We start from the raw sequence: 144,179 nt of genomic DNA, 5'->3' as shown, positions 1-144,179 counted from the left end.
TAACCCTAGACTTCAATTAACATTAATATAAAGATAATTGGAAGAGAGAGTGTGAGAGTAAAAATGTGACTCCCCAAAAATGTGACATCTCCAGCAAAGTATGCAATCCAGTAGCGAAGAAAGAAGACGGACCTTCTGTATTTTTTTTTCCAGTTAAGGACCAGAAGAAGGCTTGACTCATACAGAGGGGATTATGGAGAAAGGTAGGATAAATGTACTGGAAGTCATAAGAGCCAAGCCAGAGTGCACCACAAGAAAGCCTCAGGGGTGCATGGGATGGAATGCTATCAACATCTGTTGGTTCCATCACTGGCAAACAAGACATACAACACACAAATCCACGAACGCAAATAAGTTCAGCTTCTCATGCACTGGTAAATCAGGGTCCAAGCTGAATATGGAGTGGGTCTTGCTAAAGGTGTGACACGGTTCTCAACAGACAACCTGATCAGGCACATACAGTACTGTGTGCATCATTGGACAGTTTTGATCAATATTACAGAAGTCTATTGAAGACTGAGGCATTGTCGGTTTCAGTAGGTGCTGCGTATTGGTTTCATGTCTCATCTTTCATATGATCATTACTGTATACTACTGTATGGGTGATGAAATAGTGAAATTACAGATTATGTTAATTTGACCTCTGACAGAGATCAGAGATAGATCAACACAAACTGATAAGCAAAACGTTATGAGGAAAGCTAAACATTCAATTTAACAAATGTAATAGTGAGTGTTGAAAGTACTATACAATCCGGAGCTCCAAAAGCATCATGTTTTGGGGGACGGTGATGGGCTTTTCTGTTTCCTGGACATTCCAAAGTGAAGGGTTTTTTCAGAGGACCTCCTAGGCAGGCAGCAGTGATGTCAGTCACTCAGAGAGATGTATAAAAGCCAGGGAGGAGAGGGAGAGAGATCACACACTCTCACGGCTTCTCTAAACCTGCTCCAGCAGCCTCCCATGTCTAGCTAGAAGACGAAGGGCACAAGAGGGCACAAAGGAACTCACCTAGCCTCACCAGACCGAAGAGACGTTGGAGGAAGGTTGAGAAGATGCTGCAGATTCTGGTGTGGATCAGTGCTCTCTGTGTGGGCAGTAACATCGTGGCTAGCCAGAGAGGTAAGTGACCGGACCTTTGTGTCATCAGTGTGGAAAAGATTAATACGGTAGAACATAATATGTGCTTGTCGATTACTGTATATCAAGTTCTTTCAAGTCAGTCTTATTTTTTGTGATTAGGAAATTGTTGAACATGGCAAATATCAGGTTGTTGATGGACATACTTATACATGAAATTTTGGATGAAGAAAACTTCTTAAAATTCAAAGAAAAACATTATTCTGTGAGCCTGCTCTTGGATTTAGGTATGATAAAAGAAACATATATATGCTAATTTCAAATGGTTAATTGAAATGTGGTAATAATCAAATAAATACAATTAAATAAAATCAGCTTGTTACAGTTTTGAGAAGTCTGTTATGTGAAAATGATATATATATAAATTGACAGCTTCTGCTGTTGAAAAAACATGGCAGCAGGAAAGGTGACTGTCAATCTGGTAGTGTCAGTGTTTTCCCTTTCACTGGTCTCTGGAGCTTTTTGCTTGGAATTCATTTGGAAAACATTGATGCCCCTAATGGGAAGACCACACTTCCTTTCCTCCATGCTCTAGAGACTTGGACACTATACAGCCCTCTGGAGAGAAGCCAGGGTCAATTAGTACATCAAGTAGGTTCCGTTTGGATCCACACAAGGTATCTGCCACACCAGGCTATCCCGGGAGTCGGCTCAGACCTCAGGGCCCGTAAATCTAACTTCCAGAGGAGTTCATAAATCAAGACTCTCTAGGCTCAAGACTGTCTAGGCTGAAGTATACAGGATCTGTTCTGTTCTATATTTAAGCTCCTGTTATGTAGAATACACATTGGAATTAGTTAGAGTTCAATCAATCTTTTTTGTTCTATAATAAATAAACCTTCATCCTGCTTGAATATTCATGTAATTCAGCTTCATAGTAGTCTTGGAATGTCAGCTCCTGTAACAGGGGGATTTTAGCACTGAGGCAGAGGCCCGCTCAGGTAGTAAAGATGATGAATGGGCAGAGGATGATGTTGTTTTATAGGAGGGACATCTGCATAGTGCATCCCCCTCACATGCTTACTGATGATTTCAGTCAGCAACAGATGTGTATTCAAGACAATGTCAATGGTAAGAGTAATGAGGTATGAGAAGGGACCACGTGACCTGCTCGACTAGAGGAAGCCTTTGGAATGGGCTTGAGATCTTGTTTGAGTTTATCTTGGCATCCTAAGATGGTTCTAGCCACCCTATTTACCTAAAACATTACTGGAATACATACAGGAGTACAATCTGTCTGTTGTTCATGTATGATAGTACAGGTATCCATTATTAATAGATTAAATGTTTCCTTTACCAACTCAGATGGAGAAATCATCAATCAGATAAAGGGAACGAATCAAGCTCTGGCTGAGATCAAGGAACTTCTGAAGCAACAGGTAAACTCCTTATTTGGCATAGGGAAAATGGTCTAAAAGATGTATCATTCAGAAATAATGATGTATATTATGTCTTTTCCTCCAGATAAAAGAGATTGTATTCCTGAAGAACACAGTGATGGAGTGCGAAGCCTGTGGTGAGTTGACATATACTGTATGTAAACTAGATGTGAGCATAGCCACAATACTCATCTGTGCTCTGTACTTCTAAATACACATTACATACATATTCAGGGTTATTGATGTGTGTGAGTGTGTACACTGTATAACATCTTGCATGTGAGGAATACGGTACACAATAATTATACTACAATGCAATCTCAAGTTTGAATATGCATACATCAATGGATAGCCCAAAACAGATGAAATATGCAATTTTCAGCACCTGCAGTAGATGGAGACATTGTATGCAAGAAAGATCTGATTCAAACAATCACTGTGTTTATTAGTATAACGTGAGACTAGGGGGTTACTGGGCTGAATGTTGGTTCTCCCCCTCCTCAGGTATGCGAGGTGTGGAGCCAGCTCGCCCCTCCTGTGTTCCAAACCCCTGTGGCCCAGGGGTCAAGTGCACAGAGACCGTTGGGGGCATCAAGTGTGGCCCCTGCCCCGAGGGCATGGTGGGCAACGGAACCCACTGCACGGATGTAGACGAGGTTAGATACCTCGGCAAAAAAAATCTAGTATCCCGTGGTCAGCGACTATGGCAACATAATTAAGCTACACTCACCAAACACTTTATTAGGAACACTATACTAATACTGGGTAGGGCCTCCCTTTGCTGTCAAAACAGCCTCAGTTCTTCCTGGCATTGATTTCACAAGCTGTTGGAAACATTCCTTTGAGATTCTGGTCCATGTTGACATGATTGCATCATGCAATTCCAGCAGATTTTTCAGGTGCACTTTCTATTGAATTCAGATCCGGTGACTGGGAAGGCCACTGAAGAACACTGAACTCATTGTCATGTTCATGAAACCAGTTTGAGACGACTTTTGCTTTGTGACATGGTGCATTATCCATTAGTAGCCATTAGAAGATGGGTAAATTGTGGCCATGAAGGGATGCACATGGTCAGCAACAATATTCAAATAGACTGTGGCATTCAAGCGATGATTGATTGGTATTAACGGGCCCAAAGTGTGCCAAGAAAACATTCCCCACACCATGACACCATTGCATGAATGAGAAGGTGTACAGGTGTTCCTAATAAAGTGTTGAGTGAGTGTATATTGCTACTGTATATGGCGTTTGATTCTTATCACCTTTCTGCTACAAGAATGATCTGTCTGAATTACACATTTACCAGTCAAATGCCAGTTTAATTAAAAGGGTAAATGTCAGACATGAATATTGAATGTTTTTGCCCCCTCTAACCTCTGCCCCTGTATCTGCAGTGTATCATGACACCCTGTCACATGGGTGTGCGCTGCATCAACACATCCCCGGGCTTCCGCTGTGGCCCCTGCCCTGCTGGCTACACCGGCCCCCAGGTACAGGGAGTGGGCCTCTCCTATGCTAGTGCCAACAAACAGGTACACTGCCAACAAACATTTTGGCTCAAAGAAAGACACTTGGCAGCCTTCAGACTTCATATGGCTGAAGCTTTACTTTTATTTTTTTCATCCCATCTAGGTTTGCAAGGATATCAATGAGTGTGAAGTACCCAAGAATGGAGGTTGTGTGGAAAATTCGGTCTGCGTGAACAGTCCTGTAAGTGTAAAAAGAAAATCAACATCGATGTCAGTTGATCTATCATTCAAATACCCAGGGTACTTTCTCCAAAGTCATGAAGGTCAGGGAACTAAACTTGTGATGACTGTGTGTGCTGCTAGGGCTCTTTTAGATGTGGCCCTTGTAAGCCAGGCTATGTTGGGGATCAGCGACGCGGCTGCAAGCCTGAGAGAGCTTGTGGTAATGGTCAACACAACCCCTGCCATGCCAGTGCTGAGTGCATTGTCCACCGAGATGGGAAAATAGAGTGTCAGGTGAGACAAAATACTTGAATACGTTACTGGAGTCAATACAAATATTTCTAATGAAACATTTCCATTCTGTTCTAAGGACTAAAAATTAATATGGGAACATATTGTTCCTTTATGCACATTTGTGCATTCAACTGCTATAGCTGAAATGGAACTATGCGTTAACTAACATTCCATATAGAGTACATAAATGATTCGATATGAAGAATGTAACTTTATCCTTCTAAACAGTGTGGAGTAGGATTGGCTGGCAATGGCTACTTCTGCGGACTTGATATTGACATTGATGGTATCCCTGATGAGAAACTGGAATGCAATGAGAGAAACTGTGCCAAGGTGAGACACTTTTATGTTTCAGAGAAGACCGTCCATGAATACTATTATGAACTCAGAGGAAAATAGAGCAGAAGGAGGAAGTCACTCTTGTCTACAGCTTGCACATATACTTAAAGGTAGGCAGCAATATGGTGTAGCTAGTAAATAGTGGGGCGACTACCGGTCTTGCACCTATGGAATTGTTATTTAGTGAAATGTCTTGCTTGGGTGGGCCTAAAACATGTCTGAACTCTTCCCACTTCCCATGGTAACGTCATATCACTGAGTATAGTAGTAATGGCTATGGTTGCCTTTCAGGATAACTGTGTTACTGTACCCAACTCTGGCCAAGAGGATGCAGACGGTGATGGGATGGGAGACGCCTGCGATGAGGATGCTGATGGGGATGGAATCCTAAATATAGAGGTTAACGCTCACTCCCTCCCTGGCAACAGATGTTTTGCTGATGTGTCATGCTTATGACAGGCTAATGTAAATGTCAGATGTTGTAAATGTCATGACTTATAATATGTTGCTGTTTATGACCAAAAGATAAAGACGGATAACTCAAATAGTGCTACCAGTATCAACAATACTGTATAATTATACTGTAATATATGTATACATTTTAAGAGACTGATAACCTCAGTTGCTTCTGTGATAGGACAACTGTGTGCTGGTGCCCAATGTGGACCAAAAGAATGTGGATGAGGATGACTATGGTGACGCCTGTGACAACTGCCGCGGGGTCAAAAACAACGACCAGAAAGACACAGATGTTGACAGACTGGGTGATGAATGCGATGAGGACATGGATGGCGATGGTAAGTGTTCCATGCTTGTGAATGTGACTGACAACATACAGTGCCCTGTGTATGTAATGGGACAGTGAAGCATTTTTTCTTCTTTTGGCTCTACACTCCAAAAGTTTGGATTTGAAATCAAACAAACTATAAATAAACTACATATTCTCACAAGTATAGATTCTCAGCTGTTATTTGATGGTATTTGTGTACATATTGGTTTTACCATTCAGAAATTACTGACTTACTCACTTTTTATGCATAGTCCCCCTCTTTCAGGGTACCCAAAAGTGATGGGACAGAGTTATCAAATGTCCAAATTAACCACTCATATTTAGTATTTGGTTGACAATCCTTTGCATGGAATAACTGCCTAAAGTCTGTGACCCACTGACCCCACCAAACGCTGGGTGTCTTTTCTGGTGATGCTCTGCCAGGCCTGTACTGCACCGAGCTTCAGTTGTTATTTGTTTTGTGGTATTTCTGCCTAAAATCTTATCATCAGGAACATAAATGCATGTTAAATTGGATTTAAATCTGAATATTGACTACACCAGTCAAGAACTTTACGTTTCTCAGAACAATGGCTATAGAACCAGAGGTGTGGTAAGAAAGGAGAAAATGTAATCACAGTATTTACACAAGTTGTATCAGTCATATGAAAGTGTATGTTCTTCAAACAGTTCTATCAACATATTCCATAACACTTTTCAAATAATCTGCCTGCATCTACAAAATGCTGATTAAAGTTCAGAAAAGAGGTTCTGTCAGTTACAGCCAATACCAACAATTGTTTGTTGTGTGTATCATTTTTGCACTCCAAACATTTAATTACTTGCCAAAATTTGGAGGGATTATTTAGATTAACAGAAGTAGATCTGAGGTAGTGGTCTGCTTTCAGTTTTCGGGTCATAGCCACCCCCAGATTTCAAAGGCTTTAAAGGCCATCAAGTCATTAGACGAGTCAGATTTTCTTGCTGTAGCCCATAAAGCATTATATTTCCTTATGATTTCAGCTAGTTCATCTGAGAACCAAGGGTATAATGTTTGATGAAGTGCCATCCAATGAATTTTGGGGCATTTGCTTGTACTCAGCAGTTACATCATCAATTAAGACAAGTTACTAGTTCGGCTGGTGACATATTCTGCGGATAGTAGTCTCTGACACATTTACGCCTACCTCCTGGAGAGTGTTCCTGTCCCCAGTGGGACAGTTGTTTTGTGTTTTTTCTTAATTATGGTGAGCATTCTTCAGTCATCCACTGGAGAAGTCTTCCTTGGCCTACCAGCCCGTTTGCGATTGCTGAGGTCACCAGTGCTTTTTTAAATCTTTTTTTTATGATGTTCCAAACTAAGGTTGTGGCTATGTTACAGATTTTTCAGCCTAATAAAGGCTTCCTTGACATTCATTGACACCGCTTTGATGTTGACAGACACCAATAGCAGACTAAAGGCTAGCACAAAGCCTAGAATCAATACTCGACATTGACAACTCTCTTACGCCTACACAAATGATGTGATGGAAAACACCTGTCAAGCTAATTGTCCCATTACTTTTAGGCACCCTGAAATAGGGGGACTATGCATACAAAGTGTTGTAATTTTTGAATGTTGAAACCAATATGGACACAAATACCATCAAATAAAAGCTGATAATCTCTACTTTAACCCCACAGTAGTTATTTATATAATATTTATTATATTCATTTCAAATCCAAACTTTTGGAGTGTATAGCCATAAGAAGAGAACATGTTTCACTATTGCATTCCTTACACAGGGCACTGTAGTCTTTGTTAAATTGAACAAAAGAAAAAAGTATTTACAAAAATTATCTTTCAGGAATCCTCAATAATTTGGATAATTGCAAAAAGGTTCCCAATGCTGACCAAAAAGATCGTGATGGGGATAAAGTTGGAGATGCCTGTGACAGTTGTCCCTATGTTCGGAACCCAGACCAGGTACAGTATGACTTCCCATTGCCTGTTAAGCTCACCATTACGCTACAGCTATACACTGTGTAAGAATAACAAACAATGTTATTGTTTGTGCAAATCCTTTTTCCTTAGTTGGATATGGACAATGACTTGATTGGAGACCCTTGTGACACCAACAAAGATAGGTATCACGGTGTTTTCCGGCCACCTTCCTGCATGTAACAACTTAAAATTACCAATGGCATTGGCTTATGTTTCATCCATATTGATATACAGAACCAATTATATAATTTATAATCAATCAATCAATCCATCATATAAATAATAATCTTCTACCTTCAGAAATAGTGAAAAAAGGAAATCACAAGGTTATATGCATTATACAACCACTATTATACATACATACTTACTTACATACTTATATTATATGATACATACATACATACTTCTATATGTTTGTATGAAAGCAATTATGAACAACCCCATCTCTCCTTCGCTTACTCCTAGTGATGGTGATGGGCACCAGGACTCTAGGGACAACTGTCCTGCTGTCATTAACAGCTCCCAACTGGACACAGACAAGGATGGCCTCGGGGATGAGTGTGATGATGATGATGACGACGATGGTATCCCTGACCTCCTGCCGCCAGGCCCAGATAATTGCAGACTTATTCCAAACCCTCTCCAGGAGGACTCTGATGGTGAGCAGTCTAATTCTCATTTTGTGCCATAACTTGTCCCCTGTTGATCTATCTGCATGTTAGGCTATCCTATAATGAACCATTGAACATTTCACAAGACTGGAATTGTGGGAGCCAACTTTAATGTCATCCAGGTATGAAAACAGCATTTCGCAGATGTTTTTCCAGTAAAAATCACATTGTGCTTCTTCCCCTACTACAGGCGACGGTGTGGGGAACGTGTGTGAAAACGACTTTGACAATGACACCATCATCGATACCATTGATGTGTGCCCAGAGAATGCTGAAGTTACCCTGACTGACTTCAGAGCCTACCAGACGGTAGTGTTGGACCCTGAGGGAGACGCGCAGATAGACCCTAACTGGGTGGTGCTCAACCAAGTACGAATTGATGCATGGAATTCAAGTCAAATCAAATTTTATTTCTAGTGCATTTCACATGAGTCACAACACACTTTACACAAACAACACAGTTCTAGAAGAGTTTAAAAGATAGAAGATAAAAAATAAAAGGAATACTATTTACAGCAACAAAAAGGAAAGCAAGCAACAACACAAAACAACACAACATGTATATCACAAACATCACAAATTTAACAAACAGTAACAAAACAGTGAATAATGACAGGGGCTAGTCCAGCGTGTGTGTGTGTGTGTGGGGGGGGGGGTTCAGTGGTGACAAGGGGGTCCGGCAATGACGGTGTTCCAGTGGTGACGAGGTGGGGGGGGGGTCAACCAGTGATGGTGGTGGGTGGTTCTGTCTGGTGGGTAGGTCCGGGGGAAACTGACAGTAGGTCTTAGGGTCTGGGTTAGATTTGGTAAGGGGGCTCATGGCACAAAAAAACAGAGAGTTCGGGGTAGGCAGCAAAGGGGGAAAACAGGGAGTTTGGGGTATGCGTTGACAGATGGGTCATGAGTCTAGACTTAAAAATGTAGACTGAATCCAATGACAACTTCAAGGGGTAGTTTTGTTCACTTAGGTTTGCAGTAAGACATCTTTAGGGCAGGATTTACATAGCTTATGTTTTGCTGTCCCCCAGGGTAGAGAGATTGTCCAAACCATGAACAGTGACCCTGGACTGGCAGTTGGTAAGAGCAGCAAACACATAGCATTACTCAACACATCGTCGCAGTGTGTAAAACACTTAATCTCCCCCTGTCAGTCTAATTCTCACTTTGCTCTTCCCCCAAGGTTACACTGCTTTCAACGGAGTTGATTTTGAAGGGACATTTCATGTGAACACAGTAACAGATGACGACTATGCAGGGTTCATCTTCGGTTATCAGGACAGTTCGAGTTTCTACGTGGTGATGTGGAAACAGGTTGAGCAGATATACTGGCAGGCCAACCCCTTCCGGGCTGTGGCAGAACCAGGGATCCAATTGAAGGTACATCTCATTCCATCAATCCTAGATACATTGTCAAGTCATACTAGTGTTCATACAGAAATTCGAAAGAAATGCGAAATCAGCATACAGGTCGCTCTGGCAACCAGATATACAGTATTTCAAATACTTTGCTGTGCTTCATTGAGTTTGTCTGGCACAATGGAACCAATGGAATAGTCCCAAAAGTGTAACCCCCACCCATCTGGCACTCTGGGCAGGTTCAAGCAAATGCTCAAAGTAAAAGCATTCTTACGCTTTGAAAGCATTGCAAATACTTTTTTGACTCAGGTCTGCTGGCAACACACTGACCTGCACTCATATGACTTGCCCTTTCACAAACATATTTTCCCTTAAGTTGAAGCATAAATCCAAATTGATAGCTAACTTGGAAGAGGTCCCCAGTTTAGTACCATCTCTTTCTATGCTGTTTACAAGGCTGTGAAGTCAAACACGGGACCAGGGGAGAACCTGCGCAACTCCCTGTGGCACACTGGTGACACTAGCAACCAGGTGAAGCTCCTTTGGAAGGACGCCCGAAATGTTGGCTGGAAGGACAAAACCTCCTATCGCTGGTTCCTACAGCACAGGCCCCAAGATGGCTACATTAGGTAAGTTCTACAGTCTTGAGAAAAAATCCGAACCCCCTAGCTGCTAGATTATTGTATAGATCTGACAGGATTGGATAGGTGCTGTTGGGCACAGACAGATGGGGATCCAACCCAGGTCACACACATTCCAAACCTGAAGATATACCATAGACTGTAGACCAAGAGAATATCCTTGTGGTCCGAGGGCGACATTTAGTCTTGCAGGTCTCAGACAGGGCTACCAATCACAAGTGTCATTCGGAATTACCTCCACCACCATCATCCATGAGCAATTGGTGCTAGTTGTTTCCACCTTGTCGTCAGTTGGGCCAGGTGAAATGTTCACCATATTGCTTAAACCTGTCCAATCTTCTCAGACCTCCACAAGTGCACTGTAGGGGCTAGGGGTATCTGATGTGTCAATTTAAACTGCTGTCTTTCCATCTCTGATTGCGTGGTGTTATCAGAGTGCGTTTCTACGAGGGTCCTAAGATGGTGGCGGACACAGGCATCATCATAGATACCACCATGAGAGGAGGCAGACTGGGCGTCTTCTGCTTCTCCCAGGAGAACATCATCTGGGCCAACTTGCGTTACCGCTGCAATGGTGAGCATACTGATCCCGACCCCCAACCTTAGGATTCTCTTCCTACAACCCAGTAGTAGGGGAGGGGTATTCAGGCCTTGGGGAATCAATTAGGGAATTATAGCCTTGAGACATCATAGTAATATGATTCACATGTTGAGAAATGGATGATTCTGTTTCCTGGCTCGAGTGTAAATGGGTTGTGCTGTGTTTTGTGCCTGCTGTCTGGTCTGCATACTGATGCCGCATTCAAATAAACTGTGTCAATACATCAAAGTACATCATGAAGCCAGTTTGAAGCTTCAACTTGATATTTGTTGGTTTGTGTTGTATTGAAGAGCATCTACATTAAGATGACTATTACACAAACACAAACTACATGTACGTGCTCTATTGACATGATAAGCCAACAATGGTTAGTAACATTATAATATAGTCTAAATTAATCCACAATAGCCATAGCAGTGGGTGTAGGACAACTATACTCCTTCATATGAATAGTTGTGCTTGACTGTATATTTGAAGTGGCACAGAGCAATATTGTATTCCCCAGATTGAGTGCAAAGAATATATTTCAAGGTTATATTCAAATGATGGCAGTTAGGTTCTCATAGTGTGCTGTCAAGCAAGAATTGCATGTTGACTTCTCATTATAATCTCTCACCTTTTTCTCTCTAGACACTATCCCTGAGGACTTTGACACATTCAGAGTCCAACAGGTCCAGCTGCAGTTCTAATAGGGGAATAATGCATACAGATATGCCCAATAGAACTCTGGGAGGACATTTCATCTCCAACCCTAATATTCCCAGAACTCGTCATGGCTCCCAGCTGAACAGTGTGGATATGACCCAGCAAAATGAAGGCAGCCAGTATGGCGTGAGTTTCCCAAAAGCTTTGAAGCACCAAGATCATCTTCAGTCCACTGTTGGTGATTCATGAACGCCATGAATCATGATACAAAGCTTTTGGGAAACTCACCACAGGTCACCAGTGATGACAGGGCATTTTCCTGTCTGACTTTTGCCCCCCAGTAACTACAACTCTGTCACCATTATAGAATTGTAAAAAAAAAAACTGTGAAGTTTTGAATTATCAGCGTGTTGCCAGTTATTATTTGTAATATTGTGATGAAAAATATGATGAATTGTCATTGTTAAGAGTTTGTTATGAATAAATATTGAGAAGGACCTTTCTTTCAAAACTCTAGTGTAGTTACTGCCATGGCTATAATTGGGATTACATATGTACCAACCAAGTAGCTCTTATGTTAGAGCAGTTGTAGGCATACTTTAAGGTTTAAGTTGTGATGACAAAATTAAACTTTTCTTCCTACTTTACAGAGAGAATGTTGTTGTATCGGTGTAGTTGTGAGGAGGATGTGCTTTGAATACTGACATGTTTGGGACTGAAATCACGAGCATGCACAGATATTCAAAATAATCTTTTAAAAACACATACAGAAATACAGATTACAAAATATAAATAACATAACAAGGACAATATGATATATATAGTTCAAACATCATGCATGTCCACATTTAGTACACCTTGGTGTTGGTGTTGTAAAACGACATTGGACAGTTTTAATTGATATATTCTGAAAATCGAGACTATGTACAGAGAAAAGTTGCCTCCCACATTCAATTTCATTGACATTTTATCTTACAAACGAATGTATCACATGAGGATTTTTCACATATTAACAAATAATTACTACACATCTCATACTATGATTTACAGGACAATGGTTCCATATAATGCGATTCCCACTTCAAGCTGAACAGAAATTCCTGCAACAAATGATTTCTTTGCATTACTAATTGTACAGTTGGAAATACTTGCTGAAAGAAAAGTTTCAAGGAACCCAATTTCAGCTGTTACTGTTAAAGGTTAATTTTAGAGGAGCATCGAGAAAAGTTCATAATAATCCTTTTAACTTATGGGACTAAAAATAGACTTCTCGCTATCAGTCACTTGAGTGAAAATGTCTTTGTTTTCACCTAATGTTTTCCACATTAGTTGTGGCTCTAATTTATGGTGGTAAGTACTCTAGCAGTGGCCATATGTTTAGTGATAGTCAAGACAAATGCACAAATGCCACATCCCTCATGTTGACTTCACTTATTAGATACGCCTGTCAATACAGGAGTCAACATCAACTTATTTGGTTGCATGACATTTTCCATGCACATGCAGAGCACTATGGGAAAACTGTTGACAAATAAGCATACATTCTGAGTGCGACTCCTTTCCAACATAATGGGAAAACAAGCTGCATTGAAATAAGCCCTTTCTGGTTTTGCATTCCAAAAATAAGGAATATGTTTCAAAGTCAGATCAAGAATAACAGTAGACTTTACAAAAGAGAAGAGCAGAGAGTACTTTCTTCAAACATACAAATATCTCTGAAGATTAAAACTGGGGTAAAACAGTCAGCATTCACATAGGGCTAAACAGTCCCTGTTCCCAAGACACAAAGTCACAAATAAAGTGCAAAGCAACTAGCAGAATACAGAATACTATAAAGACAATATAGTAACACTTTAAACTGTCATAAACATGATATAACAGATGTCATACACAATCCTAATAAATGTTGTCACACAGGCCTAAATTTAGGCAAGCTAGCAAGTTAACTAGCTAATGAGCTAGCCATGGTTAGTTTGCATACCCCTGCAAGCAAGATGACAGTGTTATCAAAGACCTTCATTCTCCATATACAAACATCTGCAATTAGGACTGCTTATAACATCCATTATATCACACAAATGACTGTCTAAAGTAGGCTTTACGACAGATGGTTTAAGTCAAGGTTTGTCAACAATTAGTGCAATAGCAATTCTTTTTTTCAGCAAAGAGAACCGGTTTCCATTACCTTTGCCAGATCATATAGTACTGGAAAGCTGGCAGCTGTCGTGGGGGAGGGGGGGCGTTATGCAGCTTTTCATTGCAAGAGCAACTGCCATTTGGACACACACACAATGGGATGCTACAGTTGAAGATGAGAACTGAGTGCAGATGCAAGCAACAGCCAATTCATCTGATGGGGAGTGGGGAGTGGGACAACAGAGTCTCTTTGGTGCAAAATTGGACTCAAAGAGGTTTACGTCATTCGTTGTAATAGACAAAATCCAAGACATTGTCACACAAATACATTCTTATTTCAGCATTAACTAGCATTATGCAGAGATGGAGGTAACACAGTAATCTGAAAAGTAAACTGTTTCAGTAAATCATTAAGCGTAACCAACACATGCATCCCCTTTTGACTGGGTATTTACTATCTTTTGCATGAAGAGGATGATTTGAATGAAGGCTTTCTCTCATTTTCATTTTTGTCATGCAGTCATTTTTGTTACTATAGCTTATTTACAGGATATATCACAATGTGCATTTTTTAACATGTTCAAACTAACAAAAGTGAGCTGAAGCAACAAATATTTCATTTGTTGGCAGATAATGAATCTGAATGGTGTTGATTGCAATATAATAGCATACTTTTTATGCATTGGAGTTTGGCTCAAAAAAGTGTTAATCTTTTGTAATAAATATTTACGAATAAATTGTATAATAATCTTTATGTTAGATATCTATATTCTAGTGTTGCAATGGTTTGATTTAACTAATTTGCATAGGAATCACAAATCTATTTGAAGCAAACAAAACAAATCAGTGACGGACAAGTATGTCAAGAAGAAGAAATTAAAACATGGACATGTAAACGTAATGTCAAAAATGACATTAGAGATGGTTCTTGAACTTTAAGGTCTGAAGTAAACCAACTGTGATTCCTTTTTGCTAAACAATATATTTGGGACAATATGTCTCTTACCGCAAAGGGATTTAGGTAAGTAATTGAGCAACGTATTTATGTTTTCTGTATATACAATACATTGTACACTAGAAACATGATCCCAAACAGCTATAAAAATTCAACAAGTACTCTGCCCAAAAAACAAAAGTTTGATATTGTGTCCCTGACTGAATGGATAAGTGGTGGACACTTCATGAGTATGACAACATCCTATCAAGCAAAGGTCAATTTCATAATCTAGTAGTCACTTACGTCCATCAAATTTGTATTAGATACAACAAACTAAGATCATTTTGCTCAATTACATGAAGCAGAGGGGAAAAACTGCTAAAAAAAAAGTATTTAAGAATTTGGGGTCTACAAAAGGATTGCATGGCCAATTGCTTCATCCATTTTTGTAAGTGAACATTCTTCGTGACTACTTCTGCTTTGTGTTCAAAATGGAATGATTCAGCAAGTTCTCCTCAAGCCCTTAAGCTGCCTACACACTACACAATTTAAAAATTCCTGATCAAGGAATTCATGGCGGTTATTATGTAATGTGAATGCAGCTTTATCCTGAGGGATAAACCTAATAATACTCACACTGAGTAACATCATTATGGTGTCACAATTGTCTACCACAATTGTCTGCAGTAAGGATCACAAAATCGTTTAATTTGTGTTTTTGTTTAGAGTTTCCCTTCAAGGAGCAGAAAGCCTCCCCATATTTGCACTCTCCATCACAAATACTTTGAACCCAACATTTGCTTTTTTAAAAAACATTAAAGAATTTGGCTAGAAAGTGTACCAGTACAAAATACAGTACATTGATTTATCCAACCTTACACTACATAACCACAAATATTGTCACTGACTAGGAGTTAAAGTTCCTCTTAAATACAAGAAAATGTTACGAGAAGTTACGAAAATACATTGTCACATTAGTTAGACACTTAAAAACAGTATAATACTCATATAAGGCAAAATCAGGTGATCTCACAGTGACAAGTTCAATAGGTTTCTGAAACGTTTATACCTCTCTGTTTTTTGGGGGAAGTGTTTTTGTCCTTTTCCAAACCTAGGAGATTGGCAGTCAATCTGAAAATTCATTATCAATGAGCAGTGGAGAAATATAAATATCTAATTCAAGGAATTTATCTACTGTATTTTCAATGGAGCATTAGCTAAACCTGGAAAGCAACTAAATGTTTTAAACTAAACTAACTTTTGTGTTAAAAATGCAAACCTAACAAAATAGTTTTGGCACAAGACAAAATCTAATGATTTCTGGCCCATGTAAGTGACAGAAACGGACATTTACAGATGCTATTTGATGAAGTAGCCGCATCTTACTATATCTAGTGTGATGTCTTATCAATTGACATACTTAAGAGCTTATGAGCAAATATGGGGAGGATTTGCACTCCTTAATTTTAACCAAGTAGCTTAATAAATACATAAATATGTAAATATGCACGTTACAAATGAATAAATAGACACAAATCACATCAGTGCAGTTTGCACAATACGACTACAGCAGGGCGCAATTTTGGCATCAAACTTAAATTGTGAAATGCAACATAAAAAATGACTAACTGAATAAATAAATACTTCAATAAATAAACATACAAAAACAGTGAACATATCAATCCAACATACACATGACAAATATATAAACATTTGGTTGTCAATAAAAATAAAGCTTTGAGTGTGAAGTATAAAGCCGTTATGGTACCTTGGGAAAGACAGTTAATTAGAATTTAGGGTAGAAACAACTTGGCTGTGGCATTTTCACATAATACTTTACACATCATTAAAAATATGCATGGTGTACCCCACTTTCTTGTGGCTTTTTGCCACAACAAATTAAAACAATAAATAAAATCAAAAGAAAAACCAAAGCAGAAATTAAATAAAAAGTTGTCACATGTGACTTTATGGGCATACATATGGCAAGTAATGTTGTATAGTAAATGCAGCAGGCTAGCAAAAGCGCTGAGCAACCAACAATCTCACTGAAAATGACAGCAATGCCATTCCACAACCAAACAAGCCATTGCATGTCCTTTACCCCAATGGTTTCTGGTGGCACATTGTTTCAAAGGACTTGAGAGTGAGGGCAAGGTTGGATAGCTGAATGGCCATGCAACTGGGGAGATGATTCAGCCCCACCCCGCCACCTTTGATTCCCTTGTTTCCCAGGTTATTTTTTTCTTGGCCACAGTCAGCATTCAACATTACAGCCTGTCCATCCTGAACGTGTCCTCTGTAGCAGGGTCAGTGAGGACCATGTCGGGGTCATTGAGCATGTGCAGTCCATCAAGGGTGAGTGGATCAATCTTCAACTCATCCAAAGGGAACTGAGAGTCTGCATCAAAGCTGACGTCTCCGACACCAGCCAGCGAGTTGGTCAGCTCCTTGGAGAGGCTGGGCGGAGACTCTCCTGTGACTAAAACATTGTACATTAGTTAAATCAAAGCAACTCTTAGATAACCACCAAAAATGTTTAATTGAAGAATCTGTAACAAGAGAAAATCACCCAAAAAATACTGTTCCAAAATTATATATTTTTTTTAAAATCCACTTGCTTAAAAGATTTTGATAAATACTTTAAAATAAGACACCTATTCACTGAAAACTGGAATAGGTGTGCCAGGCCTAGTTGAATTACATGAGTGGCTAATTTGTACCTGTGAGGATGATGTTGGGGATGTTGCCATGGCTACTGTAGCCTATCTGCTGGGAGTCTTGCAGGCTGCTCCCAGTAAGGCCCATCATGGCTGCTTGGGTGTAGTTGAGGGTGGAACACTGGCTGTAAAGGCTATTGGAACTGATGGGGTTCTCAATCATGTTGAACTGCTCAAGCTGGGCAGCAGACAAGGGAGAAAGAAAACATTCACATGCACAGAGTAAAGAAGTGCCCTTAATGTATTCCTAATTTAATGTAACCCTTCTTTAAGTGGATAATGTGGTAATATAATGTGTTATATGGATATATTTTAAAACTTTGCGTGGTGTGGATTGTGTCACCTGGTGGGAGAGAGCGTTTGTCTGTCTGGATGTCAGCTGCTGGTCATAGAATGAATCCCCAAAGATACTGCCCACCACTGGAATGTGCTGCAAGGCAAAGCAAAGAGCAATTAACAATTATATTTGGCCAGCGATCAACTTTTACAAAAAGGGTTTCGAGTTAACTAAAACAGCAACTGAAATTGATTTTTTTACAGCTTGTCTGACAATTCATAGAATTTATGTTTTAACATATTTAACATTTTCAGAGTTATCTGATCTTACAAAGGACAATTACAGCAGCGATATGGGACAAGAAAAGCACAGGCAGGCATATCAGAAGCAAGACAGTTTAAGCATTGTAGCAAATGGCTTTTCATGACAGCACAAACATAACCATCTTACACAAAAGCACTACTAGGAATGGAAGTTGCATTAAAGAACAATGCAGGAAGCATAAATACTTTCTTATGCAATATCCTTGCACCTTTTCATGTTTAGAACATTTACTATAAATGACATAATTCATAAGAGCCACTTCAACATAAATGTTTTTGATGGAGCTGAAACTTCAAGCAAGCTTATTGGTACAGCAATAACTTCAAATCAAACAACACAATTAAAGAATTGCACTTGAATTCATAAACATTTAGATTAAAATCGAATAAAAATCAGGAAATGCATAAGCTATTTATCAGGGAAGATTGATGACAAATGGATGAACCAATATGGAAATTGTGGTCAAATACCAATAACCAAAATGTTTGCCAAAACCCTGATGAAAGTCTGTTGACTGAGACAGTAAATGATGGTGTTTTGATAAGAATACCAGTGTGTTTGAGTCTCTAACTTCTTTATTTACAAGTTCCTAGTACTTTTACACACCTTGGCCAAAATGACAGATGTGGAAACATTTTCTACCAATATTTCTTACCAATACAGATATTATATGGTATCAAAAACTATTTTAGTTGAGTGGAATTTACTATTATTATATTATTTGCTCAGAATGAATAAAGGCTTTTTTTAATCTGTCAAAAATACTGGTAATCCTAACTCCAGTTATGTGCACTTAACTGAATTTGCGCAAAATCAGCCATGCCCAGATTCCATCTCCCCACCGCGTATCCTAACTTGATAACATGACAAATACGAGTTTGAGGAGGAGGGGTTTGACCAAAATGTGGGTGTAGTCCAATAGATTTCCAAGATAAGCGAATCCCTACCCGATATTTATGCACCATTTTTCCAGCGGCCTCTAGTCAAACAAAAAGGTGGAATAAATGGTGCCCCCCTATGATATCGTACAGAATCACATCTTTTTAAACCATTTGTGAAGATAAATAACAGAAAGACATTTGTGAAGAAATTACATTTTCAGGTTTGGCCCATTGTAATTACACATCTTGACTATAACTACTGAAAGAAAATGCTAGTTATGCATAGGCCTACATAATACGTTATCATTAATAAGGAGGTGAACTACATCAGTCCTGTGATTACTATCATTTTGGGTTCTGATGGGGTAAGACAGTTGAACTCATGAGGCATTTCTAAGTTATATTCTTCAAGAATCAATGGCTATTTATCATTAATTTAAAAGTCAAAAACATTGATATACCAATTACAGATTACCCCTTATATTGTATTGTGAGATTATGTTAAGGTCTCCCCTCTCCACATTAAGAAAGTGAGTATGTTGATTATTACTGGTATAATACAATTGTTGATGAGAGATTAGTATAAATGCATGCATGGGTTAACTTTGTGTGTGTGTGTGTGTGTGTGTGTGTGTGTGTGCATTGCGGCCCCTTGATAGTGAGAACATCAGCCCCCACCAGCATCAAAGTTGCCCATCCCTGGCCTATACCATGCATCCTTACAATAAACACGATAAGCCCTATCCCCTTTGAACAAACCACAAGCACCAGGGGACTACGACCTATTCTGGACTGTCCAAAAGTAATATCAGAAACAATCCAATATTAAATCAACTGTTTCCTTTCCTTGTTGTCCTCATTTGTCCCCAAGTTGTGCTGCATACTGCCTGGTCAAAGCACAATAAAAACAAAAAGCTGCAATGCAAACTTTGCTTAAAGACCTAAGGTGATATATGCAGACAGTGAGCAGTGGTCAAGAGCAGAGGGGGTGGGGGGGCAATTGCTGACATCATGAATGGAACAGTAGGCTGGGATGAGCAGCAGTTGAACCGATTGACAGCCAGTTCCCTGCGCAAACCCCTCCCCCAAAAAAGCAGCTTGGTAGTTCCGCCCTTACTTGAGGCGAGCCGCCGGGGGAGAAGCCTTGATTGGAGACTGGGGAGGTTGGAGACTGATTGGCAGGAGAGCCAGTCTGATTGCGGTACTGTTGAATGGAAGAGGGTTAGCCAGTACAGAGCTCCATTACAGTCACAGAATAGTCAGAAAAAGCTGCCAAGGGCTGGGCTCTGTCTCAGCTGTAGTAAACCATTTCTGTCTACCAGGATTGGGGTCAATTTCAATTGAAATTCATGGAACAATTCCTGAATTTACTCATGAAGTTGATCATTTGTCAGGAACTGGAAATTCAAGAATTGTGCAAATATGGAATTGGAGTTTAATTGCAATAGATACAGGTCAGGAATTCCAAGGCCAGACCCCTGTGCGAGAAAACACAGCATTCTCATTGCTGTGAGAGAGGCAATATACCGCCTACATGTAAGACTGATGGGCGAAATCTACAAAATCTCCCCATTTGCACTAATGCAATATCACTTTGAAGGGGATGTATCCAACATAAAGGTTCAATTTGGGTTGTCTAAGATTGTTGGTGGTACAAAATGCAGTAACACTTTATTTTTGTAAACACATTAGGCACTATAAGTGTTTGCTTTCTAGCCAGCCCCTCAAGATACGCCCCACACACACCCACACAACAATCTGATTGGTGGCAAGATTGGCCTTGGAGTTAGGGAGGCTAGCCAGGAACTGCAAGGTCGCTGGTTCAATCGCTGGATGTGAGCCGGTGATTGGAGGGTTGCTGAAATCAAATCTAACTGGCCAGCTACTACATGAGAATAAGAAAACACTGAATAAAGGCCTAATACATGGCTAGTAATACCTATTAATGGCCCAATTAGCTACTTGTGAAAAAAATAAAAGCTATAATAATGCCTAATAATAATGCTTATACTTAAGCATTACCCAAGTGTTACCCAAAATGTCACACAGCAATGGGATTACAGTCATATAACTTTCCATTTAGTTTAATTTAGATCAGTTTCTGCAAAATGAATTAAGTCTTTGTGCAATCTGCCTATGGGACTGAGGGACACAAGAAAATTAAGGGGACTGCATTGGTCTCGAATGAGCATTGATGAGGAAGCATATTTACATTTGGAATGGAAAATAATTTATTGACTATGAAAGATTTGATCCTTAATTTGAATTTATGGAATTTATCGGGAGGTTATCAATTTTGGAATATGTATGTAATATATACTGTATAATAATGGAATTGACACCAACCCTGCTTTCTACTGACAAAGAACAGTTCAGTCCAAGGAAACAAAGGATGCAAAAGAAATGTGAACCAGCATCCAAACAAGACAAGTGTTCACAAAACAAGTGAAGCATTCTGAACAGCTTCTCACTGAACGGTAGGTATCAACAGTTAAGACACAGTATACTACCTAGTCTCTCAGTCAAACACTTTGTTCATACTTATTTAAAATAAGAGGCTTGTGTAGAGAAATCACACAAAATGACAAAATATACCCACACAATTGCTTTCAAGTTTAACTACCACTTATGTCCAAGGACTGCAGCTCAGGCCTGGAATTTCATTTTCATTTTCTAGGGCAGGTTTGTATTGAACAGTCCTATGACACTAGGCTATATACACCTGTATGTCTCATATGGGATGCCATCTTTGACCCGTAGTCATCCAAACAAAACTGTATCTATGGTAGGCAGCGATAGCTCCATCAATGAGATATCTTCCGATCTTGCTTATTGATCAACAGGATCAATGTCCGGAAGAATAATGGAATAATTTGTTTCAAGGCAACAAATAAATGGCAGTGACAAAGGTAATTGTTAAGACTTAAATAATTGCCTGAGAGCTGTCCAAAAACCACGAGGTATTGCTTGCAGACCATCTCACACCAATACCATAAACAATAACAAAAAAGCAATGTGCATCTGGGACGTCTTGTCATAACATTTGCAAAGCCAAGGGGTATGCCACCCTGTCCATTGCAGCATTTAAATGTTTTACCCCTTGTATGAGGGTTTTCCAAATGTGCCCATGTAATCCATCTACAGGAGCAGCTACTCACCGAGTTGATGTTGATGCTAGCTGTGGTCTGGATCTGGCTGTCAGAGGAAGAGTGGGTGGCTGTGGTGACCAGGGGGGGCAAAGTAATCAGCCTGATGCCCTGGGGCAGTATCTGCTGCTGCTGCCTCTGCAGGTCACCGAGCACCTGGGCCTGGGCCTGAGGTGTCAGCTGGCAGAAAAAAGGGTACTGGAGAAGCTGCTGCTCCAGAGTCAAGGCTTCCATTGACACTACCTGGTGATATTGACAAAGGAAGGGAATCTTTATTAACAATGGTTGGCAGGGAGATTTGTAGCCAGGAGAAATTGGTATCTGTCAGGTTACTTTAGCATGTGTTACCACAAAACAATTTTAGGTATAATCTTACATTAATGACTGGTTTGTACACCTTTTACACAGATAGTCATGTATGAGAAAATACCACCTCATAAGTTCTCAGAAAGATTGGGTTTTAGAGAGTCATCAAAACAGACTAAAAGGTTACTTCAGTGGTTCCTAAATGAACCATCCTACCTTATATTACATCTTGTTTGTGTCATGAGATCACATAAAGATAAAAACGACATCCTTTTCTAACCTTTTCTTCTTCAATGAAATAAAACTTGACTTGATTTTGTTGAACAAGGAAGGTGTGGTGTGGGGGGTAGTCCCAGCAGCGGGTGGCTTACCTGGGTGATGTTGAGAGGGGGTGACATGGTGGGAGAGAGCTGCTGAGGGGACTGCTGTGGCTGGAGGTCGGCGCTGAGGGTGAGGGGGACCACAGTGGGCTGCCTGCGCTGGGCCGTTACTGTCATGGTGGGCTGGGAGGTGGTAGTGATCCCTGTGGAGACACGAGACAGATATCCATGATGCATATGAAATACAACATGACTCATTCGAGCCACGGAAATGGATCCACCAGCAACACATTTTTAATTCAAAACAAAAAACATCTGTTAATATCAATGCACTGGTTTTCTGGTGAACTGTACCATTTTTAATTATAGATTGTCAATGCAAGGTTTGAAACCTAAAATAGAAAATATGAAGAATGCTTTAGTTTGACAATTAAAAACACATAAAACAGGTTACACTCAGGGCTCATTGGCCATTGAGCATGGAAAATACTGTCAATCTTAATTTACATTGAAAAAACAACTCTGTGTAGCTTTCCTTAATTTGACAGATGGCGTGTCTGTAATGTGATGAGTAATCATTTAGTGACATGTTTACAGGAAAAACAGCATTGAAATGTTTGTCCCTCCTCATAGGGAACCTACACAATCTCTGCATTTTAAGTAGAGACACTCACAAAGGAACACTTATATAAAAATAAAAATAAAAAAAGAGTCATGCATATTTCTAATAGCCATCTGTGCATGTTCTTTGAACAACATATTTTACAGGGAGAAATAGGGATGGGCAACAGAGAATAGTTGTGATTCAACATACTCCAGTCTGCTGTGAGCTTGCATTCAGCACTGCTCCACTTCAAACATGATGCTATATAATGTATGTGAGAGGGGGTTTGCTAGGTAGCAGGAGTGTACTGAAATAGTCTGGTGTCATGTCCATCAACAGTGATCACATCCATCAACACATTTTTGCCCGGGAGCCACATTGGCAGAATTCAATCACAGAGAGCCGCCACCATACCACGTTAACTGCAAATTAACATGACATACCTCAATTAAGTAGTTTTGTCTGCTCACGCAATACTTTTAATAGAAATCAACTCCAAATACAGCACATACAACAAATAGTGATGTAGAAACATCCCAATTGAAGAGCAAACATACTTAATAGCCTGATGAGTGGAAGTGTGCCTGCTTGCTTGGTCTTCTCATAAACAAAATGTAATTACATAATAGAACAAATTCATAGGCCTACTGTCCAACACCATAGCCATGAAATATACTGTCTCTGACACTGTAGAAATCACCAGAGCACGTATGGCGCCTATTCATGTCAATTCTCTGCTATTTCGTCTTGCGCCTAATCTCAGTTATTTTGTGCTGCCTGTCGCATGTATTTTACAGATGAGGTAACATTTTAATGTTGTCATAGAGCGTCTTATAGTCATGTTTTACCTATTAATTAAACTGGTGGCTGCCCACAATCTGCACTGTTGCACACAAGCAGCACATCATTGTGCTGTATTTGGTAGTCTGTAACTGAAGATGTAAAAAATAAATATTACCGCGAGCCAGAATGACTATGCCTGCTCCAGTGTATCCATGGTCATATTTCGCCCATGACTTGGCTAAACAGCTGTTGCTGTGGCGGCGTAGTCCTTACCGTGGCTAGCAGCACTGATGCCCAGGTGGGTGAGGTTGGTTGTCAGGTTGCCTGTGCTGTTGGAGGTGCTGAGGACAGGAAAGGCCATGGTGTCCTCAGGGTCCAGCGGAGTGGGCAGTGGGGGGGGGAACTGGATGTTGGTAAGGTCAGGCAGGGAGCCGCCTGTGTTGTGTGTGGCCGGGAGCAAAGACGTATTCACTTCCTGATCTGGTGATGGAAATATGCTAGACAGGGGGGAGAAAGAAAGGGTAGGTACAACATTCCTAAATCAGTCGTACAGACAAGCCCGGTCTTCTCTGAGTCATTTATAAGGAGATTGAATTCCAAATATGCCTGAGATAGCAATATCTTACACAAAACGTAAGATATATGGTAAAAGACATCCTTCCTCCATTAATGCTTTGACAGTCATACCTTCTCACAAAGAGACCCCTCTCAGTAATGAGCCAATACTCAATCACACTAATCAATCAGGTAATCACTAAAAAAACATTAATATGCTGTCTCATTATAGAGAAAATAGCAATTTAAAAATAGGTATTGTACTCAATCTACAACAAAATGCCCTCAATAACCAGTCACACATACTGCATGGCGGTATAATATATACAGTAAGTACTCACTTGATCCCAGGGACTTCGCAGGACTTGGGTCTTGATGAGTCATTCTAGAGAGAAAGCACAAACTCAGCATAAAATTGTCAGTTGTGCGCATGCGCAGAAATAAAACAACATCTATCCATTTTCCTCAATACCATTTTATTATCCCACATCTGCTTTTGTGTGTCCTTGTCTGTGTCTGATTCAGACTCCTCTGTCCCAGGCACAGTTAGCAACAGCACTAAATGGTGAAAGAATAAGAGAGAGAAAGAAAGGGGGTTGCAATGTCATGTTCACTGTATGAGAAATGGAAATACTGTACTGTGTCATTTTAAGTAATTTAAACTGAATCTCAGAGGAATTAGGTTCCTTTAAAGAAAATAACTTTTTTACAGAATACTGCCCCAATTATCAGTGCACCAAATCGAAATGTCACCACAACTTTTGAAAAACAGAATAAATGTTTCCACAAAACCTGCTTCTTTATCACAAATGATCAATGTAACTGCACAGTAACTTAATGGTTTCATACTCAAATATCGAATCATGCTTAATTAAATAGAATTATGCATAAATAAATAGAAGCTGTTCCAAGTCTATGTAACTTGATCTTCCATTACCTCGTTTAGGCTGGAGCTCTTGTGAACCCCCTGCAAACGCATCCTGTGGCATGGGATTCATGGCGCTCTGGTGTAAGGCTGAGTCCGAATTTGTCCTGTGGGTATTAGAGTGAAGAAAGGTTAGCAAAATACATCTTTGGAGTCCTGTATTTCTACTCTCATGGCTTCTCTCTGGCATCTTTGTCATTTGTCAAGAGTCTGGATCAATTAATTCCTGCTGCGTTGACCTGGACAAACAATTTGAATTGAAAAAGTCCCTTTGGAGGACAGGTTCATTGTAATGCATGCAATGGAATGGGGAATGGTATCAAACACGTGTTTGATGAGTCCGTCCTCCGATTTCTACCTCCACCCTCCCCTGATATACATGGGTTTTGCATGTCCAGGGCAAATCTGAATTTGAAATGGAATTGTTCCAAACTGTAATTTGTCAGCTTGGGAAAAGGTCAGAACAAACAACTTACCTCCTCCAACTGGTGTCTGGTGGGGGTGAAAGGTACACTGAACCATAGGGGCAGCTGTCAATGTGAATCTCAGTTAAGGGATAGTACTTTTTGGTTATTTTTAATTTAATTATGTAAGATCTCTGTCTCAGAAGGAACTGATACTTTCTGGTATTTGATACATTGAATCCCAAAAGAACATAGAAGTAATTATTTGACTGTATTGACTATGGTATGTTATAATACTGTTACCATGTCTAGGTAAATACGTATTAAGTGGACCATAAAAAAGAGGATTACAATAAACTTTTGAAATGGCCAAGTCAACTAAATTAATTCATCCACTGAAGTGAAAAGGGTAGGCCCCTAACTAGCAAAGGACAATTCAATATATTTTTAGTTTAACAAGCAATGGCATAGTTACAGTTTTGTAAACATTGCTCTGTTCTACAGTCAAATGAGCCGAAAAAAGCAGAGGAAGGATATCTGGCGGCCATGTTTGTCAACAGAGAGTGGCCGGCGGTGGGGGGAGGTGAGGCGGTTCCGGTCCCGGTAAACACGGTCCACCAGCCCGTGATGTCTGGTTGTTCGACTTGTGTCCAACACGGAATTCTGTAGAGGAAACAGCACATCAATCAAGTGTGAAAGTTGAAATCTGGATTATGCTAAAAAATACCAACCAAAATGTATTGATATAAATGGTGCAAATGTATTAATTTGCATGGGCCAAGCTATGGGTCACCATTTTCATGCTCAAGTTGGTAAATGTATTTCAAAAATGGAAAGCCATGATATAGAAAGCAATGATGTATTTACATTTGTGGCTTTAGTTACTCTTTTTTATTTTTTAAACATTTCAGGATGATGGCGTGAGGGTGCCTGATACATTGTGTTGGCTTTCTTCTATTACTGTGCATTGGTAAAGGTATTTTTGACAATTTGCCTACAGTAGGTTGCTACAGGCTAGTACAAGCCTTCAATACTGCTGAAATATCTTTAACTGTTAAAAATCAAGACCCATGGCTGTGTGGAGGTTTCAGGTTTAAGATCACCATAATAAAATAAAAAAGAGAAACATTGATCAAGTTAACATGGTTGAGAGCATAACCTGGATACGCCATTTACATGTGTCTAGAAATATCATGCCTGCCAAAATATTCCTGCAAACATGACAATTGGCTAACAAGAACAAGCCTTGCCAAGCCTGACATTTGCCACTAAATAAGAGAAAATATGCTCATCTTTGCTTTAATCTGTGTTTTTTTATTCCTCAAACTTCTCACAATAACTTTTTACGCTCAATCGTATTTTTTAAAATCTGTTGCAAGAAAATATCTGATTGAAATCTTCATGCTCAACATCAAAGGTGCCGATGTTTCTAGTTACTATGTAAATTCCAATATAAGCTCTGCGATGCTCATCTACAGATATTCTTTTGTCATGGTAATGATGCAATCACTTCACCAGCGTGTTTGTCGTTTATGCCACATCGAACTTCCGGAGACTATAGACGAAGGTGCAGTCAAGATTGGTGGGAAAGGGTAGTGATGAGGGAGTTCACAGATGCAGAGTGGAGAGAAAACTTTCTTTGCAAAAGTGAACATGCGCAGAAGTTTTCCAACACGAGGAGAAACCGGGATAAGGTGTTCACATGCCTCAGTATTCGGTTTGATAGAAGCATATTCCACATAACTTAATCAACTTTCTCGTAACCGGGATAAGGGCTTAACGGTTCCACACTTATTGGAATAAGGTGTTTACGTGGGAAATATTCTAACAAGAATACTTGAGTACCAGAATAAGATTGGAATAATGTAATGCATGTGACGTTTAATGCATGTAAACGTGGTCATTGAGTATGAACAGTATTAAAAAAATAAATTAAAAAAAAACCTTGGCCTATCACCTAGGTAAGCTTTCAAAGATCAATTTTAGGGCGTGATTCAATTGTCTAATGATGCAAGTCAAAACAACGTTTTACCAACTGATAGAGAAGCTGAGGGCTCACCTGAAAAGGCAGGTCAATGTTGCTATTTCCAATCTGATTGACATTGGGCAGTGAGCCTCCATAGTACTGTCCACGATTCTGCCCTAGTTGCAAATACTGGGTCTTCTGTAACTGCAACTGTGCAAAGTAAAAATGCATGAAAGCATGAATGAATGATTAAACTGATACATGAAAGATTTTGAGAAAATGAATTGATATATATATATTTATACATATATATTATGCCTATAAAGATAAACAGTCCACATTGCAGAATATGGATACATAGGGATACATCAAAATTGGCATATGGTAGAAAACTAAATATCAGAACCAGGCTCTTAAATTTCTTACGTCAATTAATCAATACAGTTGTATTTTTCTTCTACAGTGGACACAATCGGGAGCAGTGTCAATCTGATGAGCAAAAAGAACCTCACACGATGAACCCATGGTTCTGCCAAATCATGTCATGGTTTCAAAACACTTTCCACACGATTAAAAAATGTAACACTTGAAAACTTGACAGTGTTTACACCTATATTATAATATACCACTACTCCTAAAACCATTGCTCTCTGATATTCACAACAAGGGCGTTCATCACCACCATATAGGCTATTCCATGGAATAATCACTGAGAGTGATGGGGGGGGGGGGGGGGGGGGGGGGGTCACAATATGATTTAATAATGAATTGCAGTTGCATGAATGATGCATTAAACAAATACCTGATTTGATGGATGAATGAACAGACATGGAAGTTTGGCACAACCAGACTCATTACAAGCTGTAATGAACCACTAGCCATCTAACGTAACCTATACACAAGGTGCCTATACAAAAGGGAAAGTTGTTGATGTTTTTCGTGCTGGCAAAGGTGATAGGTGGTGCATTATATAGTGGTACGTTACTGCAGCTACCAGACAAAATGTATGCTGTCTCGGCGATATCATTGCACCTGTTTATGTTTGATGTTGATGATGAGGAAACGAGAAGGTACCATATTACTACTAGCTAGCTATGGCTGCCTGTGTGATCAGCAAACGTCAACAAAGACATTGACAGTTCACGGGGCACATCATTATCAATCTGCCAATGATTGAAAAACCATTCAATGTTGATAATCAGAATTCGAATATGTTGCTGTTATTGCGTGAGCCAATTGGGCACTCTAATGTTATTGTCAGCTGGCGAAAAACAACTTGTCATTAAAAGGTGTTGCAGCTAACGACACATAGCTAGCTACGTTAGCTAGCGAGCACAGGATTGGCTAGCTAGCCATCACCTACAGGAGGAAACGAAATACTTACACGCGCAGCTCTGGTATTGTTTAGGTCCTTCATCACTTCTTCGAAGGCTGCAGTCTCCTCCGCCTGTTTTTGATTATGTAAAGCGATTTTCTCGCTAAATTTGCGAGGATTGTTTGAGGTCGCCATCTTTCGCTCTCCTTCTCAATGAAACGTTACGCACTACGCTTCAATACACTAGGTTGTCGTCATTACGCACGTACCTGAGAGGTAGCGCTGAAGTATTTATGTTTTTGTATTTCACCTCTGGTATGGTAACACATTATGCCTATGGAACAAAACACACTTGTCATTTTCTGCCAATGTTCTGGTCTGTAATTTTCACAAATAACAAAAAAAAAAAACGTTTTGACTCAAGGACTGTCATACACCTGACTCGACACCTGTTGTGGCAGATGAATAAAATGTATGTTGTACTTGAGTTGAGGTGGCAAACATCACTTCTTGTGAGTTACGAAAGTATATTGAACTACTGTAGCCTACTGAGTGGGCTGTTTAATAACTCCTTGGTTTAATGGAACATTTCAGGACGAGTGATGAGCCTTGCAATCAATGAAACGCCAAGCATATCGTAAATGAAAAAACACTTCTTCACATCCTGGGCGACATCGTGCGACATACTTCAGAAGATTCTGAATTACAGTAGATGGCTTCTCGGAGGTAGACTACATGATTTAAATACTTACATGATTGTCACACAGTTTACAACAAATAATCTATTGTTTTGTTTTTGAGATGCAATTTTCGGATGGTCATAGTGATACGGTTTTGACTTGGTTTTCGAAATAAAAAAAATAAAAATTTGATTGGACACCCTATATTACAACTGTATTTTGATATTTGTATTGTGTTATGCTCCTATATGCACCAAATTACAACGTTGTCTGTCAATGAATGTACAGTATTAGGATAAAATAAATAACTAATTGATTCATCTATTTCAATACGCTTTTTATTAAAAAGCCATTTGTTCAACATCTGAACAATATAGTTGTACATATCATGCCAGCAAATACTGTATTTACACATGGGAACAAGGTATTGAGGGAACGCTTAGATTGTGTAAAAACCTGAAGTAAATTCAACACAGTACAGCATACAACCACACACACCCACCTGTTCTTATGCAGCTAACCTGTTCTAAGTCAACACCAGGGATGGCAAATACAAAAACACACACTTCAGACTGTAAATGCCATTATGGGTTTGGGTTTTCATCAACAATAACCACATTAGGATGTACAGCAGGTAGACTATAAAGGACACATGACTGATGTGATTTATTTCTTACTAAAAGCAAGAAATTGCTCCACCAAATACATTAAGTAGTTTATAAACCATACATGGGAGATGACGTTGTTACATTCAAGATAATGATGTTTAACCTTTAGCTGTACAGAGCTGAATAAACAAATATAATTAACAAATAAAAACACAATCATTCTAAATCATCACCCTTTTGATACAGTTATAGTTGCCAATAATAAGTTAATATTTGGGATTAATGTGTTCAATGGTAATGCATTTTTAATGCACAGTATTTAGCCTCAATGGAATAAATAACAAGGCATTGTACGGTCAAATAAATGAGAAAAAAGAGGCAAAACCTGCAACGCAGCTGTAATGCAAATAAAATCTTCTTTCTACTGTTTGAAATTGAGATAAAACCTTATGTGCTTTCTCTAAACTTTAAAAACATTAAGCTGATGAAGTTTCCAAAACATTACTCCACTGAATTTCCTGTAACAACCACCATTATGTTTGTATAGGGTCCGGGCCCACTTCCACAAACGACACACAAAGGGACTTGTATACTGATTACCTATCATAAAAGGTATGTGCTTATTCGCACCTACATTTTATCTGTGTCATAAGAAAGAGGAAGATCTCATAAGAATATACATATATTGTTGTGGAGCCATAGCATATTTCAGTTTCACTGACTGGTCATGGTGTTTCATTTGCCACAATTGGAAATAGGGTTTTCTACTGTATGTTCAATTTACATTCATCTCTCATCCAATGAACAGTTTGTTTTTCTAGATATAAAGTGATGATACATCCCACAATTGAGACACCTGAATGTTATTTTCAGTTTACATAACACCTTTAATCAAGGTTATACATATAGATACACAAGTTTACATTCCCCTTTGATTACAGTGATTCCATTTATAATGCACTTGAAAGATACTATGTGCTTCTGTGTTGGAGAGACAAAACGGCACAAAAAATATTTTTACTAAGGCAAATAGGTGATCATCATGTTGTCAGTCCAAAAAAGTATTATAAGCTTATCTCCTTACTGCAAACATGATCACTTCAACTAACAGACATTAATAAACCTGCTGTGCCATTCAGCATAATGTAAATTCTCACAAATACTGCCATGATTTTCAGTAAAAATGATTTATAGCATAAACAGTACTGACAGAGAGATACATGGGGAAACAATCACTTTTCTTTCCTGCTTGTGTTCAGCATGAGCTCAGCTCATATTGGCCTTGAGAGGATATAAGACCTGATTCTATTACAGTCCATTGTCCCTGTGTTCACAGAACTGAGAGATCTAACACTTAAGGGATATGCAGGAGGCATGTACTAAACATTGATATCCTCATGCACTCTCACAGGAGTTGATATGGATTTAGCTGCCATAGGAGTTCTAAATTGTATTTTCAAAGTTGTTCAGAACAAGTGTTCCATTAAAACAGAAGTGTTTCATTATGAGGGCGGTGTGTTATCAGCTGTAAAATTAAATAATTGTCTCCACATCTCATTAAGCAGCATAATGACATAAAAATAGGGTAATTCACTTCACAGGGTAAAATCAGGTGTTTTTAAATCAACATAAAACATTAGGAAACATGAAAAATCAGTTTAGACCAGCCAGCACTCTCAGGGGCCTTTTCAGTCAAATAACAAAACAATAACAAAACAATGTGAAACAAAAACAACTCAACTGCATACTAACCTAATGTAAATAGCTTTCTCGCCACATGAGAACAATGTAGATTTTAACCAAGCCTACAATATATGGTTGTGATTGGACACTTTGTAATGGCCCAACATTTCATGTCTATTTAAAATCAAGTGAAAAGATTTTGGACTTGTTTCCCATTAAAAGGCAAAAAAATTCCAATTCAAACACAGTTCATTGCAATGCAGTACCTAAACCTCAACCTTTGGAAGGAAGATGAAACAATACACTGTATATAAAAATTATATTAATATGTCCACTCATTCCCTCTTACACACACACACCTAAAATCAAGATTACCACTGAGAATATGTTATTATAATTCACATTTTGTATTAACTCAACAGATCAACAGTAAGCAGCAAGATCACATGGAATCAAATGGTCATAGTCACGAGGCCAAGGGATTACCGTTGTGTGGTGGTTTGTGGAAGTATGATCGGCGTACACGCAATGCCAGCAAAGGACTCTGGGAAGTGCAAATCCCTCTCCCACTCATCAGTATCTGTATTGTACACCTGCACAATGCTTGTGACATTGTTTAGATGCCAGTTATACCCTCCGACGATGTAGATCTTGTTATCCAACAAGCAGCAGCCGGCCTCGGATTGCCCTGCTCGCATAGGGCTAACAGTAGTCCACTGGTCATTCTCTGGAATATAATACTCAACTGCCAGTACGTCAAAGCAGCGGTCCACATGGTCCATGCGGCCGCCCAGGGCGTATACACGGTCATTGGCGCTGATCATGGTGTGGAGTACTCTGGGCTCGTTCATGGGGGATTTGAAGTCCCACTGGTCTGAAGTGGGGTTGTAACAGTGTAGGGTTTTCTTATCGTCCACTGAGACACCGTAACCCCCAGAGATGTAGAGCTTGTCACCACAGGGGGTCCCTGCATGGCCCCAGATTCGCCGTTTGAGAGGTTCCACACATGTCCACTCATTCTTCTTGGGGCAGTAGCATTCTACAGACGACAGACTGCCAGATCGGTTGCGACCTCCAGTGGCATACAGTTGTCCTCGCAGCACGTTGAGTTGGAACTGGATGCGGCCTTCCTGCATAGGCTGGATGCGCAGCCATTGGCTCAGGTGCGGATCATAACGGAAGCAGATGTCCACTGCCCCCTCGCCACTGCGGTACTGCAGGTGCTGACCGCCAACCACATACACAAAGTTATCCAGCACAGAGACGCATGCATGGCTGCAGCCCGTCTCCATCTCCGTCAGCTCTTTAAACTGGCGTGAAGTGATGTCAGGAAGATAGTACACCTTGTTGCTCACAGTGCGATCATTGTCAGTGTAGGGTGTCCCACCGAACGTGATGAGTGACATCACGTCTGAGCGAATGGTTGTCCGCGGGGACTGCATCTCGTGCTGGCGGAAGGGGAGGATCTGGTAGTTGAAGGCTTCTAGGAGGTATTGCCGGCACAACACGTCCTCCACCATGATGTCAACCGTCTGGACACTGTCTACCAGCTCGGAGGAGCGCATGAGTGGGAAGCGCACGTGGCAAAGCACCTCGTTGGCTTCAGCTCTGCGGGCCTCTTCATGCTGCAGCCAGCGGATGGCTGCATGGAAGAGGTCGATCTCGCTGCAGTTCTTCAGCTTGTTGCTCTGCAGGAAGAAGACCAGGCGCTCCATGGGGATGTGCAGGAAGTCATCTTCCTCAGCGATCTGCAGAAAGTGGCGGAAAGTAAAGGTGTCCACCGACTCCTTTAGGGAGGACAGGTTGAAGGTAGTGGCCATCTGGCCAATGTTCAGGCAGGTCTCCACGCTCATAGCCGACTTGAGGAACTCCTCACAGAGCTCCACGACTGGGACCATCTGGAGAAAGACTGCTGCCCCTAGTACATCCTGAATGCAGTCCAGGTCAAGTGTGACCTCTGCGCTGTAGGCAAAATCAATTATGTGTTTCAGCCCTCGGGCAGACAAGCCCTTCAGCTCAATGGTGTCTTGGTTTGACTCCCTCATGCCTCCAGTGAACATGGCTCTGCAAGGAGAGTGAGAATGCCATTCAAACAACTAACTTCATTTAAACGTTGCTTTATGTTTATGTTTTTCCCATTCAGAAGAACATATTCACATCATAATTAGAAACTGTAAACCTTCCCGACCCATTTAAAAAAAATTGGTTTTTAAAAATCCTGTGTGTTTTCCCTTTTCTAATGACGTGCCATGCTGCCCCCACGAAACATCAAGATTCAAGAGCCAATTATATAATCAAAGCAATAAGCATGACACAGACATCTGAGAACTGTCACCCCTCACTACAGGGTCCACATCTGGCCACGACTCTGTGTTGACTCTAGTCTCAATAAAGAAAAATACAATAAAGAAAATGGTAGTCCATTCTCCTTTCTATAAATCTTTAAAGGTAATAGAATATTTTTGTAAGATACTTACATTGTACCTGTAATGTTATCATATCCCTATCAAGTTCCACGTTCTGTAGCAACATCCTGTTTCCTTTCTATCATGTCTTTCACCTCATGCTAGCAGCTTCCTTTGAAATAACTTTCAAATGCACAATTAATCATGTCACCTCTCTCCATCTGTTCTACTGTCTTTGGGGGTTCCTTTCCCGGTCTGTGTGATTGCATGTCAATCTTCAAGTTTCTCTAAAATCAGTGCAGGTGACAGGACAGAAGACGAGGAAAGGAAGCCACTTTGGCCTATTGAGACACAACGTCAGTCTCACCTGAAGTAGTCACTGCAGGAGGCCAACACTGCCTTGTGAACCTGGAAGCGCTCCTCGTTGATGGCCAGCACCACGTCCAAGAGCTGCCCCTGGGCTCGCAGGACCGACAACCCCTGCAGGAGAGTGGCACTATGGCTTGGGGCTGAGAATGTGCAACGTAGGGTGCTATTCTTGTTAGCCATACTGCAAAAGAAAAGGCCCATCACTGTCTGTGCATGAACATAAGTCAAATATTTTTTTATTTCTACATTGTAAGTGGATACTCAACTGCTTCTCTGATGCCTGTCAGAGTTAATTATCTTGTTGTTGCATCAGCAACAAAGATAAGTTTGTGCTCTCCTGCAATTTGTCCATTTGTTTCCCCATCAGCTGCATCACCACCCTCCTTCCCAACTCCCTTCTTTCCTGAATAATTCAGCTCTTATGGCAAGAAAAGCCCTTGTCTATTCAGAGCACGCAGCCTTAATGATGATAACCCTTACCAACCAATACTTGTTCACTAGATTTAAATGAAGAAATTACTTTCTCAATATATCAGTTAAATGTACTGTAGGTCAGCCAATCTTGTAGACCAAATAGTAGGCTACACGGTAGCTCAATTTGAACTGTAAAGGTAGGCTGGTGATCATTATTTAACCTATACATATTGTATCATCACATAAGTCAATTTAGGCAATTTCTGTTAATTGCACCATCGGTATGAAACATCTTTTGAAGAGATAACATTGCTTTTATTTCAACTTATTGAAGTGTTTGGTGTCTTGTAATAGGCCATCTATTGTAGGCAACACAGTACTGTGCATGTTAATGTTATGTCTCTATTTGCTCTTCCTGGATCTGATCACTGTCTGTTTCATTTTCAAGCTCATAAATTATGCATTTCCTCATGCAATAAAATAGTGCTTGTCTGTTATAGGCTACTTCTTGGATTCGGGTTAACAGTTTTCCAAGACATAGCCAAACAGTAAACATGCTGTCCCCCATGAATGATGTAGCGCCCCTCCTTATGTTAGTTTGTCACTTTGATCATTCACTCAAGACTGTCCCAGTGGTGTCTGAGAAATCAAGTGTGACATACGTATGAACGGAGACAGATCGAGGGTCCCCTTCCCGAATTGACCGTGGATGACAATAGGTCGGCATGCACTACCATTGTGTTGATTATAATCATAAAGGTAGCCTGAGGTTAAGTTTACAATAGTTATTTCGATGACATTCAAAGGCTATAACGTGTTGCGCGCGCACCTGCTTCATGAGTTATTCCAGCATGAGCAGGTGACATTGTCCTTGCTTTTGAAATTAAAACCCAGTGTCGATACATGAATAGACTTGTTGATGAATCAATCCGCTACAATATGAAAAATGCAAGAAAGGCCAGTATCCACGGGATTGCCTGAGAATCTGTCCGAATATGGTCCCAATTCGAGCGTTCATCTCATAATCTCCACTTTGTTTACCCATATCACCTTGGTTAATTTCATCATGCCAAACGGGATAGCTATGTTCTCAAATAATTCTGGTAAATCAAACGCCCAGTAACCTGTTAAATTCCACTATCGCTTGTGCTGTAACGATGAATCCCTTGTGACATCCTCACCTGTTCTGCGGACGATTCGAGGCAAAATCCCCACCATCCGTCTCCGCCATCTTCTAACACAGTGCGGTATGCATTGGGCATTATTATGCGTAAATGTACCAGCAGGTCAAAGCCATAACAGCAGCTCCGTTCATTATAAAATACACGCATCAAGCCTGTCAATTAGACACTATTAAACTAATAGTTGCCATTCCAGATGTAGAAACATGGTGACTTCTGCACCAGATAAATGCGCCGTAGTGCTACGTGTGTAACCATATTCTGTCGGACCTGTATTCAGCGCTCTACTGCTTTTCACCGCTAGAGGTCACATTGTACAAAAACAAAATACTAGGCCTATTAAAAACTACTACCACTAATTATGATAATAATGATGATGATGATAATGATGATAATAATAATAAAGTAATAGAATAATGTATCCAATAAAGAGATACAAAAATATAAGTGGAAAAAGCCCAATCTAGGCTACCACCAGGGGTAGCAGTGGTAGTGGTAGAGAGGCAATAATTATAAAATTGGCGTTTCTTGTGCTTCAGCAACTTACACCAATTGGCTTTTTACACTCACCTCTCCTGCTCCTTCCTTTCCCACCTTGACCGGAGGTGAGTAGCAATGAAACTACATTTCTGTAGGCCCTATTCAAATAATTCAAAAATATATTGACAAACATAAAGCGATCCCTTTAAAGCTTGTGAGAAATCTGCTGTGTAGGTCTCTTATATGATTATGTATGTTTTAGTAGCCATTTGTATTCCACTGCAGGTGACAGGGACAACTTCTCTCACCAGTTGCTTTATCCAGATTTGCTTTGGTGTCCCAAGCTCTACCCAGTCGTGCCTGCTCATTTGTGGTTGATGGTGCACACTGGAGGCCCGCTGTATTTCTGTGCATGAAAAAAAAGTTTTAAACAAACCAGAATATGTTTTATATTTTAGAACTCCTTCAAGACAAACTTTTGACTGGTACTGTATATATTATTATATGTCGTTCTCTTTCTAAGGTAGACATGAAATAGAATATTGAGAAAATAGAAACATACTTGAAAAAGGGTGCAACATACAGATAATCTTCACAAAAGCTTGAAATGCTCTACTGTATATAAACATACATGGGTCCCTCTGGTGATATTTGCATAGTTCTGTAGTAAAAGACGATTGTTGCTATTTGATCTGCAATGTCCACTGTAGAAATACAGTACAGTTGAAACAAATTCCATTGTGATTGCATTAGCCAAGTCTGTTACATTGAACCTAATCCTTCACTAGAATGTCAGAAATGTATGGTGCCCCATGTCTCTCTTTCCTGTCTCTCCCAAAACCAATAGTAAAGCAAGGGAGTGCATTATCTCTAGTATATACAATCTCTGGTATCAGTGTGTAATCTTGATCTGATTCTGATGTATGGTCCGATCAGATACAGGTGAGTGTTTAAGTGTTCCTCTAAATCCCACTTTATTCAGCAATACATTCAAGGAGAGAAAATGTAAACATTTAAAAAAAGTAATAAAACATGTATTGGCTTATCCACCCCACTAATTAAACAGTTGACAAACATGATATATTTTAAGTATAAAAATATAAGTAGGCCAATTTGGAATACAACAGTAACAACAACCACACAAAAAAAGGTATGAGTAAGCAATATTATCACTTCCGCAACATGTGATGTTTCTAGGTCAATGTTCTGCATGTTGCCACATCCTGTCTCCTGAACAAACGTTTTTAGACAGAGGGTTCACACCTCAGTTTAATACCTACCTCTTGTAATAGTATTTACTTCCACTGTCAAGCAATAACAGTTTACATCCACTGCATTTGACTGTTAAATCCCATAGACGTTTACATTCATATGTACTTTTGCAGGAACTTTACTATCTACATCTATCTTCAAATATTTTGTAAGATTCACAAGGTGAATGATACTAATAAATCTATTCATGAATTAGTCAAACAACAAAGATGAATACTGTCAGCTGAGGTGCTTAGTAGCCCCATTGGGCAACTGTCATCAGCTCACATCAGTGGCATCTACAATTGTGTCCCCACATCCTCCGTAGAGTCTGTCTTCATGTCGAAGACCAGACCGTTCCTGTACATCAACATAGTGACCTCCAGGCTTGGGTCTGTCGTTTCAAGACTTCCTGAGTGCCTGATCATCTGTCCTTTATAATCCGGGCTCAGGGGGGCACAAACTCCATCAGGGGTGTCAGAGTCATCCACACTCCCCTGGTCTGCATCTTCACCCTCGTTTGTCTCACACACCTCCAGGAGAGTAGTGCCCTCCTCTTGGTTGAGAGCCTGGATGCCTTTGTCATGAAGCTGTTGAAGAGTTAGCTCATGCACTTCCTCCTTTATCTCAAGCATGTTCTGTTAAGACCAATAGATAATCCTGATTTGAGATGCGCATATTCGAACTCAAACTCTAAGGCAAAGGTTCCATTGATATTCAAACCAACATATGAATGCAGAAAGGTTCAAGTTATAGGCCCTTAGTTAAAGACCTTTGGTGAAACGGGTATATACGATTTGATACTATGTACCTGTGTGATTTTTAAACTATTTTGAAGGACATTTGACCTCATTCACATTATTATTATTTTTTTTTTAAAAACCTGTTGAGTGACATACAGTAAGATTTCAGTATTACTTGATAGATGTGTCGAAACTTTGTAGTGACACCAAATGCTGTGAGTTTCTCCTCACCACAACCATTCTTTGCATACTCAGCAGGTGCTTTCCTCAGATACATCTATTCACACAGATCGAGCCACCTCTGTCACAGTAATCACTAATGTCTCCTTTTATGGTAGTGCTCAGAGGCAATTGGTGTACTTCTTACCTCTTAATGAATAAAGCTATGGCATTACTTATAATTCCTGTGACAGTGTAACTGTACACCACAATGAGGTGCAAAATAGAGGTGCTATTACTATCAATTCTGTTTCATTACTCCTTTTGTGTCATTATAGACTATATTTTGAGTTGAGATACGTACGCACACCATAAACTTCTGCATCAAGCAGTTAAAGATTTTTGCTAAATAAAGTTCTGCTTCCACACCTAGTCAGAATACTGTCTTAAACATGTTGATTGGGGAGAGGATCTTACCTCATTTCTTGGTTGATAGGTGACATCTACGATCACAGGACTTGGTATAGGTGGGAAGAATTTGCTTTTAAATCTGAGAATTAGAATGAAGGTTTAGAAGCTGTTTAGCATTATTAAATAAAGTATTTATGGTGACATAAAATCGAGCTGAGGCTAAAAAAAGTAAAGTAACTGTGTAACAAAATATCAACCCACCTTTTGATCATAATAGAGCATATCATTGTAAAGAAAAAGACAGCAACCATCGAGCCAACTATCATCCACACTTAAAAAATGTAAGAAGAGAGACAAATTATGAGATTATTTGCTGTTGCAGAGTTCAGTGTTGTAACTTTTTGTACATTTGGATCTGTGGTTTGTGATTGCATGAGCAGCAATATAAAACAGCAAAACAGACAACATCCACTAATCAGTCATTCCAAAAGTTAAAATATGTGATGATTAATGTAATTTCATCAGAATTACATTCTTACATTCCCATAATATATGGCATTCTAGTATACTAGAAGTACAAACTGATTAGTTGTTTCAATTCTACTTTAGTTTGTGTGAAACATCTACCATTGATGGGCTGAGAATAAGTCTCGATTTTCACTGTGGCGTTTGGTCCTGAACCTGCCACTGTTACTCCAGCAAGACAGATCTCGTATATGGATTCAGGTGCCAGGTTCTGAAGGAGGTACTGTGTATGTGATGTTGAAACGTTGTGGCACTCTGATAAAACACAGAAATACTATGTTAATGTATACTGTCTTTCATGCAGCTTCATACAGTACACATGTTATGCTGACTGTGCCTTAAAATAGGGAGATTATTGTAAGAAAATAACCAAAAGTTCTCCCAGAGTCCTTATTTACTGTCTACCAGTGCAAGCATCTCTGTCAGTGGGGGTGGGAATGTCAAAGAATAACACATTATTTGTTCACATTTTAGGTAAACATTTTTACACCTTATAATGGTTTCTTAAAAAATAGTTAACTATCCCCTTAAATTACATGTATTCCCTTTAATCCCCTCTGAAGATAGGTCCAAATGCTCAGCAAATGCTCTACATAATCACACAAAATGAACTGGTCATGGATGATGAATTGTAGGTTGGTGGGAAAAATTAGGAGGACCGTACCTTTTTCTTTGTAGGCCTCATCATTTCTTTTATTTTTTGTGATGCAAACTTCATAGTGTGTAAGGAAGCCTTGCTGGTTTGACACAGGAATAGGTTTCCAATATAGCTTTACAGTATTGTCTGTTAAATCTCGAGTCCTGAAATCCTGAGGTTCCTTATTGGGTGCTGAAAACAAGACATTCCTGTCAGATATATGGTATCTACAGATAAAAATGGCATCTCCTGGCATTGATCAGATTTTTAGGCGATATTGAGTTTTGCTTACTGCCCTCCTTTTTATAAATGGGACACATTTCAGTTGTTTGTGGCTCTCCATTTGAACAATTGTGAACGAGGTAATAGTAGAGTACATAGTCGTCCATCTCTGAAAGAAAACCAGGAATGTGTGTTTATCTAAACTCGGTCTGAGATGTGTACAGTAGAACCACCGTTGTGTAACAATGCACACTGTAGACCCCAATTTGATTACTTGCAGATAAAGACCAACTGCACTGTGAGCTCACTCAGAATGTTTATGTTGTATAAGGTGTTAACATTGTTGAAATTGACTCATGGATATTGTCACATCGAAACAAAACCACACCGTAATATTGTGAGTGAAACTGCTGTGCTGTTTTGATCGACTAAGTGGACTAGTTAGAGTGCCCCCCTTACCTTTTTTGATAGAGTTCAAAGCTGTGTTTGAGAATTTCATAGTGGCTGGCTGAGTTTGTGTTTCTCCATCTTCTAGCTTGTACCACTCCAGGCAGGTTTTTGCATGTTTAGATTTGAGTGGGGCAAGTTTGGTGTGAGGACATGCTAGTGAGAAATTAAGTAACAAAAGTTTGTTTAGGAGAATTTGCATAATTTTATAAATGAAACATAAGCTTGCACATGCATACTGTACAGTACACACACACTTACTTTTCTGATGTTTTGCTGTGACAAGGAGATGTTTTTTGGGTGACTTCCCCACCTTATTAATGGCAACAATGGAAATGTTGACAGCAGAGTAGGTCACATTTATGCTAAACTCAGTGGAATTTATGACAGTGACCTCCTTTCTCTTTGCCTGGCAAGGCCAAATATGGAGAGATAGGTTGTAATTCACTCCTTCTACAGAGAATGGATATGGTGGTGCCTGAGTGATACAGAAGACAGATAACAGATTGGTTTAAATGATGCAAGTGATTGAAACACAATATGAATATATGGCAGACAATGGGCATATTCAATTGGAGATGTGTGCATGTAACATTTGTGGTAATTTTCCCTTATTTGTACAAACATTGGCCTTTTTTGTGCAAGGTTTAAGTTATGCAGGCATACAGTATATTAAACATGTTTCTTATTTTTTGGGGTTTGTAATGAGCATTTTATTAATATTGCACTGTAAAGCCAAGCACACATTAGAAGCGTCTGACCACCCTCGGCCGAGTCCAACGGAACTATTGCTTTAATTGGTTGTACTGCATTTCAAAGGCATCGAGCCGTACGTCAACACCTGTTGACCTAGCCCAATGGCAACTGTAGTACAGGGAGTAGAGAATTATGTGACTCAGGTCAATGCTTTTAATGTATGGGACGGTTAACACTTAGTGAGCCCAGTTGTAACCAGGCAAGAGTATCTTTCTTTTAAAATATGTTTTCATTGGATCACTTACGTCCCAGGTCAGCTTCAGTAATCGAATACCATTGTTAAAGTCTTCTACTCTCCATTTCACCTCTGGTGGATTTTGGATTTCTGCAACAAAATAAATGATAGCCTCCATTAGGACTAACTACAGCACTTTCAGCCCCTTAGGAATAGAAAAAATGGCCATTATCTTATCCTGATTGTTTCTATTTTACACTGTTAAAAGAAAGTGTTGAGAGGGTTAGGTTAACCCTAACCCTAACCCTTTTCGCTGGTTTGCAGACCATACATACTAACCCTAACCCTGAAACAGATTTTTGTGAAGGTTTTGAGACATGTTTAAGGATGTCTCATTATAAGATGCTTTAAAACATGACATGGTGTGTAAATAGCTGCTTTGGAGTGGAATTGAATTGTGGAGAATAAGGCACCAAGTTTGCCACGTGAAACTTCTAATGTGAGGATCAATTGTGCTTGAGGGGGATCTTCAAAGCAGTGCAACTCTAACAGTGTCCTCTCTATTGTTATAAATATAACATTATCTATTCCTGTAAATTGAGCCTGGAAACTATGGTACAGTGGCAGTGCTGTTCTCTCTTCTCTTCAGGATACTGTATGTCCCACAGGCTCCTCTAAAACAGGTTATAAATTGCTATCCTTTGTCAATTGAGTACAAAAATGTTGATACAGTATGATGTGTAAAACACTGATTGTTAATACAATTGTAGTGATTCTGGCCTATGTAAGCCTAACAAACTTTTACTTCAAGTGGTAAATCTCTTTTTGGAGTAGTGGATAGTGTGGTTGCCTGAAGAACAATTGATCAGTTTAAGCCCCATCATTGCAGATTGTTATACTATTATTTAATTAAAAAAATGTAACGCTGCAAATATCATTATTATGACACTACATATGTTTTCTCTCCCATAGCTCATTTTATCATTGACTGTTCACTTACAGTATTGTATTACATGGATGACACAGCCTGCCAAAACATACTCTACAAACCATGTTTTAGTGTTTGGATGTTGCATCGAAAAACCCAAATGTATTTTCACAGCACTCTCTTGTCACACTCTCTCTACACCAACATTCAGATTTAATAACAACTTTGGATGTTTCGTTGCACTTTACTATAATTTCGTTGCACTGTACTACAACTATCAATCACATTCAGTGTATCATAACACTTTTGTTTGTTATGATACGTTTGTATTGGGTTTACATTCAAACACCAGATCTTAGCTTAAGTACACCACATTTATGGTTTCAAAATGCAATATGCATGTTTTGAGTCAATTTCTTCTAACAGTGTAGAGTATAGTTTCAGTTACCCAAGTTTTAATGGAATTTCCCCCATCTACGCCCAGTACTACCTCCATTACTGCACCACTACTAAAGAGTAGCATGGCTCACCAGCAGGAATGTTCAAGATTGGAGTCCAGTCACTCCACAAGGGATTTTTCACTTGATTGGACCTCTGTCTGACCTGCACCTGGTACACTGACTGGCTCTGCAGATTCTCCATGATGACAGTAGCTATTGAGACAAAAATACATACTGTACATAATCCTTATGTCTCACTCCAATATCATATTTTAGAACTTTTATTTTGAACTCTCAGGTGGCTCGATTATATCATTTGAGTACTGCAATTCATTAGCTGTGTCAGGACAGTGTGATTTTCAAGTTGATCAGGCCTTTGCACTTCTGTTCATCTGTGTTGAGCACAAACAGACATCAACTTCAAGACCTCATTGAGGAAGTCTGGAGATACAATACCTGACATATAGTGAAATATGTTAAGCACATTACAATAACATCTGGTCTCTGTGCTGTTTGGGAAGGACAGAAATTATCTAAATGTTTTAATGTAACTGACCATAGAAGAAATGCACAAGCATCTATGCTTTCACAAAAACATAGTTTTAACAGTTTTAGCAGAGCACAGACCACTCGTTAAGACCCTCTTCCTCAACCCTACCCGATCGATCTCTTTGTGTACCCTTTATCAAAGAGGAAACCGAAAATTATACCTGTAGTGACAGGGACAATAACTTACCTGTATCGGTAGTAGCTTTTGTCTCAGATGTTCTCTAGACCAAAAGATAAAAGGTAAGTTTGATTAAACAAGGCCAAAAATATAAATGATTGAACCGATTTAAGAAAATGTCATTCCTTGACTACTTAAGCATTGAAAAAAATATGTCTCACATTTTTCCATATTCCCAAAGTCCCATCTTCCAGTTTTCTGATCAGAACCTCTATTTTAGCACCTTTATTTTCCACACTCTTCCAGCTGAGGTTAAGAGAGCTTGAGGACCATGACATAGATATATCTTTGGGAGCTGCATACTTAACTGCAGAGAGTATGCAAAAAAGATTCAGTTGAATTAACCATTGACTTCAACAAAGACAAAATGTTGCAATCATATCATTGTCATTCTTGTAAAGCCACTCATGGATTCAGAGCCTGTGTTAACAGAACTACAATATTGGGCATGTCGAGATTCTATGTTTACGTCTACTAACTTAGTGAACTTATCTTACTGAATGGTATCTATCAAACCTGAGTAAAAGAAGACAAAGTACCTGTTTCATTAAGTGTAAGAGATGTGTTGTGTGACCGGCAGCTGGAGTTGTCCATTTTAGCGATCACCCATATATCCACTTTCCGTCTATTGATCAAAAAGTGATCAGGCACAACATGGGTATGGCTCTGTCCATCTGCTATAAATCTACTGGGGGGTTCCCAGTACATCACGCCCGAAATGTTTGTGTACCTACAACTTAAGGTAACATTACAGTCAATACACAACTTGGTATGCAGATAACGTTATCCTAAGCAAACAATTTCACACTTTTTGTTTCATTCTCTGAATGATTGGCAAGTACGTTGGTGGAAGGTTAAAAGTTCGACTTCTGTAGAATTTCCCAGACATACAGTACAGTAACAGAGGTCCTCACATAAATTACTATGACAATGTTACTTACAATGTTACCTGTGAAGTAAGTTACTGAAACATTATGAAATACGAACATTCTCTAGAACCCTCTGTTGCACAGTCTTATCTGGGAACCTTTACGGAAATTGGAATTTTAACCTTCTAAGCACTGCTTTACCAATGTTCTGAGAACACATTGAACATGTATGCATTTGAAAACAAGGATGTGTTGAACTGGCTCCTGAACATCTCATGGCAGCATAGTAACAGATAAAATATAAAGTATCATATCATATGAAGGGTGGCATATGGGTTATTATTCGACATTTGTCAAAGCACCAGATGTAAGGACTAGGGCTGTAGGGATGAATTGATTAATCAACAAATGCTTTAGTTGACAACTCATTTTTGAAAATAATTAAGCAGATTTCTATATATTAGACCAAGGATAAGAAGCTGGAGTAAGTGACACAGCAAAGTAAACAGGTTTGTTGTACCAAGGAAGCTCAGTGCAAGCACATTTGTCTATGGGACCTTTGAGGCCATACCTTTGAGGCCATCATTTCATTGTTAACTTTTTTTTTTTACCCTATTACTCTTGTCTAGGAACTGTTTCGGAAATCTCTGACCCCCTAAATTGCAAGCTGAAAAATAATGTCGAAAGAATATCACATTTCCACATCAGACTAATAGTGGACTACTAGATTAATCAACTAATAGGAAAATATGAATCAACACATTGTTTTAATCAACTTACAGTCCTAGGAAGGACCTGTTAGTGCACATATGTATGAGTTATAAAGGGTTTACAAATGCTTCATTAAGTCTTTGTAGGATATACTTTGTTCAAAGCGTGACCAGGCAGAAGCCCTGACTCAGGTGTCTGTGTACTTCTGTCAAAATAAACCAATGTGCACAAGTAACTCACCAGACAAACAGCATGTAGGTGGCATTCTCCATAGACTCAGATGGCCTCCATTCACATGTGACCTCAATGGCTTTAGAGGCTCTTCTGAAGCATATAGGATCATAAGGACCTTTACAAGTTTCTTCTTTAACAAAGGTACAACGAAAAGTGTTAAAATAAAAAGCTAAGTAGCCCTGTACATTAGTGTGGATACATCTTTGCACATATTTAACACCAAGGAAGAGTTAGAATTTGGTATAACTGTAGAAATATCAAAGAAATTGTGACAACCAAACAATGGGCACCTTATATAAGAAGCCCCAAATAACAAATAGATTTCAAAAAATGATCAACTATCAAGCCAATGTGGAATCAAGCATCTGCACACTTTAATAAGACTTTTGTAACTGCAGAGATATAGACTAGGTTTGAAATGTGTATGGTTTCATTTTTAATTGAATGTATTTAGATGGTTTTAAATGTTTCTCTCTGACTTTTTGACATTTTGTACGTGAAGTAGAATGCAATGTCTTCTACTAATAAACTGAAATTCAAGCACTGTGCAGAGCTTCGGTTTGTGAAAACCACGATGTCCAGATAAGCAAGGCAGAAGCTTCCGCTTAATTTAACACTTACATCACAGTAACTGCTGCTTATCTACCTTTATGGTTTTGGTAGTATTACAAGTTTATCGCTTAGGGAGATAAGCTGAACATAATTGAGTCTGAGCCAAGAGCTACTGAAGGCCCCAGATGTAACTTAGAAGAAAGGGAAGTACTCATACCTTGAGATGTGCTGACTATAGCAAGCATCAGCAACAGCAAAATCGATTCATCCTCCATCACATTAACAGGCTCTAAGTGTCCAAAACGGTCGGCATCCACTGTTTGTCTGCTTATCTGCTTGTGTTCAAATAGACTGAAACAAGTTTTTACCCACGTGGCCGTTGATCACTCTTCAATTGTGTTTTACTTGCCCTTCTTCTAAATGAGACGATTGGATGGGAAATGTCAGCAAACTGCCTTACCACAAACCATAACTGATGGGGAGGGGACTAGATTGTAGATTGCTCAGGGGTTCAGAAAGCGATACTACTTTGAATTTTTTTCAGAGAGAGTACATTGGCCACTGCAAACTCCTGAGACAACCAAAGTAACCTACCTTCCCCAAATACGGTAGCATCACCAATGTCCATTCCGCTTCATAGCTTATCTAAAGGTACAATTCTAAGGCTCAATTCGATTTTCAACCAAATGGCTGGCCGGCCACTTGTTTTGATATAAAGTTGAGAGATGGGGCTAGGGAAGTGTGTCCACTGTCAAATTCATAGACAGAGCTCTGGATGAACCTGGGTGAACGTAACACAAATGAAAGAAACAAATGAAAGATGGAAAAATATGAAAAATACAGCCCCATATTTAGATAGTACCTTGTAGATGCCAACCATTTGTCAATTGTAATTGCAGCGTTAGGTTAATAGTTTGTTGAACAGTTTGTCATTGAGCATCTTGTTGACCAGTTAGGGAAGAGTGCCTGCTGAAAACGTAGAAAGGTCCCAGGTCCAACAAGATATGCTACACATGTCAAAGACACCACTATGTCCATTATAGCAAAACATGGTTGCAAATTGTGTGTTTTATGATAATAAAAAAAAGTTGAATGGATACATATACAGTAAGACAAATGTGGTCTGTATGGAATAAAAGAAAATAAATAAAATCTAGTTGTTTTTTGTGTTAAATATAGGTATTTGATCATAGGTGACTTGATGGTCATTAGAAAGCACTAGGTCAATTTGACCCAGAACATAAAGCGTGTATAAACTAACTGTACATAACAGGAGGGTTAAAAACCTTTTATGTTGGAAGTGTTACCAAATAAAGTGCAATTTAAAAAAAGGATTTGGACCTCAAGCTTGAAACCTACTTCCCTCTTACATCCTCAAATTTGATTCCTATTTCCTATTTCCTTGAAATAAATCTATTTCTTTATCATTCCTTATATCACTTTCATAATATGATCACAGTGTCCCCTAGTATAGACTTTTTAATAGCACACCGAACTGCTGCTACTAGGGGTGGGTCTCCCCTAGTCTGGTCCATGATGACATGATTGCATCACACAATTCTTGCAGATTTTTCAGGTGCACTTTCAAGCTGTGAATCTCCTGTTCTACCACATCCCAAAGGTGTTCGATTGGATTCAGATCCGGTGACTGGGAAGGCCACTGAAGAACACTGAACTCATTGTCATGTTCATGAAAGCAGTTTGAGACGACTTTTGCTTTGCGACATGGTGCATTATTATGCTGGAAGTAGCCATTAGAAGATGGGTAAATTGTGACCATGAAGGGATGTACATAGTCAGCAACAATACTCAAATAGGCTGTGGCATTCAAGCGATGATTGATTGGTATTAACGGGCCCAAAGTGTGCCAAGAAAACATTCCGCACACCATTACACCACCTCCGCCATGAGAAGGTGTATAGGTGTTTCTAATAAAGTGGCCGGTAAGTGTATATAAAGTACCAGTCAAAAGTTTGGACACACCTTGCCAACAGTGTGCAAAGCTGTCATCAAAGCAAAAGGTGGCTACTTTGAAGAATCTAAAATATAAAACATATTCTGGTTTGTTTAACACTTTTTTGTTTACTACATAATTCCATATGTGTTCCTTCATAGTTTTGATGTCTTTAATATTAATCTACAATGTAGAAAATAATTTTTAAAAAAATAAAGAAAAGCCATTGAAGGAGAAGGTGTGTCCAAACTTTATATATACACTATAAATAGTATATACATTAATATAATTCATACAAATTAATATAATATACATAATCATAGTTTGATATTACCAGTTTGAGGCACTGGGTTTTGTTCTGCCTAAATGTTCATCTGAAATTTCAAAGTGATTCACAGAGAAGAGAGGCAAAGGTAAGCCCTCATCACCATGGTAACTGAGGAACCTCTTCTCTTCTGCTGTTCAATTGCGGTATTTTTTCTCAAAACAAAAGCATTAACAGGGAACCCCCTACTTATTTATCCATCATGTATTAAACATCTCTTTCACAGGGACTTGTTATTTTTAAATTGATGTAAGGACACGTGGATATTGTCAATGTAGTCTACACACTAAATATCCCATGATATGTGAGTTTATGCATCATGCATTGTGAGTAATTTTCTGCAGAATATGGACACAGGGCAGTGGTTAGATGTCCACGGGGAGTTGGTAATGCCAAAGAGAATACATAGGAAAGAGAGGGAACTGCTAGCATTTACCATAGAGCATCAAGTAACGCCCACTGCTTGCGTAAATTGCTATTCGGCTGGCTTGGCTATCAACCATTCCAGACGTTGCCGTTATAACGGATATCCAACTCGGTGTGAATATCTACTCGGGTAACGTCTATTTCCGGGTCATTTCCGGGTTTTGATATTGCGCAATAATTAGAAGTATGAGTATGTGTATTTAATGGATGTTTTCAGGTGCAATTTAGGTAATTTACGGTTCGTAAATTAGGTGTAATTTAGCTAATGTGCGTTTGTATCGAGCTAGCTTTATGGATCGTAAATTAGGTTTAATTTAGTTTATATGCGTTTCTATCGAACTAGCTTTATGTCATCTAGATAATCACTACAGTATTTATCAAATTAAAAATTAGGCAGCCATAAGCGCTGTTCAACTCGATCATTAAAATGAAATCACCCGAGTAAATTTTCACACTTAGTCGCATTTCCACACCGTGATCATCATATACACTTATTGCTTTTTTACGCGTGAGGTGCAGGGTTCGATCCCTGCTTGGAGCATGTATTTTTTTGGGATGTAAGTGACTTAATTTTAATGATCGACTTGAACATCGCGTATTGCTGTTTAATTGGATGAATACTGTAGTGATTCTCTACATTACATAAAGCTAGCTCGATACAAACGCGGATTAGATAAATTACACCTAATTTACGATCCATAAAGCTAGCTCGATAGAAACGCATATTAGCTACATTACACCTAATATATATCACCATATACACTTGTTGCCTCCTTTTCTCACGTAGTCTGCGTAGCATGATAGAGGTCCCTGCCCTTTCACAGCCATAAGCATCTGTTCAACTAAATCATTAAAATGAAATCACTTAAATCCCCCCCAAAAAACATGCTCCAAGCAGGGATCGAACCATCTCTATATATGAGAAAGGTAATTATGATTATGTTGTGTAAGGTGGTGCGTTACTGATGGCTATCCTCAGTAATACTTTTGTGCATATCTATTTGCATAGTCTATTTCACAATGCCATTGATCATCTTAACTATTTTACTTTAATTTATAACTTAGATGTCAACTCTACCTCACAGCACCTTATCCAAAGCTGATTGATTACTTTGATCATCAGCGCTTTCCCCATTGCCCTCGCCCCCGATAGTCACATGGGAGTGGGGACCTTCATTTCTACGCCTCTGTCGCTCACCACTTCTCAGTTGTTCTCGAGCGGACACTTGATGCGCGCGGTTTCAGAAACATACGCGGGGGTTACTTTCATCGATATGTTGTATGGTTTGTTAGTTAACGGGGATGTGCTGAAGCCACAGATAAACGATAGCTTGTTGACAGTTATTTTTAGTTCCCTCCGCACCATGACAGCGAAACGGGCCGTGAAATTATCAGTGCTGCGCCGTGACAACTGAAGTAGCCTACAAGCAGCAGTTAGTGAACGGAGATCCCTTGGCAGGAGTCGTGAAACGATGAAGTCGAGGAGAGATAAATTGAAAATCCCCTCCCTTACTTTGGAGTAAGTTTGCTTTTTTTTGTTGCATGGCCTATGTCTTATAACTGTTTTATATGTTGATTAGGCCAATTGAATAGCGTCGAAAGGAAATCAATTGAACGGTATCTAAATGTTTTAGAAAGGTGAGTATACTCAAAGGTGAGTATACTCAAATAACTAATGTAAGTACACCTATGCCGGATTGGCAGGAGGGATAACATATGTTTGTATTTCATGTGAACATTTTTCATGTTAACTTTACTTTTATAATACTTATATAATTATACTAGATGACAAATAACAGAAAGTGAGTACCTGAGTAGTGTGTCTTCATACTTTCGTATTTATCTGTGAATAGTTTGTCAATGGCAACACATATCAGGTGTAGTGATAGAAACCTATGAAGACGTGTATTGTACATCCACAAATGTTGTCCTTGCTTGCAAAGGGCATAGTGGCGTGTCAGTGTCTAGGGCTATTTCTCAACACTGCCATTTGCAACCAGTTTGTGCCAGACATGGCATGCTATTAAAACTTGGACTTGTAAGCTATGCATAGTCACCTGTGAATGTTTACCAAATGGGGCATATAAGGGCCCACTCTTGTACATCATTGTATTACACTTTAATCTGGGAGTGTGCTTACTGAGGTTGAAATAATTAAAAAATATTGTATATATTCATATTATCAAGAAAATGAAGGACTAAATGAATGACATTTATTATTAGAATATCCAAATTAAAACACAAACTGAATTTATCTGCCCCTGTGTTTGTGAAGATTTGATTAATGGCTTGCTTGTTCAGCTTCAGTAAAACATGCTCGTGATACATGGTAGGCCTACTGTTCTGTTTTAATTTCCACAATTTCAGTGTGGTCCATCACGTCATACTTAATCCCCAACATCTCTCGATACCCATTATGCTCAAATGCTGCATGCCCATTTTCCAATCACTCTATACTGTGATTCCTGCCTCCTTCAAAGGATAGCATTGCTGCAGTTCTTTTTCCACCCACTCTTCTTCCTCAGTAAATGTAGCCAGGGGCTGCCTGCTGCCCACTAAACACTGATCCATAAAGCGTAGGAGCTCCCTCTCCGGAGACATCTGACTCTCCTATGGATCACTGGCTGAGTGGATAGTATTGACCTGCAGTTTTGTGGGTGCAGCAGCACGATGAACAATGCAAGAGTTTACTGTTAACATAGCCCCTTTTCTATATGAATGCTATGTTTGCAGAATGATTCAAGTTATTATTGTACGATGAAATGCAAAGATGCAAAATTGTGGCGGTCAGGTTTTACAGGCTCAGCTGAGGCAGCTTCTCAAACGTTTCCTAGATATTCATATAACACTCAACATAGCCTGATGAAACTGGTTGAGATTTTCCAATCCTCCAGATTAACGCACATTATTGAACCACGGTTATTCAAAGCATTCTTTATGGGCTGGTAGGGGTGAAGAAAAATCCATTGAATTGATGAGGGTATAATGAGGAGTGAGTGATAGGTAATTATGAGACAACACGAGGCAGTGTCTTTGTGCAGGAGTTGTTTTCCAACCACTTCTCTTTATTACTATGACAACACGCTCATCTCTGTGCTGCTGCAGTAGCCAATGCTATGTTCTGCACTTGCATCAGAAGAACCCTCTGCAGCACTGAAACAATATCAACATTGTGCAGACATGAAGTGAAGCAAAGCGCAAATATGTACATGGTAATCAATAAGAAAGCCTTCTCACTTGGTCAGCAGCTTTAGAAAGCCAGCTAGCTACAGTACATCTGAACATGCATATTTTGACGTGTGAAAGATGGTGGATGTGTTAGGGTGTGAATATCTACAGACATTATTCATTCAGCATACAGCTTATAGTGTGTGTGAGATACATATTTAGATTGTATGTCAAGCTGATTTTGAAATCGCTTTTGGAAAACCTTATTTTCATTTTTGCCCCCAAACACTAAATTAAATGTTTTGTTGTGTTAATGTTAACTGCATAGTGGGGCTACAGGGAACACACGTACACACACTAGATTGGTCCACATTGGGCCATTTTAGGGCATATACCTGTCAGACCACCACTGTTAACCTATACATAGAAGCAGACTTAGACCTTATCAATGGGAAACCAGGCTACAACAATCTGAATCATCTGTTCATTTTTGCATTTCAATGGCAAGCAATGAAAATCACTCCAGTCGACTTGCCCTGGATGTTGATCAACAGGCATCATAAAAAACTGAGCAAGTTACTCTAGTGGCAGACTAGAATCAGAATCAGAATTCTTTTATTTGGTCAAGTATATTTGCACATACAGGAAATTGACTTGGTGAGGTTGGTGCATGGACGTAAATAGCAAATATTGACAAGAAAAAAATATTATCATGCATACACGATCAAGTATTCTCTGGAAAATAATTCCCCCCCAGGGGAGGTGCCATATGCAAACAGTTGCCGTGTGTCTATCACAAACCTATAATGTCAGCCAATGAAAGTGAGACACTCAGCGTAGTCAGCCGTTATACCCAGCAACTCACTGGTAGGCAACACTGACGTGCTGAGTTAGTGCACTGACCCATGTGACTATGTCTTGCCTTACAGTTTGTCACCCACTTGCCAGAGCCCAACTCTACTGAGCCCATGCAGCCCATGCAGCCCCTGCAGCCCTTTACAAAGTACCCTTCATCCCTGGAGGTAAGAAAGCCAGCCCACACATACAGAACACTGCCATAAGTAGAGAAAGGCGGGTTGTTCACGGTTTCTGTGAAGAAATTTGAGGGAGCATCAAGGCTGGCCTAAAACTTGCCCTTTTTAATTGATTCAATAAATCACTTGTATTAGAACTCACTGCAGTCAAACAAGGTTGTAGATGAATTGTCATAAAACACCTTACTGATTAAATGTTGTTATGTGCAAAATGCACCTGTGAATGCAAGGTTTGAAGTCATTTTAAGGAAAGGTTATCTGGGTATTTGGTGGAAAACAAATCTCACATAGTAAAAAAATCTCACATTTTTCTCAGCGTATGTTGCCTGGCAACCCATAATGGCAATGCAGATGAAGGCGATATTGCAAACAGAGGCAGCATCCAGCATGTTATGCACATTGTGTGCTCACTAGATTATGACATTACCTATACCCATGGTGCCACGAGTGGACTGCACTATTGTTTAGGCCTACTCCAAAAATGGAGTGAACTTCGGGAGTGTAACCGACTCTTTGTCACTCATTATTAGGAGTTGAGACACAGTTTGGCATGATTAGAAAGTTGAGATTCTCAACCTTACTGTTATCAGGACTCAATATATGTTTTGGGGTACAAGTGACTGGATCAAATCGATTTGGCTGATTTTGAGCCGGTATTTCAAAATGTTATTTATTGGATAGGACAATTCTGATTAAAAAAAAAACACAAGATCAAGATCACAAAATCAACATTTTCAGGGCTTTGTATAGGCCTGTTTCTTGCCATCTACTGGGTGAGGTCATGTTACAACATTTGTTTATCCAAAAAGACATGTGAACTACATGGAAAAAGGTAGCGAAGACAAGGTAGCGATGAAAAAACATCTTGAATGTCACTTGTAAGTAAGTGAATAACACAGACAAAATTCAACATATCATTGGATAACCCCCCCCCCCCCTCTCTCTCTCTCTCTCTCTCTCTCTCTCTCTCTCAGACTATAGGGTGTGTCAAACAACTCCTAATGGCTTAAAACACTTGACACCAGGGTATCAGTCAATAGCACTCCCATAGCCTTGTTGGAAGGAGACAAAATAACCATGTTTTTGATCTTTGGCTGTTAATTGGAAGATAATGAATCTCACCCAGGCGGATTTACTGGTAGAGTGTGACACTGCAGATAGATCCATTTATGGCATTTAGCAGACGCCTTTATCCAAAGCGACTTACAACAAATACAATTGTTTAAGTAAGTGAATCATCTATCCATCGGTCATCATAAGATAAAGTAATCAATGCTCGGACCAGGAGCCATAGGCAGTCACAATGCTATTTTTTAAAATGTATTATTATTATTATTTATTTTTTTAACAGGAGAGAAACTGTACAGGAAACCTGTAGTGGGGGTGAAGATATCTTTATGAGGGACCGTTAAGATGTAGCCTGAAGAGATGGGTCTTCAATCTACAGCGGAAGATTGGTAGTGACTTTGCTGTCATGACAGCAGTGGTTGCTATATATATATATATATAGATAGATAGATAGATAGATAGATAGATAGATAGATATAAAATACAAAACAAGTCTGACAGGACATAGGGCTACTATAGTAGGGCTACAGCCAAACCCGACAATAAAGTTCTGCTGATTATTCAATCCAAAAGTAAAGCATTTTGGTGATTAAAGGCATAGGCCTACACATTTAGTGGTGGATTGTGAGAAAGTTGGAATTAACCCTTTTTTGGGGTTGAAATCTCCCTAGGCTAGGCTTTCAGATGCTTTCATTAGCAACCCTCCCCTCCCATACCCACTACGTTGGTTACGTCATCAACACAACAGTCATTTCTAGAGCTTAGCGACTCACTCAGTAATGCTAGTGCGTCGTAAGTCAATCAACTATGGAGTTTTGGCAGCCGATAGAGTAACATTTCTTGTCTGAACGTCAGGGCCTAGCTTAGAAGATGTAGTTACTTGTCTTGAGCTATGAGACGAGTTAGTAAAATGACGGCATCCTCTGGATAGCTTGACTCGGGAGTTGAATGATGTTGTTTGAGACTAGCCAAACACTGGCTAGCTAGCTTTGGCGAGCGAGGGAACACAAAAGACTGACTGCCACGGCGATGGAGGGTCTACCCGGGTTTTTGCTTCCATTATCGGTTCGTGTGTCTTCCATTTAGCAGGAGATTGGATTCTCTCTTGGAACGGAATTTGGGTTCAGTAGCTGTTGTTCTAACAAAATCCACCATGTCGGATCCAAGTTACTGGACGGCACTGTCAAGCTGCAAGTCGCATTTTGTAACTGGAGCGATGCTTAAACGTTCTAAAAGGTAGGGCACGTTCTGGTTTATGCAAATTAATAAACACAATGTTAAATATCAGTGTCCTCGACACTATTTTGTAGTGTTGAACTGGAACTACGGCCGATTTGGCTTGGTGACTGTGAAAGAGCCCATCTGCAGGTGGCTATTCAAATGGACACATGCTTGACTGCAAGGCAATTGTCATTCATTGTTTCCCTGTACACATCTCATTCAACACCGTCTCATATATTCAGAAACAATGTTACACCATTTTCATGTCTCGATACTTTGAGCTAGTATCGTGTAGCTATAAGTATCGTCTCGATGTGCCACGCGCTGTTCCTTTGTTTATTTGTCACAGCCTACATGTACGTGCTCAGCCTGCTTAGAATAGGCTGATTTAAAACAGAATAAACAGGGTATATTCACATTTTAGGCTGAGCCTATATTTACAACTTACTCAGAACACTAATTTCGAAGGAAATGTTGACTTCACTATTTTTTTTTAAACATGTTAAAAACTACCATTTCCTGACATTTTTGGTTCATAATAATATAAATGCAAATATGTAGCAGCCTAATGGGTAGTCTAACTATACAGCATCCCTGTTGGGAAGTACGCAGTTTAGTTTGTATGTTGGTGATGGTAACCTTCTCCCTTATGTCACACTTAAATCCTGTTCAGTTGTCCTTATTGTCGTTTATTCTTATCACTGAAGTGAAAAACGGCAAATAAAGTTAAATTCCATTTATTTATTTAGCGACAGCTAACAATGCAATCGTCTTGCAATAACGTTTCCTCGAACAGTTGCACAGCTTCTCCTGGCTTGCGGCCATTATCTGAAGTGTATTACACGTGCCTTGCATATTTATACAATACAGATATCCAATCAGGGGCAATAAAATAAACCCACCCAACTTATTACAGGTCAAGAGCATGTCCATCAAACATGACAGCCATACATTTGTCATAATTGATGAATAATGATTCCAGTGTAACTATACACAACACTTATATTGACCCTTATTGTGCCTGTTCCAGGTGGGGATAATTTACTGACTCCTCCTAGTGTTCTACAATAATGCACTGCCTGGTCCTGTGGCTGAGCCCCTATCCTGTTGATGCTCATAGGCTTAAAGTGAATGATGCGGTGCAATGTCAAGCTTTCCCACGTAACCTGATTTTTGTTCTGTGTAGTAGTATAATCCTATTTTTCTACATCTGTCTAATTTCTACTTAATATGGAGTTATACAAAGCTAACTTCATTAGTTAGCTTTAACTTTAGCTTACTAGGCTACTCAAAACATTTTTGGTGTCCAAATGCTTTTAAACCCCAAATTTGCTTGATATTATTGGCACAAATCAGGTCCCATACTCTTTCATACTCTAGGGAAGCTATTTTGCACCCAGTTGGTTTGCAAAATAGCAAGGCCACATTTAGGAGAGGAGGGGGGCTCGGTATTTTCGGATTTCTGTCAGATAATTGCAAACCAGCTCAAAGACACCTGTGGATACATTTTACGTTTGGCAGAGTACATACAAAAAGACATCGACCACCACGGATTAAACTATGGTAATCTTAATAAAAAATACCCTAACCCAAATGCTGTAGTAAATGGGTGGACAGTCATATAAAATGTGGGGGGTATGGGGTATTCCGATTTCTACTAGCAAAAAACCTAGATTAGCCTTGTGCGTACAGCTGATGCCAATGATGGGGCTTGAGCTAGCCTGTTTATTTGTACTCAATCATACCAAAGACCACTTTGCATATCCCTCTCTGGTCATACATAACCTTGTTGAGACCAGGCTTGCCTAATTTGGAAATCCTGGGGAAATCCATTGCAGAAAGTAGACAAAGTGGTGTAAATGAGTGATGCCTCGGCAAACCAATGAAATGCCGTGCTTGGGCAGAGCTTCAAAAAACAGTGTTTCCTTCACGTTTTCTTCCATTTTCTTCAGTGTTGCAAGCTAGCATAGGTAACAACTCTCTGCAAAATATTCCTACCCGGTCGGCAAAGACGACGCACATAACAAGCAACCATTCTAAGGGCATGTGGGGGAGGGTTCTTGGAATATAGCATTCAATGAAATTGCAAGCACTTTCTCCCATCGCTCTGTCCAGTTCAATCCAAGCCAGATCGGCTAATATAAAATGTAAATCCCACAGACTGGTGGAAAATCAATGGAGACAGATTCCCTAGAGTGGCAAAACTGGCACAACACTAATTGTGCATCCCTGGGACATCGGTCTTATCTGAGCGGGTGTTTGAGCATGTTAAAATGCTAATATTCTTAAATAAAAACCAGTAAGTAAGCTCAGGGGTGAGTCGGGTGCGCATATTTGTTAAATATATATTGGGCCTAAGATATTGTTGTTGTATTAAAAATATAGCCGTCGGCTCGTAAAATTCAGCCCTCGACCAAAGATGTAGCCTATCACAAAATATAACATTGTATCACGTCTGGATTGGAACTTGTACTGTATAGACAAAGAATTATGAAGTATTAAAAATATAGCCTTTCATAATTGTTTATCAATAGAAGTTCCATTGATGCAATGTATTTTTATATATTTAGGAATCTGGGCTTGATAACTGGTACAGTAGCTACCAGAATTGGGGTAAATGCATTTTTGTCTTTCATTTCCTTGAAGTAATAGGCTAGTGTTGTATTGTTCTGTAATGCCTTTTCATGTTCTCTACTGTTTGTAGTCTGTGCACTTCTTATCCAACCAGAGTGACTGTCTTTTGTCACAAAAGATGTTATGTCAGAAGTATACTATAGACTCTATTGTTTGTCTCGTTTTGAAGTTTTGGTGACTCGTATGTACAGTACGTTTAGGCTATTCTTTCTTAGCCAGGATTACAATCTGGTTCAACAGTAGTATAAAAAGTATATTTGTCAATGTAAATCAAAGAAGATTTTCTTCAACCTCAAACTGGTCTTAAAACATTCTTTTACGAATTGAAAATATTATAGCTCTATCATAAAACATTCTTACTGCAAGAACATTTATGATTGAAGTGTTTGGTAAAGCTGGTGACTGACATCTCTGTTCCTGTTTGTGTCACAGTTGCCGCAGCAGTAACAGGAAGAGCCTTGGTGTGGGGACACCATCACCCACTTTGTCCCGGCCTCTCTCCCCTCTCTCCGTCCACACCAGTAAGTATCATATCAGGAACAGAATTGTCTCCTTAAACATGGCTTTTACTAAGGAATAACCGTATGCTTATTTATTGTTTGTAATCATTTCAATTAATTAAACCACCATCAAGGCCCCATTTGGAAAGGATTGGTTAATGTAGTCAAAATCCTGGCAGCAGAAATGTAGAAATGTGCTCCTCTGCAAAGGAGGCTGGGTTTTTTGTTCCCTTTTTGCATTTGAATAAATTGGTAGTGTATATCACTCCTTGTTGTCAAGCAGGTGAACACTATGAATAGAGTTTTGTTGGAGGGACCTGCAGGCCAGAGATGTGCAGACACTCTCTTTCAAGTTCAATCATGTCAAGGCTTATCTGATTATGGAGCACAATTAAGCATTCATTTGGTTTACAGTCACTTAATTCGTACTGAACTGCTTTCATGTAAATTACCTCTGGTCTTATACACAAATCTGGGCACTGACAAAGACAACTCAAATTATACAACTTAGCATAGCTTCCCCTCGATTAATGTGTTCTTTGATGTGAACTGCATGTGAAGTATGTTTGGCATCATACTTCAAGACCTATTTGAGATACTATCATCAATATAGCTTTTATGATAAATGGGATTTTCTTTAAACATTGCCACATCATTATTCAATATTGAATACAAATACTAGAATTGTCCCATGTTATTACATTATTGCTTCATGAATAGTAATTATGGTAATCATCTGCCTCTTTCAGCTGCAAGCAGTCCCTTAGACAGCCCCCGAAATGTGTCTACCAGTGCCTCCCTCAACTTTCCATTTGCTCGCAGGTATGTTCATTATTCTATTGTCTCCTGTTGTGTGATATCTGTATGTTTATTTGCTTGGGTTTATCTGAATTTCAAGTGGCCATTTGCCCCTAAACTTGTTTCTCAATCTTTCTTTGCACCGTTTATGATGAACAAACACTTCAGAACAGATTAAATTTGTCACAGACATTATCTACTGATGGTTGGCATTAATCCAAGCATCAGAGATTGAGAAAGCCATATTTTGCTTCCTCTCCTTTGCATGCTTGTGTCCTCTTTGTTGAGCAATGATGTCACAATTGATGCAGTGCTGCCAGCATTTTAGCTCAAAGCAAGGGGAGCTGAGCAGCCAAGAGATTACTAATGCAGGCTTGATGGCAAGACTGTTTGGAAACCATTGCAGTGATGGAGGGTTTCCTCTGCTGCTTGTGCCGGGGGTTGAGCCAGAAAGCTGGTGAGCTGAGGTGCAAAGCACTAGGGAAAGTATGAGCCATTGTTGAGCTGGTGGTTGTGGTGATTGGTTGAGTCAGAATGTTCTCACATCCTCTCTACAACCCTTGTCATCATGTCATTTTGATGAGTAATGTGAGGAGGGGGGGCACCACGCTATCCCATCCAAACTTTAATCTTACCCCTGTTTTGTCTCATAGCAATATGCTTTTCTTGCTTGTGTCAACCAGAGGTGGCTCAATCCTTTAAGCTAGAGCGATTTGTGTTAAGTAGGCTTTCATTTTGATACTCTTTAAAACCACATTTGGCCAGTGTGCCTGCAGTTATTTAACATCCAACTTTTTATGACCCTGGCTTTTCTAGCACAACCCAAAACACTGACTCCAGATGTCAACAGCTATAGGAGGTTTCATCTTCTTATGCAAAATGTTTTAAAGCATGGGCACATCACATTCTTGCAACATCTACAGACATTTTTACTGGACACCTTTTTTTGTTGGAGGAGTCATAGTTCCACAGTTGTCTCTGGAAAATTTGATTTTGGCTGGAAAGTGTCTTTCTGCCACCTTATAATTTGAGTGGTAGCACTTTAGTTTTGGTACTGTTTCCACTGGTATTTGTCTGATATTTACAACGAAACTGTGGTAACTACCTGGTCCCAAATGGTGACTAGAGGGGTTTATTTAATGGATTTCAATAAAATACAAAGATGCTGTTTCATAGATTGTGTAATTAACATGTTATCTTATTCCTAATAAGTAAATACCTGGTAATTTTATTTACAGTAAAATAAAGTGCAACCATGTTGCATCCCCTTATCCTTGGTTATTAGAAATGGCAGAGAAATGTCTCAAAAAAGAAAATGACATCACATTTGTGTTGAGCCGGTACTGCTCATTGCTCGACAAATGCAGGCTGACGGAGAAGTCAACAATGTCAGTCTTCATCCGTCAACTTAATGTCACAGGTCATTGGCTAGTTGTTGCAGCTATGTTTGTTAAGCATGAGACTGTCCTCAGATGTGAACCTGAGCTGTAACAGTACAGACATTCACCTTCACTCTCTCCCATCTCTTTCTCTTGCTGTCGTGACCTCAGCCATGTGGCTCGCACTGACAGGTAGCCTGTTTCTCTTATCCCACACTTTCCTGCATTCATTTTCTTGTTCTTGAATTTTCCATAGTTGATAACTGAAAACGTTTAGCTTCCAAACTAAATGGCGAAGCTTCACAACAGTGTCTTGAGGAGAAAAAAAACAATTACGTTTTAACTTCAGTGTGGGGATGATGACTGCATGTGTTGCGTAAGAAGTTTGGGATATGATATGCAAATGTATGAGTTTATGTAATGGCTTGTCTGTTTTCTCCAGAGCGGAAGGCAGAAGATGGTCACTGGCATCTCTCCCCTCGTCTGGCTATGGAACCAACCCCCCCAGTTCCACAGTCTCTGTAAGTTAGTCACTGCCCATCCACTTTCACAAGTTTTAGGGTCTGAAGCAATAGGAAGCAATGTTATGACACCATATTGAACCCAGAAAGCATTTGATAAGGATATCATTTGAGTAATCAAAAACAGTGGATGCAATGATCAACTTGACAAAACGTTAACTGTTTTCAATCATGTTCAGGAGTGAGTCATAAAGTTATTCTCTTGCCTGCAGTGAATGATGTTCACAGCATTAGGCTCATAGTACAGGCTTGTATTCAACAATGTGACACAATCATGAGTATATGTAGGGTGTAGGGTGGTGGTGAGAAACTGAGATGACCTGCCATGTGTTGCTCTTTTGTGAGGTAGTTTATGAGGTAAACCTAGGTCAGAGGGGAACAATAGTCCTTTCAGTAGCCCTCAGTGCCGTCTTTATAAGCAGATGCAGCCCTCCATGATATACTGCTATTCAGAACACATGAGCTGAAAAATCTGACAGATTGCCAGGAACAGCCAGCCTGTACCTTTCATCTGTCAATAGAATGTGAAAAATCATCTGGTAAATGTTTTTTTAAATCAAAGCTAGCAAAGTTAGCTGGAAAGCTAGTGATTTTTTTTTTATTTTCTTTATTTACATATTTTTTTTATTTACTGGTTCTATCTTGGCAAAAATAAAACAGGTTTATGAATATAATAATGAATAATTGAAATTGAAAGAACAGATAGAAAACGAACAGATCTCTCCCTCATTCCTCCAGCGCTGTGCTGTGTATGTACAGTGCCTTCGGAAAGTATTCAGACCCTTTCACTTTTTTCACATTTTGTTGTGTGTTGGACTCAATTTAAAATGGATTAAATTAAAAGAATTTGCCATCAATCCACACACAATACCCCAGAATGACAAAGTGAAAACATATTTTTAGAAATGTATTGCATTAAGATGGGCTCAATCCAACTTATTGATGACATTTTTGCATTTTAGCTAATTTCAAGAGTGTCATAGCACAGGGTCTGAATACTTATGTAAATGAGGTATCTCAATTTTAATACATTTACTGAAATGTCACAGAAAAATAACTGTCTCTTGCACTAATTATAATAGATACTACAAGTATTGGCCTTTTGATTTGTGAGCAAACCATGTATATCAAGTACAGAGTGTTTTTGCATGTGTTGAATTTCCATGTAATCTTTTTGAACTACTAGTGAGACGTACACTCATCACGCACTTTATTAGGAACACTATACTAATACTGGGTAGGACCTCCCTTTGCTCTCAAAACAGCCTCAATTCTTCGTGGCATTGATTCCACAAGATGTTGGAAACATTCCCTTGAGATTCTGGTCCATGATGACATGATTGCATCACGCAATTCCTGTACATTTTTCAGGTGCACTTTCAAACTGTGAATCTCCCGTTCTACCACATCCCAAAAGTGTTCTATTGGATTCAGATCCGGTGACTGGGAAGGCCATTGAAGAACACTAAACTCATTGTCATGTTCATGAAACCAGTTTGAGATTACTTTTGCTGTGTGACATGATGCAATATCATGCTGGAAGTAGCTATTAGAAGATGGGTAAATTGTGGCCATGAAGGGATGCACATGGTCAGCAACAGTACTCAAATAGGCTGTGGCATTCAATCGATGATTGATTGGTATTAACGGGCCCAAAGTGTACCAAAAAACATTCCCTACATCACCTCCACCATGAGAAGGTGTACAGGTGTTCCTAAAAATGCTTGGTGAGTGTATATTTCCACGGTGAATTCAGTCCCATCACTAGCCTACAGTATATGTAAGGAATCTCTCTCTCTTGCAGTCTTCTTCCTCCTCCCAGGAGCGTTTGCACCAGCTCCCCTATCAGCCCACTCAGGACGAGCTCCACTTCCTGTTCAAACACTTCCGCAGCTCGGAGAGCGTGACCGATGAGGATGGGCGACCGTCGCCGTTTATTCGCCCTCGATCCCGCAGCCTCAGGTAGCTACTCGCCCCTGTCTAACAGTTTATTGAGCTTGTGTGCCACATCAAGTAGACAAGTTCATCCATGTTAGTTTAAACAGGGGTCTACAACTCTTGCATTAGTGAGCTTACTAGGTGTGCAGGATGTGATTCCAGCACATTTGATTCAATTATGTTGAGAGAAAACCATGATTACAATGATCTTTGTTTACTAGCCTTTGGTACTATCTAGCTTCCATCACAAAATCGGCTATTCAGACCATTGAGATAAGATTCCGACATGTTAAGTGAGCAGGTAATGATACATATTTGCTATGGATAGTTGATTGATGATTTGCCCACTTTCTGTAACGAGCTATGACTTGACAACAGTGGCCAAGACCAGCCAGGAGAAGTCAATGCACTAATACCATAGCCAATCAAAAACATTGGTGCCAAGCTATTACTTTCAAACACTTTCGCTCCACAATCCCTGCAGATCTTTAAAGGCCATGATATGCTGAAGTACAGTGAAAATGTCTTGTGTACCTCCTTTAAAGGGGCAGTCCAGTGAAAACTGCAATTTATATCAAAATGTATTCACATTATCAAAGTATGAAAAATCTATATTATTGCTGTGTCCGTTGAGCTTTATCGGAAAGTACAAGAATCTGTCCTGAATCTGAGTTGGTCTGATTTATTTTGCCTCGTCACATTGTGCTCGTTAACATCGGCCAATAATGTGTTGATCTCAGTTTTCTAATCCCTCCCATGGCTGCCACAAAAATTTAGAGGATTTATTCCAGGTGGATCAACACAACTTTCATACACTAGCTACTTGTAATTGTGATGTTATCAACTCATCATGAGTTTGCATAGCAGGTCAATTTAATTTACTGGAAGGTATGAAAGTAATGGAATGTTGACATGGAACATTTCCACTCCAGGCATTAGTCAGGCCCATATCAACATCGGAAACTTGCAATCTGTGTATTAAAAAAGAAGCAATGGAAATAGATGCTGCTTCAGCAGGAGACTGTGTTAAAGGTAGGATTCATGGAAATTGATGGCTAGCAATCCTCATCAATGGTCCATTTGAGAAGAGAAGCATTGCAAAGTGCAGCTACTATCTAACATTAGCTAGGTATAAAGCTAGCAAGCATTTTGTTCACATGGAGATAAGAGGTAATGTCATACCTAATTTACTTTGTCTTGGGTTAATATGCAGAAGTCTAGCAATACTTAGCAAATTGTGTGTTCGGTAACATTAAGTTGAATGTTCAGTGAAGAATACATGAATTGTATTACCACGCCCAGTCAGTCGGCATGCTCTGCTTTCTGGATAAATGTAGGCATCAGAGCAAGCAGTTTTGGAATGCATTGTTATGATTTTGACAAGAAATAATATCTCACAGCAGTTTGATGTTAACTAGGGATAATGTGCAACTGAAATTAGAGCAATTGGAGTTGGCTGGACTGCCCCTTTTAAGAAGCCTGCTTGACTTTTTTTAAATTCACTTATGTTTTGTAGAGTAGAAAAAGTAGGCTACTGTTTATTTATATTCTTGTGTTTCTAAACATGGGAGTAATGAAGCCTTTCATTTTAGGTTATAACAGGGTTGCTAGTTGTGCTAAACTCATGAGGCGTTTCTAGGTATATCACAGAAGTTATATTCTTCAAGAATCAATGGTTATCATGAATTGAAATGAGCATTGAACATATTCCAGATAATTCCTATAGCTTAATACTGTAGATTTGCATGTTGTGTGCTCATTGCTATGCTTAGTTCTTAATTAATTAACTCTCCCCATTTTGTGTCACAATGGGCCACATAGGTGTGGACAAGAGGGTGAGTTAGTGTAGTGTTTACACAGTAACCAGTGGAGGAGACAATGTATTAATTTGCAAATCAATGCCTGTTCATTAGCCTCGGGTGGACCTGCTTCCTTTGGATTCAAAAAGTCCATGTTAACCTCGCCTTTCCCTCACAGTGGAGTATCATTGTTTTGGGTGTTCTTTGCTTTTGTCTTTCCTAGCCCACTCAGTTTTCGAATAGCACGATCCGAAAGGAAAGTCTGCAGTGTGTATTTTCCCACACCTATTGTCAACACTGAGAAAATTGGGTCTGTCAAAACTGTTGTCCTATATTCAAATAAAAGAGTATTTTGCATCTGCCACATTTCAGCATTCCACAGTTAGTGACTCATGAATTTAGTGACTCATAGGAATTTAGTGAAATGGAGCTCAACCACCTTCACTGGTACCCTGTGGTGTAAAACTATAGAGAGAGTACCTATTTCAATTTGAAGGCGAGCACCTCCAAGTGACATTCAGTACCAATGTTGATGACTGGCATAGGGTCAGATTTAGCATAGATTAGCCTCCATGTGAGTACTGAGCCTGCATGATATAAGGCGTTGAGGACACTGTTGTGTACTCTTCTCTGTGCTGTGATGCCTGCCTGGGTGCAAGCCTGAGCTCTCTGTGTTCTTGTGGTGTGGCATGGCGTGCCGTGCGTGGGTGTGCTAGCTAGCAGAACGCTGCAGGGACCTGCTGGGCTGGATGCTCGGGGGAGGAAGGAGGAGGGCAGCTACAGTGAGCTAAAGCACGTGGTGGGCAGGCTGCCATCTGCAGCAACAGAAGTCTCTTTCATGGCAAAAAAGAGACCCAGAAAGGTTCTGTATGTGTGGATGTGATGCATTGATTTGATACCCCCCAACCCTGTCTGTGTAACTCTTGGACAATGAGAAGGAGAAGGAGGAGGAGAAGGAGAAGGAAGAGACAGACAGACAGCTGTTTTCTTACCTAATACTGCACTATAGCTTTTTAATCCAAAGTAATGAAGTAAAACTGCATCCAGGAACTAGCTTGGAAGCAACAGCAATTCGGTGGAGTAAACATTTTAAGGCATAGGATATCTTATAGCTTAGGATTTAGCTTATTTTTTAACACTGCACATTTGTGGGATTTCTTTTTCCTAAATGTTCAAAAGCCAGGCCATATCTTCATCTGAATCGTAAACACAATGAATCGTAAATTGAAAATATTTTATCCATACAGTAAGAACTGTTAACAGCTTCCCACATTTGTCAGTACATTGTATTGGATTTAAATTATTTCATTTAGATTTAGACACTTTGTCCTTTTCTGTTATAGCCCCGGACGAACAACTGGCTCTTTCGATAATGAAATTGTCATGATGAACCATGTTTACAAGGAGCGGTTCCCCAAGGTACGTTATGTTCTCACCTCATAGACAATGTCTGTTTATATTTTGTCAATGTAAGAGGGCGTATTTCTCCTCTGCTACTGTTGATTTATTTTCAATGACATATCAGAGGAATATGTCGGTTTTCACATGAATAGAATTATTGATAGAACTTCATGTTCTGGGGCTGTTCAGGACCAGGTAAAACTTTTTAACATCTTTGCAAATAAGTGATAAAATAGCCTTTTATTGGGCCAGTAAGTAATATGTCTGTATCCTACAATGTAATAAGCTACAAGTTAATGTGCACAATAGTAAACATAAGTGATAGATGTATGAGCTAGTCTGGTATTTATGGATGTAAACAAGCCAGGCAGTAGCTTAGAGTAGAAAATTAAATTTTGCTCTTGCAGCATGAGAGCATGTGTGAAATGATATTCTGTTGACTTTCAGTCTGCGTCAGACAGTAAACATTGTTTTGTTAAGTACGTGAATCCAAACATGCAGTTTTGCAGTCAACACAAGAAGAAAGATGTTTCAGACATATACAGGAAACCTGGTTAGAGAGATTGGTTGATTGCTTCAAAAATACATTATATATATACATATATATACATATATATACACATATATTCTATATGTTTATGTGCTTTGTGTCCCCTTTAGGCCACAGCACAGATGGAGGAACGCCTGTTGGATATCGCCACCCACTGCTCCCTAGACAGCACCCTCCCACTAGCCGACGGGGTGCTGGGGTTCATTCATCACCAGCTGGCAGAGCTAGTCCGAGACTGTCTGGACAAGTCCCACAAAGGCCTAGTCACCTCCCGCTACTTTGTGGAGCTCCAGGAGAAACTTGAGAACCTGCTGCACGAGGTGGGGTACTAGCAGATCTCCTTTGAGACTAGATTGTATCAGTGTAATCTGGGCCCAGTATTTTAAAACCTCTAATCTGGATCCGAATGATCCAGATTCTTTTTTGCTATCCAGGATCAGATTGAGCTGTCTGATTTTCCCTATACTAGTCAAAATCTGCCAGATAGATCTGATCCTGGATAGCAAATAATATGGTTCATTCTGATCTAGATTAAAACTGGGCCCTAGTGATCTATATTCATTGAGGAGTCAGTGGAACTTTATGCTCTGCAACGCATAGATTTGAATCTGAATTTCATCCTGCTGACTACTTTTGGGCCTCTAGTTGTTTTTTATAAGCTTGAACCCAACATTGTATTTACTATCCTACATTTGTGTCTAAAGAAGTGATCTGAGGATGACTACAAGGTGACAAGATTTAGTAAAGGTCGTAGGGAGTTTGTTTCCAAGGTTAAGGCAGAAAGGGTAAAAAAATAACTAAAAGCAGACCTTAGTCTGATATCGAAATCATAAGTGATTGCATTAAAAAAAAAAAGATTCCTGAGGAAACCTGGCTCTGTTCACTATGCTGAACAGAGTCCAGTGAACCAGAGTCCAGAGTGCCAACACTACCAATGAACTTGTCCCGGAACCGTCATCTCATCCCCTCATTGATTCTAGCGGATTCTAATATCATTTGATGAAGCATCAACATCATTAAACCACATTTATACATTGCTCGAGACACTACTCAATAATTGTAGTGTTGGTAATAATGAATTCCCTGTGCCTACTTGCTCAGTAGTTAGACACCCAAATGCAATGAGGTTAAATACTGTAAAGGGGAATCGCTGAAGCCAAGTGGAACAGAAGGCCAGATGTATCATTCAATAATTGTCTCAAGCCCCAAGCCACCCAGTAGATTTGGAAGTGGAATTTCCCAGGCATTGTGAGTGTAGACCTGCACTCAGTGATCTCACAGTCACCGGTCTTATCTGTTATGATAGAATGTTAGTTTCTATGGCAACCTGTTCCACTTCTCTCCTGCTTGGTGTGCCAGAGAAAGCCAGGCTGTGTGTACTGTCAGATAGCAGACATGGCAGGGCTGGTGTGGCCACAGCTGAACTGATAAATGTATTCCCATGTAGCGGAAATAATGATGTCACTGTCATTTAATCCAATCTACTTGTACCCAAACACCCTAAGTGGTCTGAGGATTTTCACCAGAATTCAAGAACCTTAGTCTATGAAATATATTAGAGTTCATGATTAAGATGATATTGTTATATATACCCATGAACTACCATGAACTTTGAAGAGAATAGGCAACATTAACCTTTGTAAATGTGATTGGTGTAGATACACTTAGAGTTTTCACAGAGTGTCCAGAGTGTTTCTACTGAGCCACTTACATTATTAGCTATGAAGTCATCATGGTTTCATCCAAGGGACTTTGCATTTTGGAACTACTGTGTTAATGTATCCATGTGATTTGAGAGTTATGACATTATGTTGCCTAACCATGTTAGGCAAAGGCAAAAGATGACTCACTGCTGCAGTTGAGGCAACCCAAATATGCTCAAGGATAATTTCTTATGTGACTTCCTCTCTGATACATTATTGTGCGGATGCATGTGTATCATTTATGGCCGTGTTTAAACCCATCTGTTCAGGACACATTGCTTTTCTCCTTATTTTTCAGACCCAGCTATTGAGTCAGTTATACCCAAACAGGAGGACAAATAAGCAAAGTCCAGTGTTGTTCATGATATGCCAAAAATAACAACTGAAAAACATGTTTCAGATGCTTGGTGTAAGCCTGAGGTCCTTGGGCTCGGTAGTCTCCCTCTAGACCACCCTTTCCACTATATTATAAGCAACATAAATGACAAAGTAGATGTCTTCTGGCATCAAATAGATTTGAACAGATTTTGTGTCTGTCTGCCTGTAATCAATGCATTTTTTTCTCCTGCAGATAATGTTTTGAATGTAACATAGTATGTAATGATGCTGTGGTGTCATGCTTCGTATGAAAAATGAGACATTACTAATTTGTTTGTCTTTTATGTCTTCAGCAAAGTTGATTGTAATATCCATGTTAAGCATAGTTGAGAAGCTGACTACATTTTGTGTTTCAGGCATACGAGCGCTCAGAGAGTGAGGAGGTGACTGTCATTACCCAAATGGTGAAGAAGATTCTCATCATCATATCCCGACCAGCAAGGCTGCTCGAGTGCCTGGTGAGATGGAGAGAAAATGTCATTCTGATTGTGAATTAGATTGGTGCAGTCGAAAGTGATGGAACTAGAATCCTTTTGATCTGTATTTGGTTGCTGGAGAGATTATCATTTTAAACTGGTGCTATGCAAAGCTCTGATGGTAGGCTGTCCACCAGGGGATCAAGTCAACCGTCTGGCGTGCATGCCGAAAAACCTAGTGGTCACTCGTGGTACCGTTGTGATTTTCACTTGTAGTTCTGCTCAAAAAGGCAATTCCCAATGCCCTTATTTTACAGCCATTGATCCTAATAGGGTATAAATTATTCAATATCACAACAAATGTTCCCATGTGGTTCTTGTCTTGATAACCCAGTGCGCATGCTAGATTGGCAGAGGCCTGCTCATGGCTGCCCAGTGGTCGCCTTTTGCTCACTCGTTGTTCTCCCGTTGTCCTAGACGAGAGTGAATACTGAGCAATTTCAGTGGGCGGACAGACCAAAATGGCAAAGAGGACCAAAATGGCATTTCGTTGGCGTATTAGCGACACACATTGACATTGGGGTGGACATTGGTGTCCACCCCAAATGTGTTCAGAGTGCCAGAAAATGAGCCATTTACCATTTGGTTTTCTAATTGGATTGGACACCCTACTCATAGCCAGATTAGTTCTCGTCAATCAAATCTAATGAGGAATTGAATGTCATTGCCAGGAATTTGACCCAGAAGAGTTCTATCACCTGCTGGAGGCTGCAGAGGGACATGCCAAGGTGGGCCAGGGTATCAAGACGGACATTCCACGTTACATCATCAACCAACTGGGCCTGACTCGTGACCCTTTTGAAGGTATAGAACATCTTTGCCATAACATTGGCCTGATCGTCATAAAGAATCAGTCAATGTCATGCTTTGTTGTTAAAGCTAGACTCTAGCTGTAGCACTTCTAGATTTTTACACATAATCTCTAGATATAGAAAGATTGATGATCTGCAAGACAGGGGTTATCAACCACCTGGGGCTGATTTTCTTCTAAGCAGATGGTCAGGGGGCCCAAATTAATCGCAATTTTAAAATGATAACGTAACTATGGGTCTAACCACAAAATGTATGTTTCTTATGTACACAAGCATTTTAATTTTGAAGGCCAGACTGTGCCAGAGATCCAGGTGGATGAGCTGAGAGTGACAGATTTGATTTTCACTGGTCAATATACAGATCTTTCTACAGATTAAAGGGAAAGTTCCAGAATTATAAAATGACTTTAGGAGTTTGAGAGTTGGAGAGCAGTGTTGGGAAGATACTTTGGAGGGGTTTGGAGGACAGTTGGTCACGGCTTTTCACTGTCCTGGGGCCCTGCTGGTGGAATGAGCTTCCCACCACTGTCAGGACTACAGAGTCACTACCGATCTCCCGCCATAGATTGAAAACCCATCTCTTCACACTAAATCTTCACAGTCCCTCCTAAAGACCTCTTCACCCCCACTTCCCCCCTGTACAAGTTCTCTCCTGTCTTTTGATGACTGTTGGATAAATTATTCACTTACTTAAACAAATGTATTTGTTGTAAGTCGCTTTGGATAAAGGGGTCTGCTAAATGCCATAAATGTAATTTGAGACATTTACTTGTAGGTGCTGAAATGAGCCCAATCTAATTCTCCCCTGCATTTTTAGATATGGTGCAGCTCGAACAGTATGACACTGGGCCGCCTCCGACTGTTGAGTCGGATACATCTGAGGTAAGGTGTTAACTAACCTTTGATGTAGTTGATGTTTAGTATGTGATTATTTGACATGATTGATGACATTATTTGAAAGTGGTCATGCAGTTACTCAAGAGCAAGTGAGATTTTGGCTTTGGAGTCTGGATAGCTATTCTATGCACAGCTTTTATAACACCCCCATGTTTTTTTTCACTGTGCTGTAGAACAAGTCTTCCCAGGCACTCACCCCAACGCGAAGGAAACCTCTAGAGAGTGATTTTGAGACTATCAAGCTTATCAGCAATGGAGCCTATGGGTAAGCAGGCCGGTAGACATGACAAAGCCTATGTTGGCTAACCTCAATATGAATTACTTAAAACAATTAAACCTAAATTAGCATGCTGATACAATGTTCACTGTTCATCACCTAAACTTTCAAAAAGGAGATTAAGATTTGCTGTGTCCCTCCATGCAACTACAGTATATAGTACTATTATTTCAAAGGATCATGAACATAAAGTTAACTATCACTTTAAATTGATGACCTGTCTCTGTAGTCTGATTATCAATGTGGAGGTGTGGCTGACACGGCCCCTGTGGTTTGCAGGGCTGTGTACCTGGTGCGACACAAGGATACCCGGCAACGCTTTGCCATGAAGAAGATCAATCGGCAAAATCTGGTGCTGAGGAACCAGATTCAGCAAGTGTTTGTGGAGAGAGACATCCTCACCTTCGCAGAGAACCCTTTTGTTGTTTCCATGTTCTGCTCCTTCGAGACTCGCCGCCACCTCTGCATGGTGATGGAGTATGTTGAAGGTAATGTATGACATTCCAGCCAAAAGTAAAGTTGACGTTTATGTACTTTTTTACGTTTGTATAGTTAGCACATGATTTCATGAACAGTTGAGACTGAATTGAAGTTGAGGCAGGTTGAAAAGTCATAAAACATGAGTAAAGGACAGTTGTTATAGGAGAAATAGCACAGTATAAGCACAACCATGGTTACTGTAGCCTCATGGTTTACTATTCTGTGCAGGTGGGGACTGTGCCAACCTGCTAAAGAACATGGGCCCATTGCCAGTGGACATGACCAGGATGTACTTTGCTGAGACAGTGTTGGCCCTTGAGTATCTTCACAACTATGGCATCGTGCACAGGGACCTTAAACCTGACAAGTGAGTCCAGAACCAAATGTATATGTTTCCATGCCTCAAGTTAAAGAAACTAGAGTCTTATATATTCGTTCTATCCCTCTATAGCTTGTTGATCACATCTATGGGCCATATCAAACTCACTGACTTTGGCCTGTCCAAAATTGGCCTGATGAACATGACAACCAACCTTTATGAGGGTCACATGGAGAAAGATACCAGAGAGTTTATTGACAAACAGGTGAGAAATGGTTTCTCCAGCGATTATTTAGAAAATGGTGACTGAAAAAACTACATTACAATTCAACTGTATTTATTGGTTCTGTAGGTGTGTGGCACCCCTGAGTACATAGCCCCAGAGGTGATATTTAGACAGGGTTACGGTAAACCAGTGGACTGGTGGGCCATGGGTGTCATCCTGTACGAGTTTCTGGTTGGATGTGTGCCCTTCTTTGGGGACACGCCTGAAGAGCTTTTTGGGCAGGTTGTCAGTGGTGAGTATCAATACCCATAGAGAATGATTAATTTCCATTTGTGGCATATGATTTCCCATCTTATTGGTATACCACTCATACTGCTTATATACCTTTTCTCCTGATGCAGAAGACTGAATCCTTGTGACGGATTGCAGTGTTCTTGATATACAGATCTCTTACACATGTTTCTTTGACATGTAGATGATATCATCTGGCCAGATGGGGATGACGCTTTACCTGCAGATTCCCAGGACATGATCACACGCTTGCTGAGGCAGAGTCCTCTGGATCGCCTAGGGACAGGTATAGCAACTTTACTATACTTTATCCTCTATATCTCCATGCAGCTTGGTCTGCAAAATATTAATGATATGAAAAATATCTTATTACAGGAGGAGCATCTGAGGTCAAACAACATCCCTTCTTCCTTGGTCTGGACTGGAACGGACTTCTGCGCCGGAAAGCTGAATTCATCCCTCAACTGGAAGCGGAGGATGACACCAGCTACTTTGACAGTAGGTGGCTTGTCTTTCATAGTGGTATTGCTGGTACCATGATGTTTTAGGCTGCCTATAATTGCAGAATAGCTGTACTGCTTGATATTTGGATTTTTCAATCATGTTGAATAAAGGATTTGTGTTCGCTGAACTTTTCCATCATCCTGTTTTGGATTTTAGTAAACCTTTTCTACAGAGTGCAATATTTCCTGTATTTATTTTAGCTCGCTCAGAACGTTACCATCATTTGAACTCTGATGAAGATGATGAAACCAATGATGAAGAGTCTTCCCTGGAAATCCGTCAGTTTTCCTCCTGGTCACACCGCTTCAGCAAGGTTTGGAACAATTCTCTTCAAATATTAGTGATTTGTTTTGGGGTTCTGGTGACGGATAAGTAAATCATGATATCTGGGTGACTAACATGTCTATTTCCTTCTTCAGGTGTACAGCAGCACGGAGCATCTGGCAACGCCCTCCAACCTGAGCTTCTCGTCAGACCGCAGTCATAGTGAGGATAAGGAAGATCGTTGGGAAGGGCGCCTTACACCATCCCCAGGAGAGAGCCAGAGGCAGGGTGGCAGTGGAGAGCGCAGGCATCCTGGACACAGGGGCAGGTGAGCTGAGTGATGGTGTTTGGAGTGGTATTTTTCACTCAGTTTTCCCTGCATGATGGTTTTCTGGTTTGTAACATTACAAAATTGCGAATGAAATGACAGTTAAAGTTCTTATTTATTAGGTCCTCACAGTTAAGAAATGTTACTACCGTATATTTCTTATAATTGCAAATGAGAACTGGTCTCAATACACTATGATGGTTAATATTAGGTGTGCAATGTGTGCATACAGTGCATCTACAAAGAATATTCAGTCAGCTCGCTGCAAATTTGCCAAGTGCTGTAGATATGTCTGATATCCTCGTAACTAGCGATGCTGTTATTTTGTAGCCTTCGTCCTCGGGCCTCATCCAGTTCCTCCCAGTCAGAGAAGAGTGCCAGCCCTCTGGTAATGAGCAGTACCCACAGTCTGGAGACCATGCCACGTTTCGCCTTCTCTACTGACGACGAAGGTTAGCCTGCAGCACTTCCTCTGTTAACACGGCTGCTCAAAATAACAGAAATTGAGTGAATATGCGCAGACTGAGAGCAAACATTCAAAAGAAAGCACTGGCGCAGACAAGTCATGCTCTAATTATTATATGAGTTCAGCAAAGTTCAAGTATTAAGTCTTTGATTTTGTTTGTCCAAAACTAAATATTATTTAATTTTTTCTAGCAATTACACCAGTTTGTTAATTGCCAGGTGCAGAATAGTGTGGGGTCCACATTCTTTGCTTGATAAATATCGACCGGTATTATTTGACCGTCATGACGCATAATGTTAAAGTGATACTGCCTTTCCAGTCAAACATTTTGATTTATGTACTCTGTGGGCTGCAGCAGAGATAGTTGTGTCCAACCTCCACCGAATCCGGATTCGCAGCAACAGTACCGGGGCTAAGCACTCCTCTCCGAGGGATCACGGGGGGACCAAGCGCTTTGGAAACCAGCTGGAGACACCAGACAGACAGAGGCTTCCGTCTGGGGGGAAAGTCCCCAAATCCGCCTCTGTCTCAACCCTGTCTCTCATCATCACCGCAGGTTAATATGGCCCCATTAAAGAATGCATTGTTCTCTGTGGTATCCATTCAGTATGGGGATATGGAACAGTCATACTGGACCCTATCAGGCAAATATTATTGAATAGGATGTTCATATACGATGAAGTAGTGGCTGAGATGTTGCTAATGGATTAATCTGCACTGAGCTAGTAGTTGATCAGCTGCCTCTAAATGCTACATCTGTGTCCCTTATCTTAGTGCTGTATCAAAACACTTTTTTTGTCTTGTTTCTTGAACTCAAATTGGGTCCCTTGTTTCCATTTCAGACGACATGCCCAGTGGCCTCCAGCCAAGTCCCATCTCTCCGCGGTCCCTTTCATCCAACCATTCATCCCGTGACTCATCCCCCAGCCGAGACCTCTCGCTCAGCCTTAGCAGCCTGCGGCCCCCCATCATTATCCACAGCTCGGGAAAGAAGTACGGCTTTACCCTGCAGGCTATCCGCGTCTACATGGGTGACAGTGATGTCTACACTGTGCACCACGTGGTCTCGGTGAGTGCTGTTGTAATTTTGTTGATTCATAAAAGGCACTGGATGGTAATCCTAAGCAAAGTCCCAGAACTCTGAAATGGCTTCTTTTTCACTTTTTTTTCTGTGCTTGCTTGGTAGCCACTTGTCTGAATTGATAAGCTTAATGAGAGTGATTGAACCACACCATGCCTACCAAAAGGAGAGACGGTGTTTCTGGTTCTGTTGAAACATCGGCCTTTCAGAGGTTCCAAGTGCACGGAGGCTAATGTGCAGATAATGACTAAATTCAAAACCATATCCTGTCCACAAAAACATTGTTTAATAGTGATCATGACGCAAATCTTTTTTTCTCAGAGTGTGGAAGATGGAAGCCCCGCCCACGAGGCAGGACTGAGGGCAGGTGACCTCATCACTCATGTAAATGGAGAGTCTGTGCATGGGCTGGTCCACACAGAGATGATGGAGCTGCTACTGAAGGTACAGAAACTATTCAGATTCTTAAACCTAATGTCACACTGTTAATTACTGTGAATTACTTTGATGGGGACTAATCTTTCACACAGAGTGGCAACAAGGTGGCCCTTCAGACCACGGCACTGGAGAACACATCCATCAAGGTTGGGCCAGCTCGAAAGACCAGCCATAAGGGCAAGATGGCCCGCCGCAGTAAGAAGAGCAAGAGACGCGACAATCAGGACAGGTGAGAGAAAACTGCTAGATTTTTCTGCTTATAGGATGGAATGTAGCTGCATATTTAGGTTGGTGTTCTCATAAGTCATCAAGCAACTGTTCTACTGCAAACTTCATTATTCTGTCTCCCCCCCAGTGTTAGTTAGAGATCACTGCACACTGTTGGATGGATGATAACAAAATAGCGCTATACATCAAACCCACAACACAAGAAATTTAACAGAACTTGGGCAACCTCAATGTACAACATTGTTCATCATTAATGGCAATCATGATACATTGGTTCACGGCTGTTATAACCATTTATAACTCCTTATAACAGGCGACGGAGCATCCTGAAGAAGCTGTCCAAGCAGAGCACGGTAATGCACAGCAGCCGAAGCTTCTCTTCTGGGCTCCACCACTCAGTGTCATCTAGTGAGAGCCTGCCAGGCTCTCCCACACACAGCATGTCCGCTGGACCCTCCACCCCTTGCCGCAGTCCCGCTCCAGATAACCAGGCAGCAGGTGAGCTGAGTTGAGGTGTCTCCATCCCCCGGGGGATACTGAATTGCTGTTTATTTTTGTTATTACATGTGTGATTTTTTTATTTTTTATTTTTTGGGGGGGTGTCGAAAAATGTCAGTTATTTTCACATCTCCCTCAGTGGTATTGCATATGTCAGTGCTCTTTGGGTTAGTGTGGATTGTGGATTGTGTTCTGTTTACCTTCACATGTCTGTAACATGCCTTTACCTCTCTCCCAGACACTACTCCCCCTCAGAGCACCTCTCCGTGCTCCAGCTCTCCCAGCTCCCCAGCCACACACATCCGCCCCAGCTCGTTGCACGGCCTGGGCCCCAAGCTGAGCACTCAACGATACACCAAAGTGGGACGCCGCAAGTCTACCAGCAGCATCCCCCCGTCCCCCCTGGCCTGCAACTCCTCACCCCAGCCCCTTTCCCCCCAGCGATCTCCCTCTCCTCTTCCGGGTATCACAAAAACCCTCCACACCTTCCACAGCAAGACACTGTCTCCCCCAACAATCGTCCGGCACATGGTGCGCCCCCGCAGCGCTGAGCCACCCCGCTCCCCCCTACTCAAGAGGGTGCAGTCCGCCGAGAAGCTCTCTGGTGCCTACCGCAGGCACACACTGGAAGTGCCTTGCTATGGTGAAGGGGAGCCTCTTGGAGACATGGATGTGGAGGGGGCCAGCGGAGGCTCTTTCATGGGGGACCATGGGAGGCTGGTGTGTGGGTATGTGGGCGGCCAGAGGCTGAGGGACTTTGCAGCTGAGCGTTCGGAGCAGCTGGTTGTGATGCGGAAGCTCAACCTGTCTGAGCGCCGCGACTCTTTCAAGAAGCAAGAGGCTGTGCAGGAGGTGAGCTTCGACGAGCCCGAGGAGAAGGTCAGCCCCATGCTCACCGTGACAGCCCCCGCAGCCAGGTCCCAGCACCAGCACAGGGCAGCCTGGATGGTGTCCCAGCCAGAGTCCAGCGAGGAGGTGTCAGTGGTGACAAGGTTCAACCTGGTGCCCCAGATTGCTGTGCAGGGCTCGACTGAGAGTGAAGGCCAGGACGACTGGGAACCGTGCTCCGATGGAGAGGAGGACAGCGAGAGGCCTGAGCCTGACCCTACGGTTAACATCACCCCACAGCAACAATACACAGCACCCTCTCTCTCTGCAACTATCTACAGCAAGGCAACAGAAGCCATGACTGCGCCGTATGAAGACAAGCCTGCCTCAGATAAGGTTGGATGTGTTGGGGAAAGCCCACTGGACTCAAGCCAACAGAAAGGGAAGCTCAAAAAGTGACATTTCTGGGACTATTTACATACAGCCATATCTTTGTAGGATGTCTCAACACTCTCCTCGCTGCTGAAGAAAGAAAGTGGCCAATAGAGAATCTTTCCAGGCCAACGATCAAATTGTTACATTGTTTTGTTTAGTTTTTTGTAAGTTTTACTTGAATCTGATTTTTGTTTGTAAATATGTGACATCAGGAAATATACTGGACTTTATTTGCTGTTATTATTTATTACTTTTATAAGCTACCAGAATTTTTAATTGGTCCAAAAAGGAAAGTGTTCAATTGATGGGGTCTAGCCAAGGTAAAATCATGTTTTGTAACCATGGAAATGTAGTTTGACGTCTTTTGACTGGATTTTTCTATAAATGTCTATTTTTAAACAAGAGCATCATGATACAGACTAGTTGCGTATTGTACTCTAGGTAATTTACTTTAGACTAAAAAGCTCAGAAATGAGTTTTTGGAGAGGAAAGGTCATGATTGATCATTTTTTTTAAAGATTCATAAATGGAAAGTAGGAATGTAAAACCACATTCCTACAGATGATTACAGAGCTGGTTATGACAACATATAGTAGTTTGGAATCATATTTTTTTTAATCATACAAATCTGCAGGGCAATATTAAACTAAACTAACTTAACTACTTTTGTTGGACTTGAATGATGAAAATGGCAGACATGTAGGCCCATGTCAAACACTCAAGCTATGCTTGATTTAGTTTGCCCAGTACAATGGAACTAATGGAATAGTCCATAAAGAACTTACTCCAAGCAAAATCAAACGCCCCTCAAATATTCTGCTCGTATTTATTCATGTTTTTGACAGAAGTCTGAAATAGTAACAGGTCCCTAGCTACTTATCTGCCATGAAACAGATTTTCTTTTTTGTTCTCTAAGCCATATCTTATAGATTGTCAGACGTTGGACTGAAAGCTCTTATTTAATTGTTTGCGGTCTTTACTTGACAGTAGCAGGGAAAAACAGTTCCCTTTTATGAGGGTATCAGTCATTTTCTATTTAATGAAATCCAGTATATGACATGAAATTAAGCAGCTAAGCTAGTTCTAAAACCTGTTGAAAATATATAATCATATTTTGCCGCAAACTGACTGTTGTGTTTGTCATCCCAACTTCATCTACTTCTGTTGTTCTCACTATTGATCCCCATGACACTGGGGTATACCTTTGCTTTTATCTTCTGACATCATGGTGGATTTCAATTTGACATTCATGATGTAGTATGTGAGCTTGCTGTAAAAGCTGTACTAAATGCGTGGAACTGTATTTGTAGAGCTGTCAAGTATTATTACATCATCTCCGTCACGCAGGAAATAGGAGACAGGAGTGTATTTCTGTGATTACTGGATAGGCAGTATTGTTCCGAAATTTGTTTTGCATCCTGGAATACAGCTTCCCAGGCGACACCGCCTTCCTGTAGGATACTGGATAGAAGCTTTTATGAGATCCATAGCTTTTTATGGGATTCTTTTCAAGATTTTTTTTTATTTATTTTTTTTAATTCTCAAGATATCTATTTCCTCTAGCCTTATTTGGCACTTTTACTCATAATTACTACAGGTCAGCAGGTGAAAAACACCATGCATAAAACCCATTCCCACTTCATTTTCTATGTATTGATGTTTACATTGGGATAAAGTGCACTGAAAGATAAGGTATTTTTACATAAATTATTTTGAGAGAAAAATACATAGGAAAAAGGCAAATTAAGACAATAGAGGGAACTCCCCATACCTTTATTCAAAACCCAGGGCTTAGATATGAAAATATGCTCATTTTATGCCTTTGTACTGTATACAGTATGCATTTATGTATATTTTGTTATGGCGGCTGTTAACTTTAATGCCATATGCATTATTATTATACTTGATTGATATACTTGGTGTACACCAACCTTTATTGCACAAGCAACGTGACTACGGCAGTAAGAATGGGCGTCTGGTGAGGCAAAAAATGAAGCTTGTTGGGGATTCAGATCAGTGTTTGGATGCGTACAGGCCAGGTCCTTATGCTGTGTTATTCACAACCATTTTGTTAAACACTACAGTAGGTTGATATCCTGTTAAATGGTACTAGCTGTTGTTTAACCTTCTACTGCAGTGTTTTTGAACTAACTTAATTAAGAACTTATGGACATGGATTTTTTGTAATTATGTATTTCTACTTGATGATACCACTCTCTTTGATATTATGTATTGTTTAGCTATTACAGTATCACATTTCAACACTAGTAGTTTTGAGAACTGTTACACTTCCTCACAGGTTGATATGCATATACAGTATTCCTGTGTTCTTGTTTACTCTTCTGTTGGATGCATGCTGCATGTGACAAAGACACATTGTACTTGATTGATTGCATGGTATTTTGGGATAATAGCCCATACTGTGTTTTCTGATGTCTATTTTTGTATTGCAACTGCACCTGTATTTGGACGAAATCTTCCACACCTGAGATGTGTATGCCCAATGCTTTTCACATTCTCACGCAGTGCATAATGGGCTCCAATTTGCTTCCACTTTAGTGGTCATTGCTGTTATATTGGTAATTTCATTCAGCAAAATTTGTTAGTGTAGAGGCGGAGGGCAGGTCTCCGGCAATGAGTGGGTGGGGATAATTGAATGACATGTAGATGCCCACTGTCCTCGCCAATCAGAATTTCACTGCGAATTTTGGAATGGATAATCATTTTTGACAAATAAAATGACCATACTCTCAGTTGTAGGCAACAAATGTAACCCACAAATGTAAGTTGTAAAAAGTATCAATGATATACTTATCTGATGCTGAAGTTGCAACTTTTCTCATGGTTTTTTATTATTTGCATCAGCTAAATAAATAGGCAATTTTCCTTTATCTCTGGCAGCCACCAGTCATAATCATAATAACCTGCCACTTTAGTGTCTTATAGTTGCCTATATGCATTTATTTATATAATTCCCTGGCTTTTTGTTTCCTCTCTGTAAACACCACTCTTTAGAGGAAGCAAATTGGAGCCCAATCTCTCTCTTTTTTCTTCCATTTTTTTTAAAATATAAATATCTAAGTTATGTAATTCATCAATGGCTGGGATTGAATACAAGGATTGCACCCACAGCTATGTACACTAGGTGGTGCTTTGTCTCATCACTAGATTTGTACTTACATAACCCTCATTCTGGTGACAAACCAGCACATTGATATATTTTGCATTGTAAGATACTGAATTTGCATGTGTTCAGTTGAATCAGTGTCTATTAATCATTTGTCAGGTTTCAAACACCTTAAGTTTACTTTAGTTGCATATAAAGAGTCACATTTACATGGTCGAATGGACTCATCTGCAAGAACACACATTCATTCTTTCTTTTTGCCCTACGACTTTTGTTTTAACTCTGGAGGTCGCAGTGTTGGATGTCCATTTGTTAGTATGGATATACTGTATGGTATTTACATTTGTTCATGAACACTACTGCATAAGGGGGTGGTTCATCCCTTACACAGATGGTGTGAAGATTGATCTATTTTGTGTTTTTTACTGGCTGTTCCCTAACTGTTTTATAATAAATTATTTGATATTGAATGCACAAAGTGTCCTGTCTTTTTTCTTTTGTAACTGTAGGTTGTCATGCACGCACTCCTAAGGCTATAGTAGAATACTTGTTTTTAATTTGTTGGGCTGGTTTCCTTCAAAGTGTAATTTTTATTGTGTTTACTTGAAGGGGTCATTACTCAGGTTAATGCCACTATGGTCTTCCTTATGGAGCTGATATGTCTCAAATGGATTTAAGATACCTTGCACAGTTTAACTCACAAAAACATCCACACATGCTCCAGACAGACAAACAGATTCTGTCCTCCATACACATACACATGCTCAGAGAGAGAGCTGGGTTAGACAAGCCTTTTCCCACAGCTGTTGTTTGCCAGCCGACGTGTCACGGAGCAGTAAGCAGCACCCAGTCTGGCCTGGCCACTACAGCACTAGAGTAACAGATCAGTATTTTAGGCACTCAGACAGTATCACCTGTCACAGGACTAGTCTGGACAGTGTCCCCCAACACGACAGCACAGGACTGAGCAGCGCAAGCAATGCCACATAAACACACTGGATATCTTACCCACAGAACAGAGTACAAAGCAGCGAAGCAGTACACAAACAGAATGAATTGCATGTGAATTCAACCTGAATTCAACCTCCTGTAGCTTAGTGACACGAAAGTGTTACCATTGCCTTTTGCAGAGCTTTTGGAGGCAGTATGACATCCAGGCTCTGATAGGATTCCTGCAGGACCTGCCCTCTCCTGTCATCCCTGAGTCTGTCTATCCAGTCCTGAAGACCACAGTGCAAGAGGAAACAGGTAATGCACCTCCATTACTCACTGCTACTGCTGAGTCAAAGCCATATAACAGACCATCACTCTAGCGCTAGTCTAGGGATTGCTCATTTTCTGTTCACTGCTGCTGCTTAAACCATAACCCCCCTCACACGGTCAGTCTCTGGCACTCTCATCAGTCTGACGAATGTCACCTTTGACCAAAAGCTTAGCACAGTGAGTATCAAAACATTTTCATGGGTCTTAATTAACTATCTTTGTCAGTTCTTCTGCATCTCCCAAACCGTAGCGACTTTGTTGGAAGTTTGGCATATTCCTCAAGTCTACTCTTATCCCTCAAGACGTAACTATTTCATCATGCTTGTTATGCTAAAATGTATCTACATGGTTAGAGCTGTTGTTGAGAGGAGTTGTTGAGATTATTATTATTTTTTTTGGGGGGGGGGGTTCGGTTCATGAAGCTGCAAGTATTTTCTTAAGAGAAAAGAGCTCCATATTTAAGGCGCCAATGATTTTAAAAATCTAAAGTTGTCAATGATTCATGAGAGCAGCTCAAAACTTTCAGTCAAAAATCTGGACAGATCTTGAGAAAATAATAAAAAGATTATCCACATCTGAGGGCTTGGTTGTGCCAGGGAGAGTGGGTGTAAGACAGACATACTGTATTAAACATGAGACAGCGAGAGAAGAAGAATTCAGCAGCAGTGCCAACATGCTCTTGAGAGCATGTCAGTTGTAAGGAGGGAGCTCTGTTAGTCTAGTGAGTGTCATGGTCAGTGTTGGGGAAGCTACTCTGAAAATGTATTTAACAAGATTACCAATTGCTGAAGTTCAAGGGCTGGAATAATACTTGAATTCCAATGTTTTTTTTGTTTTCTTTGGGAAAAATGTAGTGAGTAATGACAGTAGCTTACTACACCACTACATGGTATAAAAAGTAGTTAACTACAGGAAACACTACAAGGATTTAAATCAAGCTACTGCAAAACACAGTTAAATAGATAGTTGAACTACATGGAGTGGAACTACTCCCCCCTCACTAGCCATGGTGTTAGGTACGATATTCCCCAGTGTGATTTGGCAGAGACGAAAGCAAAACATCTCTATGTTTACCCCTGTGTTCTCTTAAGGAGAAATGTATTTTTGCTATATGCGCAAATTGTATTTTAGAAAGTAGTAGAAATATGATCCCGAAGTTTCCCACTCAATCAATAGGAAGCTCTACGCAAATAACTTTAGTACATTTTAACTTGGAGGTTCAGAGTTTCCAACTTGTCATAAATGCAGCATTAATACGCCTCTTATTGCCTGTCTTCACTAACTAGCCCTCCATCCAAAACCCAAGCCATGGCATTCTTTATCTCCAATGGCAATGGCAGCAAGCTGGCTGAAGCTGAATGGTACTGGGGAGACATTTCAAGGTAAGCATGATTAGCTAAATTGAATGAATTGGATAAATTAAAGAATTTAACTATTGAGCTATTTCAAGCCTGACTACGTGACTCCGGTTATTTTCCCAGAGAGGAGGTGAACAATAAACTGAGAGACACACCTGATGGCACTTTCTTGGTCCGAGATGCCTCCTGTAAGGTGCAAGGAGAATATACACTGACTCTCAGGTGTGAACAGTATTAATAAATGGATGAAGGATGCAGTTATTTCAAATCACCACTGTTGACCGCTAGTCTTTTTCTCTTAAAGTAACCTTCTATAGTGGAGGGAGTTCTTCAGGATAACCTTACTTGTTCAGAAAGGCACTCATGTCACATTTCATAAAGCCTCATTGCTTTAGAGATCATCCAATGCCTTCACCGAACTTAAGGTCATATTGCTCAATGTCTGTGACCATTCTAGGAAAGGGGGGAATAACAAGCTGATCAAGATTTTCCATCGAGAGGGAAAGTATGGCTTCTCGGAGCCGTTGAGCTTCATCTCAGTGGTGGAGCTTATCCAACACTATAACCATGAGTCCCTGGCCCAGTACAACCCCAAGCTGGACACACGTCTACTGTACCCTGTCTCCAAATACCAGCAGGTAATGAATGTAGTGTTGTCATACTCTGGTCCCTGCTCAGCCTTGCTTGTCAAGATAGAAAAAAACCCATTTCAAACAAGTCGCATTACATAGATTTTACACCCACAACAAATTAAATGTCTCGGGTGCCATGATTGATTAATAAACTGCGGCTCATCTTCTTCCCAGGACCATGTTGTGAAAGAGAACAGCATAGAAGAGGTGGGACAGCAGCTGAAGGTACACCATGAACGGTACCAGGAGAAGAGCAGAGAATATGACACGCTGTACGAAGAGCACACACGCACCTCCCAGGTAACATGTTTGACCTCAGTCCATGGAACACGACCATAGAAAATGACAACCACCTATGTTGTCTACCAGACATGGGTTAAATACAGTACATTTAAATACTTGTGCTTGATTTTGAACTATTCAATTGGTTCCATTCTACCAGGCAAACTAAATCAAGTGCATTTCACATATTTGATAGTGCTTGGCTCAGCTGTTGTCCACACCCTCCAGGAGCTCCAGATGAAACGCACTGCCATTGAGGCCTTCAACGAGACCATCAAGATCTTTGAGGAGCGATGCCAGCGATTACTGGAGTGCTCCAGTAAGGAGTACATTGTCAAGTTCCTCAGAGAGGGCAAGGGCAAAGAGATTGAGAGGTATCCTTCAATTTGCATCACTGTGTTACAATACAGTGCCTGCTTTAGAATGTCACTGTTTGATACAAACTTTGAAGATACGTTTTAACTTTCTGATCTCATTGCTCAACCTTCCAGAATCCAAACTAATTCCAATAAGCTAAAGTCCCAGGTGACAGAGATCCATGACAGCAAAAAAACACTGGAACAGGACCTGAAGAAGCAGGCTTCAGACATTAGGGAAATCGACAAGAAGGTGAACACCCTGAAATCATCAGACCCCCTGCAGCTTAGTAAGATCAGAGACCAGGACCTGGTGTAAGTTCAAACCCTCTCACATGTCTCAGACACACACACACACACACACACACACACACACACACACACACACACACACACACACACACACACACACACACACACACATACACATACACACTCACTCCAATGTGTGTGCAAAACAGAGAGTTAGGTTAAATATGCTGTGTTGTTCAGGTCCATTAGTTGGATTCTGTCAATGTTGCAGGTGGCTCACCAAGAAGGGCACCAGACAGAAGATGATTAACAAGTGGCTGGGCGTCAAGAACGACATTGATGAGTGAGTATTATCAACGCTGAACAATGCAATTCAGACTTGACCTGAATATGAAATCGCTGTGCTGGATCTGGATCTGTCAGTAAGGGTCTCATCCCTGGCTGTTCCTCAAATGAATCACCTTCTGTTTGGTAGAAGGGAGGCATCCCATTTGCCAGCTCAAATATGTCACTGTCTATCACATTCACACTTGTGTCTCATCCCCCCATGTCTTTCACTCTCCCCACCTCCCCTTGCCCAGCCCTTATTCCCTTGTGGATGATGAGGAAGTGCTCCACCACGACGAGCGCACCTGGTACGTGGGTGACATCAAGCGTGGCCAGGCTGAGGAGCTGCTAAGGGGCAGGTGCGACGGCACTTTTCTTATCCGAGACAGCCAGACGCAGAATGGCTCCTTCGCCTGCTCCGTGGTGTAAGTTTCAGCAGAGGAACACATTGATATGACACAGACTGGGTTAGAATAGGGCTAGATGTTTAGCTATGGGTATAGCCTGGTGGGTACTTGGATAGGATTTGCATACAGATTATTAGATATCTGTCTAATTTCAACTGTCATTTTGTTGCATAGTGTCTAACCTAAGGTTTTTTCTCTGTTTTCACATGTCTGTGTATCCAGTGTGAATGGGGAGATCAAGCATTGTGTGATCTGTAAGACCTCCACTGGCTACGGGTTTTCCGAGCCCTACAACCTCTATGGTTCCCTCAGAGAGCTGGTGCTCCACTATAGACTCACCTCCCTGGTCCAGCACAACGACCAGCTGAATGTAACCCTGGCCTGCCCCGTCCTCACCCAGCTACCCAGATGATCAGTAATCTACAGTCGATGCAACACAACCAGGCCAGGCACAGCACAGGGGGCCTGCTGACAACACACACAAAACTTGCAGAAACTACAAACCCTCAACTTTTGCACAACAATACAACCAAGATGCAGAGTGAGAGATTTATAAATGACTGTGTAGGTTTTGGTTCTGAGGAGAACCTGTCAATTACTTTTTGTTTTGTTTTCACTTCAGCAACACTACACAGTGTTTGGAAACAATATCTTTGCATCTTAAAAAAGTTACCACTGTAAATATAAAGTCAAGTGGTTTTCCGTTGCAGTGGATTTAATTCTTGCAATTGATCGTCTTATGAGTGCCAATTTGCTTTTGTGGCAAAAGACACAGGTGTGTCTCTCTTTTTTTTCGGAAAAGGATTTGACATGGTAGATATGGTGTTCAAAAAGACCTAACAGGCCTTTTCCCAAGTGCACATCTCACCTTTTTCATGGCTGGAAGATAAGAAGTTGTGGAAAAAAGGCTTAGTGTTTTATCACTTGATTTACATTCTTCCACTCAGAGCTGTGGGTGACACACAAAAAGAGGTTTCTATCTGCTCTCTAACATTTCATGCAACTTAAAGCCCTCTCATATATAGTTGATAATCCATTTTATAAACATTGCAACACTGTTGTAGGACCTCCAAGCCATCCTCCCAGAGAGTACTGCAACTGCAGTGGCAGCGACAGGTATCTCAATAATGAAAAGGAAATCTTATCTCTTTCTGATGTGTACTTTTTCTTTGAGTAATTTGTATGAGGACAAAAGCTAATACTAGTACTGTACAATAACAGAAAGAGTCACTGAGCTATAGTACAGTATGCAATTATGTGTCAGTTTTGCAGTGATTGTTGTGCATAATCGCTAAGGTACTTTTTCTTTGAGTAATTTGTATGAGGACAAAAGCTAATACTAATACAGTACAATAACAGAAAGAGTCACTGAGCTACAGTACAGTATGCAATTATGTGTCAGTTTTGCAGTGATTGTTGTGCACAATCGCTAAGGTACGGGTAGTACCATGTACCATTAGATGTGTAGCAAAATGTGTCAGGTGATAGCTTGCCTTAATTGGTCCTTTTTGGTCTTATCCTGCTTCCATTTTCTGTCTCTGTGGATCCGTCAGTATGTCTTGTATGCCCCTATCAGGCGCCAAGTGTGTTGTACAGTTATGTATATGTCATTGGTGGGGGACAAGGCAATGATGATGACATCTCATGCCAAAAACAGACCTATTCCCTTTGATGACTGCAGCCTGTGTATGATGGAAGGGTATTGATGCGAAAACATGTGGTAACATGCTTGTAAGGCTGCTTGTTTTTTTTAGCTTTTATATTTGTAAAACAGCGCTACCCTGAGGTATCTGAAGCCTGGTGCAGTATGTAGTTCAATCTAATTGGAAATAGAAGAATTACAAACCCTTAAAAACACAAATAATACATTGATAATATATTGAGAGGATTAAATGTTTATTCCCAGGTATAGTTACATATAATATGTGGTTCCTTTATCCATATTTAGTATTTGTAAATGCTTAAACAAGTTTAACGTGGGCGCTTTTATTTTTGAAGAAATCGTTTTTTCAAACATTTACATTGACCGGAAGTAGGTGGGCGGAGTTCCACTGTTGGAGCTCGGAGAACACATAATATTGCTTGTGAAAAGCAAAATGCACTTTTGATTAGAATTTACTCGAAATTAGAGGATTCTCCAAGTAAAATTGTAATTGCCATACTTGCTTTGACCACACATTTCTCATACTGGTAGGCCTACTTTCAGTTTTCTAGGGGGAAAAGTCTAAATAGTTTAATCAATGTGCATTAACTTTAAATTGGGACATCTGTAGCGGCACTAAAACGGTGTCCTTATTTCCATATTAAATGTATTGTGTTAAATTAAGTCTGTATGAATTTCCTTGTCAGTTCCTTTATCATACTGCGACCATACATCTTTATTTTGTAGATTTTTCGTTAAATTATCTATACCTTTTTGTTTTCTAAAAAAAAAACATTCAGTGAGTGTAAATAGGCTAGTTTAATCAATGTGCATAAATATAAAATTGGGATATCTACTGCAACCTATAGTGGCGCTAAAATGGTGTTTCATATGATGTCCTTATTTCCATTTTAAAATTATTGTGTTGAATTACGTCTGTATAAAAAACTTTTTGCTGTCCCTGTTATAGCCTACTGCGACCCTACAATCGTTATTTCGTTAAATTATCTGTATTGTTCTGTCTTTTGGGATGAGTCAGAGATGGCATGGCTGATTTAATTGAATTGGGATGACCAATAAGAGGCTTCTCAAGTAGTCACAAGAATGATTCCCACCACAGCTGATGATAATGGTATAATTGTCAACAGAAAAAAACCGTAGCTGGGAGGAACGACTACTGGGCCTCTTGAGTCAACCCGTTGGCTTTCAAATTTGTCAAATTATTCGAAGGAGGCAAAGTGAGGACTTCAACACCTGCACGAAATATGAAGTGTGTTTTTGTATTGGTCATTTATTTTGTTTTCTCAACTTTCAATAAATGCCATGGAAAGTCGAAGCCCAAACCGGCTTGTGGATATCCCCCCTCACAATGGTGTCGGACTTTGGAAATTGCAATAGAATGCGGGGTAAGTTTGCTGCAAACGGCCACCTTCTAATGCCATTTACAGGATTATCTTTAAGATTCATTCATAAAACTCTTTTTGATGTTCTTCTGATAAACTCGATCAGCTATTTATTTTGAATTGCTTATCATTTTCACTTGTGGTGTTCTCTTGAGTGTAATTACTGAATGACACCATTTAAAGCAAATGTGTGTTTAATCTCACCAAACAAGCATCAAGATATTTCCATGTTATAAAGATTATAACCGACATGTAAAGGAGAGTAGACTGTGTAATTTTCCCAAACATTGTTTTTCATGATGGTGGGTTCAAGTCACATTAGTTTGTGTTCAAAGACTCCCTTGTCTGAGCTTGAATGAGAATCATGCTTTTGAAATTGAGCACCAGAGGTTCTACATTTCCTGAGAGCATGTGACCAAGTCCTGTTCCCAGTTTCTGTTGGTTGAATGTGATGCCATACTGCTTGGTATCAGGTCCCAAATGTGCATGCCCTAATTTTGGCTTGGATGATATTCCCTCTTAATCACAGTATGGTTTTTCTCAAACTAACTTGGAATTGTAAGAAGAGTTGGCATGGCATGTTGGTCTGTCACTGCATATCAGTTTAATTTTCTCAAGTGGAAGTGTGTCCATTTGGTCAGAATTCTGATTATACTGTATATTATACTGTATATCTTGACTTTCATTTTCATGTCAAAGTTAAATTAAGAATCTTGTCTAGGTTCAGAAGCAGTGTCTGGAGCTCAATGCCACCCGGCCAAACTCTGCTGTTCCTCCAGTAAAAGTGACCCTGTACTATGAGAGCCTGTGTCCAGGCTGTAGATCCTTCATATCTCAGCAGCTGTTCCCTACCTGGACCATGCTGCAAGACATCATGGAGGTCAAGCTGGTCCCCTATGGCAATGCACAGGTACGCATGTTGATTGTTACTGAAATTGTAGCGCACATTTCGGCACTTGGTAACTTTGTGTTACTAGCTTTTTCTTGTTTTATGAGTTTGAATATAATAAAAACATTTGTAGGTCAGAGACTGTGCTATTTTGCCTAAAATGCTTTCGTTTGATACTTTTGGTACAGAATCTTTTTCCTTCTCTGGTCTTCCTTACTGATGACCTTGAAAGATTGACAGAATTAGATAAATGTTATTTTGAATGTTCTAATGGTTAAAACTTCACTTTGTCTTGTGCACATGCTGTTCTTTTTTCGTAGGAGATTCCATCAAAAAACTCTCCTTTCACCTGTCAACATGGAGATTCCGAGTGTCATGGCAACATGATCGAGGTAGGTCCAACATTGCACTTAATAAAATGAATGTCCATTTGCAAGCAGAGACTGTTTGGGAATCCCTGTCTTATTCATAGCCCCACATTGACCTCATACAGTATCTTCTCCTCCATAGGCTTGTATTCTACATTCAGCTGGTCACTCAGCGCTTCAAGTCATTTACTGCATGGAATCTGCTGCCAATGTTCTTGGTGCTGCCCAGCCTGTGAGTACTGTATGATTTGGCCAATTTCTCTCCGGCGGCTACTGCATACAATACAATTTGGCTATGTATGATTGCTGTTTTGTGCGTTTGCCAGAACCTCTTTCTTGGCAATAAAAAAAAATATATGTTTTTGCACCTTTTGTATATTGGCAGTTTATACAAGTTTATTTGTAGCCTGAGTGCCAGCCTGAGAAATTCTACATTTGAGCCACTGACTTGGTGTGCTCTGTCATCTTAACTAGTCATTCTTTTGACCCTAGTGTTTACAGCTGTACGCCCCCTCCGTCAAGTGGGACAGCATCACATCCTGTGTGAAGGGAGACCTGGGCTTCAAGCTAATTCATCAGAACGCCATGATGACCAAGGCCCTCAGTCCAGCTCACACACATGTGCCCTGGGTCACCATCAATGGGGTAAGAGAGTACTAGGACTGTGGAGGTGCAATTTTGATGTTGAGATCCAATATAATACAGGTATGGTCAATTAGTCAACAAGGTTAGTAGCATCTACAGATCAACAGATGTTAAGGTTTTTGATTTCATACTCCTCATGCATTTTAATGGTCAATGTGAACTGCTGAGTGAGTGTTGCATTTTGAACTACAATTTAAACATGTCATGCAGTCAAACACAAGGTACCATCATCAAAAAGCCTGGACATGTTTTGATGCCTGCTTTGTTGCCTTCTTGCAGGAATACACAGGTGACTTGGAGGACAAAGCCATGTCATCACTTTTCAGCTTGGTCTGCAAAATGTACAATGTTAGTAGCAGAGTGACTGGTTCCTCTTTTTAATTTGAAGCACTGGCCTGCATTCAAATAAGTCATTTATATTTGTAGAACAATGTATAGTTTTGGGTGAGCCGTTTGTATCAACCATTGTGCTGTGTCAGTTAATGCTATCGTCAACCCTGTATTTTCTTGTCCACAGGGAGGCAAGCCCCCTGCCTGCACTGGAGCACAGAAGAAACTGGACAGGAGCTTGTGCTAAAAAAAAGTCATTTGCATGTCATCCATGTATATTATTGGATATTTAGTCACCGTATATAGTACCAGCTTTCCTCATGATCTACCATGAACTTGTATAGTCTTTTAAAATGTCTTTCTTTACATTAGTTAGCTCTTAACAGTTTTATTAAATTTGAATGTTGACAGTTAATTAATTTGAATTAAACTGTCAACTACCAATTGATAATTAAACAGTCTATTGATAATTAAACTCAGCGTTACCAACAATGCCAAAATTATTATTTTTTGCATACTGTAGTTACAGCATTTGTAATGTCAATGTTGGAAATATTCCCTTCAGATTCTGGTCCATGATGACATGATTGCATCACGCAATTCCTGCAGATTTTTCAGGTGCATTTTCAAGATGTGAGTCTCCTGTTCTACCACATCCCAAAGGTGTTCTATTGGATTCAGATCCGGTGACTGGAAAGGCCACTGAAGAACACTGAACTCATTGTCATGTTCATGAAACCAGTTTGAGACAACTTTTGCTTTGCGACATGGTGCATTATCATGCTGGAAGTAGCCATTAGAAGATGGGTAAATTGTGGGGGGGCGCCATGATGATGGTCAACCTTCCACAGAGTCTATGGGGATTTCCAGTATATCCGGCACACAGTCATTATGCCTTACAAAAGATTTGGATTTTATGGCAGATGACAAATCTCTCTTCAAAAAGAACCTAACAAAAGTAAACCAATACAAGTTTCCATATAATTTATTGGGATTTTCACTTTGAACAACCTGAACTCAATACTTTTGGCTTAAGAAATGATCAACAAAATGTAGGAAATTTCATTAACAAACATCGGAGTGGTAGCTGTATACTTGATTTATCTTGAGGCTCCAGAACATGAATTCAAGGTTTTTATTTTTAACTGTACTTGACTTATTGACAGACACATGCTAAGAATAAATATTCAACTTGGCACAACATTGAAGATGGAAAAGACAGACATAACAATAACGGTTTACCACCACTGTTTCAGAGCAAAGTGATGATGAGAAGAGGAACAAATTGGCACCATTCTAACTCCTCCCAGTCAACACCTATAACACCCTAACACTGAATGGCACTGACTCCTGTGAGTTTCTCTCCACTTACGCTCCTTCCCGTTACAGATTTAAGGCAGTTTGCTAATTCATAAACTGTTGCATGAATGGAATACTGTCATAAAAGTTTATACTGTATAAATACTAGTGTGCTTTCCCACTCTTTTACGATGAAAAGGGTGGGAACAAAGGACTCTTTAGTGTTAGTTCACAAGGCTTATTAGCAAGTTGATTTCAATGACCTCCCTTAACGTTGGAGGTATTCTCATCCAGGTATATTGAATACTCATCTGTCATTTACAGAAATGTTACCTTTTGCGCATACATGTTCATTGTTGTACAGTATTGGTTGCACCTTCCATGGGGTGAAATTCATAGAGGAACTGATAGCCAAAACAATGCTAGAAATTAGTCCGCGGCAAATCGATTTTTGTTCCAGTGTTATGCTCATTTCGCATGCACACAGTTAAAAGAACACTGTCACCTGTACAAAATGTAATGCTGCATTTTGGTATCTCTGTAAATCAAAGGAAAAATCATATTTGCGTTTCTAACACCATAACTGACAATTGATCAAATTCAACACACAGTGTGATGACTTTGCAAAGTATAACTTTGATACCATCAATAATTCCCATCCTTTGGAATCCTTTGCATAAAAGTTCATAACAACTTAGGCTGGCAGATGCTTTTGTTCAAAGTCGAACACTTGTGGCACATTGAATTATCCCCAGAAGCAGGCTTCTCTTGTAGAACGGTACTGAACAAACACAGTAAATCAATACAGGATGTACAGTATTGTGTAGGCCAGACATTGTCTACACAATTCTGTTGTGTAAAACAGGGGATCCCCTATGAACTGTGTTCACTACATTTCTATCTGCAACATTTTACAGAATATGTAATTGAGTCTACACACTTCAGTCAGCTGACAACTATGATCTTGTTAGGGCCCAAGCCCTTTTAAACAGATTGGGTTTATCACCACAGAGACTGTAAAGTGCTATGGTGGAGGAACCCTGATAACAACGCTTTCAAAGCACAGAGATACAGACAATAAGTAATAAAAAAAAGTAAGTGATGAAAAAATAAATTAAAAAAAAGTGACAACATAAAACATCATCACATTGAAAATGAATAGATGTTTCATAAATATGAGTGTAAGTGGTGTTTTTCTAGATTTAAAACAACTTGTATTTGGGTACCCCAGAAAATACAGTAGACCACAGCTTGAAAAGTACTTTGGGAACATTGCCAACATAAGTCTAAATTCACTGATACTAATAATTCCATACTGCTGCATACCTTCTTTGCTTTAGTCCCCAAACATATGTCAATTGAGTACAATAGAGGAATACAAATAAATAATCAATCTCAGTTTCTGTCTTTTTGAATAATTTGCAGGGATGGTCAGGTGATAGATCTGGATAAAACAGGCAGTGTATGTACTGTATAGGGATACCCAAAAAGTCTTTGCTACATCAAAATCATCTCTCTCTTCATACCCTGAGGTTTAAATCACAACTCTCTCACTATTCAGATACATACGGTATTTGGTTATTCAACTTATCCACAAAATAATTTTCAAGGAGCTAAACAGAAAACATACTAATTTATGCTTACTGAATTCAAAATAATCATTATCTCCAAATTGTATGGTGCAAAAGCTCCAAGACCCTGTCAAAATCGCATAATTACAATCCTTACCCATTGTTCATTTCTGGAAGTCATTCAGAGGAAGACATTTTTGTTCTCAGTAGAATTCCTTGCATTGTCAGTAGACCTCGTTGAGGTTGGCATGCTTGCGTTTCTCTTCTGTCACTCAGAAAGGCATACTACAGTAGTCTGTGTCAAAGACACTTCCCCCAGAATCAACTAAAGAAAGCAGGACTCAAAAGAAAGGCATATCTTGGCACACAAAAATGATTCTTCTTGTTCTACAAGATTTTAAAAAAGGGGGAAAATGTTTAGGGAGCTTTTCCAGAGAGGTGTCTCCAGTGTAAAGGGACTGTGGTGAATACATACTTGTTGAAAGCCCACCCTGCCCGTTGATGCCCGGTTCGGCCCTATCGGCACAAACCAAGCCGGCCAGAACGGCACGCAAGGTGGGCGTGGTGGCTGTTACGTGCCTAGACGCAGATACGCTACACCACCCCCTTCCTGGCTGAGTTCTCTGTCGTCTATGTCTTCCCCGTCCAGCCCGGGGCTCAATGTCCTGTGGTGGCTGGGCCTCCTGACCGACATGGTGGCCAGACTGAGGGTCCGGCTAGGGTGGGGCGAGGGGGGGCGATGCCTACTGCTACTGCTGCTGCTGCTGCTGGGGTCTGGAGATAGGGACCGGGATGGGGATGTCCTTGAGCCTTCTACCCCCAGCAGAGTCTCATGCTCGGGGGGGCTCTCCAGGTCCGATTCCCCCTCCCCTTCCTCCTCCTCCTCCTCCTCCTCCAGGGTGAGCTCAAATTGGAACTTGTCTCCTCCAGCAGTGGCACAGCCCACTGCCCCCAACCCCAGGACCCCCGGGCCAACCTCCTTATCCCTGTCCTCGGGGGTGGGTGAGGGGCTGCGGGGGAGCATGCTCTGGTACCACTCTCGGTTGTCCTCCAGGGTGTCCAGGATGTCCTGGGCATCAGGGTGCACCAAGTCAGCCCACGTCTCCCACAGGGGGTGGACAACGTAGTCTATGAAACCTACCTGGAAATGAAAGCTGGGGTGAAACACTTTGGTGTGTCTATACCCACTTTGTCTACACCCATGTTGGTCACTATGACAGCTTTGAGCTTTTGACTGGTTTGTGTAAAATTGTGTCTGTGTGTGTGTAATACCTGGCTCTTCTCTATGGAGGCATTGTGTTTGTCACACATGGGGCTGATCTCCATACCCTTGTCCCTCTCCCTGTCCCCCTGGGTGAAGAACTCCACCATGATGCGGTCCGTCCACTGCCTGTAGATCTCCAGGGGCTTGGTGGGGTTACTCAGGTCAGCACAGTGCACCATGTTCTGCAACACCTTGAGGATAGGGAGAGACCAAGTTATTTTCTTTCTATATTCTAATAACAGTTGGTCTTACTTACAGTATATATATTTGTTATATTACTTTCTTTTATTGTGTCATAATAATCACATATTATGTGGTTTTCATAATTACATTTTGATACAATTGTAGTGAAAACCTACATTACATTTACATGAAAAACAAATCTTTATCACAATAGAAAGGCTTTGGTTACTGTATTTTAAACATCTGAACTAACCACTCTGTCTCCACTAGGTGGTAGTCTCATACCATAAACAAATCAATGATAGTAAAAGAATAACTGAATATTTGCTGGATATTTGCTACTACAGATGCATTCCATGTCCACTCACCTGGATGCGGTCGGAGTAGTTGTCCAGCAGCAACACTCCCAGACTAGTGACCTTCTTGGTCTCCACCATGGTCTTAAGGTCACCGAGGTAGTTCATGTGCTTGGACATATCTGTGGCCAACACCTGCACAATCACAGCTAATTGTACTGAATGTGTATATATGGCTCTGAGTATAACCATTCACTTCACTAATTTCAAGTCCTGATTAATCAAATTTCACTAACAACAAGGGTGATCTCTTTGCAGTCAGACCTATTAGTCTGGCCGCAAATATTTGTCATTGAAGATAACCTCTATGTATTGAAAGTAACGTTTTCCACTTCAACTATAGAAGCATTCTTTTTTTTCTTGTGTTTTTGTACACATTTTTGTTTGTATTCTTCCATTTCCTGTTGAAACAAGTTCAAACTAAGAAACAAGACATTCTATTCTGTCATTCACTGTGTCCTCTCAGTCTCTCACCATGTCGATGACCATCTTGCGCAGCGACTGCCTCTGTTTCTTGCTGACATTCTGGAAGATGTCACAGTTGTCCTCCTGCAACAGCTTGAAGCCTACAGCCAGGTGGTGGTTCTCCAGGACTGACGCGTCATTGTACATCAGGGCCAGCTCCGAGTCTGAGGCACAGATACATAACAGTGGCGTTACCTCCACTGTCTGCTAGATGGGCCTTTCAAGTAAACCACTTGAATGAACCATTCATTTTCTGTAAGGATATTTCCATTTGTGAATTTAATTGTATTTCAATTCCTTAACTGATGGGAGATGGGTTGACATAGAATTGAGCCATAGGTGGTCATTCCAACAAACACATACTTCAACTGCCCAACAAAGCGGACAGCATTACCTCTCTGACCTAATGCCAAGCCAAAGTATACTGTAGATATAATCCACAAGACAGAGGATGAGGGAAGGGGAAACTGACTTGTGTTGATGAGAAACTGGTTGGACACTCCGGGGTGATCCACATCGTGTATGGCACTGGCAAACAGAGCAGCCATGATTTCTAGGTCTGTGAAGACTGCCTGAGCAGGAAGGAAAAATATCCATTTACAGGGCATGTTACTTGAACATAACCCTGAACTAAATGCAGTAGGGACATACTATTTCCATGTCTATCAACAATTAGTGGATATTGCCGTGAGCTTTCCATTATTTTCAGCACTCCTATTCAAACATCACGTGCAACACACTGTCACCATAAGCGAAATGTGTTATTCAATACCAAGTTTCCACTTAAGTTGTGTTCAGTACAAATAGTACACTGAGTAAGTAAGAGCACTAGGTAACCTTTCCAACTCAAACCAACATCCTTTCATGCAATATTGTCATTCCCAATTCCAATATACCCCCCCATAATGAAGCGTTCTGTGACTTGCCTCTAGAGCTGGGGTGGAGAGGAGGACATGGATGGACTGTACGACGTCGGCAGCGTGTATGTTGTTGTGATAGGCCACATCAGCGTGGTAGTGGTCCTCCAGGGTCATCATGAAGGTGATGAAGGTGTCAGCAGGGATCTGAAAGGACTTGAGCAGGTCTCTCTCCTGAGGTGGTGGAGTAGAGAGGGTCCGCGGTTAGGTACTGCATGGTCACATAATGGTGGAACCAAACACAGCTTAACCCTCAGAAAGCTTTTGGTTAAAGGTACAGAATGTAACATTTGCCAGCAGCCCTCTGTGGTCACACTGAAAATTGTAAATGGAAATATGCAAAGTTTTATTATAGAGGCAAATGTGCATATCCTTCTAAACAAGCAAAGCGTAGAAATGGTACCTAAAGGCCAGTGCTTGACCTTGACACCATATTTTGAAATGTGATTTCAGAGACTATATTGTTTAATATTCCCAATTAATATCCTTCTCTTCTTGCTACAGAGTTATACTGGCAATAGGGGTTTTGTTCATACACTCACTGAACACTGAACGCGGTGACTGGGAAGGCCCCTGAAGAACACTGAACTCATTGTCATGTTCATGAAACCAGTTTGAGACGACTTTTGTGACATGGTGCATTATCATGCTGGAAGTAGCCCTTAGAAGATGGGTAAATTGTGGCCATGAAAGGATGCACATGGTCAGCAACAATACTCAAATAGGCTGTGGCATTCAAGCAATGTTTGATTGGTATTAATGGGCCCAAAGTGTGCCAAGAAAACACCATTACACCACCTCCACCATGAGAAGGTGTACAGGTGTTCCTAACAAAGTGTTCCGTGAGTGTATATGGTCATATGAGCAGGGTAGCCATTCATAGTCATTACAGTGCCCCTCAGGTGGTTCATGAGTAAGCAAAATGACAATAATGTTGCAAAACATGATTAAGTGCTTAATTTCACAGCTTTGGCCATTTTTGGCCAAGTTATTAACATTGCACCCAGTTTCATAAAAGTACCAACCAGCAACATCTAGCACTATGCTTCCGTGCCAACTGTTACTGTATAAAGAAGGGTTTACCTGATAAGAGAAAAATACCTGAAAAATGGAGTACATGACCACCGTCAAAGGACGATTCCCAGAGTATTCAGCTATTTTGAACATATCTAAACCCCATCGGTTGATGTCTTCACATTCCTGCAATAACAACACAACATCCCATGAGAAACTCAGCTCTGGTGAATACAACTAGCAGGGTGAGGTAGGTAAATGGTGACACATCATGTCAGCAGCGGTTCTGTCAATAGGTGAGTGTTAGAGATGTGTGAATGTAGCAATACAAATACAGTAACTCCATCTTGCTGCTCTTTAGTCCAAAAGAGAGTAGCTTGTTTCATGTGTGTGTATGGGTGTGAGTGCAGGCGTTGCGTACATGTATGTGTACAGTATGTGCACATTATGTTTGAACCCCCACCTTGGCCAGCAGGCCCTCCTGGTGCGTGTTGACCCCAAAGCGGGGGATGCAGGTGGGGGCGAGGCTGGGAGCGGGCTTCTTCACCCCGATGATCTGGGACATGGGCCTCTTCTTTTTGTCCTTCTCCTTGGGAGGAGGTGACATGATCTCCACATCATGCTGCTTTTCTATAACACACAGACACAACATGCTGTTTGGACTACAGTGTGGTATGTAGATGATGTATAAGTATTACCCCAAAAAGGTGATTTAAAGCAGTATGTTTCACATCCCATTGGTTGAGGTGAAAACAGGTTAAGGGTAATCTCATCCAAGATCTGTGCTCATGGTAGCAGCTTCTCCCTCAACCATATAGTACTGTATGTGCTGAGCATATGATAGCCAACCAGCCAGTACAGCAGAGAAACAAAACATTTTGCCAATAAAATTAATTAGCTGATTGTTCATTTCACATACAGCTATTCTTCACCTTATTGTGGATATAAATTCTTATAACAAATACATCAAACTGTTTTTCCATGCTTTCTAATGCTTGAAATAGAGAAAATATATTACCTACAAGACAAAACTCTTGATACAAATCTAGACATAATGACACATCATTACAAGGACACAAACACATTCACCACACTAAGAGGTGCGGTCTCTCACCTATCTCCCAATATTTCCTCTTCCTTTCACCCAAAGCCATAGTATTTATTCCCAATCTGAGACGATGTCAAAACGAACCAAATCATGTCAAACTGGCAAATATTTGCAGGTTTCATCTTCTCTCTGTGTATAAGCATTTTGGTGAGGGTCCATTCTGTCTCAATATTAGTTAAGACTGGGGATTGACGTACAGGCAGTCTAATAATATTACCTTCCCCATGGCAACGCCAGACAATGTGTCCAGGAATGCCGCGCCTCCTTCCTTTGAAAGGCTTCTCCTGTTCACGGCATTCCCGCGCACATGATGGCTAATAGTGATGCGCGGGACCCGCAGGTTTACCCACAGACCGGGCGGGCTCGGGTCAATAATAGTCAGATCGGATCGGGTGGGTTCCGGTCCAATTCTATGGGCCAATAAAATCTAGGCTATGTAGGTTATGGATTGGTATTTTGTTTCTTACTTATTAGGCTTAGCCTATATATTCCTCTCATATTAAAATGATAAAAGATTCTATGTTCATTCAGATTGTTATTCCACTTGTTTGCGCTACTGACCGTAATATTTGTGAGTTCGGATCGGGTTCGGATGTTTTATCTGCGTGAAGGCGGGTCGAGCGGGCTCGTGCCATATCTATGAAACTGTGAGTCCATACATAACCGACCTGCGCTTCACTACTGGCTGATATGCAAGTATACACGTCAAACAACAAACTTCGGTCTGTATCTTCACATATGTTCAATACATGAGCATCCATTGAAAGTGTGAGCTCGTTCAGCCACACACCAACAGATTGCAGTTATATCAGACCTCACTGAGAAAATAGTTTGAGAAAATATAAAATGCCTACATTGTCAAATAAAATGTCCAAGGAGGCATGGTTTGGTGTTCAAAACACACAATATCTATTGATCACTATTTGGCATTATATCAACTCATGTTGTCAAAAATGATTAGAATACCTGGTATGGCCATTGTTATTGTTGTTATTCTCATACATAGACTGGTTGTTGTCACTCACCTAAGAATGTGTTGGAGATGAACTCTGAGACTTGGTTTCCTGAGCGACTGGTTTCTGACAACTGGGTAAGCTCTCTGTTCAGCATCCTTTTAAACTGCAAAACAAACACAGTTCAGTCATGGATATAGTGTCGACAAGGTAGAAAATATCTGCATAAAGCAAGGGCTAAAACAATAAAGTTCCCCTCACATTTACTCCTCACGTTAAGTAAAGGTTTATTGGTCATATGCAATACTTTGCAAGCTTCCTCTCAACAGTGCGGTGATCACACAGAAGTAAAAATAAAATAACAACAATACACAATAAGTAAGGTGCAATAGTGATAAGAATTATTCTGCATAAATAGTTTTTCCACATTACATTTCAGTAAGACGTAAATAGAAGAGGGCACAAGAGAATTTCTTTTAATATACTTTATAAATGTGCTTTTTAGTTCTTACATTCACATTGGAAGGAGTCATGTATAAAAACATATTTGATGTAGTAATTTCCCTGGCTACCTCCATATATGTCATGGAAGACATATAGAAATAGTTGAGTAGAGCAATGGTTAAGTAAGCACGATGCTATCAAGAAGCCATGGAAAGCTGTCCAATGAGGCATGGTTTGTACAAGAGAAGACAAGCATATAACTGAAATACTTGAAACAAAAAAAACACAGATTCTATTAAATACGTCTACTATACATTTGGGCATTCCCTCAGTCTATGAATGGGGATGAATAGGGAGTATAGGAACAGTCCAGCACACAGCTGAGGCTGAGAGAGAAAAAAACACCCTGTGGTTGCCATGGTAATTATTGGTATACAGAGGCAGGCAGTGGTGCTCAGCGAGTGGCAGGCATCTGAGAGGAGGAGTGCCTTCCCTGGGAGGGCACCGTCTTTTACTGGGTTCAGTCTGTTATGTAACAGCACACGTGGGTACGGGAGGGAGGTAGTGATATGGGGGGGGGAGCGCACAAACGTATAGTCTTAAAGGAGACTGTACACACAGGAAGGAACACAGATTGTACTCTACTAAGAGCGATACACACAGACAAAGAGATTGAGAAGCAATGAAAAGCACACAAAACACACACACACACTCTTTTCTCAGGATATTACAAATCCCCACTCTTTAAAAGACAATTAACAACCCTGTTACTCGTCCCGTTTCCCAAAACGAGACATACAACCACAATAGGCCTACCTTTTTCTATTATATCACACAAACATACAGTGTGAAACAGTCAAAAACCCACTTTTAGCCACAGGGTTGGTGAATCTTCACATCAGTTGATGAAGTTTGCACTGCAGTGACAGATCATGTTTACACTAACACCCTGTGTCTGAGCCTACAGTTTCAAAACACACACACAGACACACACACCTCACCTGTATGAGCGTCCAAGATACAGAAAGCAAGTCAGTGACTTCGGGCATTTCAGCACCAGTAAATACATGTTGAGTCAAAAAAACGAAAATCCAAAACAGCAGATGGCAGCTCCACTAGAGAAAGTCCAATTGCTTACAAAAATATTCTACACGTCAGATAAAGATATAATCTATTCAGTGAGTTTGTTTGCCGTTGCGAAGTCTGTACGAAAGGGAGGGGGGAAAGTGTTGAAGACGAGGTGTTTATCCCTGAGCTAAGTGGAAAGGACAGAGGGCACAGGACGGCGGGAAGGTAGAGGAGGATACGGGGACAGACAGAGGGTCCATCTGAGTGCATGCCACCGGAGCGCATGGCTGACTGCTGCCTCTCGCTCCAGCTCCTTCCCCTAACATGATCACACTCTCAATGTAAGCACAGAGAGAGAGTAGGGGAGAGAGGGAAGGAGAGAGAGAGAAGGGGCATATACACATACAAGGGAAAGCCTCTCTCCCTCCCTGCGAGTATCTCCCCTTCAACTGCATACATGCGGGATGCCGACCATCCAATCGGCTGCCCTCTGCTACAGAGGCTGGGTGGATGGGAGGTTACCGATTGGTTGTCAGGGAAGAGAGAATGGGTGTGCATGAAGGTGGGGGCTTGAGAGGGGGATGCATAATGTGAGGAGGAGCAGAGTGGAAACCAGGGAAGTAAATTGATGTGGGCTGTTTAACTCTTCAATGGAGGGAGGCTTCATTCATGTGCTCATATGTGTTTCTGTCTGAATGAGAGAAGGGTGTGTGTGCATTAACCCATAGCTCCCTGAATGCCCAGTTTGCACAGAAGTAGAATGAAGCACAGCATATCACAGAACAAGCATAGCATATCAGAATTTGAAATCATGCAATGGTGAAAAAAGCAGTCTGCTATTTTTTAGCAGATGGTAAAATTAACATTTTCTCTCAGGACGAGATGTGCTCTTTTGGAAACAATGGAATGATTCTGAAAAAAAAGCTGCACCTCCAGGAAACGATCACCATACAATAACTGCAAAAAGGTTTTTAATTTGTTTATTTGTTTAAACTGTTTAAGAAATATGTGATAAACACACTTGTTTGCTTTAAATGTGACTAGTGTTTTATAAGCCCATACAGGCTGGGCACCATCAGAAGGTAAATTAATACTTAAATAAATACAAAAAAAAACAATCAACCAATCATAATAAAACAGACCAGGAATCAGGCACTTAAAAACCCCATTGAATGTCTAGCGTAACACAACAAAACAAGACCATGTGATGTGTCTCTGTGCCTGTGATGCTGATGAGGGAGAGATGAGGGGTGCAAGGGAGATGCAGTATTGACAGGCTGCAGCCTGCAGGTCTCTGGAGACAGACGTAGGCGTTTTACTCTCTGGCCCCGCAGAACCCAAACAAACACAGTACCGTGGGGTAGTGTGTGTGTGTGTGTGTGTGTGTGTGTGTGTGTGTGTGTGTGTGTGTGTGTGTGTGTGTACAGCGCACATGGCTTGCACGTGATGCAGAGCTGCAGTCTCAGGCACAGCCAATGGGAGCATAGTACATCTAGAGAGGGGCTGCAGTGTGTGTGTGCGTGTGTGTGTGTGTGTGTGTGTGCAAGTGTTTGTGTGTGTGCTTGCGAAGGGGAGTGCTTCTGCAAGACCCTAACGTAGCAACAGAAGCACATCTCCATTCACATTTCCCAGCACGCGACTGGGAGAGATGGGAAGTGGGGTGTGTGATGCGTGGGTGCACCAGAGCTTAGGCAAATCTGCTTCATTAAAAAATAGAAGCAAGCCACCCATTGAGAAAGAAAAAATGTCTGTTATCCATTAGAACATCCTGTTCCGACAACCAAAACACAGATAAGTCTCTTATGCTCTTTACAGCAACTTATGCACAGGTTGTTTTACCCCATGTTTCTATTCAGATGTATCCAGTTCTCACAAACAGGGTTTAACATACTGTATATCATAAAAAAACATAAGCAAAGACCTGACCACAAACCTCCAAACTGTCCTCTGTCAGTTGGGGGACTGTGGTAGGTTTTAGAAATTCATTGGCCAAAAAAGCCCTATATGTACATACACCACACCTTTGAGAACCAACTGACACCTTTCTTGCACTTTTTGGCATCCTTCCCAAATGGACAGGAATTATTGTCCATAAGGGTCAATTCAAATGCAGTGAAGACTGTGTGTGTGTGTTTGTGTGTGGCAGCTCACCTTGTTAGAGGCCATCTCACTGACTGAGTCGCGGGTCTGCAGGGTCTCCAGTTGGTCCAGACACCAGTCCAGCTCCTCCAACGTTTCCATGGCCAGTTTCTGATGGGGCTCCTCTGGAGTAGACACAGGGGGGTAGAGGTCAGACTACTGCTGAAGCTAGTGTCGTGCACTACCAACTGACCCACATAGGACCACAACTGTGCCACAGGACTAGACCAAGACCCCACTCTTAAACCCCAAATCTTAGTCAGGACTCTCTTGAAAAATGCAAATCTCCATGAGACTTACCTGGAAAAATAAAGGATAAATAAAAAGAATAACTAAAACATTATCTCAGTATAGTGTGAGAAAGGGGCAACTGTGTGTCTGGCTGAGTCACGGGTTTGGCTTGTCGTTAAAGTCAAGAATGGCTCCAATTCAAACTATCATTCATTGTCTCTATCTGCAGAATCTTTTCTCTCATTTGTCAGTGGTGAAAACCAATTCGCTGGCTACTTCAATTACTACAACGAGTAGTCCTCCTGAGTACTACACTCTTTTGGGTTACCATGGAGACTAGGACCAGTGTTTGTTTTGTCATCAGCTCCCCTCCCCAACAAAAATAGGGGAGAGACATTGAGGATGTTCCTCCTCATCTCTGTAAATCTTGGTAGTCACGCTGGACTGACCTTGATTAAAAGTTCATTAATATGCAATGGTTTGATCTTCACAAAGGGATACCTGAGTCATGGCATTAGTGGTACTGCAGAAGCTTGCCTATTAGGACATGTGTACATGTGTATATGTACTATATCTCATGTACACATGTTGTTTTAATGATGACTTAATTGAACACTGACCTGCTAGACATGGCTTGCATGTTGAGGATGGGTTGCTGCCTGATGGTCGCCTATCAGTGTGAGAATAGGCAGTAAGTGGAGATGCACACTACAGGAGAAATGCCGCACACACACTCAGTCATTCATTCACTTGTCTACCACTTAATTTATCCATTCCTCCAGAGAGTTCTTTTTTAGAAACTGGACAATTCTGTAAATTATGTTATGGATTCAATGGCATTTAAACCCCCTACCTGTTGCCCAGGCGATCCTGTAGATGAGTCAAAACCTCAAAGTTTCTTCTCACTGTTCGTAGACTAGCGAGCACCTAAAGTACATTGAGGGGGAATCAATATTGTATTATATACCATTGCAATCATGGTATTCATATTCATACTGTAGAATTTCCTAACATGTGCAGGTCGTGCATATATTTTTTCATATGTACAGCCCCAGCCTCACTTAAAGGCTGATTTTGGAGCAGAAACATGAAGACAAGAAATAGAACAGAGCAATAGTAAGAGCATGAATATATTACACATACATATGATAGAACCCTACATAGCCATTACATTTGGCCTGGAGTTTTTCCTGGTCAGGTCAAGTGATTAAGAAAACCCTCTGGCCTTAACAATTATGAGGTTATAATACTCCAGTCACATGAGCTCTTGACAGAAGCAAAAATGTACAGGGGTAAGAAACGTCACTTAACACCTGTCTGGTATACTTTATGTCTCCTCATGTGGCAATCAACGGAAGACTGCCCTGAGTCAAATGTCATCCTTCTGAAAAAACGTGGGGGCAGTCAGCACATAAACGCTCTCTCATTTCAAAAACCCTAGAAGATCTGACATCTGTCCCGGCTCTGCGTCACCACACTTGGTATTGGATTCCTGACTTGTCTTGCAACCCCAGTCAAGTTGTGACACACACGTAACTTAACCCCCGGTGAGCCAAAGGGGCTATTCCAGCAAAACCTGGCAACCCAGGTTGAAAGAGTATCACTCACACAGATTCCGTCACGGCAATGTAAAAGCGGTCACACATGCTCAGAACAAGCTGTACTGTATTGCCAGTATGCGCAGATTGTGTGTGTAAAAAGTGAACATCCCCTTAACACCACCAGAATATACATAGTACTGTGCGTCATATACAGCACCCTTCCAAGTATTGGAAAGAGGAAGCATGTTGTCTTCTTTTGCCTCTATACTCCAACAGTTTGGATTTGAAATCAAACATTACTTTAAATCATTACTATGAGGTAGTAGAGATTCTAATCTTTGATTCAATGTTTTGTTTGTTCAATGTTTTTTTTTTTTCAGATTGGGTTCACCATTTAGAAAGTATACATTTTTTAAACATATTCACCCTATTTCAGGGCTCCAAAAGTATTGGAAAAAATCATATTGTGTCCAAACAAACAATGAATTTGGAGGCATTTGCTTGTACAGTAACATCATGAATTAAGTTAACCAGTTCTTGTGGCAGCTATACATGCATAAACCATAGCATCCCCTCCACCATATTTCACAGATGAGGTGGTATGCTGTAAATCTTGGGCAGATCCTTTTTTCGCCAAACTTTCCTCTTGCAATCACTTGGCATGTACATATAAAAAAGACAGTGTTTGGCATGGTTATTTGTAGTAAAAACTATACAGGAGAAAAGGCACATGACGTTAAGAGGGATGGAACTGACAAACGGCACTGACCTGTGCAAATGGTGTCACAATCATGTCTTCCCCGTGCCTAAAATAACCAGGGAAATACAAACACTTAGTTCGATGCTATGACTAAAAAACTATTTTGAGGAACAGAATATGATCCACTATCACATCAAAGAGCAATTGGTATAAAATAATGATATATTGGGGGCTGTATTGTACCCCAGTCAAGCAATAAGCACCAAAATGATCACTGTTACAAAGGCCTAAAACCCCCTATACTGTTACATCCTACTGTACATCAGATAACACATTAAACATACAGTAGTGATGAAACAAGTGACATGAATATAACTGTGAGAATTGTGGGAAAACCAACAGAATGTTTTTGGAACTGGGGGGTCATGCACATAAGTCCTCTCCAAGCCTTTTGGTAGACAATAGACCTCAGGCTATCCATGCAATGTTCAGGACACACAGTAGCAGGCTCAACTCGGATGCTAGGACTGGTTTTTAGCATGGTTTGGGAATAAAGGGTTGGGGTGTGCTTGTGTTTGGGTGGGGAAGTGTGGGGGGAGGAAATCTTTCTAAAAACTGCAAACAAGATGAGACAGTCCTAAAGGAGGAAAAGGGAAAACAGAAAACATCATTCACACGCGTCTCACCGAGGCAGCCAACTGACTTCCCAGTGCTTAAAGCCCTCTTCCCTTTAAAAACAGAGTGAGAACTGGTGGTGACTATCTCCTCTGCCTCCATAAACAAACATGAACAATAGGTAACTATTAAGAGTTCACAAACAACAGTTATGCAGGAAACATAGTTGAAGCTGAAGGGTTGCTGACATTGTTGTTTTACTCAACTCATCAATTCCTACATATTCCTATCAATTCCTACCTATACTCCATGGAGCAAAAAGGTAGAGAGATGAACGTATTATTGGTTTTGTTTTGCTCGTCATCAACATAAAAAGATCAAAAACCTCCTAGGGAAAGGGATGGTCACATTGGTTGGATACTCACAGCTCACTGGCTGTGGAGGAGTTGCGGGACATGGTCTTGGGTGAGAGGTCAAAGTCCGAGTCGGAACGGTAGAGGAAGGACTCACGGCGCTGGCTATGGGGGAAGTTGGCCTGCAGGACCAAGCCCGAGCTAGGGCTGGTCTGGGAGTCCAGGGGGCTGCGCCCCACCGACAGCCCATTCTCCACATCAAAACTGTGGGGAGGAGAGGAGAGAGATAGTGGTTAGGATTATTGTTATGGGTGTGTGATGTTGAGTAAAGACTCGTCTGACATTGCTGTCCCACAGAAAATAAGAGGGAAGGACATCAAAACTATGGGAAGAGAGGGGAGTTAAGGGGTTATGGTTTATATGAGATTAGAATGTTGAGCAGGCAGAAAGTATATAATCATAAACCCCATTCAGACCAAATAACTCTGGTATTGGCCTACCGGTTTCATGATTAGTGGGGTTCTTCTTAGGACCCATTCACACTAAATGTTTGACTCAATACTTTACCAGATGGCACCATCACAGAACATATATATCCCTTGAAGGGCTGTAACGCAGTAATTTTCTTAGCAACAATGGAATGTTTGCAACGCACGCAGAGTAACAACATAATGTTGTGGACAGGGGAGGTGGATACAATGATAACTGAAAGAATTCAAATGTGTTCACAAAAAGATTATCTGAAATGTTCGCCAGCTATCATGGATGAAAACAAATCATGGTGAGAGTAAGGTAAAAGCTTGTTCTGATATTTGGCTTTAAACAAGTTACCAGTGATACAACTGAGCAAACCCTGGCTGTGCGTCACACAACCTGGGTCCCTGTCGGCCCCCCATCACACCAAACTCTACCTGAGAATTACCCGGATATTGTACTCGTCATTTTTGAAAACAGACGTCATTGTTATGATTGCTAGCAAAAGACAGTCAGCGCGGTAGCACACTGACCTTAAATGCAAGCTAAGTTCGTTAGCAAATGCATGGATTTACTTTTGCTAGCAATCATAACAGTGACGTCTGTCTCCAAAAATATGTTTTATGTTTGTATTCTGCAGTTTGTGACCTACAGACTTCCCGGACCTAGTAGGTTACAATCATATTTCTATAATATATCATGAGGCCACGCCTGCACACGCACACACACCCCTTTTCTTTAACTCAATCACACTGGCATCAGAACTGCCTTCACAGCATACGTCAGCAGTGCCATACAGCTCTCCCTCTCTCCTCTTCCCTGTCAGAGCCCATGCACTAAAACTAATGGTGCCACTGGCACTTGTCCACCTCCAACACTGCAGCCAAGCCATGACCTAAATAAGTGGCCTGCGTAAGTAATTGGACAGTGAAGTCTTTTTTTTCTCTTTTGGCTCTATACTCCAAATGTTTGGTTTTGAAATCAATGATTACTATGAGGTTAAAATAGAGATTCTCAAGCTTTTATCTGATGGTATTTGATTAGTTTCACCATTTAGAAATGACAACACTTTTTATACATAGTTCCCCTATTTCAGGGCACCAAAAGTCATGGGACAATTGGCTTGACAGGGTTTCTGGTTAGTCAGGTGTGTTCCATCATATAATTTGCGCAGGCATAAGAGAGCTCTCAATGTCTAGTATTGATTCTAGGTTTTGCATTTGCCTTTGGAGTCTGCTATTGATGTCTGTCAACATGAGGACCAGAGAGGTGTCAATAGCCGCTTTTCGACAGCGGTGCCAGTGCATGTCTAAGCTTACTAGTGACCAGCTAGTGCTCAAAGCCCGGTACTTCGAGCCTAGTGAACAAGCCTATTTGAAATTCCACAGTTGGCTTTTCTAGTCCCACCCGGTATGATCTCCAATTTGTTTACATTCTGCATTTCATAAGGTGGCAAACTATGGAGACACTAGCAACACATCAAATTCTCCAGTTTCCCAACTTAAGTTACCTGGTTCTGGTAACTTCTGGTAAATCGTATTTGTATAAAGTGTTATTCAAATCCATTTGATTGTGTAGTAACAGCGAGCTATCTTGCATTACTGCCACTCACCAAGTTCACTAGCCAACTAAAGCACTTGGATGATATATCCAAACCGTGCCCCTAGCTCAGTTTGGCCTCAAAAGGGCCAGGGGGGTAGAGGATGTTAAAAGCCCGAGTTTTAAGCACCGAATAGGCCTGGAGTCACAGTTTTGGTAGAACCCTGACGTGACACTAGTTGAAAATGCTTTAAATCTATTCATTAATTTTGTGGTATTCGTTCTTGGCGCAGGTATTATAATCGCATTGTTTGTTTGCGTTATAAACTAGGTCTATTTTCAGGACCGATATAAACCGTGTTTTGATAGTTTAAAGTGATCACTCACCACATGTAACAAATGTAATGGCAAGAGATAAAGACGTGCATGAATTGATTGAGTTATGTGCTCAATGAAACCCTTGATTATTGGCAAACAATAATGAAACCCTTGATTGTTGGCAAACAATTGGCATTCATAAAAGCAAGTCAGAGAAAAAGCAAATTCCACAGTCCAGAGCTGGCCCCATTGAGAGACAGCTGCAAGGTCAGTGTGATGTGCTGTTTCAGAGAGAGAGGTCTAGGAATAGCCCTCCATCATTGATGGGGGACATGTAAGAGGGCTATACATAGCCCGATACATACTGCATGCCCACCTGGCTGTAGGGCACTTCAATTACATAGAGGGGGCTGTACCCCTCTGTCTACACAAAAACACCCACCTTATGATACTGGCTAGTGATTGACATAAGTGCTCAGCTAGGGGGGATTTGGACAAGATGTTAACCAAGATGGACACTCCCTCCTATTCACTTCTTCTCCTTTTTTACTTCAGCCTACTGTACAGTACTAATAGAATTAGCTGTACAGTGCTGCAGTTGGCTATTTTTAGCTCCCTTAGGCAGTCCAGCAATATCAGTTGCTGATAAATGAAGCATGAATGTTATGTAATCAATTCTGAATGAAGTGCCCTCAATTCATGTGCTTCATGTGGTTATAGCCAAAGGCGGGGGGGGGGGGGGGAATCTCCACACACAGCACAGGGGGATGGGCTGCCATATAAAGCTTCATTGCTGGCTTGCCTTATTACGCGCCCTATCCACCCCCCTTCATTTCATTTTCAACTATACAATCCCCTCAGAGGAATTTGTGCCTGCTCTGACGATGTGATTGCATCAAACAAAGGGCCAATGGCATCAGCAGCTAAAAATATCTCTCTCCAGCAGAGGGGTGAGCACTGCCAGGCTATATATAGACCTCAAGGTGGAGAAAAGTGAGTAACCCCCCACTGTCAGACCAAGATGGTTTCTCCCCATTCATAAATATTCATGCAGGCTGTTTGACGATACAGCTCAGCATTTTCTTTTACTGTTTTGGAGGGAAAAATAAAATATGGAATAAAAAAGCGTTATTTTCTCAACTGTGATGATGTGCTAACGATGGACAATGCTTTATTCAACACTGGTTCTGACAAATATTCTCTCTCCGGAAGACAACTGCAATTGTGCAATGTAACATCCATGTACTGCTGTAAACCACAGCTGTATTCATGTGTATAGAATATCCAGCACTTATGGTGCAGAACACTGTACTCAGTGGACACTAACATCATCCTCCCCTGAAACCAGGTAAGAGAAAAAGAGATGCAGTGAGTGTGTGAGAGAGGAACAGTATGTTTGGGATGGAAGAGTGGGATGTCTGACCCGATAAACTGATCTCTCTCTTTATGTAGAATATAAATATGTCAGTCTACAGAAAACGTACTTACATATGAAATAAAACTCACAAATAAAATGGAATTCCCTCATGAGATGCAACTCACCCAGAAAAGTACTTGTTTACTGAAACCAACATAGCTTGTAGGAGGAGGTCAGAGTGCACTGTGGCTCCTTCCCATCTATACACTAGGCTCTCTGACACTAAACAACAAAGTTCCCACTCACTTCCATAAACAATACATTGGCTACATTGGATATTCCAAGACAATGGCTCCAAAATAACCTGGGAAATGCCAACCAGGAATTACCTGGGTTTATCTGACTGCATGGGAGTGTTAATAAACAGTGGTATTCATTCTACATTCCAAGCTGGAAATTGAATAAACTTTTTGTGTGTCAAGTAGCGCCCTCTGCTGGACAAGACAGGTAACTGCAATCACTGCCTCAAGAGCAGACATGGTTTCTCAACTTACCGTTAGATTTAGGTCAGATTCATGTTTTTGCATCTTCCAGAAATTAGATGTCCCTCTCTTACAGTTTGATTCAGATAGATAATGTGTTTCCTTTCCTGACATCACAACAATCACTAATGACTAAGACCTGGACATACAGTTTAATGAATCACATCACATCTTTTTCTTTGTCATAAGTCTACTCTCTAAGCACAGAGATGGTCACACACAGGTCAAGAGGTACAGACATGCAGTACAGACATGCATGGCTGTGGTAGCGACCTTGGACTTTCTCTCCCGCTCCTGGCATTGTCATTGTTCTCAGTCTCCCGACACAAAGGCAGCTCAACCAACTTTAATACAATGCTAACATGACCAAAGATTTTGCAGTGGAGACCTTGGGCTTTCTCTGAAGACTCCTGGCATTGTTCTCAGGCTCTGACGTTTGACTCTGCCCCTCAGGACAAGGCTCCCACAACACACACACACACACACACACACACAATTACGCACAAATGCATGCCATGTGCGCACACACCCACCCACCCCGTGCTGACTAAAACAAAGTATTCTAGACTGAACAAGAACTTTCTTCCACAAACATACTGAGAATCCAGGGAGTTTCCTTTACTCGGATGTTGTAGGAAATCCATTCGTTTTCATCAGCTGAACATTTCTCAAAGACTGAACATTTCCCAAATGACAGAACTTTATCAACAAGTGAAAACATCAAAGGCCCACTGCATGGATCAAGCTGGCCTCACTGGCCTTTCTCAATCAGAGTGAACCAAACCCAGCACATGAGGGTCCGGAGGCTGGGTTTCTGTCCATTGAATGGCTCACTACTTGTCTCCTGTGATTGACACCAGCTGGGCAGCTCTGCAGCACTTATGGAATTTTTTGTTCCAAGCGAGACACAGATGTTATCATTGGAGCCACTTCCAGAGGATGACACAGTGCCTGGAGTCAAAAGTCAATCCCTCCTTCTGTTTTCTTTCCTTGTGGCGTGAGAACCAACTCTGGGGGCCTTGGGGAACCTACGACAATCAAAGCCAGTATGTGTATGTCTCTGCACTGTTCCTAGGGCCTGGACACTCCAGGAGAAGGGAGTGGAGGAGAGAAGGTACGGTTGGAAAATAGGCAAGTGGACCTTTGTGTGTGTGTGTGTGTGTGTGTGTGTGTGTGTGTGTGTGTGTGTGTGTATGTGTATTTCTTATATTGCGTAAGCTCTATGCTGGGGACAGGGGGCACCTGGTTTGGGTAGGGGGATGTTTGTTTTGCACCCCCCACCCCATTGTGTGGGATCTGGCAACAGCAGCAAAACAACTTGCGCCACCCAAAACAATGAAGAAAATGAATGCCTTTGAAACTGTATGTCTAAACACTGCCACTACTATGTACTACGGATACAGCAAACACAGATTCCTCCTTTGAAAGCCAATCCAGAATGAAGTATTTTGGTAACACTATGAACCAGTGGTGTAAGCATTGTGAATGCATGTGCCATCTTTTACCCCATAGTGCATTACTTGTTAAAGCATTCATCACAATCCATAGCTCATTGTAATGGCCTTTATAAATTATTGTCTACATAAAGGTTACAAATGCAATCATAAAGTGCAACCTGGAAGTAAATAAAATGTAATATTTCATTGACAACACTGATAACAGTTTTAAAACACACTCGCTTCAAGCTTAACTTCAGTGAACTATGGTTGCCCTTGGATGGGAAGCAATGAGCTATACTCAATTTGATTTCACAGCTAATTATAAGAATAGTAAGAAGATGGTCAGACTGTGCAGATACCAAGTGTAAAGCAGGGTTCTCCTATTCACTTGTTCAATAAGCCTTGATGTACCATGTACTGATGTTCAAATGAATGTATCCAGTGGAGAGTATGGTTCTTGCTGGGACTACTCTCCCCTCCGAGTCAGAACAGGCCATATATTTCAGTCATCTCAGGGTTGGGAGCAACATTAGAATGTTCAGGGAGGAATCATGACAATCTGGTAGCAACAGTTATCAAACCCTTGGTCAATTCCATCATGCTCTGTATGCCTTTGTGAGGGATAGTAATTAAACCATTATCTAATTGGATAATGGATAAAAGATAACAATCAGGATAGGTACAATATTTGTTCTCAAAATATTACTGTATAAATGTTACTAAAGAAAATGTTAATTTTCCCTCTATCAATTCAGAGCATACTCCAAAAAGCAGAAATATTCTGTGTACACTAACATATGATATAGCCATGGCATGTGTTTTCTAAATATAGCCTGAGTAGAGGGTCCTTGCACAACAGACATGGAGTCAACAGCGCCACTCTGTTTATTATTTTTCTCGCCGACCCTTGACCTAATGGTGGAGACTGACTATCCAAACTTGAGAGTTTGATTAGCTGTCAGCAATGTGAGAGAAGCTGAAGTTGACTGGATGTATATATAATGTGAGAGAGGCTGACCGGACGTATACTCTCACCACAGGCAGGAACTTAACTTTTCTATAGCTGCAGGCATGACGTAAGAGTTGTCAGCCGTCAGGACTGGGAGAGGCAGATAACACCGGAGGGGTGAGTGGGTCTGGCCTGATCTGGTCGTAGACATGAGCACAACAAACTACCAGCTCTAAGTTAGAAAGGCAATACTTCCCCTTAGAACCCACAATCCAGAACAACAGTTGTCCATGTGGGCTGACCAGGAACAGAAACTTTTGCCAAAAGTGAAAATCTAGAATCTTTCATTCATAGCACTGATCCATCTACAACCAATTTGTAGAGCCTGTCAAAAGCAATGGCACTCTAAATCAACACACACCCTGTCAACCTATATGAATAGAATATCGTATTTCTGCTTTGCTCAATGCTATGTCATGGGAGCCAGATGCCATATTCTCACATCACTCCTCATCCTGCCTCTTAGGAACACCTAGAACATGATTATAATTGACCACTGGCATGTATGGCAACATGACAGTGATAGGACCTCAAGCAATGGAATGGAAAAAATGATGCTGCATTCACATCACTATACTGTATGAACACAGAAATATTCTGACAGAGAAAGTTGGGGTATAGCCTAACGTTTGATACTTAGTTACCGACTCAGTGAACCGCTTTGCTAATATATTGCTAATAATATAACCCAAGATTTGCCGAGAGTGAAGTCATCAACTAAAGTGAAAAAAGAAACCAACATGACAAAAGCTTTTTTCTGTTCTACTGTATGGAATATAGAAGAGGGATTTCAACAGCATGCCATGTCCCCTTGTAAAAACGGGTTCTGGACTGTTGGCTGGGTAGAATGGTACCATATGAAAGAGAGGAGAGAGAGCAGTGAACATTTGTTGGAGAAGAGAGGCAAGAAGGGGGTTGGCTGTGATCCCTGCTCCCACATCAAAGAGAGATGTGTGTGCTTGTGGTGTATGTACGTATGTGTATGAAATCTCCTGACTGCAAGCAGGGGCTCCTGTTTGAAGGTGGCTTGTATGTCATGATACTGAGGTCAATCACATCTGGAAGAGTTGTCATGTACAAGCCACAAGCGGGGCCAGACAGCCAGTGAGCTGGCTTAGTCGCATTTAAAGATACAACCAGAGACACATCCTCAGGGGTTATAAAAGTTAGGCTCAATTCCCTTTACAACTGGAAAGAATATTTCTTTAACTCAGCTAACATTCTGTGTGTAATTCACTTTCATGGATTTATAATAATTATTGTTGAATTGGAACTGCATCCAACAAACCCAAAAAAGTCCATTCATCAACGAAGGGGGGAACTTCCAGGCTCAGGAGACTCATGAGTCAAAAACGACAAGCTAATTATTGATTATGAAGGATACGGGAACTGATTAACACTTACAATAGACTCCTAGACTCCTAATCGAATGACACAGGGTGTACTGTGATCATTCACTCAATTGGAGTGGCTGTTAAATGGGTTACAGTGTCTCAGGTCACAATCTAATACACTCCTGTCAGAAACCAGCATCCTTTCTTTCTATCAGGTTCATCGACGAGTACACCCCACGTGTGTGCGTGCACACACACACACACACGCACGCACACACACACAACTTCCCTGCAAACTGACAACCTGTGTGTGATTAGGGTCCCAGCAGTCTGGGTCTTTATTTGGCCCTTACATCGACTCGTGAATCGAACACCTTATATCATCCATCGAGCGCCCCTCAATTAACCAGGCAGGCTACGGGGCATGAAGGCTCCATGGGCAGGGCACTGCTCTCTGTAGAACAACACGCACAGGGGATGAGGAAAGCTGCACTCTTCTAACAAGGTTCATATGGCTTTAATAGGTGCCTTTCAATAAACAAGTGATTGAGTCCTGCAGTGAGACAGGTTCTGCCACTTCCTCCTCAAATTAAGCCTTAGCAACCCAGAGGGAGGGAGCGAAGTCGTGTCACATGTGATTGATGATGTCTCTTAGAAACATGTGTCCTCTCTGCGAGAATGATGCTCGGGTGTTAATTTGATATTTGGTGAGAGGTTGATGAGGGTTTGGGTGAGAGAGAGGGAAGGCTGAGCTGTGGTTGTGTTTGCGCTTGTGAACACACACACACACACACACACACACACACACACACACACACACACACACACACACATTCTCACAGTTGCGCATGCGTGCACACATACAGTACACACATGCGCACACACAGGCACACACATTCTCACAGTTGCACTTCTCTCCCTATCTGTGCCAGACGTCCATGTCATTGACCACAGTGGCCTAGGCTGAGAGCGGCTGTGCATTGACGTCAGTGGTGGTTTCTGAGCCGTTGGAGCACCGCAGGGCAGATAAACCAGCACAGTGGGGTTTGATGGACACTTGATAACACTGCTCAGTTGTCCTTATGCAAAAACAAACTGCAGACCTTACTCAAAAGCTGCTAAACAGGCATCTGGGATGTGTCAAAATATGTTTGTCTCACACCAGTTTAAGGACTGGCAAAATAACCTTGGCAGAACTTTATATTAATTGGACACTCTTTCTCGCTGCAAAGGGAAACTGTATTCTTTACTTATCCAACAAACCCGGTCATTGAATATGATTGAATAGGGGTCATGAAATCAAAAGGATCAAAAGACTCAACCCAGTCAGCAAAAATATCATGAGCTAAATCTGGCCCACTAACAGCAGGTTTGCAAATTGCCATAAGCAGGAAAACCTGGGCCAGCACCTGGATGTGGCTCAGTTACCACTTGAAAGTATGGTCCACATATGGGCCAGATCTAGTGGTTTTCTATGTACTGTGAGCTGTGGAAGGTATTTCCTCTCCAGGACAATACATTTGAAACCTTAAATCTGAACAACTAGATCTAGATCTGGCCCATTTCTGCCCTTGTTGTGGCCAAAATCAGGCATCGGTACAGTATGACACAAAAAAGCACAGGACAAAACTTTTAAATCTAAATGATGTGTGAGTCTTCTTTTAAACAAACATTGAAACATCTACACTAACATGATGAAGGATATTCGTTTCTCTTAGTAGTTTCAAAGTATTACAAAAACAAGTAAATAAACAAATACACTAAGAGTGGCCCAAAGCTGTCAAACAAGGGCATTAGCATACTATTGTCTAAGTGTCTGTCTGAGCAAAATTTGCATGCAACTACAGAGACATATCAGGGCCATATATAGTACCTAATGCGAAAGCTGGCACATACTGTAAGCAAATTGCCAACTCTCCCCTCACGGATATCTCCCACACCAAAATTGGCCCAGCAACTACAGGGAAATATAAGGTCCACATTCAACATGCCAGAGCTTGCCCATGAACATACTGCCAACCCTAACCTTGTGCCAATTTCCACATTTGAACCAAATGTGGCCAAGCATCTACAGGGACATAAGAGTCACACACTTTATATCAGAGTTGATCCATTAATACTTTGCCAAATCTGTCCCCAACATTTGGACCAGATGTAGCCCATATGCCACTTCCCAACTCGAGAACACCAAAAAGCTAGATCTGACTGGCACGGAGTCATCGGCTGTCTAAGAAGTCTCTCCACAATGCAAGGTACTGCAACTCTTAAACAACATCTACATAACCTGTTTAAGTTCAAGTCTGTTGACTAATATCACAACAATTCATACCTCTACTAAACATACATTTTTCTACAACAACATGGCAATTCATACAGCCAGATGCTATAAATCTCTTATAACACATAATGCAACAACCAGGCATAAAATATTAAAATTATCTTTGAGATGGAGAAGGCTTTGTACTTCTCGAACTGTGTTGACTTGATTGGGTGGGGCCCAACATATTGGGCAACCTAGTGTAAAACCTTATAGGGTCAGGGGATACAGTACAATTACTGGGTGCCTGGTAGCTTTCTATAAGAGGCAGCCCCAGTCCCAGTCACATCACATATTAGGCCACACACACATACACAATACACCACACACACACACACACACACACACAAAAATCCACCACCTAAGAACTAAAGAGCTGTACTTCTGGTGTGTGTGTGTGTGTGTGTGTGTGTGTGTGTGTGTGTGTGTGTGTGTGTGTATGTGTGTGTGTGTGTGTGTGTGTGTGTGTGTCTATCTGACAACCACTTTTACACATGTTTTTTACAGTTAGGCCTGAAGCATTAAAGTTGAAAGCGCAGCATTGTAGGCTTGCTGCTTGCTGGCATTAGTGGAAACTAAAAGGGTGAGAGGTTTGGGGATTTGGATGATTACAGTATACTGGACTTCTCTTTTTGACTTTTACTGTCTTATTAGTTGCATATGTTCTATTCATTGGGCCGCCACACATGCCTATAAATACGCATGACTCAACATTCATTAGACATCTTCTTTGAAGTGTTTTTAAACATTTGGGAACTGACATTATAAACAGACTTTGTTCCCCCGGTGGAGAGGTTTGTCGTCATGCCTTCTAAAAGGCCAGATACCGGATTAGTCATATTTCCTTTTGCTTCTTCAACTAGAGCATTGGGACAAGAGTCCCCAGGGTGTAATCTATGTAACATAGTTCAGATATTGCCATCTGTCCAGTCTATAGTGGCACGTGTATGTGTGCATGTGTGTGACAACGACAACGTGTAAATGTTAGGAGTAATAGTAATTCTGTCACAGACCACAGGACCCCTGACTTCACCTGTGCAGGCCAAAGCAGCCATGTGTTCTTCATTTAAAAAGAAACCCCTCGGGCCAGTTTCTGCTCCCAATCATAGACCAGTCACAGTCATGGCTTTGGCACCAGCTGCATTACTGAGTGAAATCTTTTACTAAACCACATCAGTAAACTGTCAAAAACTGAAAGTCAGCACAGCTTGGAGGGATATAGAGACACAATACCAGTTACTTAGAGAGAAAGAGTTGTGTTCAAGTCAAACTGGCCTCTCCCAAATACACATAGATGTTTGTGAATGCTTAAAATAACACATGCACATTAGGGATACTGATGAAAGGGGAATGATACGATGTGTTACCGCCTGCGTTTCTGCACAATGTCAATGGGTCGGTTGACCGCACACGGGGATCCGCAGATATTCCCATTCCGTACTTTGAAGGACCTGTCTGAAGGGGCCAGGAATGCACAGTTTGTTGGCAAACTCATATTTATCCCTCCTTTTTTTCTCCGCTTCAACCCCCCTTTCTTCTTCTTCTGTTTTTGATTGTTTCCTTCTTTTCTTCTTTTGACAGACCACTAGTGTGCTCTTCACCCGCTCTTTTCACATGACCGCGGTTTTCTCACTCTGCACCTGGTTCCCATTGTCGCTCAAATAAATGATATGTCAAAAAGAGAGACCCAAGAAAGCCACAATAACAATAGCAGCAGCAGCAGCAGCAGCAGCAGCAGCGGTAGAATCCCTGTGAGAATTCAAGTATACGGCTTTGAGGAAAATCCTCCTTGGTATTTCTCACCCACATTCCTCCTGTCAAAAATACAGAGAAAAATCCTCCTGAAAAATGTGTTTAAAAAGTCACATTATTCTCCTGAGTGACATCTTTTGATGAAAAAAAAAAAAAAAAAAAAAGTAATTTTCTGTGAGGAGTTTCCCACCCTGCACATGTTTGATGATGCACAAGTGAGAGTGGAAAAACTTACGTACAGCTCTAAGATTGAATTATTTTTTCCCAGATGTAGATTAAAAAGCATAGATACAAATCAACTACTGTAGTTTGCCTATGGTCCTTTCCAATCCAGTGTCCAGTTGATGCTGTCTAGTTACAGTATATCTGCCCATCTTCTTGCTGATGTGAAAGCTCTCCCTCACACACTTTCTCCCTCTCTCTCTTTGTCAGTGTCTTCCTCTCCACTGCGTTTCTGAACCATGTCTCCCACCTTCAAGTCCCAACTCCCTCTGACAGCTGAACACATGTACGAGTGGAGTGTGTGTGTCACACTGTGAGGTCAGAGCTCTGAAAACAGGGGCAGTCTTAGAGGCAGCGTGGTTCCTGCTCTCTCAGAATGTCTCCAGGTTGAACTCTTTATGGGCTCCTTTTATCCAGTCTTAAGCATGACACACACACACACACACACACACACACACACACACACACACACACACAGTATATACTGTATATACAGTGCTATAGATACACACAGTATATCACGATTTATCCCAAACCAGAACCAATAAGGGCACGACAGCCTAGCAGCGTAGCCAATCTCCTAGAGCCATCTCCAAAGGTCTCTAGAGCCATACCACCAATCAATATGGATAGTGGAATGGACTGAAAATGAAAAGCTTCCATGAGCTCATAAACTAACGTTGAAGAAATCAAGGGTAAATATTTGTCTATTGGGGAAGGGGGGTAGAGCTCACTGGGGCGTGCCGACAGGAATGTAGGAGAGAGAAGGAAAGAAAGGAAGGTGAAAACCACAAGGACTGGTGAGAGGAAGTGGGGGTTATAGTACTTCCTGGAGCCCGCGTTGGATCGCAGCATGGCCATTCATGCCACACACACACAAACACATACCACAAGACCCACTGTGTTTACAATAAGAGGGTGAATGCTGTCAAAGAATAGACTTCCTCAGGAGAACTCACATGGTCTGAATCCATATGAACCTGTCCATTAAATTAATGTAATAAAATACTAGCTATCTCATACAATTCTTGGGTTGACATTTATTCAAAAGTCAACAGATTCTATGCTTCAAGATGTAACTTTCTCTTTTAAGCTCCCAAGAACTATGTATCATTTGTGGTTTCCTGAAGGACTTTGCTCAAATATATAATCACCTTGCACCAGTTCTTTCTATGGTCTATAGTGTGTGTCATTGAGAAACTACAGTAGCACTTGAATAATGGTTGAATGCTTAACTGTTCAGAAATCAGACATTACACAATACAGTCAAGTGACAGCTCCATGCCATTCCAAGCCTCACACTGAGAAGGAAATCCCCCAACTTAAGGACTGTCGCGTCACTGTCCATTTACGTGCAATAATTTTAGTTAAATGAAATCGGAATCTATTCAACAACCACCCTCAAGCTGCATTCTATGGTACTCGACATTTTGGAATATATCTTTCTCTGCCCCTGACTTACTGTAAAACTCTCACCTAAGGGTGTTTCTTCTGATATACTGTAGATACAACACCAGTACAGTACAGTAACTGGCAGTAGACCTATTCTATTCACAAACATGATGAGCATGACAAGACGACACAAATGCAAAAGGATTAAAATAGAATTGCCCTGTGTGCAATATGGGCTGGTGCTGCCAGCCATCTGACATCAACCGGGAGAGAACCTTGTGGAAACATTCTCACCTCTGAAAAATGAAATGAAAACCTTCCTCTCAATTCAATTAATTTTACTGTACTCATGAACATTCCAAACCCAAAATAATGGGGTTAATAAATAAATTGATTAATGGAATTTCATTCATCCCCTAACTGAACAGAATGGAAATAGACGTAACCCTAACCCTGAAGTCCTGACCAACAGTAGTGCGATATATTAGTGAAACCTTCATGAACCAATCTCTATAACAGGTGCTTTGGCATTGAGGTACACTGACTGTGAGGTCAGCCAGACTTGTCAATTTGGTTTGTGACTGACATGGGCATAAATTAGACCCCCACCCCCTTGCGCAACGTGTCTGTCTGAGAAACGTGTCAGGTCTTGAAAAAGACGCCGGGAGGGTGGCTTGCCAAAAATGCGCCTCATGCCATCCTGCGTCCTTTCTGCCTGCTGGGTAACTGTATCCAGAAGCTGAGCGCTCCCCGGTATGCCTGCAGTGTCACTGTCTTGGCACATGAAGCTTGCTACACTAGCTGGCCATGTGCCTGGCTAGTGTGAGCTGAGCATAGCCATAACTAAATGATATAATGGATTGCATTTATGCATAGAGCCTTTTCAGATACTGTGTAAAGTGCTCTGGGGGGGGGGCTAGACTCAACACACACAAATGTCAGTGACAACACACACAATATACAATGAGAATTAGCGTCTCCCAAATTATGTGTCAGGGTTTGGTGCTGGGTCACGCCTGATTCTGATTCTATGGGTAGAAACATGAAGATGTTAAATTGTGAGGTCACAGTGAAATGGTTGGACACCAATGATGTAAGGCAAGTGTGTGTGCGTGTGTGCGTGTGTGCGTGTGTGTGTGTGTGTGTGTGTGTGTGTGTGTGTGTGTGTGTGTGTGTGTGGTTAATCTGTAAAAACAACCTGGTGAAGCACTGATGTTCTTGCTCCCTCTTGTGGAAAAAATCAACAGTCACACAAATATGTAAATACTGTACTGTAGGAAACTACTTATACAGTCATTATTTTGAACAGGAAAGGTCTGTATTATTCAGACCCACCAGTATATCTCAAATAGCAAGGGTCAAGATAACCGTTTGACCTAGTCTCTGCCTCGTAAGTCAACGACCCTTTACTCATTCAGAACCATTCTCCATCAATATTTTAATCAATCCTTCATGTTGAGTAGAACAGATGTTTAAAACCATAAGGATAGTATAGTAGTAATATAGTAGTAGATGAAGTTGATTATCTATGGCCAACTGAAGAACACCTCCAACAAATGAAATTAATGAATGAACATTCATTAGTCCAGCACTAACATACCTGTTTCAAACAATCAACCTCATCAATAGCCTTTTCTCAATTATTAGAAACTCGATTCCTCGTGGGTTCTCCTTCATCCTCCACTCACTTTCTTCTAAAAAAGCATTGGAGGAGAATATCTAAAGAGAGGAACCTAGATCTTCTTATCAATGCATTTTGAGTAGAAAGTGAGTGGAGGATGGAGGAGAGGACGCAAGGAAACGAGTTTCTAACAGTTGAGAAAGGGACAATGTCTTCAGTCTGGACCACTATTCATTGAATATGTGTGTAAGTGCTGGGCCGGAACAAAGGACAGCCACTCAGTTACTCTGCAGGACCAAAGTGGGAGAAAACCTCTCAAAAACAACTTATTATAGTAGTTCACATCACATGACCAAGAGGGCCTATCTCTCCAGTAGATGTCACTCTATGCTTTGAGAAAAGTGACGCTGATAAGATTTACCTTGGTTGTGGTGCACATGGCCTACTGCAGTTGCTCTGGCGGTGTCTGGTAACTGTACAAAGCCCGGGCTGGGGCGCAGAGCTTTATTTTGGGGGCCTCGTGGACACGGATTGGGCTGCTATATTATTGTTGCCTTCATTATCATTCCAGTTCCCTTTAGAGGAGGGTGCAAAGCAGGGAGAGCTGGTCTGGCCTTTGCCTCTATAAGAATTACAGACTAGGTTTGGATGGCCATGTCAGAGCTGTTTAATGCCAACATTAAGGTCAATTCGAATCACAAGTCACTCAATGAAAGATGTGAATTGAAATGTAATTAATGAATTGAAAATGTCCCATGTTTACCATTAGGATTTTTTCAAGAAATGCATTTAAATTAACTTCTTCCATTGAGTGAATTAAAGGGATGGGTTTTTAGATATACAGTATCTCTCATGTTCTTGGTCGATCTAGATACTATGCCCAGCAGTTAAATAACACATACTATATATAGGGGAAGCAAGTAGGTTCCTACTTTCAAGAACAAAAACCTCAGTTTAGAAATGTCAACGCTACTATTGAAGCAATGTCTTCTTCGGAGGCTTTGTGTGGGCATATAACCAGATAATTCTAGCAAAGTAACATTTTATCTTATTTTTCTACTTTGTTTGAAACTAAGCCAGAAGTTGTGGCTTCACGCACAACTTCCATGTCAATAATGCTCATAATTGAATAAAAAAACACAACAAAATACATTGTTTTATATGCAAACATATGGAGTTTTAAAAGGATGTTGTGGTTTTTAGAGTATCAAGCTGCTTGCTCTAAATTTAGAGGGTAAATTGACCCCAACCCTGGTTTATTGGTTATCTCAGTCTGGGGACTTTCCCAGTGGATCCCTGGAAGATACCTAGTGTGGCCTATGGTGCTGACTGGTGGTGGTGGGGAGGGGATTGTCTGAAGTTGTGGCACCGATAAGGGCTGTGATTGAGTAGCACACATGGGGTGGGTGTCCTGCCAGTCGCAAAGCCTCAATGTCATAACTGCTTTGCATTATGGGATAGTTTCCTGGACCCAAATTAAGTCTAATCCTGGACTAAAGAGTGATGTCTACTGGATAATCTTCATTGAAATGAATTTCTAGTCCAGGCCTAGGCTTAACCCCCCCCCTATGTGGGCCAACATCTGAAAATGGTGCCACTCCTCTTGCCCAATAGTGAGGCTGGAATGTGGGTGTTCTCCTGTGGAGATAATGACTGTGTCACTTTGGAACTTTCCCTAATCTCATAGTTGCTTTTGGCTTTGAACGTTCTCTCCTCTCATGTACTCATGTGACACATTATGACACCAGCACATCTGGAAGCCATTGGAGTGGGCCTTGAGGTATAGCGGCAAGGGAGGGGAAAAGCTCAGAGGAAGGGTGTGATGAATTCCCCCCCAAAAGTATATTCTGATCTTGTGCTGATAATATTCACACCAAAAAGGCTCAATAAACGGTCTGGGCCATTGCATAGCATAGTGCCAATTATACAGAAGGAGTGTATGACTATACATAGCTACCTTACATCTGCATAACAATGGGAGCTTCCAGTATTGAAAACCAATCAAACACAACCCCTGGACATACACGTACAGTAATCTGAACTGAAGTACACTCTCTGACTGTTATGCTGGGGCTTCTGTCTGTGGTCATGTTGGAATCTGTGATCAGTGGCTGAGTCACTGGTGACCACCCAGCTAACCACTGAGTTGGAGAGGTTAATGGGATGTGGTGACACCCAACCCAGTGGTACCAAACTGACTCCTAATAGGAGAGTGGTGTCTGCCACACACACACACACACACACACACACACACACACACACACACACACACACACACACACACACACACACACACACACACATACACACAACATGGCCTTAATATGGCAGCATGGTGTGTTACAACACAAACACACACACAGTACATATACACTGTGCGCAGTGTGTCTCGCCAGCGTGACTCCCCTACTCCCTCCACCCTCTCACAGTTCTGACATCAGCAGACGGGGGCAGTGTTATCGATCCTGTTATCTTTCCCCCCCAGGACTGTAACAGCAGTGCAGAGCAGCCAGAGAACAAACACACACACACACACACACACACACACACACACACACACACACGTAATATACACACACTAACATTAATCATATACAAACCAAATAATCATATTGTGTACTTTATACGCACAGAAACACTTACAAGCGTGCATACAAGGGGAGTCTGGTGGATGAAGAAATCGGAGGACATACATGTGTTTGATACCATGCCAGCACATTCCATACCATTCCATGTTCCATTTCATCCATTCCAATGAGCCTGCTTGATTTCTCCCTCCACCAATCTCCCCTGGTGCAAACACACACATCAGTGACAGCACACACAGCCTGTACACACTAACTAACTAGAACTTTAAACTGTCCATAAGGCAACTCAAAACCAAAGACATCAAATGTAATTTCTTTGGCTACAGAGATGACAACATTTCCTACAAATGTTGCTCTCTACTACTGCATAGCAAAGACAGGAAGTGCATTTGGCAAAAGCGTGCGTTTGAGTTTGAGACAAACACAAACTCCTCTTACTTGCTTCCTCTTTCTCTAAAAGTTATTGAAAAGTTCAGACAGGTAGATGTGACCCTTACAAGATCTAATAAGTTTCATTTGGGCATGCATGTATCAAATTGTTAATAGACTTCTAAATGCTTGAATTGACTGCAAAAATGAACAGGGTTGACTGCCCAAACAAAACAAACAAAACAAAACAACACAAAAGAATAGAACACAAAAGAATACAATACAAGATCTAAAAGATCCAGTTACATACCCAATGCATGAATGTCTCCGAGCATGGCCGCAACCAAACGGCACCCCTTTCCTGGGGAACCGGGAGTTGTTCATTATTGGTTAAGCTTTTTGGTTCCTGTGCGACTGAAAAGCGAGGCTACACGCTCAAGCAGTACCACACATGGCTTACACAGATCCTTGGATATGAGCTGCAGCTGGAGCTCATCTTCTCCTCATGACTCTTGGAACATTCTGCCTGTCTGTCCCAAACCCACCACATGCTGCTGCAGCCTGGGGAGACCCAAGGGGGTGGTGGGTGTCACAAGTCCTCCCCCTAGCAGGTATGCTTCCCAGTGGGCAGAAGGACAGACAGGGGTGGGGGGAAGAGATTGGAGCCCCACCCTGGAGGCCCAAGGAGATTGAGGTACAGTAGAAGAGGCAAAGGTGAGGAGTCCAACGAGTGTTACAATGCATGCAGGTCTCAACAAGGTCGTGTACAGTGCTATCAATAGCTATTGCTGAAGGGGGAACGAAAGGGGAAGGATATCACAATCGCAAGCTTTGGTGTATTAGCAGCCCATTCTGAAGTAGTCTCTTCTCTTGTTGGCTTGTTAGAAATGTAGAAAGAGGCTAACCTGATTCCAGATGTGTCTTCGATAGAACTGCTGCAAAACACCCTCAGAGAAATGGAACAAACTCACCCAAAGTCTCAAACCAGCAGTCTCTTCTTCTCTCTCTACAAAAAGAGGAAATACTGTGGGTTGAGCCAAAGTGGTGAGAGAGGAGGGAGAGAGGAGGGCAGTGTGAGTGTTGACCTCTTGTCCTCATTGGGGAGCAACTTTCTCAGTCCCCTGATGCAGCTGTGGCGGCTGCAATGTCCTGTCAAGTCCTCCAGTTGTTTGGGCTTATTTCAAGATATCCAAAGTGGGAATGAAAGTGCCTTCAATGAAACAGCCAGCAAGCACTGGCTTGTATTTGCACTGGCTTGTATTTGAGTTGAGTAGGTGGTTGGTTGGTTGTCTAGAAATCAAACGACATCCAAGACTGTTCCGATAAGTATACCAGGAGACTGCTGAAAACTAGAAAAAAATGTTTTTTCAGAGTAAAACATGCTCTGAGACCTTTTTGCCACACACTGGTTTTATGTACAATGTGCCCAGACTTGTCTGTGGCTTTTCTGTCGAACTTGCTGTACGACTGGGTCTCTCTCCAGTGCCTGCTAGTACTAGCTCAGCTCAGGCTGACACATGGGATCAACATGCCTCCCAATAAGGCACCATTTCTCTCCCCCTACAGCTACTTAGTAATGACAGGGTGTATTGTTAGCACCCACAGATAAAGAGTGGCAGGGGGTGAGGCTGGGACAGGGGTAGTTGCATGCACGTGGAGGTCCTGGGATCTTGGCTACGACTGCCAGCTAGCTAGCAGCTAGCTAGCTAACACACACACACACACACACACACACACACACACACACACACACTCCATTAATGAGACAAAACCCACAAAAAGTCAGTACAAGACAAATATCACATTATCATTAAATACCAAATTAACAATCCATCTCAGATTTGATTTATAAAGTCAATGCCCCTAGGGCCTTGTACACAACCTGTCTGTCTCAACCAAAAGACAGACACCACACCCTTACAAATCTCCCTCCATCGGGACACCGGTGCTCCAACACCTCTGTGCTGAAAGGTGATGAGACGCAAGATATCATCTATAATGAGCAGTGTTGTTAAGAGGCTTCTGCTGTGAATGTTTGGTTTAATGAGCTGAGCGAAATCTCTGTGCCTGGCCACAGAGTCTTTCTAGGTGTAGTTTACTAAAAAAGAAAATCCAAATGTGAGAAACCTATGCTATGTCGTTCTTGTTGAGGCCTGAATAATGGGTGATGGAATAAAGTTGAGTCATATTCTTTGAGAATAAATCTGATCTTTGAGATAATCATGAATTAAAATAACCATAACAGAAGTGAAATCTTAGGGTCCGACTCAAACAGGGGGCTGAGTACTGCATTGTCCTGTACACCCTGAGTCAGACACCTTAGCTCCTGATCAGACAGGCTCATTAGAGCATGAAACACACCTAAACATGTGCTCTTTGATCTTTCAACCAGCTGCAGAGTGGAAACAGAGGGAGAGTAGGGCATGGTTAGTGAGGGACGGGGGGTGATCCTCTGCACTGTGAGATGCTTGATTAATCTTTTAATCTAGATGTTCAAGTTGAAGCATTGATACTGTATCACCCTAGAAACTGTACAGTGGTATACATACTGTAGTTAGAGTTGCACTCTCTCATTATGCTCTTTTGCCCACAAACGATTTTAGATCTTAATCGAATGCAAGACAGTTTCTCTTGCAAAAATCATTGCGTTTATTGGGGCTGTTTCGATTAAAAACCTTCACTGAGTGCCTGCAGTCAGTGCTGGCATGGATGTTGGAATTGGCTGAGGAGTAGCTTGGCATGCAGTGATCACACACACACAGACACAGACATAGATTTGCAGTTATCTGGCTAGGAATTGTAATTTTGAGTGAAGAGTGAAGCACTATGCATGTTTGAGGACAGCTGATAGCTAGCTATCTAGTTAGCCAGCTATATCCATTATAATCCGTATTCCATTTGCGTGTCCCAGAGTATGAAAGTATGCTGTTTGGATTACAGCTTTCATTATGTGAATAGTTTGAATAGGGTCCCAAATGTTTGCTGGATTAACTGTCCACATGGAGAGTAGCTAAATGTAAGAAACCACAGGAGGCTTCTCGTCTGAGATCGGGCACCTGTGTCATCAAACTAACTGTCATTAATCCTGACCCATCTGTACATCATAGGGAATGCACACACTATTTTCAGTTTTCCCCTTGTTCCTTGGCCCCTACTACTTTGATGCTAAAAAAACAGCAGCAGACAAGGCTAAGCCCGATAAACTCTGATCTAAATTCAGCTAAAATTACCTCAGTCAGAAGATGAGAAACTGTTCAATTGGCCTCCAATCAGTACTTGCATCCTACACCAGGCTGATAGAGAAAACAAACTTTCTCTAAAAATAGATTCCCATAAATCCCCCAGCGGGATCCCTACAGTACTGTACATGTTCAGTCAGCATGTTAATGATACTCCACAACTTCGTTGATTCAATTACTGGAATATTCTGAAAAGTGTTGTCATTTTTGTCAGGCCTGACAAATCTCTGCTGCACAGTGCACACATACTTGCATGTTGATACAGTACACACATAACCAGACATAGTTAAGCAAATATACAAAAACAAACTGTCTGGTATCTACCCTTCTGGCAACAAGCATTGACTTTTGGATAAGAAAACATTGGAAGGGAATGATCCTCAATCCAATACATTTCTGGATAACCATAATTAATACTTTGCCAAACAGAACAGTTGTCATTGAGGAAAATAATTGTGTTTACTGAATAGCCAAATCTAATCTTGCCCTCGAGTTACAGATATTTGAATTAAAGTAAGATCCGATGCCAAGTTTTAATGTGTGACCTAACAAACACAACGAAAAAACTAGAGTGAACAATTACATTTTTTAAATGTGATATTTGCCAACCCAAAGGTTTAGGCCTACGTGCAAGACAGCAAAAATCTTAAATATTCCACAAAAAAGTAACTTTCAGTACATCCAAAACCTGGAATTATAAAAGAGTACAGAAACTCCAATTAATGTGTAGACACCCTTCCATATAACAAGATCATAAACAGCAGACAATTAGTCCAGGAGAGTTGGTCTATCCTGCAATATAAACAGAGATGATAAGGGCTTTGGGTCAGAGGAGTTTTCATTAAGCTTGAAGTTTTCTCAAATTTCCCTGACAACCTGCAGGTTACGACCCTGTACATGGAAAATGTATTTCAGACGTCATAAGTTAACCCCCGCCAGCAAAGACCAACTGCAGACTGTTTTTGAAAGGACTGTTTTTTTTTTGTGGCAATCTTTAATCTGTCAAAATGGACAGTGGTCCCAAAATTATTTTGATCTTTATGGTTATCACACAGGAACAGCCATTAATTACCAGCCATTACTTGGAGTTTTGTGTTAAAATAATGTACTTAGTCAACAATGGAGGAGAAGCCACCTTGCACTGATTTTAACATTAATGCTAGTACAGCATATCTGGTTTTGATAGGTTAAGTGGAAGGTGGTAAAACAACAGTACACAATGTTGACCTGTGACTGGCCTAATGAACAGGGTTGAACACCTTAGGCAGGAACAAAAGGATCCATTGAGACAGCAAAGAGAGAGCGACGTCAACAGAATAATTAACACATGATTTCAACTCAACAGTTTCCTTCAGTTCAGGCCAGGAGGCTTTGTTTTCGAGCAGACCTCATGACACACAACTAAATGACGTGCAAGGGTATTTGCATTAGCAGTGTGACTGGTTCAAAGCAAGAAAGCCCTATTCCCTCACCTATTAGCCTCCACAATTGACTCCCTTAGAAGGGGTTACACACACAAATAAGAGGGATCATTATCAGACATCTTGCAAATGGAATGAAACATTGATGATCGAAGGTTGGCTTAGCCTGCTGAGTCTCTATGTTAGTCTCTATGGCAGCTATGTGAGATTCTATTTTCTTTGACAAACCCATAATACAAAACCAATCTTTCTGACCAAAATGTACACTTCAGATAATCCCTGAATAAAATCATCCTTGAGTCATATACAAGGCAGGCCCACCATGCCCAAAATCCATGCCCACCATTTGGGCGCCACAGTTCTGGCGTTACCTGGGTGAGTGTGGCAGGGTGAAGCGCCTCTGCAGGGTAATGCTGCGGTTCATGAGAAGCCTGCGGAAAAGGAGCGGTGAGTTTCGGGGTGAGTTACGGGGGGAGTCCCCCCTGGGGGAGCCACAGGGCGAGCCCCCTGTGGAACGCGGCCTCAGTTTGATGGGCTGGGTCCTGGTGCCGATAGGGGAGGAAGAGGTCCCCCCCTCCAACGTGCTATCCCAGAGTGCCTCACTCATGCTACTGTACCGTGGGCAGGCCAAGGGCCTGTTTGATCCACTACTGCTGCTGGGATGCACTGACTTCTTTGCTGCTCTCGCTTAAGTAATGATCAACTTTATCTTCAGCGACATATGGTCCAACAGTCCGATGGGGATTTTGAGAATGCACCTAGTCCACTTTCCTACTTTCCTTTTTAGATTCAGAATCTCCCCCACTTTGCTAAAAATGATCTACCAGCTCTCTTGACAGACACGGACACAAGTTCAGCTCGAGCCCTCCCCTCAAGCATAAGCACTGTTTACATAGCACTGAGCACAGCCCCCCTCCCCCCTGCCTAAATATGGCCAGCCTGAGTTATAGAGGGGTTAGCACCACGGGAGAGTTAGCTAGCTGCCTTCACCGACTCAGCATGCAGGAGGCTACAGTGGAGGACTAGGGGGCACTGTAAACTTTACAATCATATCCTTTCTCAGTCCATCAGTATAAACATTAACCTGTCGTTCTCCCACTGCAAACATGTCAGAGCTGCTGTGTTGAGACTGAGGCACTGTCAGGTCTTAGCTTAATTTGAATCTGTCATTATGCCTGGTCTGTGAGGCAAAGCTATAAGATCCTCAAACTATAAAAAGAAAGAGACAGAGATTAAGTTTGAGAGCACTAGTGTTGTCACAGAAATGATGGTGCTGTATCTCAAAGGCTTAGTCCGCCTTCTCCTATCCCCTGGGGTTAGGGAATGCTGGAAAGAAGATACCATCTTGGGTCCAATCCTGACCTAAAGGGTTGCCAGTGACTCCATCCTCATCATCCCCAAACAGGGCCTCTTGAATTCTGCAAGGGCACATAGACTAGCTTCCTCAGTTTTCCTCCATAAGAGAATTCTCCAGTATTGGTACTATACTGTAAATTCACTATGAAGAGGTCCCTAGATTAATCATACCTTTCTCAAAATATTCTCACAACATGAAGGTTCCTCATATCTTGTAGGTGAGGAGAAATACAACTTTTTATTACAAGTGGAAAGGATGCATTTCTAAAGAATGAATTACCTAAAAACATTAACATTGTAGGTCTGAAAATATCAGACAAACCTTGCCTGAATATGGTAAGAACAAACTGAACAGTTCACTAGAAAAGTTTGTCCTGATGCTTATCTACAACAAGGCCGAAAAAGACCTATGCAAATATGACCCTTAGAGAGAGACTAAAATACTCCTAGCGTGCAGTTTGAGAATGAATGATTTAGCACAGGCTGGTTAATTCAAAGGGGATATTTAGCTTCCCCCACTGTACATACAATACATATCTAAAAAGTGTGCCCAAGCTATTGGTCTCAATGTCTTGAGATATTCTCTATCACCTACTACTATTGGACAGCATATGAAAAGACATTGAAGTAAACAACTGTTCTCCTCTTTGTATATTTCATTGAAACATGAAAGCTATGATATGGACATGTACAGTATGTAGTCGGCAGGCCCCCTATACAGAGCTGATCTAATGCAGGAGTCAGGGGGTCAACGCACTGGAATGGGCTCACTTATCCAAACACAGCTGCTGTGTGAACCATGGCCAAATCCAACCAGCAGATGGTGCACTCTGGGAGTTTTCCCAGCCCTGCCGAGAGCTCCCACCCCACAAGACATACACACACTGGCCGTTACGACACACACACTCTGGAGATCCAAGGGGCAGAGTTCTGGTCACATGACAAATACTTCAAATAGGAGATACAGGATAGTGGCCATAACCCAGTAGGAGGCCAACTTATTTTTAAAGTGAGCTAGGGATGAAGCCAATGATCTGTATACTGTATATAGATCAGTGGATAAAGCACACAACAGAGCATGGCGAGTCTACATATCCCTTATTAAACTAAGGATCACGTGTTATAAAATGTATGATCCATCTATGGAATGAAATATGTTAATGTTTTAGTGGAATCATTATACATTGTGCATGTTACTGCATCAAGCTAGGTATAAAACATTTTATGAGTGAGGTGTACTGTGTTTATTCATATGTAAACAAGTGATGAGTGATCAGCTGTATGGACCCCATCAAACTGTTATTATGACTCAATGTCTGTATTCATGCACGACAGTATCGTCTCATTTTATGTCCAGTAAATGACTCATGGCTGTATGCGTGGCACAAGACATTTCAATGCTGAGTCACTTAACCCCCACCCCACACAGTACCACAAACACAAAACACACACACAACACACTCAGACACCATTTTGAACCAAGACATGCCATCACACAAGGACATCTTCAAACACACACATACTTGCTGTTTGAAACCACACACACACACTTATTTACAAACTCAGACAGGCTTACACATACGCACATACTGTATGCAGTTTCAAACCATGTCAGACTCCAAGAGGAGGAGAGAACCTAGAGACTATGAGGAATGTAAAATGCTATATACAGATGTATTTAAACTCACTCAAGTCAACTTAATTGGACAGTCGGCATTCCACTTGAACTGTTTCTGATGGCACACAAAGCTACATGTATTCTTGGCGGTGGAGTTTAATAATGTATTTAGTTGCTCTGAAGGGCCAGTAAGGAGTGATAGAAATGCAATTTGCAGGAGGCAGCATTTTCAGTTTGAAGTTAGGGAGAGGATGAAGAAAATGTTTGTTCAGTGAGCAGACTGACATTGAATTGTGGTTGGTCAATGTGGGCCATATTTTTGTAACATAAATACCCAAAGCAAGTATTGTGAAGGCCTGCATCAGTCACCATTTTAACAGCTCAAATAAGTCAGCACTGGTGACAAAAGAGACGTAAGGTCACTGTACAGCATGTAACGGTGTTAAAGGTATGAATATGAAAAGGTATTTCAGATTAAATATTTGTACTTGGTATTTGACAAAAAGCATGGTTATTTGTGCTGTTAAAATGCCACTCTTGGAATAAAAAAATAAAAAAGTAATTTGGCTTGTTCAATTATTTAGCACAATCCACAAAATACCGCCATTTTTACTGATTAAGTACAGATAAAATTACGAGCCCAGAGGGAAATCCTAAACTCTGGCTCAGATACAAAATACATATCATTTCAACATACAGTACTTGTTAGTGGGGCTCTTTGTTCTCTTCGTAAAACTTATGAAGAAAGAAAAGAACAGATTTATAGAATAGATTTGTCAGGAGAGCTTGCAGCAAGTATAAACAAGTACAGAGGAACACATGTCCAAAGAACCAGATGGAACTCTCAAATAGTCATTTCCTCCATGGGAACCAAGGGTATGAGGGGGTCTGTGTATCATTTCCTGTCAATCAGGGAGAACAGTGTGAAGCCCCTGTGGACTAGTGCCTCAAAGCCCTGTTCTGCCAAGGCTGTCCCTGGCCTGGCTGTTGGCTTGCTAGGGGGAGAGTCAGTGGGCCAGATTTGGTCCATTTAGCCCAAATATAGAATTCTTGCACTACAATGTGGATTTTAGATTTATGGACCAAGATTTATGTATTTCACCTTATTGTACTCAGTACTGGTTAACATTTCCCTTTAAAAAATATATTTTTCACTGGAGTAGTCTTGATGTAAGTACCTGAAGGAGTTGTTTCTGGGGAGATCAGATTTTTCCTGTCGCCAGGTTTTTTATTACGGCAAATGTGTGCATCCTGCCATTGGGGACACAATGGCGCCTTTAAGTTTAAGGTCTTCTTTTATTTTTTTTATGGGCCCTCATAATGACAGGTGCAAAATGTGTTGCATTGAGTCCAGCAAGTGTTATAGCTGGTGTTGTATATAGCATTGCACATTGAATGTCCATGTCACAGGTATGCTCTGGCATGACAGCCTTCACCATGCTGAATCAAACCTCGCCGCCTGTTAGGCTGCAACATCTCCTTGGCAACTGAGAGCTCCTCAAAAGCAGAGAGCTATTCAAAAACCACAGCTACTGAGAATCTACTATAGGAGTGCTGGGCCTGGTACTATTTAATGGATGGTATATGATGCTGTGGATATAATGACCAGCAAAAACACACCAGCATTGAGTGTGCGCAGCCTGACAAACACCCCCATTCTGTACTTGCTTGACAACCTGACACATGTTCAATCTCATGAAAAATGACTTTAGTTCAAAGGAGTGCCTCACTTTTGCCTCTCTTTGCCAGACTGCACACACGCAGTTTGCCGCTGCTCTCAAACATGACACCGTCACGTCCTTAGGAGCATGGGCTTATAGTGCATTTTGGTGCAGAGTGGGAAACATTTATTTGAACGGCCCTCCAACTCATTATTACAAGTGGGAAACTTGGGTATCCTGAAGCTATGAGTTTTTCAGAAGCTTACGCTAAGCTTACACTGGAAATATAACAAGGTTTTTCTAAGCTGTTTAATACACACTGTACTTTATTTTCGTCTCGCAGAGTTTCAAACTAATTGAAAGTTAAAGCGTTTGAGGTTTGAGGTTTCTGACCTCAAATCACTTCAATGGATGAGGTCACAGATTGGAATTCCAAGATTCTGACTTGGTCATGAATGCACCATTATATCTAGAAGTGTGAATTGGAATTTCAATTGGAGAAGCAGTTTCTGAAACTCTTTGTATATGGTAGCCAATGTGTCAAGCACAAATATAATTAGATCACAGTCATATTACAAGGAGAGTAATTTCAATCCTAAACACAGCTAGACGTCATTTCACCCCAACAGCACAACCAGAAGTTAGTATTTTGAGTTGTATGTTCTCTGAAGTGTTTCCCTATACTATTACTTTGGCTTACATAGTAAATATTTGCTCCAAATAAATGTAACCATCAGTACCCATCCGTCATGTTACCCTCAATGCTGCCTCCTAGTGGTTAGTATCAAAAGTCAACAGAGGCAGAAACCAAAAAGGGAACTCTAATACAGTAGAACCAAAGGCATTGGTAAAACTACAGTGGCAGAAGCCCCCATGCTAACCTTACTTTACTGATCTGACAGCCTCACAGTATCGCTAGCTGTGCAAAACAGTCTCATCGTAGAGTGAGAAAATGTATCAACACTGGTTAATGGGGGAGATAACACTATGGTCACACAGCATGAGATGTGTGAAGGCTGCGAGAGGGGAATTTTGGAGAGTTTTGTGCTAATTTACACTTGCATGAACTCTGGAAATAACACCTGCTCCAACATACATTTACATGTTACATACAGTACAGTGATGAGAATAACAATAATAATGGATAACATGCCATAAAAGATATTCAAAACGATCATGTAGAGAAAAAAAAAGATTTTACCATGTTTTATATGATATTTGCACAATGGTAGTCCCATTTGTGACTAGGCTTACTACTTTTTACATTTGGATATTGTAGAAGCCTAGTCACAGATTGGTAGGCATAGCGAGGTGGGTGACATAGCTTCAAAGGTAGCAGACAACTAAACAAAGACTCACATCGTGGATTTGAAGACATATCTACATGTAAAATCGCTTTGCATTAGCCTCTGCTAATTTTGTTTTAAGGGGATGAGAGTTTTTTCATGTTCCCTTGACAACGTTTGTAGTTTTGGGAGCTATATTTCTCAGTGCAGGGCAGACACCACCACAATCTATCACAAAATAAATACTTATAGCATTGTTTTCTTGTCACAATTTCTGGATTTATTGTGTAACTGTTAAAAAAAAAAACATTATAAAAGCAACCGTTTTACATCCCTCCCATTTTAGCCACCACTAGCAGTGCCCACATTGCCAGTTTCAGGCAAGTACAGATAACAGCCAAGACTAGATGAAACTGCATCTAGCAGAGGCCTTGCAGAAACCACAAGGAACTGGTAGACCTCTGCAATACCCTCGAAGAGGCTTCTGGCCGCAAATAAAAATAATTGGTAAGCATTGAACTTAGGAAAGGACATCAATGAAAGAACGACTCACAATACAAATTGTCAACAAAAAATGGACCACCACAGCCATCTTTTTTTATTATTATTTTGTGACGACTTTTCTTACAACCAAAAAAAACATGCACAATGACTTTTTAGATACCACACTAGGATGTTTGGAAATTAAAATTAGAATGGCTACATGGCCCTTTTAAGTTCAACACTGATTTTTGCATTCCTAAGCGACAACTAGCTGCCTCCAATGACATTCATATGACTTCTCATAACAAACATGCTGGTTGCCAGGGTGATAGTCAAAACAATGAGAATTAACAATCTTCATGCTGACTTAAAGCTATAAAAAGTGCTTACTTATAGATGATGTGTCCATTTTAAGGTCATGTCTTTGTTTGGTCTCAGGGTGAAGACTAGAAGAAGACTAAAAGGTTGCAATGTTGTCATTAATAAATAAATAACACTTGGAGGTGTTGGGGGGACCCCTTCCTCTAACTAATAGTCTTAACAATCTATCATAAAGTATATGAATGTGGGCATTAAATGTTGATAAAGATTGTGGCTTTCTCACTTTATTCACATCTTAACCTAGACAGCTCTGAAGTGTGAGTGTGTTATGTGTGTTCCAGTACTGTCCTACCCTGATTACCTCTCCCATAGGTAGCCAGTTTCGCTCTGATATCTATGGCGTGTTCAAAGAGGTTAGCAGAAGAGACCAATGCAGATAATGATACCAGCCAGCTGCTGGAGAGCGTCAGTCTGTCTGGGTGAGACTACACTTCAGAGACTCAGGATTCTAAAGTGACTGGAGAATCAAACATTACAAGGAGTGCTGTGCTGTAAATGGGTGAAAAAGGGAGCCCTTCTATAAGTCTTCCAAGCACTCTCACCAGGCTTGTTTAGCTCAAGTGAATATTAGGTTTGGGTTGGAAATGTGAGAATCATCTTTCAGCTACTGCTGTTGGATTTCTCTGAGATAGATTCATTTCCTCCTTTAAAAGCAACAGCTGTACATTTTCCATTGATTGGTGGGAATAAAGAAAATATCTGCACATCTGATATTGTCACTGCAGGTACAAATGGAGTAGGATATGAAACTGTAAATTCCATGCATCACTGCTTACTTCTACAAAAATCACTGACATTTCGGTCATGAGACCTTCTTCCCATTGATTGGTAGGGAAATATTTCCTGTCCAATAGACGCAAACAAGTCACTGTCATTTTGTCCTGTTTTCTTTGAGGATTAGATCAGCTTGTCCTCACTTCTGAAGTTCACTCACTTCTGTGTGTGCAGCTAAAGAAAATTGGATTGGCACTGGCATGTGAAAGCAAGCAAGAACTGTTTTGAGTAATCTGAGGATTCATGTCATATCACAAATGGACAGTATCTGAAATGTGTTGATAATATCCAAAGGTGATATGTTACCGATGTAAAACGTAACTCCCGTTTATTCAACCAATAAACCAACCTCCTGTAGTATTAACCATGTAGAGGTAAGCAGGCCTCTGTAGGCAGAGGTAAGGATCTTGCAAATGCACTTATTTATATTTGACTAGAATCTTCTTAAAACATAATATAAAAGGGATTTATTTGTGGCACATACTGTATCCCAGCAGTGAACTCAAAGGCTATAAAAATGTCTCTAAGATCAGATGTTCTACCTTGAGTGATGAATAATGTTTATAGATGAGCATCACCTCCTGTTATCTTGTGAGTGCTCCATTCCCACATAGCATATTTGTTGGTGGTTGTCTACATATCAAAAATATATTAGCTACTATGATTATCTTGGGTAAAATATATGCTGAAATGAAGTACGCTCATAGCCGATTGTGGCTTAGTTTCAAGGATCTAGGCTTATGACATTCCACATTCTTGACAGTTTGCTTTGTTGTGGTTGGAGAAGACATCCCCAGCCTCTGAAATGAGCCTCCAGAATGTCAAAGACCTCCCTCTCTATATCCCTCCTGCAAACAGAGCTCTTTCATTTTGTTACTCAATTTCTGGAGTGGTCCCTGTAGACTCCCTCCCCCTACACAGCAAACAGACTCTGGTGTTGTGTTGGCTGATGCAACACAATGCTTGCCTGATAACGCTTTCTCTGCCCCACTTCACATCCATCAACACATTCATGGGTGGGATGACAGGTGGCCATCGGGAAGAAATTACAAACAAACATTTACTTACATGGTTGATTCACAAGTATGTCATCATTTATGACTAACAAATGAGCATGTTTACAAGCACTAGCCATGGTCATTTCACTGTCATTTACAGTTTAAATGTTGGGAAAACAAACCCTACTTGGGGAGAACTAAGAATGTTTTATGGACTTGTTTTCAGTTTTCCATGTCACATTTGAAATAGGTTTTTGTAAAAGGTTTGGCAAGTCATCCAATGTTCTTCTCTTGTGCTTGTAGGTAGAATATTGAGGAACCAATCATGTCAAAGTACCGATACAAAAGATGTCTGACTACAGGTATCTATAACGTCTTGAGTCATAGAAACAAACAAGACCATACAATGGTACCATACTGTAGAAAGACAAGACACATTTTGCCTTGGGCTGTTAAACTGCTTGGAAATAAATAAACACTGTCAATTGAGTATTACCATACAGCCACAGGGTAACTCTACAGCTTTTTTTCCACAGACTGGGTTGAGAACAGACAGACAGGCCTTTTGTAATGCTAGGCAGGCACCATGAAGAAACAAATAATCCAACAGATATGAATCACCGGGAATCCTGGTCATCCATCGCGAAAATCATTAAACCTGAACTGATTTGCATTTTAATAGTGCTGCTTCATCACAAGCCAAGAAGAACAAGATGAGGAAAAAGAAACAATGAATTGGGTCTTTCTATCTCTCAATGATGGAGAACAAATTAGGTCCATTTAGTCCTGCTATTTAAAAAACAGAGTTGGAGGTGATTGTAATTACTAAAACATTTCCATGGCCATGGGAAAAGAAGACAGGAATATAACCTAAGATAAGGTGTATCTTAGCTCTCAAATGCCAAAACATGCTATTAAGTGCATAAGTAAATGAACTTCTAACTTCATTTAGCTTTGGAACAAAATTGCATTTTTCACTGCCATCCTTTTAATGAGTCTTAATGTGTGAAGATTAGAACCTAATTTGCACCTTCTGACCTTCTATAAATTAAAGCATATGAGAGAAAAATACCTCTCTGATGAGAGTAGGTTCCAATGAGAAGGGGGAAAAGATCTGTGCAAGATACAATGTTGGTGTTTAGCCATGTTAAAGTGGTCTGGTGAGATGGGCCATTTTCACCTCTGTGAGGATCAGTCTGACTCTATAACCACACTTTCTGACCTGGCTGTTTGACAAGGCACTTGACTTCCCGTCATTCCAACTCATGGAGGACCTTCACCCTCCCCGTTGTCGCATCAGACATGGACAGTTTTCAGATACAGAGGTTTTCTACTCTGGAACAATTTCGCCAAAGCATCATCCCTCAACAACTTCAAATGTACACTAAGGACCTGTCTGATGAGCCAAACTGCCCCACAGACATAGACACAGACACAGACACAGACACACCACACACACAGAGTTGCTCTGGATATAGAGCCCGATCATTCAGTCAAAACCACTATGAGTGACTTCCAATTACCAACAGTGATGAAAGATTCAATATAGTTACATAGCAGCATCCCTCACACCTCAACCCCTGAGCCATCATATTCACCCCTCTACCTTGGACATGTGAATTGAGTCACCCAGTGTGGGATAAAATGTTACAGGGGGACAATGGAGGAAAGTGCATTCATACATAAATAAAAGGCGTTTGGGGAGGCAGAATGCAGTGGTGGTAGGTGAGTCATGTCTCTACTCCTACCTCCAGCTTGCTTGCCGTGTTTTCAATGCCATTTGATCATCAATGCCAAACAATCAGCAGCAGAGACAGCTTTCATTATGGGCCTCCAACGTGGACATCTGTTACAATGTGTCTGTGGTGAAACGAGAATGCCATCATACTATTGGTGTAGGTCTCAGTCATGAAACATTACTGCCCCAAATAACACAGGTCAGCAGGCCATAGATAGTGTCATGCTGGGTCATAGGAAGAAAACTGATGGCTGTTGTCACTTTTGTAGTCATCTTTGAAGCCATTCTTTTGTCACCTAGAGTCAGTTAGTACTGTATATCTTGAACTAACAGTACTAAACAACAAGTAGCCAATAGTAAGCAAGTACGACGCTCAAATGTTTCAACAGCAATAGGCTTCAGCAGTATCCAGTAGTGCCATTTACAGCGGTAATTATCAACATAAAATCCAATTCCCTAAAATCATTGAAAAATATTATTCAATGATATTGGTACCAAGTCTTAAACTGTAATGTACTGTATGTGCATACAAATCTGTACAAATTGTCATACTGCTGTAGCAGACAAAGAGAACGAACACAAAGACGAGAAATAGGTTAATATCTGCAATCAAGCTCATTTTCACTCAGCAATACCTGAGAGATAACCAGTGACTGCTAGTGATTGACTTTCCTTCACACTAAAGGAGGATGTGTAGGGAAGGTGTAGGCCTACTGACATTTTAATTAAGTGGAGTTGTTTGTTGGGACGCAGTTCAATGAAACAGGTTCCCTTCATTCAACACAAACCTTGAGATTTCAATAAAAACGGTGCGCTCCATAGATAAAAGACATTTAGGGATGCGGATCTAAGTCAGTTAGTGATTTAACTTTCACACACAATCAAGGACGATGAGAATTACCGTATTGAGGAGGATGGCCATGACATTCGAGGCTTTTTAAGACCAGGACGCAGCTTTTCCAGAGTTCTGTTGCGGCTCAAGTACCGCTCGGCGTCGGAGTGAAAACACTGCTTGATTCGGATGTGAGTTCTTGGCTGTCGCCACAAATGTTTGGGTGGTTTGGCAGAACCTGCACTGTCTCGACTTAAAGCTGTGCAGTCCATCTCTTCAATTGTTCGTGTCTTCAACTACACGGAAAATTAATAAGGAGGGTAGAGAAAAGATGAGTCAGGGTACTGTCTCAAGTGCGGCACAGAAGCATAATTTCCTATGACTTTTCTAAAGAAATGTGCACAGTGGCCATTGTCGTCGGCATATTGAGCTGTCCAATAGCAGAGGTGCTGAAATGAAACAGCGCGCGTCCATGGACTGGAAAGTAGCCCAGCTCCGCGCCAATATCGACATCAGCATCATCAAGCACAGACGTAAAATATCAAATCACACCAAAAAGTTTGTCCTCTCCTCACAGTGAAACTTAAGTACACTACAACATATAAACAAAGGATAAATATCTTCATCCATTTCAAGTATTTCTTCCAATGGAAGAAGTATTGTCAGAGTGAGCGCATCAGCATCAGCTTTCTCGCACTAGGTTTTGTTAAGGAGACTGGTTCGTGTGAGCTCATCTCAGCGCGTTATAAAGCCCGTCCAGCCAACCTAAGGGATAGACTGAGCACGACGACTGACGTGAAGTAGCAGCATTACATCAACGGGTGAGCAACATGGCCGGGAACTGTGGACATTACTAATCCTTCTGTTAAACAAAACATTGATTTGTGTTTGGCCAGAACTTGAGCATGCTTGTGATATTAAATTGCTTGTGATATTAAATACGGGCTAGGGCTGCGGCTCAATTCGTGAAATTAATATCGTCGTTAATATCGTCGTTTTCTGTGATGACCTTTTAAAACATCAAGTAGACCTACAATTCATTTAAATTACTTTCCTTAATTGATTGGAATTTAAGCAGACTTATGCTGCTGTCTTCTTTGTTCTTCGAAAGGTCTTCAGCCTCTGTTTAATTAAAATGGAAGTTCAATAAAAGGTCTTTATTCATTATTTCAAATGTTGTTTATTTATTGAGAAATTCGTTATCATTATTACTCATAGTGCCAGAACATTGTCTTTTATAATGAATAAACACCTTTAGTAAACTTCCTCTAACATTGGCAGAACATTGTCCTTTGGTCCCAGTTCATTCTTCATTTCATGTAGTGCACCTTGGTTGAACTGCAAGGTATGGGGCAGCATACCTTTTAAGCATTTCTTCATCATACTATACAGTCACAGTTTATTGCTGCAACTCTTAATAACTTATTTTTGTGTACTGGTGTTGATACAACTTTGATACATCCTTGTGAAGGAGAGCCCTTCACTTGGACAAGAGACTCTTTTTAGATTGTATATTTGACTGCTAGAAGATCAAGTATTTGTGTTTTTGTATTACTTTTCTCATTTCCATTCAACAAACCATCCATAGCCTGACCTGATTACCAACTTCACCCTACTGCTTATTATCTAGTTAGTCATTTCTGGGTCATCATTGGTTGTTGTGTTGAGTGTGGCAGACTGAGGTGCTCACTAGTGTTTCTGTGTCAGAAGTGTTTGTACCTTATACCTGTACTACCTATGCTTTGCAGTCGACAATAATTTCAGTATTTTTAAGCTATTTTTTCTCAGTTATTGTTTTTAAGCCTTTTAAGTGTTAAGTAGAGTGTGGCCAGCTCTTTCTACACACAATCTACACACAATCTTACTACACACCTATACAGTTGATTCTCAAAAATAAATAGAACAAAATTAAAATGCATCTGTAGCTCTGACACTCAGTAATAGATCCCCTTTTCCCGGTCAGTGAACAAAATATCTGCATAATTGCAATGTTTTCAAATAGGACTCCCACTCCTTTCTCTGGCTCTGTATGTCACTGTGCCCTTTTCCTTGCTTGGCAAACACGAAGTGCTGCTAGCAGGGATGAGATAAAGAGAGGGAGCATGCAAAATAATGAGGGGAGGGGGAGGTAAGAGAGAGAGACAGAAGAAAGGTATAGACAGAGACATTAGAAAGGTATAGACAGAGAGGGGGTGAGAGCAAGAGGGAGCAGAGGGACTTAGAGAGAGAGAGAGAGAGAGAGAGAGAGGAGCAAG

The 144,179-nt window shown here is 40.9% G+C and overlaps 8 protein-coding genes across 13 annotated transcripts; 4 read left to right on the top strand and 4 right to left on the bottom strand.

Annotated features, from left to right (window-relative positions):
* Window positions 1-1,053: 1,053 nt before the first annotated feature.
* On the top strand, window positions 1,054-11,555 carry comp (cartilage oligomeric matrix protein; the record flags this gene model as incomplete). Its single annotated transcript, XM_083671620.1, has 19 exons — window positions 1,054-1,120; window positions 2,444-2,517; window positions 2,603-2,654; window positions 3,022-3,173; window positions 3,915-4,052; window positions 4,153-4,230; window positions 4,353-4,505; window positions 4,734-4,838; window positions 5,136-5,243; window positions 5,482-5,641; window positions 7,461-7,579; window positions 7,688-7,740; window positions 8,063-8,256; window positions 8,459-8,637; window positions 9,297-9,345; window positions 9,449-9,645; window positions 10,081-10,253; window positions 10,700-10,839; window positions 11,497-11,555. The coding sequence occupies 19 exons, from the start codon at window positions 1,054-1,056 to the stop codon at window positions 11,553-11,555; spliced, it is 2,250 nt and encodes a 749-aa protein (XP_083527746.1).
* Window positions 11,556-12,257: 702 nt separating this feature from the next.
* Window positions 12,258-29,323, bottom strand: LOC310805987 (CREB-regulated transcription coactivator 1-like). 2 transcript variants are annotated; one of them, XM_083671908.1, is made up of 14 exons: window positions 29,180-29,323; window positions 27,889-28,005; window positions 26,367-26,492; window positions 25,902-25,963; window positions 25,438-25,532; window positions 24,973-25,058; window positions 24,842-24,885; window positions 24,219-24,442; window positions 22,610-22,761; window positions 21,945-22,175; window positions 19,904-19,990; window positions 17,648-17,734; window positions 17,308-17,482; window positions 12,258-17,066 (listed from the first exon to the last, which is right to left on the bottom strand). In XM_083671908.1, the coding sequence occupies exons 1-14, from the start codon at window positions 29,303-29,305 to the stop codon at window positions 16,855-16,857; spliced, it is 1,824 nt and encodes a 607-aa protein (XP_083528034.1). In that variant the 5' UTR covers window positions 29,306-29,323; the 3' UTR covers window positions 12,258-16,854. The 2 variants fall into 2 exon arrangements, with proteins under 2 accessions (XP_083528034.1, XP_083528035.1); XM_083671909.1 differs by lacking the exon at window positions 19,904-19,990.
* An 851-nt stretch (window positions 29,324-30,174) lies between these two features.
* klhl26 (kelch-like family member 26) lies at window positions 30,175-37,330 on the bottom strand. Of its 2 annotated transcripts, XM_083672172.1 has the most exons (4): window positions 37,239-37,330; window positions 37,021-37,088; window positions 34,854-35,036; window positions 30,175-34,145 (listed from the first exon to the last, which is right to left on the bottom strand). In XM_083672172.1, exons 1-4 carry the CDS (start codon window positions 37,296-37,298, stop codon window positions 32,564-32,566), a joined length of 1,893 nt encoding a protein of 630 aa, XP_083528298.1. In that variant the 5' UTR covers window positions 37,299-37,330; the 3' UTR covers window positions 30,175-32,563. The 2 variants fall into 2 exon arrangements, with proteins under 2 accessions (XP_083528298.1, XP_083528299.1); XM_083672173.1 differs by lacking the exons at window positions 37,021-37,088; window positions 37,239-37,330 and adding an exon at window positions 36,451-36,691.
* A 574-nt stretch (window positions 37,331-37,904) lies between these two features.
* Window positions 37,905-47,100, bottom strand: il12rb1 (interleukin 12 receptor subunit beta 1). 3 transcript variants are annotated; one of them, XM_083671764.1, is made up of 15 exons: window positions 46,935-47,100; window positions 46,172-46,295; window positions 44,891-45,087; window positions 44,513-44,658; window positions 44,361-44,394; window positions 43,715-43,837; window positions 42,327-42,406; window positions 41,587-41,803; window positions 41,338-41,481; window positions 40,949-41,047; window positions 40,684-40,848; window positions 40,122-40,274; window positions 39,756-39,825; window positions 39,561-39,633; window positions 37,905-38,819 (listed from the first exon to the last, which is right to left on the bottom strand). In XM_083671764.1, exons 1-15 carry the CDS (start codon window positions 46,990-46,992, stop codon window positions 38,481-38,483), a joined length of 2,022 nt encoding a protein of 673 aa, XP_083527890.1. In that variant the 5' UTR covers window positions 46,993-47,100; the 3' UTR covers window positions 37,905-38,480. The 3 variants fall into 3 exon arrangements, with proteins under 3 accessions (XP_083527890.1, XP_083527892.1, XP_083527891.1); XM_083671766.1 differs by having other exon boundaries at window positions 44,891-45,081; XM_083671765.1 differs by having other exon boundaries at window positions 46,172-46,292.
* A 3,697-nt stretch (window positions 47,101-50,797) lies between these two features.
* On the top strand, window positions 50,798-81,959 carry LOC310805935 (microtubule-associated serine/threonine-protein kinase 3-like). Of its 2 annotated transcripts, XM_083671808.1 has the most exons (27): window positions 50,798-50,941; window positions 53,520-53,612; window positions 58,980-59,068; window positions 59,797-59,869; window positions 61,667-61,745; window positions 63,550-63,707; window positions 66,826-66,901; window positions 67,544-67,753; window positions 69,871-69,972; window positions 70,662-70,794; window positions 71,620-71,684; window positions 71,873-71,964; window positions 72,256-72,464; window positions 72,685-72,823; window positions 72,908-73,040; window positions 73,128-73,293; window positions 73,477-73,578; window positions 73,668-73,790; window positions 73,997-74,109; window positions 74,216-74,388; window positions 74,719-74,840; window positions 75,210-75,410; window positions 75,697-75,923; window positions 76,257-76,379; window positions 76,466-76,602; window positions 76,915-77,099; window positions 77,338-81,959. In XM_083671808.1, the coding sequence occupies exons 1-27, from the start codon at window positions 50,895-50,897 to the stop codon at window positions 78,384-78,386; spliced, it is 4,419 nt and encodes a 1,472-aa protein (XP_083527934.1). In that variant the 5' UTR covers window positions 50,798-50,894; the 3' UTR covers window positions 78,387-81,959. The 2 variants fall into 2 exon arrangements, with proteins under 2 accessions (XP_083527934.1, XP_083527935.1); XM_083671809.1 differs by lacking the exons at window positions 50,798-50,941; window positions 53,520-53,612 and adding an exon at window positions 55,606-55,928.
* Window positions 81,460-86,778, top strand: LOC310805813 (phosphatidylinositol 3-kinase regulatory subunit gamma-like; the record flags this gene model as incomplete). The annotated part of the gene is made up of 12 exons (XM_083671619.1): window positions 81,460-81,498; window positions 82,620-82,737; window positions 83,844-83,850; window positions 84,039-84,134; window positions 84,234-84,332; window positions 84,568-84,748; window positions 84,917-85,042; window positions 85,253-85,398; window positions 85,516-85,695; window positions 85,904-85,975; window positions 86,214-86,384; window positions 86,589-86,778. The coding sequence occupies 12 exons, from the start codon at window positions 81,460-81,462 to the stop codon at window positions 86,776-86,778; spliced, it is 1,425 nt and encodes a 474-aa protein (XP_083527745.1).
* Window positions 86,779-89,273: 2,495 nt separating this feature from the next.
* Window positions 89,274-91,890, top strand: LOC310805812 (gamma-interferon-inducible lysosomal thiol reductase-like; the record flags this gene model as incomplete). The annotated part of the gene is made up of 7 exons (XM_083671618.1): window positions 89,274-89,414; window positions 90,133-90,321; window positions 90,621-90,692; window positions 90,811-90,900; window positions 91,161-91,313; window positions 91,593-91,661; window positions 91,831-91,890. 7 exons carry the CDS (start codon window positions 89,274-89,276, stop codon window positions 91,888-91,890), a joined length of 774 nt encoding a protein of 257 aa, XP_083527744.1.
* A 3,194-nt stretch (window positions 91,891-95,084) lies between these two features.
* On the bottom strand, window positions 95,085-142,196 carry pde4cb (phosphodiesterase 4C, cAMP-specific b; the record flags this gene model as incomplete). The annotated part of the gene is given in 15 exon segments (XM_083671810.1): window positions 95,085-95,654; window positions 95,786-95,968; window positions 96,329-96,451; window positions 96,791-96,945; window positions 97,254-97,349; window positions 97,704-97,872; window positions 98,800-98,898; window positions 99,176-99,342; window positions 100,846-100,939; window positions 104,437-104,568; window positions 104,571-104,592; window positions 105,509-105,582; window positions 106,966-107,002; window positions 107,937-108,128; window positions 141,994-142,196. Coding segments are annotated over 15 exon segments (2,316 nt in total).
* Window positions 142,197-144,179: the final 1,983 nt, after the last annotated feature.

This window comes from Argentina silus (assembly GCF_951799395.1).
Source record: "Argentina silus genome assembly, chromosome: 6".
Classification (NCBI taxonomy): Eukaryota; Metazoa; Chordata; class Actinopteri; order Argentiniformes; family Argentinidae; genus Argentina; species Argentina silus.
Note: the sequence above shows the minus strand (reverse complement) of the source record. Positions and strands in the feature narration are given on the sequence as shown.

What these genes read in the sequence shown, in the direction of transcription:
- LOC310805987 (XM_083671908.1), bottom strand. Translation starts at nt 29,305, where the DNA reads ATGGCGACCTCAAACAATCCTCGCAAATTTAGCGAGAAAATCGCTTTA. An exon ending in TTGACAAACATGGCCGCCAG is followed by an intron (nt 25,964 to 26,366) that starts ATATCCTTCCTC and finishes ACTGAGATTCAC; the next exon opens with ATTGACAGCTGCCCCTATGG. An exon ending in CTAGCATCAACATCAACTCG is followed by an intron (nt 19,991 to 21,944) that starts GTGAGTAGCTGC and finishes TCCATTCAACAG; the next exon opens with TACCGCAATCAGACTGGCTC.
- LOC310805935 (XM_083671808.1), top strand. Translation starts at nt 50,895, where the DNA reads ATGAAGTCGAGGAGAGATAAATTGAAAATCCCCTCCCTTACTTTGGA. An exon ending in CATCCTGGACACAGGGGCAG is followed by an intron (nt 74,389 to 74,718) that starts GTGAGCTGAGTG and finishes GTTATTTTGTAG; the next exon opens with CCTTCGTCCTCGGGCCTCAT. An exon ending in CTGTGCACCACGTGGTCTCG is followed by an intron (nt 75,924 to 76,256) that starts GTGAGTGCTGTT and finishes TTTTTTTCTCAG; the next exon opens with AGTGTGGAAGATGGAAGCCC.
- klhl26 (XM_083672172.1), bottom strand. Translation starts at nt 37,298, where the DNA reads ATGAGCAGGCACGACTGGGTAGAGCTTGGGACACCAAAGCAAATCTGG. An exon ending in GAAAGGAAGGAGCAGGAGAG is followed by an intron (nt 35,037 to 37,020) that starts GTGAGTGTAAAA and finishes TTTCTTTTGCAG; the next exon opens with TATGGCTAACAAGAATAGCA. An exon ending in TCCTGCAGTGACTACTTCAG is followed by an intron (nt 34,146 to 34,853) that starts GTGAGACTGACG and finishes CTCTCCTTGCAG; the next exon opens with AGCCATGTTCACTGGAGGCA.
- il12rb1 (XM_083671764.1), bottom strand. Translation starts at nt 46,992, where the DNA reads ATGGAGGATGAATCGATTTTGCTGTTGCTGATGCTTGCTATAGTCAGC. An exon ending in TATAGTCAGCACATCTCAAG is followed by an intron (nt 46,296 to 46,934) that starts GTATGAGTACTT and finishes CCTTTGTTAAAG; the next exon opens with AAGAAACTTGTAAAGGTCCT. An exon ending in CTTTGGGAATATGGAAAAAT is followed by an intron (nt 44,395 to 44,512) that starts GTGAGACATATT and finishes CTTTTGGTCTAG; the next exon opens with AGAACATCTGAGACAAAAGC.